At 50.5% G+C, this 139,308-nt stretch overlaps 7 protein-coding genes across 10 annotated transcripts; 4 read left to right on the top strand and 3 right to left on the bottom strand.

Moving 5' to 3' along the window:
• Positions 1-16,919: 16,919 nt before the first annotated feature.
• Positions 16,920-31,223, top strand: WNT2B (Wnt family member 2B; the record flags this gene model as incomplete). Its single annotated transcript, XM_084220575.1, has 5 exons — positions 16,920-17,083; positions 27,349-27,569; positions 29,079-29,356; positions 29,719-29,983; positions 30,994-31,223. 5 exons carry the CDS (start codon positions 16,920-16,922, stop codon positions 31,221-31,223), a joined length of 1,158 nt encoding a protein of 385 aa, XP_084076701.1.
• Positions 31,224-38,581: 7,358 nt separating this feature from the next.
• ST7L (suppression of tumorigenicity 7 like) lies at positions 38,582-60,336 on the bottom strand. Of its 2 annotated transcripts, none has more exons than XM_084220781.1 (16): positions 60,044-60,177; positions 58,639-58,721; positions 57,547-57,706; positions 56,998-57,052; positions 56,358-56,473; positions 54,428-54,506; positions 53,536-53,690; positions 53,316-53,413; positions 52,778-52,892; positions 50,964-51,036; positions 50,153-50,255; positions 46,891-47,041; positions 46,659-46,751; positions 43,950-44,089; positions 39,474-39,543; positions 38,582-39,241 (listed from the first exon to the last, which is right to left on the bottom strand). In XM_084220781.1, exons 2-15 carry the CDS (start codon positions 58,714-58,716, stop codon positions 39,490-39,492), a joined length of 1,470 nt encoding a protein of 489 aa, XP_084076907.1. In that variant the 5' UTR covers positions 58,717-58,721; positions 60,044-60,177; the 3' UTR covers positions 38,582-39,241; positions 39,474-39,489. The 2 variants fall into 2 exon arrangements, with proteins under 2 accessions (XP_084076907.1, XP_084076906.1); XM_084220780.1 differs by having other exon boundaries at positions 38,583-39,241; positions 60,016-60,336.
• A 429-nt stretch (positions 60,337-60,765) lies between these two features.
• Positions 60,766-70,955, top strand: CAPZA1 (capping actin protein of muscle Z-line subunit alpha 1). The gene is made up of 10 exons (XM_084220450.1): positions 60,766-60,849; positions 64,106-64,169; positions 64,429-64,480; positions 65,301-65,364; positions 66,685-66,891; positions 67,281-67,360; positions 67,786-67,864; positions 68,358-68,429; positions 69,007-69,069; positions 69,658-70,955. The coding sequence occupies exons 1-10, from the start codon at positions 60,811-60,813 to the stop codon at positions 69,796-69,798; spliced, it is 861 nt and encodes a 286-aa protein (XP_084076576.1). The 5' UTR covers positions 60,766-60,810; the 3' UTR covers positions 69,799-70,955.
• Positions 70,956-72,185: 1,230 nt separating this feature from the next.
• MOV10 (Mov10 RNA helicase) lies at positions 72,186-78,570 on the top strand. Its single transcript, XM_084220462.1, is given in 22 exon segments — positions 72,186-72,343; positions 72,995-73,088; positions 73,183-73,328; positions 73,411-73,649; positions 73,731-73,971; positions 74,136-74,258; positions 74,347-74,500; positions 74,589-74,743; positions 74,864-75,040; positions 75,130-75,277; positions 75,368-75,529; positions 75,626-75,859; positions 75,861-76,050; positions 76,142-76,261; positions 76,350-76,452; positions 76,654-76,777; positions 76,856-77,047; positions 77,188-77,262; positions 77,375-77,500; positions 77,673-77,761; positions 77,908-78,029; positions 78,184-78,570. Coding segments are annotated over 21 exon segments (3,141 nt in total). The 5' UTR covers positions 72,186-72,209; the 3' UTR covers positions 78,023-78,029; positions 78,184-78,570.
• A 519-nt stretch (positions 78,571-79,089) lies between these two features.
• Positions 79,090-87,719, bottom strand: RHOC (ras homolog family member C). Of its 3 annotated transcripts, XM_084220447.1 has the most exons (7): positions 87,590-87,719; positions 86,079-86,344; positions 83,766-83,873; positions 80,762-80,919; positions 80,402-80,522; positions 79,981-80,111; positions 79,090-79,841 (listed from the first exon to the last, which is right to left on the bottom strand). In XM_084220447.1, exons 4-7 carry the CDS (start codon positions 80,915-80,917, stop codon positions 79,668-79,670), a joined length of 582 nt encoding a protein of 193 aa, XP_084076573.1. In that variant the 5' UTR covers positions 80,918-80,919; positions 83,766-83,873; positions 86,079-86,344; positions 87,590-87,719; the 3' UTR covers positions 79,090-79,667. The 3 variants fall into 3 exon arrangements, with proteins under 3 accessions (XP_084076573.1, XP_084076572.1, XP_084076571.1); XM_084220446.1 differs by lacking the exon at positions 83,766-83,873 and having other exon boundaries at positions 86,272-86,344; XM_084220445.1 differs by lacking the exon at positions 83,766-83,873 and having other exon boundaries at positions 87,590-87,716.
• Positions 87,720-89,076: 1,357 nt separating this feature from the next.
• On the bottom strand, positions 89,077-97,688 carry PPM1J (protein phosphatase, Mg2+/Mn2+ dependent 1J). Its single transcript, XM_084220709.1, has 10 exons — positions 97,418-97,688; positions 96,088-96,214; positions 95,317-95,640; positions 94,734-94,846; positions 93,118-93,202; positions 91,684-91,802; positions 91,448-91,511; positions 91,179-91,286; positions 90,876-91,027; positions 89,077-90,612 (listed from the first exon to the last, which is right to left on the bottom strand). The coding sequence occupies exons 1-10, from the start codon at positions 97,681-97,683 to the stop codon at positions 90,465-90,467; spliced, it is 1,506 nt and encodes a 501-aa protein (XP_084076835.1). The 5' UTR covers positions 97,684-97,688; the 3' UTR covers positions 89,077-90,464.
• Positions 97,689-108,325: 10,637 nt separating this feature from the next.
• On the top strand, positions 108,326-123,259 carry TAFA3 (TAFA chemokine like family member 3; the record flags this gene model as incomplete). Its single annotated transcript, XM_084220842.1, has 5 exons — positions 108,326-108,443; positions 113,707-113,856; positions 114,825-114,949; positions 121,570-121,703; positions 123,187-123,259. 5 exons carry the CDS (start codon positions 108,326-108,328, stop codon positions 123,257-123,259), a joined length of 600 nt encoding a protein of 199 aa, XP_084076968.1.
• Positions 123,260-139,308: the final 16,049 nt, after the last annotated feature.

Here is a 139,308-nt window from a genome sequence, read left to right as displayed (position 1 = left end):
CGTTTCTGAACACACTGAAGGTGGTTTAGAGAAACAGGTTATGAAATGCAATTAAAGATTTTATAAAGCATCCTGATCACACTTCTTGGTCACTGTATGATTTTTGTCATAAATCAGAAAATGAGCTGGAGAAGTGAAGGGAAGGGAATGGCCAGGAGGGCAGTGGATTGGTACAGAATCGGTGTGGACATAAAAGTGAGTTTGTAACAGCAACCAAGCCATGACTGATGCACAGTCAAGCACCTCAAAACTTGGAAAAACTAATTGCAAAACCCATAAACACTGAATGCAGTACAAGCATCATGAGTCTGACACTGAGCTACTCACTGCTGAGCTGCTGGTCCAACAGCTCACAGGCCAGAGGTCAAGATTCCCTGTTCCTCTTTTTGATATGCATTATTCTCGTTTTTCCATGTTGTTGGACACAAGAAGGAAAAAACTCCCTGTGAATGAGCCGGCAGGGCGAGACCCTGATCGCGTTCCCAGCTCCTCCCTGAGCCGGGGCCGGGCGGCTGCCAGGCACCCGCACCCAGCCCAGCAGGAAAACAGGACAGAGAGGGGAAAGTGCTGCAGTTTGGGGTGGATCAACAGGCTGGGGAAAGGCCCTACATGTGAGTCCTCAGCCAAAGGCTGCCCGAGCTCTGTGGCCATCCCCGTGCCCAGGGCAGAGCTCCCAGCCCCTCGTGGCTCCACAGGCATGGAGCCTTGGCAGGCATCTCTCCATCCATTACCAGTGAATGCAATGGAACTGGCTGACAATGGGCTCAGAGGCTGCCAAAATCCAACATGAGGGCTGCAGATGTCCCTGGGACGGCAAACCCTGCTGGAAGATCCCCGTGGAATGAAAGGTTACCCTCAATTTGCTTCAGATGCTGCTCGCACCGTCCGACAGCCATCGCCGGAGGAGGGGCCTCCATCGGAGAGAAAAGATAAATCCAGCTCTGTCTCCAGACTGTTATTGTCTCCTCTGGTTCAAATTAAGGGACTCGGGTCATTTTTTATATGCTGCCATTTGTCTTTTACCTGAGGGCATTGCAGAAAGGAAAAAAGAAAAGGTGAATCTAGCACGAAAGCAGGGAAGGAGCAGAGTCTTTAGCAGACAATTAACTGACCTGACATCGGGTTCTCCCCAAACAGCAAACTGGAGATTAAATGCAGGCAGACACAGCTAATTCCTTGCCAGTGGGTCCAGTGATAAATCAGCACCAGTGGCCATGGCTGCACGGCAGCACCCAGCTCTGATCCCAGGGATATTACAGGGGGAACCAGCCCTGATCCCAGGGGTGCTGCAAAGGCACCCAGCCCTGATCCCAGGGGTGCTGCAAAGGCACCCAGCTCTGATCCCAGGGGTGCTGCAAAGGCACCCAGCTCTGATCCCAGGGATATTACAGGGGGAACCAGCCCTGATCCCAGGGATGCTGCAAAGGCACCCAGCCCTGATCCCAGGGGTGCTGCAGAGGTGTGGGAGACATCCCAGCCCCCACCAGCCCCTCAGATCAGCACCCCCAGCTTGGTGTCCAAAAGAGGAGTGACCTGATGCAAAGATCCAGCCCACAACCAGACAGGGACAGAGTGGCACCAGTGCCACCACCAAAGGCCACCAGGCACTCATTGTTCAGGCACCTGAACTGTGGTGGAGAGAGCAAAGTCTCCTCACAGCATCTGCTCTGTGTTTCCACAGCCTCTGCCAAAGGGCTCTGCCTGTGCTGGGGCTGGAAACGTGAGCTGGCTGCTCAGCAAGCATTCAAAGAGACTGAATTTTATCAGCTGCTGTATTAGAGGCAAATGAGCTGCAGGGAGCCTCAGGTGAGTGGATGTCAGCCCCGTGGGACGTGGGGAGCCCTGGCAGGTGCACCTTGCCTCTTTCAGATGCTTCCAGGAGCCTGGCTCACCCACGTGGAGAAACTGTTTGGCAGAGGGGCAAAAAAGGGGATCTAGTGCTTACAGCAGCCTGATATGCCACAAAAACCCTTCCCAAGAGTTTTATAGAAACATAGAATCATTAAGGTTGGAAAAGACCTCAAAGACCATCGAGTCCAACCATTGCACACCTGTAGAAATAAGCAGCCTTGGATTAGTCCCAAGGTCCACTTCCAGAAGTCAGGAGAGGCCGGGAGAGAGGCTGGGAGCCTCTCTGTGCTGCCCAGCCAGGGGCAGCAGCCCTGGCCCTGGCTGGGACTGAGGATGCTCCAGGCAGCCCTGCTGCTCCCAGGGTCACCTCCCTGCCCTGGGGAATCAGCTGGGACTGAAACCTCCTGTGGGATGGCTGGTGTTTGTCAGAGCCTTCCTCCCACAGCCAGCCCCAGCCCAGCACTGGCTGAGGGATTGATTTCTCCTGGCAGGCTCCACACACACCACTGCTTTCATTCATTGCTCTTGACATCTCTTCTGCCACCCTGGGCAAACCTTGGGGTGGGCCCAGAGCCAGGGCTGGGGGGTAGGATGTGAGCTATTTTCAGAGGGTTTATAAAATTAACATCCCCAAGGTATCACAGTGTTTGCCAAGGTGAAATTCTTTGTCCATTCTGGAGGATTTCATTACTCAATGACCCGTTACATAATTTTCCTTTTCTTTTAAAGCAGGGAGATTTCCACTTCCAGCCCAGCTGGGCATCCCTGCAGCACCAAGACCCCTGCCAGCATTGTGTGGGAAGGGAAACCTTGCTTTCAGCACCTGAAAACTCATCCAAGCTCCCAGATCACCTGCACTGCCTTCTGCGAGTGCACCGGGGCAGCTGAGCTCCCCACAGAGCCCCATGGAGCCACAGCCCTGGGAATGCCCTGGCACAGGGAGAAAAAGCATTACCTTGCCATGAATTGTCCATGCAAAAACCAAAATAACTGCTTCAGTGGAAACATAGAATGAAATTTAGACCTGTGAACTCTGCTACTTTTATCAGAACACAAGCAGCTCTATCCCAAAGCAGTCTCAACATATTTGGTGATTTAATTAAAAAAAAATAGATGTTCTCTTTGTCAAAAGCAAATTCATCTCATGTTTCCACTGAAAGAAAATGTAAGCTTTTAGGAAACAACAGTTTGATGAAAATCTGTTGCTCCTGCCCTGTTTGGAGCACTCAGGGAGAGCTCCATCCCCACACCCAGCACTCGACCTGGCTAACCACGAACCACACGCCTGCCTTGGGTCAGGCTCCTTTTTTCCAGCACTCTGATTATTTTTTCTCCTGGGGATAGGGCTGGGAAGGACTCAGCCTTCAGCTCAAGACAAATCCTGCCCTTTCAGTAAAGTGTAATAAACTTCTTCCCCTGACACATAGGAAAATGTTTTAAGGCAAGACTTTATAGAGAGCATCAATCACTCTGGAGGTGATGGAATTGCTGCAGAATTATAAGCAAGTCTGAAGTGTCTACAGAGGACTCTAAACACTGTCTTCTATTTATTCTCTGTGTCCTTTGTAAATGTAAACTTCTGTGGAGTTCAGAGGCCCTTCCGTCTCCGTGGCCTGTCAATCCAGCACCTTTCACCACCGCTAAAATCACAATTAAAAAAAAGGGGGATTACAAAAACAAACACAGAGCTCGCACGCGCGAGTGATGGCTGCGGACTGTTGTGGGAGCGGGGCTGGGATCCTGCCCTGGGCCCACGTCCTGCCAGCCCTGCAGGGACAGGAGCCCTGAGCCACCTCCTGCCAGCCCTGCAGGGACAGGAGCCCTGAGCCACCTCCTGCCAGCCCTGCAGGGACAGGAGCCCTGAGCCCACGTCCTGCCAGCCCTGCAGGGACAGGAGCCCTGAGCCACCTCCTGCCAGCCCTGCAGGGACAGGAGCCTTGAGCCACCTCCTGCCAGCCCTGCAGGGACAGGAGCCCTGAGCCACCTCCTGCCAGCCCTGCTGCAGGGACAGGAGCCCTGAGCCACCTCCTGCCAGCCCAGCCCTGCAGGAACAGGAGCCCTGAGCCACCTCCTGCCAGTCCTGCAGGGACAGGAGCCCTGAGCCACCTCCTGCCAGCCCAGTCCTGAGGGACAGGAGCCCTGAGCCACCTCCTGCCAGCCCAGCCCTGCAGGGACAGGAGCCCTGAGCCACCTCCTGCCAGCCCTGCTGCAGGAACAGGAGCCCTGCGCCACCTCCTGCCAGCCCCCCTCGATCAGTGGCACCTGCGACAGCGGGCAGGAGGCAAGGGACAAGCAGGAGTGAGGATGGGGGCTCCTCTGTGAGCCCATCCCACCTCTCAGAGGCACAGGAGAGGAAGGGAAAGACCAGGATGGAATCCCAGAGAAGACAGGGATGGAGACCCAACTGGGTGCAGGGAGTTTTTCCCCTTGCTGAGCATGGGCAGGTTTTTATCTCCCCAGACACGGGCAGCCAGGAAGGGTCACGGTGCCCTCCTGCATAAACAGCCACCGGGGCTCTGGAAGGCTCTGAGGAGATCATGCAGAGGACAGTGCACTGACAGCAGGATGGAGCTGGGTGTGGGAGAGCCATCCCAGCTGGAATGCTGCTCAGGGGAGCAAGTGGGAAGTGACTTTTTCTTCCACAGAATGAAAAAAGAGATAAAAGCTCTATAAAGTTAGAAGATAATCTATATTAAAAACTTTTCTTTGGCAAATTATTTGGGAAAATGACTTTACACATTGAAATATTCCACAGCTGCTTCAGGGGCAAAATAGTCTCTTTTCAAAAACACCTTTCACGAGAGACTTCCTCTGACCCTGAGCATCCTGATCCCAGCACCATGGACACAGAGACTGCAGGGGGACAAGTTGCAGTGTTTTGCCCCTGCCTGTGGTGGGTCAGGAAATAAACAACTGGGAGTCTTTTGGCCATTTGCATTAGCAGAGGTTTTGGTAGTTGCAAAGATCTCTACACAAAACTGCACATCCACAAGCATCGAGTCAAGGAGGGAAATTCCTGCAAGGGTCAATGCGTGACCTCCCTTACCTGTGCCTGAGGGACAGTCCTCAGTCCCACTCCTGCCTTGCTGGGCTCTTGCTTTACCAGTCGATGTGACACCGGTTCTTGCCAGCATCTCTAGTTCTCTCAACAGCCCTTTGCCTCCAAACCCAAATAAAAACGCAATTGTTTCAGCAGAAAAGTGGCGTTTTGGAGGCTCCCCTGTGCCACCCTCACCGAGCCACGCTGACAGGCCAGAGCTCAGAAAGGCAACACGGGGCAAAGTGTGGAGAGGTCCCCACGCACCTCCTGATGCTCACTGTGACCCCTCATTCCCTGCAGGGCCGGGGTCTCAGAGCTGTGACCGGCGCATCTCCCGCAGGTGCACGTCCCCCCGCAGCAGTGCCAGCCGGACAGCCGGGACAGCCGGGACAGCCGGGACAGCCGGGTCGGTACCAGCCAGGACAGCCGGGCCGGTACCAGCCAGGACAGCCGTGCCGGTACCAGCTGGGCCAGCCAGCCGGGTCGGTACCAGCCAGGACAGCCGGGTCGGTACCGGCCAGGACAGCCGGGCCGGTACCAGCCGGGCCAGCCAGCCGGGTCGGTACCAGCCAGGACAGCCAGCCGGGCCCGTAGCCAGCAGGTAGCGCTGCGGGTCCGTCCCTGGCCCCGCCGACTCCGCCGCGTCCCGGACCGCCCTGCGGGGTCCGTCTGTCCGTCCCGACCCTGCAGGAGCGGCCGCGGGCGATGCCGAGCGCTCCACCCGCTGTCTGCAGGGATGCCCAGAGCGGGACCCGTCGCTCGGGGCTCCTGTGAGGAGCGCTGCTGCTGCCCGACCTGTGCGGACAGGGAACGGAACGCTGCCGCGTTTGCAGCAGGTCTTTTTCCTGGCATGCTCCAGAACGCTGAAACATTCCAGCGGCCGCGGCGTTCCGCTGCCTCCTGGCTGCACTGCAAACAGCTGATCCCTGTAGGATCGCACCCGCAGCCTTTCCCAGCGCTGACCTGCAGCATCCCTGCCTCCCCAGCCCACCCCGTGGCCTCCCGCCCTGCCTTCAGCTGGTTTGTTTGCGCTGAAGAGTTGCTGTAGCAGAAGTGCAATTCCAGCAAAAGCTGGCAGGGAATCCAGGGGCCAAGTCCGGAGTAAATTCTGATAATGCTGTGTTTACATCAGGAATTTCTTTGGCAGATTAATCACATGAATGAAGGAGCAGATGGGAACTGGCTGCAGACACTGTAAGGGAATTCCAGCGCAGGGCCAGGCTGGCAGCTCAGCCCTGGAAGCGCCACTGCCGGGACCAGCCCTGCAGGAAGCAGGGGTGAGGTCAAACAGGGATCAGGGCTGGAGAAAGGCAGCACCCAGAGGGGAACTCTCCTCCAAGAGCCGGTCGAGAGCAGCCAGGGCAGCAGCTCGTCCCCTGGCGCACGCCAGCCTTCCTTCCCAGGCTGGTGACATCCAAGAAATGGTGGGTACCAAGGGCATCGCTTCAGGAACGGGCTGCAGAGGGGAACAGATGGGACCCTTCAGCCGGGAGCACATAAAACTCAGCGCTGTATTAGTTTGTCATCAGCTCCCTCGTGTTCCTTCCTCCGCTGGGGGACACGACTCTCGCAGCAGCGCCGACAACTGCTTGTGTTTCTGTCAGCTCCAACAAACAGCCGTGCTCAGTGCCACCAGGGGAGAGGGCGCTTGGGAGCTCCATCCAAAAATAACGAGTTTTAGGCGTGAGATCCTGGCCAGCCCAACGGCTCCATCTCTCCTCCAGTTTGCCAAGCAGAGCCGTGGGGAAGCAGGGTCTGAGGGCCAGGATGCCCCAGCATGAATAGAGCTCTGTCCCCCTGCCCCCTGTCCCAGCGCCCGCCCGCTGCATGGCTGCATTGCCCGCTGTGTGGCTGCATTGTCTGCTGCATGGCTGCATTATCTGCTGCATGGCTGCATTGCCCGCTGTGTGGCTGCATTGTCTGCTCTGTGGCTGCATTGTCTGCTCTGTGGCTGCATTGTCTGCTCTGTGGCTGCATTGCCTGCTCTGTGGCTGCATTGCCTGCTGTGTGGCTGCATTGCCTGCTGTGTGGCTGCGCGTGCTCCAGCTCCAGAGCAGAGAATCACACTCATTAACATTCCCACAGTGACATCTCCAAAATACTTCAGGGATAAATTGGTTGCTGGCTGATTTGCAAAGCATTTAGGCAAAGTTATTAGGAGGAAGGTTGGTGGGGAGCCAAGGGCTGGACCCCGAGGGAGGCTGCGTGCTTGTGGGTCACTTGGATGCTCATCCCATGGCCCTGGGAGCCCAGCCTGGGCCCCACAGGCTGCCAGCCTCGCACAGCAGCCAGGAAACGTGGTGTAACTCACCCTCATAAAGGGCCCTGGCGCTGCTGGATAAACAGGACCATGCTGAATGCACACAGTGACCTGGCAGGGCCCTGCAGGCATCTCAGCATCTTCACAAAACCCCCTGTGACTGCGAGTGGCACCACAAGGCCCCCAGACCCCAGTGCTCACTGCTGTCCCATTGCCTGCCCACAGCCCTGGTCATGGACAGGTGTTGGTGGGCAGGATTCTGACAGCCAAGGGGAAATTGGTCATCCAAAAAAGCCAGGTAAGAAAACAAAAAGCCCTCAGCACGTTCTGCATAGCCACAGCTCCACATACCCCATACAGACCAAAGCAGTGGCCAACGGCACCCATCAATCTCCTCCAGCCCACCCTGTCTGGAGGTGATGTGGAGTTCTGGGCTGTTACAGGGCTGGAAAGCTGTGGCTGGAAAACCTGAGATAGGAAGAGAAATGTCGCCCCAAATTTATTGTATTTACTTTCTCCAGTGTTTTCAGAATTTTTTAGTCTTCAATAGTTTATATTATACACATTTATCAGCTTTCCGTCGGGCTTTTAACCCCAGATTCACTGTCTCAGGTTATAGTGGAAAGTGATGAAATGGGCATTCCTGGTGCATCTGCTCAATGGGAGGGCTGTGGCCAAATTTAATCAAATGGCCAAAATGAGCCCAGTGCAAGGCTGCTGAGCAGTGAAACCTTCAGCATCCCTGGCACTGCGGACTTCCCGTGGATCTCCACACCCTCACAGCTGTCAGAAGAACCCACCCATTTTATTACCACCTCTATCCACATATTCTTATTCATCAGCACTGGATTTTTTTATTTTTTCAGTGGAGAAATAGGCAAACCCACATTTTATCAAAAATATTTGCAACTAAAATGGCCTTTTCTGTAGCAATCTTATTTTTAAAGAGCATTTTCAGCCCTCCAAGAAGCCAAGGCAGCCAGCAGCAGCACCAGCCCCACCAGGGTATGTCCTGCCTGCAAGACCCAGCCACGGCAGGAGGGCAATAGTCCTGGAAATAAGGGAAAATCAAACAAATGAAAGGAGGAGTGAGCAAAAACGGCATTTAAATCCTGGCAAATGTATAGGTAATGAGTAAATTAACTCCCTGGCTGTGACCTATTGAACAGCAGAGCCCCAAAAGCGGACAATGGGATCAAAGGTGGAATTTCCCGTGCTCTGGCCGGGGTGCCCGCCGTGCCCGGGGGCCCAAGCTGCTCAGCAGAGTTCAAAGGAGCCCACACAGCCCTGCACAATTCCCAGGTTTTTGGGGGCTTGCTTCCCAGGGTGGAGAGCGGGGTGGCAGCGGTGCCCCGGCGCGGGGATAATGCGCGCTCCCGCTGGCAGGATTAGCCATATAGCAGGACAGCTGAATCAGACGCTCAGCCCTTAACAGGATTACGCTCCCGGGAGCTCCAATGAAAATACAGACACCCTGCCCACGGGCAGCCCCCCTGCTCACAGGGCCCCCGCCGTGGGGGCCGCCAGGGCTGCCAGGGTCGTGACAAAGCGTGGGGCTGAGCTCCTCGTGGGTCCGCAGGGAACGGGCTCAGCTCTCTGCCAGCCACAGGGCATCTACGCAGAGACAGCAGGGAGCACTTTTAGACTGAAAGAGCAAGATTTAGATTAGATGCTAGGAAGAAATTATTTGTGCAAAATGCCCTGGCATGCATTTTCCAGAGAAACTGTGGGTGCCCCATCCCTGGAAGTGTCCAGGGCCTGGCTGGACAAGGCTTAGAACGAACTGGTCTAGTGGAAGGCGCCCCTGCTCACAGCAGAGCATGGAAGGAGGTGAGCTTTAAGTTCCCTTCCAACACAATAATTTGAAGATTTCTGTGATTCAGGCCCCTTGGTGTTCAAGCTGACCCCAGCTTTGCAGCTGCCCCCAGAGCATCCCAGCGGGCAGGAGCAGGAGGCTGCAGCCACTGGAATGGCTGGAGCTACTTCAGCATCCTGCATCACCAGCAGGGCAGCACATGCTGCCCTCACCCTCACCACAGCGGCCAGACTCACTGAAACCCACCTGAGGCACAGCTGAGTGCCCCCTGGCAGCAGGGACAGCGTGGGGCAGTGCTGGGGGAGCTGGGATCCCCTCCCAGCACCACCAGGAGTGAGCTGGAGACCAGAGACTGATCCTCTGGGACCTGCAGGGCAGATCTCACACCCTCTGCAGGGCACTGCCCAGGGAAGGGGCACCCATCAGGACAGCAGAGGGGCAGGAGAGGAGCTGGCAAGTCTTCTCCACTGCCAGGGTTGAGGACACTGCTACCAAGTGGGCGTCTTTCAATATTCTTCTTTTGAAAGAATCAAACCTTCCATTTCCATGGAAACTCAAACCTTTAGGTGTCCAACCTCAGGGTCTTTGCATTCCTCCAGAGAGGCTGGATGCTTCTCAAGTCACCTTCCTCACCACCAGGATTAACTGAATAACCAGGTCAAAAGCAGTGCCTGAATTCAGCTCAGCATGGGGCCGCTCTCATTACATCTCTATTTCCTTGAAAAGTGGATTTGCACCAGACCAGACATTTTTAAGGTACGGGGAAGCACCAAGCTAAAGAGAGATGTACATTTTCCAGGTTAACAATGATTTTCACCTGCTCCAGCCTGGAATCACCACAATAGCTCTTGACAGCAGCACACAGGTTATCAGAGCAAAGGCTGAAAGCACAGCTTGCTGCCTTGACTCCTTGTTGGATTTCTGAGAGGCTGGCAGCTGAAAAGCTGATCCAATTTATCCACAGTTCATTATCCAACATAGCATGACATTGGGACACTCACAGACATAATCCAGCTTCCTCCTGCCTTGCAAGATGTATTGACCAAAGGCAAGAAAACAGAGCATTAATAGCTCTCCACTGTGCAGCTGAATCTGGGCAGCAGCAATGAGATTCTTTGGGCTATTTCTATCCAATCTCACGCAAGAGTAAATCAGAAGCTTCTACAGACTTTCATTAAATTTCTCCCCATTAATACCAACATAGCAAAGATCAGAATTTATCCTTTCTTTATGTTTTTCTGATATTTTAAAAAATGCTAAAACTCTTCGGCTTCTAGCTGAGCTTAAGATAAAAGTTAACCTCTGAACCACAGCAGTATCTTTCATGTAAGGCACAATACAGAGAGGGCTTTTTACAGTGGGTTTTGCTCAGTAATGTGTGTTTCAGACTGTGTTTTCCCCCATCCTCACCTGACTCTGGGAGGCAGGGTACAAGGAACTACTAAACTTCACAAGAGATTTCTGAAGGTGGCAAGAGGCACCAAGAGTGCCCATGGAATGAGAGTGGCCAGGAGTGAGCGTGAACCTTGCTCCATTCCTGGAATTCTTCTAAGCCAGTCTGGACATGCCATGGAGCACCCTGTTCTAGTGGCAAGTGTCCCTGCCCGTGGCAGGGGGTCAGAACACAGTGATCTCAGCTCCTTTCCAACCCAACCATTCTGTGATTCTGTGATCAGTAAGAGGAGAAAGAGGCCCTGTTCTCTACCCCCTGACCACCTGGACCACACCTGAGAGACCATATTTTATGCCTCCCAGCCCTGGCTGCTGCCCTGGCAGATGCCCCACGGCAGTGTGAGGGCTTTGTAATAACCTGTTATCTGATCTGAGCTCTCTGGCCTTTCCTCTCTGGCAGACAGTCCTTCAAACCCATTCAGGGATGATGAGTCACTGAAGAAGCACTTAAAATCCATCCTGGATGATAAGGTTAGAGCTATGTGTGGTGCATTTCCTGCCCTAGTTTGGAGTTATGCTGGGGCTCTCCACACTTCCTCACTTATTCCACTTTCTTTCTCCTTCCAAATCCCCCACCATGCTAAGTTGCAAAACCTCAAGCAGTTCAGTGGAGATTCATCAGGACTCAGTGACCTCACTGGGCTTCAACAGGGAGCAGGCAGCAAGGATGGATCAGGTTTGGGGAGGCACAGCAGTACCTGCTTCAAAGGGCAGAAAACACCTGTGGAACTTTGACCAGGAGAGCTGCTGCAGTGATGCCACCAGCCCAGGAGCTGCTCCTCGCTTGGCTGAACAAAGCAAATAATCTCAGCCACTCGGTGGATGGCTCCTTTAGACCTTTCACCATCCTCATTTGGACAGTCTCTAACAGCTTTATAACTTCCCTGTGCTGTGGTGCTCAAAGGTGCCCCCAGGACTTGAGGTGAGGCTGCATAAGCGCAGTGGGTCACCTTTGCCCAGGTGGGTCACCTTTGCCCAGGATCCCCTCCACCCAGAGAAGGTGACCCCTGTGCCCAGGAGCTGATGGTGGGCTCATGACAGCAGCATTAAACCCTCATCTCTGTCAGGCACCCATCTGAGCCATGTCCCTGGCTCACAGCGTCCCCCTCACTATCAGCAGCGTAGGATAAGAAATTTGCCTCGCATTAGTGAAATGATTATTCTTAATACTCAGACACTGATCGTATTCCTGAGGAAAAGGAAACATAAATCCCTCCCTGCACTGACAGCAGCAGCCCGCATCCCTAGATAGGAGTGAGCTAATTAAACCTGGTCATTCCAGCCAAAGCCCAGCCAGCGTGTTTGTGCAAGATTTGTGGTCAAAGCACGTGAAGGATTTGGCCCAATTTCCCCATTTTCATTAATCACAGGGAAAATTCTCCACTTAGAAACAATCCTGGAGATATACCTGATAGGGCTTTTTTTCTCCCTTGGCCACTTCCCACTTGGCAGCAGGGATGAAGTTCTGCCTTTGCAAACATTTTGAAACCTGTTTCTGTTCCAATTCAGAATCACCCACCCCAAAGCTTTCCAGGTTATCTGTAAAATAAAACCTAGAGAAACTGATGGCTTGAAATGCTTCAAACTGATAAATTCAAAATACATTATTTTAACTGTAATTTTGGTTTGTGTTATAAAGCAGAGTGAAAATGTTAAAAACCACAGAAAATGGTTATAAAGCAGAAAATGTTAAAACCACAGAACAAATAGCATTTCAAAATGGGAAATGTTATTTTGAAATTGAAGAAATAGAATGTTTTTGCCCTGGGGACCACCTTCCCTTTCCTCCGAAGCTTGACCGAGTTTCATAAAACATTTGGAGTTTGATGTGCTGCGTTTTGGGGGGAACTGGGCTGTGTCTGCTGGGGAGGGTAAGGAGAAACTCCAGGAGTAAAGAAAACAGCTGGAATCCAGACAAGGTGCCCCGGTGCCACAGTGGGATCAGTCCCTCCAGCTAGGCTCCAGTGCTGGTTTAGGCTTGATGTTGGTGCCCCTGAGCCCCATTTTGGCTGTGTCCAGAGGAGGCAGAGCCCTGCAGGGGACGGCAGCTGCTCCGGATGAGGAGCAGGCAGCCTGTGCTGCTCCACTCCTGCAAAAACCCACCCCAAACCCTTCCCTGGTTATAAATAAAGCAGCCACTGACCTCGGAGATTAATCAGCGGGCCGGTGTGCCTGCGGGATGTCACGCCGTGTTTTTCCCCAGGCCTGCCGAGTGTCAGCGCGCCGGTGGCAGCGCGGCCGGGCAGACGGAGGGCGCGCCTCCCGCGCACGGCGCACCGGTGCCTCTCGGGATGATGGAAACCGGGGCTGCTCGGCGCACTCCGGGCATTTTTAGGTGTTATTGCACCATTTCTGGCCCTCGGTGACTGCCATGGCTAGCACAGCTGGATTCGGGGTGATCCGTCTGGACCTGGGTGCTCGGGCACACGGAGCTGCTCCGGCCCCTTGGTCTGGTGGGCAAGGAAGGGAGGGATGGAGCCAGGTCGGAGCTGGTCCACAGAGTGGGATGGATCTCGTGACAGGAAACCAGTTCCCTCCAGTGCACCACACCTGGCAAAGACCTCGGGAAAGCACAAAAGCTCCTGGTTGGAAACCCAGGTCTGACATCAGGATTTTAATTTCACTTATTGACTTTTACTCCTGCTTGCAGTTGAGCCTACAGCCTGATCCCCTTCCCATGTCTACCAGGCAGGAGCTGCTCAGCTCCAGCCGGGCACCAGTGGGAGGGACAGCGTCCCACAATGTCTGTGCCCCGATGGCAACAGAGCCTACAAAGGGTTACACACACCACATGGCTGCAAGGCCAGGCACTGCATGTCCACACAGCAATTCATCAATGAATCTGAGAAGGAACAGGGCAATTAACACTGGGAGCAGGGGATAGACTAACTAAGCACATGCTGTCACTCTGCTAACAGGGCTCCCTCGTGCCTGTTTGTTTGGCTTCTGTTTCTATGGAGGTGGGGGCCGTATCGAAGGGTCAGCTCATTGCTCTGGTTGTTTGTATCTATCCAAAATGCATTCTTACCATCTCAGAGCCCGAGTAGATAGCCAGGGGCTAAGTGGGGACTGCTCAGCCTTTGGGAGCAGCGCTCTTTTGGGGGATAGAAGAACACAGCCTTCCTACCACAGCCAAGCGCTGGAGTCACCAGGACTCAACACTTGCCTTTGCTGGACCAGGCACAGCTTGCAGAGGGCCCTGGGCTCCCATGGCCCTCATGCCCTAGTGCTGTCCCTCAGCAAGGAACCCCTTACCCACCCCAGAAAGGAGCCCCTACCCCGTATCCAGACAGCTGGAACTGCTCCTGAGCCTCCTCCTCGGCACAGTCTGGGGAACATGGGGGTCCAGGGCCAGCTCTGCCGGCTGCAGATACCCCAGCATGGAGCAGGACTGCCTGTCTCAAGTCACTGGTGCCACTTCACTGGTGCCACTGTACTGGGCAGTGACAATATCCAGCACTGTGTCCCCTGTGTGCTGCGGCTGGAGAGGAAATGAGCTCAACAGAGGCTGCGGTCCCAGCCCCTCACCAGCCCCTTCTCCACAAGTCCAGGAGCTTGGTCGAGCTGCATTATCAACCCCAAAATAAGTTCCCAATAAATACGTCTATAATAGGTCTTTGTTCCCCCAGAAAAAGGGCTTCCCATGAGGTGAACCAGCCTGGCACTGAGGGTTATCCCAGGACAGTGATTTTTCCCCTGGCCGTGATTATGCAAGGCTCGGAGCTATTCCTGGGGCTGCCACGTGAGAGGTGAGCTCTGAGCTCCTGTCTGGGAGGCACAGGCAGTGAGAGGTGAGCTCTGAGCTCCTGGTTGGGAGGCACAGGCAGTGAGAGGTGAGCTCTGAGCTCCTGGTAGGCACGGGCAGTGAGAGGTGAGCTCTGAGTTCCTGGTAGGCACGGGCAGTGAGAGGTGAGCTCTGAGCTCCTGGAGGGGAGGCACAGGCAGTGAGAGGTGAGCTCTGAGCTCCTGGTTGGGAGGCACAGGCAGTGAGAGGTGAGCTCTGAGCTCCTGGTTGGGAGGCACAGGCAGTGAGAGGTGAGCTCTGAGCTCCTGGCGGGGAGGCACGGCAGCAATCCCAACGCCACCTCTGCTCCCACCCAGCACCTGTGCCTGCACAATGACAGCAGGAACCCAGCTCAGGAGAGACAGCTGGAGATGGCACGGGCAGGTGACATCCCACTGCCTCCAGCAAAGATGGGGCAACTTCTGCAGAGAAGGGGGAATCTGGTACCCCTCCTTGGCTTGCAAACCCTGTGTGATGGTGCCTTGAGCACACTGCAGGCTGGACGCCACCCCTGAAGCAGCTCTTTGGAGTAGGGAATGCTACAGACCAGTCTTGCCCATGCATTTACTTACCCTGTTCTCCTCCTATTTAGGCATAGAGCTGACCATGGACTGTTCCTGTGCCCCTCGCCACAGCTCTGTGTGTGACACTGGGCCCTGCAGCAGATGCCCCAGTGTTCTGGCATGACCAGTCACCACCTTCAGCACCCAGAGTAAGTCTGTGGAATGACCTGCTAAGAAAATAGAGAGCCCGTTCCTTTGAAGTTAATGAATTGTGAAAGCCTTTGAAAGCAGAGCCTTGTTTATTTACTCACCAGAGCTCATGTGGATGAAGCACCCAGTCACCCTGAGCACTGCTAATTTGAATGGAAGATCAAACATGAGGCTCTGCCCCGTTGGAGGAGTGAGACCTGCCCTGGCCTCTTCACTGCCCAGTGCAGGGAGAGCCTCCTCCCAACCCGGGGCAGTCCATGGGCTGTCAGGTGGGTTTTGTGCCCAGCACCACATCACAGCCAAGACCTGCACATTCACATGAACATCGTGCTTGTCACCTCCTCCCTTTCCCTCCCCACGACAGCAGGACACTCAGGCTCCTGTCTTTGTGTAAAAACAACCCAGTAACAGAGAAAAGCCCACAAAACGGCCACAGCAGAACACCCAGCATTCTGCCCACTGTGATGGGTCTTCTAAACAAATTCACAGCTTTCCACAGTCTATAAATATCAGCCTTTTCAGTGCCACCACTCTGGGGATAAGCTGTAATGCAATATTCTGTGTGGGCACTCGGACAAAAGGACAGCACCCCACCAGCACCAGCTTTCTGTCACTGCAGTTTTCTGAAGTATAATTGGATTATAACCATGTGTGAGCTTCTAGCCCCTGTTTCTCTCAGGCTGGGGAAGTCTCTCTCTGATCTGAACAACAGGAATAGGAAGGAAAGAGCAGAATGAGCTGAGCTGGCTCGTGGGGAGGGGGCAGCTGAGGGCTCTGGCAATGGGGTTTAAAATCCCAATAATTAATCAGGTATATCACAAAAGTGCTGACAATAAGAAGTGATCAAAATGCCTGCTCGCCTCCATGGTGTGGAAGGACCAGCTAGGGAAGAGGGAACTGCCAGGCAAGGTTGGTCTTCACCAGCTGTCAGTCACCAGTTTTAGGGTGATGAAGGAAGGAAAGCTGAGAGCCCAGGGCAGCTCATCCACTAGCTCTCCCTGTCCCACAGCCACAGGTGACAGAGGCACGTAGAGAAGGGAGTGCAAAGGGCTGTGTCTGAGCTTGGACACTACACCCGATGGCGGCTCTCGCTGTGGCCAGCACCATACCAGGGAGTGAATGCCCGCTGTGTCCATGTCCCCAGACCGCTGCCTGCAGGTCCCCGGGCACCTGTGGGGTCTGCACCACCTCCGCCCCATGGCTGGGACCCTCCCGGCCGCCCCGCCAGCTCCTGGCAAGGCGATTTCCGTGCGCTGCCCGCTCCTGCCCGCACCGGGCGGACGCAGCGGCCGGCGGGGCGCGGAGCCCGGCGGGGCCCCGCGGAGCGCGGCTCACCCGCGGTTTCCCACCCGGCAGTGACACCTGGCGGGGGCGAGCGCGGGTGGAGCCGGCCCGGGCCCCCGCATCCCGCATCCCGCATCCCGCCGCGCCGCTAAGCCCCTTCCCCGGGCGGGGCCCGACGGGGCGACCGCGAGCGGCGGCTCCGCGGCGCATCCCCGCGGGTGCGGGCGCGGCGGTGGGAGCGGCCCCCGTGCGGGGCGGCGGCGGGGGCAGGAGCCCGGAGGGGGCTGTCCGACGTGCCCTCGGGGAGGCGGGGGTCGGTCCGGCCGGAGCGGCGGCTCCGCGTCTCTGACTCTGCCCAATGAGAGCCCGCAGCACGGCGGGCGCCGGCAATATTTGGCCGCGGCCCCCGCGCTCCCATCCCCAGAGCGCCCTCGCCCTCCGCTCAAGGACCTCCATGGCCCGGCCCGGCCCCGCCGCCCGTCCCGCGCCGCTCGGGGGGTGCGGGCCCCGCTGAGCTCCCCGCAGCCCCGCGGGGAGGGACCCCCCCGCCGCCCCCCGCGGCAGCATGAGCCCGGGCGCGGGGGCCCAGCCGGGGCTCGCTCAGCAGCGCGGAGCCGGCGGACGCGCCGCGGGGCCGTGACGGGCAGTGCCCCGAGGGGAGCGCGGGCAGGACCCCCTTCCCCGGTCATTTCTCCGTCTGGACCCCGCCCCGGAGAGATATGCTCAGCCCAAACCGCCTGGAAGCGTCTCCTGGGATTGCCGTGGCCCCCGGGCGTGCGGAGTGCGGAGCCTTCCCTCGGACCGCGGGCGCGGCCCCCCGGCTTTGCCTTCCCCTCGTCCTCCTCCTGCTCGCCCTGACGCCCCGCGCCGACTCCTCGTGGTGGTGAGTGAGTCCCCGCGACGGCGCCGCCGCCCCGACGGTCCCCGGGCCACCGCGGGCGGGGCGCGGCAGAGGGACGGGGATGGAGATAGGGATGAGAACGGGAATGGCCGGGAACGGGGACAGGGCGGGGACGTGGATGGGGAAGGGGACGGGGAGGACCGACTAGGGGACGGGGCAGCGCCGGAGGGAGCGCAGCGAGCCCCGCAGCGCCCGACGTGCGGCAGTGGGAGCCGGCGGGACCGGCCCGGCTGCGCGGGGTCCCCGCGGCTCCACCTGCGCTGCTCCGGCCGCGTCCGCGTCGAGCTCTCAGAGCAGAGCAGAGCGGCAGGCGGCGGCCGGACCGAACCCCGCCGGTACCGAGTCTTTCCCCGGGGCGCCGTCACGGGCCCCCCACGCCCCGAAAATGCCGCCGCTCCTTCCCTGGGGATGGGACTTGCCGCGGGGACCTCCGGTTCTGTCGGGCGGCCGAACCCCATGCGCTGCGACACCTCTGACAGCCTTCCCTCCCCGGACACGGCGAGGAGGAGGAGGAGGATGAGCCCCTGGGTTCGGTTTGGACGGGGGAGCGACAGCGGCTCTGATTCCCTGATCCGCCCTGACCCCGCCGCAGCTCCCATCCCTGCGGGCTGCCGGGCTCCCCGCGCAGTTATTTACTCTGCTCCTGGGAAGCAAAGAAAGTTGATGTCCCCCTTCCTTTAGATAAGATGAGGCTTTGTAAGAGACAGAAATGACGCCATAACAAAAACCTTCTGGAAATTAGTCCCCTCCTGCCCCGGTTCGTGTAACAATGAAAATTCATCTATGCAGAATGACAGCAATTAGGAAAACAAGGATCGAGAAGTTTTCCAAGTGACCCTGTGCTGTTTCAGTAGTTCAGCAACACTGGAGAAAAAAAATAGTTGGCTGCAGTAAAGTTCTCAGTGTCCCCCACCCTATAAAAGTCCTCTCTAATCTTGTGGAAAACAGTGTTTTCCATGCCAATCTCATCATCATTAACAGATCACGGTGGATGAGGCAAAACTTAATCAAATTCAACCCATCTGCCACTGAAGAAAAACGGTAGTTTCTGGAAATTTTCAGCTACCGTGGAGCACTCTGTAAGGGGCCGGGAGCACTCAATAGTCATGCAGATAGCACAAGTATTCCCGGTGCTTGAGAGCACGTCTGGGCCTGTGGCGGCCCTGGCCGGGCTGGCATCCCTAGGAGAGCGATTCCAGGGTGAGAAGGGCTGGTGGGAAAGCTGTGGGGCTAGGAGGGAGCGGGAGTTCAGGGGACAGGCTGCTCGGGCACCTGGTGGCAACCAAGCACAAAAGCAACTTCTTCAAGAGACCAAGAAATGCTTTGGGGGACAAATGGAAAGTAGAAAGAGCAAGGCTGTTCACAGCCATGCCCAGAGGAACTTTCCCGAAGCCTGGTCAGCTGAGAGGAGCTGGAATCAGTGGGAGAGAAAATGAGTCACTGTTGGGGAGTCTCAGGTTGATACAAGCACTGACCTGGCTTCCAGAGCCAGCTCTGCCCCAACCCAGCAGGGCAGGTGAAGGCAGGATTGCTTCTGCGGGCAAGGTGGGGTTGCTAAAATGCGAAAAGCTGAGGAGGGAAGGAAGGGACAGTGGAGAAGTTGAATTATTTCCATTATCACAGAGGCTGGAGAGAGAGAGGCTCGTTAGAACTGAGGAGTGGGTGCATGGGATAACATGGCTGGGAAGAAAGGAGGAATGGAGTAGTCACAGCATCATCTCCCCAGAGATGGGCAGTTCTGGTAACACACGTGGATGCTGCCTGAAGGGTGAAAATTCATTCTTCAGGAGGGTGTTAAAACCACCTATTTCCCCTCAGTACCCCGCTGCTCCCCAGCACGGCTCGCCGCGGTCTGCCCTCATTCCAAGCGCGTGTGGCTTCCCAGCAAGCGGGAGGAAAACCAGCCACGTTTAAAGCTCAGTAGCTGTGGCTTGTTTGGAGGAAGCTAGATTTAGCTCCCACAGCAGTTTGTGTTCTCAGCTTGCAGGCTGATCCCTGCTGGCAGCTCGAGGGGAGAGGAGAGCAGGGCGGCCCAGGGGAGCTGTGCTGGGAGCTGGGCAGCCCCAGGCAGCCCCACCACGCCTTTGGACATTGTCACCAAGCAGTGTTGGTCCCAAGGATCTCAAATACATGACTTTTAAAACAAAAACAATTAGAAATTGAATATATTAAACTCTTAAAGTTCACACTTTCAATTGAGCTTTCTCTTCTGGAAAGAAAAGCATTCCTAAGAAAAGCCTAAATTGAACTGAGCGCTGTTTGCTGGACGTGTCAGTCCTGATAAAATAGCGTGTTTAGATGAAATTGTGTTTTACTGAAAATGGTTTCAACCAGCTGTGGTTTGGGAAAAAACTTATTCAGGGATTTGCATAGGTTTCCAAGCACATCTTCAGCACCACTGATATTACAGTAAATACATTTGGTGGTGCATCATCCTTCATTATTTTAATCATTATTGCCAAATTCTTCTAGGGATTCGCACACAATAAACTTGGGGAACTAGAGGAAATGCTTCTCATTTTCAGAGTCAACTTTTTAAGTAGTTTAATAGGAAAAATTGGGTCTCCTCTGATCACAGTACATGGAAAGGAAATATCAACCAAATGTTTCTTCTAAACAACTGCAAATTATTAATTTTCAGTGACGTCAGGCATGGCCCAACCGCTTCACATAAACGCCAGGAATTGGTGAACTTTGGCATCCAAAAGAGTGGCTGTGGGTGGGTGTGTGTGCGTGTGCACGTGCTCAGAGCACGGGCAGAGGGGACAGGTTGGGGACAGTGTGGTTTTGGCCTGTGTGGTTGCGGCCGGGCTCTGTGACTAACAGTGACAGCAGGGTGGCTGTGGCTGTGGGGAGCAGCACCCTTGCACAAATGCTTCCAAACTCCGAAGTGTTACTTAGCAACAAAATACCAGCTGAAACACAGACAGAAATTAGGAAGGAATGCAACGGGAAAATCCCTAAATCCCGTTTACACTTGCGTGCACTGGCAGGGAGAGCAGCATCGTCTGGGGGATGGCGCTGGCAGGGCTGTGCCCCGCGCCGCCAGAGCCCGCCGGGCCCCGAAAGCGGCCTCCGAAATTCCTTGGGAAAGATTTGGGAGATTAGACAAATGTTGCTTATAAACATAAACTGTGCAATAAACAAACTTGTTGTAAATAACTAAGTAGAGTTTACTCGCTGTTGAGAGCCCGGCGAGCCGTTCTGGTGTGGAAAGCCATTCTAAAATTAAAGGTTTGGTTAAAGAGAAATGTACACAAAGCCCTGCATACCCCCCTGCATCCCACCCTCACACACACCCACTCTCCTGTAACCCCCACAGCCCCCCCCCCAGCTCCCCAGCACACCAAATCCTTGTTAGCTAACTTGTTTATTGCTAACCACAGCCCTTGGAAACTACAAATATTTAATTTCATTTGGCATTGGAACAGATGGGAGGCATCAGGCTCCCAAAGAGATAAAACAAATCTGTGGAAGGAAGAGGATTGCAAGTTTGGGTGTGGGTTGGAGAGCGTGTGGGAGCCTGGCAACCACATGGGGCTACCCATGGTGCTGTCAGGATACAGGGGCTCCCAGAGAGCTGCTGCATCCTGGGGTGTGATGCACACATGGGGATTGTGAGGGATGACCAGTCCAGAGTCAGGCAGTCATCGTGGTCCAGCTCCCTTCCTTGGCCAGGGAAGGAGGGCTACGGTTATGGGCATGGAAAACATACCACGGGCAAATCACGAAGCAGGAGTGCCCGTGGCTCCCTCCCACTGCAGATGGAGAAGGAGGCATTCCCACCAGGATGGGCTGTTGGCTGTGCTCTCCTCCAGGATTTGCCTGCATTCCCACTGAGACCCTAGTGCTGTCCGTGGTCCAGCTGCAGTGGATGGGCAGTGGGAGTGATGGAAAAATGGAGCCACACGTATGTGTGGATACAGGGTATAGGAGAGAGAGGCTCATTTAAGCAGGCATCATACTAAGGTGTGTGGGAGGGGAAATAGCATCAATAGGAATGTTTGAAATCAAGCCAAGGGAAAGACAGCTGCGTGGAGGAGCTGCACAGCCCGCGTGTAACCCTCTGGGGGGGTGCTGCTCCTCCCCTCCGTGCCAGCCTCAGCTGGGCAGACCCTCAGCAGCCCCCGGGGGCTTTGCTCACAGAGGGTCTGGCAGGCTGTGGGGGGCTCCACGGGCTGGGTGTCCATAGCTGTGATCCCAGCCTGTGCCCTGCAGGAGCCTCTGCCCCCAGTGCTTCTGCTGCCCAGCAGCTCATCACCCTTTCAGTCTTGGCGCTGCTGCAGGCGCAATACAGAATCATGGAATCACAGAATGCGTTTGAGGGGACCTTAAAGCATCCAATTCCAGCCCCTTTGCCTTGGGCAGGGCCAGGGACAAAGCTCCAGGAGCGTAGCTTGCCACCTCCGAGGGGAGAGGACGTGCAGCCCTCGGGACGCGGCGATCCGCGGGCGCTGTCGTTTGTTGTTGCAGAGCGCTCTGCATGGCAATAAAAGCGGGAGGTCAGTGACCAGGAAGTCTTTATCCTGAGGCGCTCCACAGCCCCGGCTGTCCAGGCAGCCATGCTGTGAAAAATAAGTTTTAAAGTAATGTCAGACTGATGGAGAATGAACCCCGTGGCCTTTGCAGCAGCCCTGGTGTTCTTGGTTGGGGTGGATGGAACAGATGGGTTCTCTCAGTCACTCTGAGCAGTTATAATAATCCTAACTGTGCTGCTCAGTCCATTTTTCATTAGGGTCACTTTCACCTATGGGAAATCTTTCTCAGAAAGAAATGTAGAAGGAAAAAATCCTTCTGTTCTTCCAAACTCATTAGCTTTTGCGATTACCAAAAGTGATTTCAGCAGCGCCATGAGGAGATCTGTGCTGGGCCAGAGCCCGTGGAAACGCAGCTTCTTCTTGGAGCAGCTCACACCCAACACACAGGATGTGCCATGGAAAAGAGAATTCTACATCCAACTTTAGCACCGGAGGCTGTCTTACCTCCCCACCTTTTAGCAAAGGACTTTGAGATCTGGGGAGAAAAAAAATAGTTCTTAAGGGTAAAGTATATTTTTAATGAGCAATTATTTTGTATTCATGCACCAGCAACAATGTCCCTGAGGAACAGCTTTTCCCCCGTGCTGACCAAAGTTTTCAGACCTCAGTTTTCAGGTTACTGTTATGCAAGATGCCAACAGCAAAATCTCCCACATCTGCCCAGGGGACAACAAACTGCAGCACTCATCTGCTCCATCTCCCCAGCACCACAGAGTTTCAGTCCTCCTCACAGAAACTACATCCCAAAGACTGCACAGGATGCAGGAAAACCACAGAGGGGGGGCTCTGAGCAGGATCTGAAGGCAGGCGACTTTAAAAGAGGGATGCACAAGAAAGAGAAAGACAGTGCAGAAAATAAAAAATGTTCCCTGAGTGGGACTGGTAGTGGCTCAGCATTATGATATTAAAAATTATTGAAGTGAGACTAAGGCTCTCAACATGCAGAGTAGTGGCTGTAAGTGAGGAAATTAGGACTATTAATCACTCAAAGGTGCTAACAATTCCAGCAGGCCAGGATGGCCCTGTTCCCAGTGGGGCTTAATAAAATACTCAGGGTTTATAATACTAAAATAATATCTCAGATGTTTATAGCACCTTGCAACCCAAACTGCTTGGCAGTTGGCTGTAAATTGTCTGCCACAGCAGGGAGAGCAGAGGAAGGAAGGTGCAGCATCCTTGGGAAGTATGCAAAGAACTCAAGGAGGTGAAATGCTGCCAGGCATGATGGAATTTGCTCTTTAGCAGGCAAAGAGGCAGGGATGTTGGATTTGATCCTATCTGCACAAGCTGTCTCCAATAGCTGCCTAGGGCTTTCCAGCCTCCAAAATACAGATTTCATGAGGATCCAGTGGGATGGGAAGAGAAAAGAAGCCAGGGTAGTTACAGAGCAATGGGGAACTGAATCACTCTTCCCAGGAAATGGACTCCAACAGCCTCTGGTGCCACCAAGAAGCCAGACCATGTTCTCTTCTCAGCCTCAGAGCTCTCAGCAGACCTCAGAGACTGTCCAGAACCCCTGGGAGCAGCTGGGGGTAAAGCTGTGACAGTGGTTTTAGTTAAGCTTAGCTTCTATTAATCTAATTTAAACCTGTGCTTTTAATGGTATTGGTGCAACCCGCAATGGGATTTTATGACATTTCAAGCAGCTGTTTTAATTCAGAGCACTAAAATGTTGATTTATCTGAGAATGGCAATTCTAAAGATTTCACTTTTAAAATCAAGTCGTGTTCAAATAGGTTTTCCAATGCATTATGAAATGGTGAAAAATCAAGCCTTAGCTAAAGCAGCATCTAGTATAAATTTCATTGGGAACTGAATTAGGGCACTCACTCACTTTGCAGGAACACCTTGGTATGACGGAAGAGCAACAGGAGGACAGTTTCTGATTCCACGTAATTTTATGAATTCCCATTAAATTGATTTCTTTCCTCAAAACATCATTTTCCAAGAGACATTTCCCAGCGGATCTCTCGGGAGGAGCTGTTCAGACTGTCACCTGAGCAGAGGCAGAGGCCCCACGAGGGCCACAGGAGCTGCGGGCTGGTGTGGGAAGCGCCGAGCTGCGGAGGGAGCTAGCACAGCCCGCACGCCACCAGCTAATAGATGCGTCTGCCTCTGATTTGCATGTTTATCTTAGAAGCAATTTAGGTTTCTCCTTGTTTACAAGAGCCAAAGTCAGCAGACTCTCCACAAGAACAACAGCTTGGAGGCAGCGCGTGACGGGTGTCTCCTGTTCCACTCGCGGGTCCGGGATGGGCTCTGCATGCAGCCCTGCAGCTCGCAGGGACAGCAGGGCTTCACCTCGCAGCCTGAAGAAGCACCTGTCCTAGGAAAACAAGGTCTCCATCCCCCGCTGTTGTTGGTGCCTTGCGAGAAGCAGGGATGGCAGGGCGGGGGAGGCAGCGCAGTTCCCACAGCACGGCCCCGCACAGCCGGCTCCCGGGAAAATGGGAAATGCAACTCGGACAAGCTCGGGATTGCACACTGATGGGCAGAGGTGACACTGCAGCACCGCACAGCCCAGGGGGGTCAGAGGGATTGTGCCAGCCCCTCTGCACCCAAGCTGGACAAACAGCTCTGCACTTGGTGAAGGGCGATGCCAGGGCTTCGCACACCCTCGGAGGCAGCAGCATATGGAACCCTGTTGGGCAGGGTGGGGGATTGTTATCCCCACATGCACTTAATTATCCACTCCCTTCTTCCCTGCCTCCCAGCTCCTTCTCACTGCAGGCTGCCCAGCTCCTGCTCCTGCCTCTCTCCTCCCAGCCCTGAAGTCCAGGCCTGAGCAGCCTTCAGCATCAGGAGAAGTAATCTCTCACAGAGTTTTCTGCACTCAGGGCTTGGGTTTTGTGGGGCTTTTTTAGCTAGAAAATGCAGATTACCCCAGAGTACGGTGCTGCAGAAGTGTCCCACTTCCAGCACAGCTTCATTTGTTTGGAAATGAAGTTCTGATAAGGCAGCTGGGGACTTCTCAGAATATCCATTGTCTTTCCCATTGCAGTATTTTTAAAATGTCACAGATTTTGAGAAACAAAATTGGAAGGGATGCTTTCTTCTATCCAAAACAAATGTTTGGGTTTTTTCCCTCCCAAAAGTCTGCTTGGCAGAATTTTCTGATATTCCTCATCTTGCTCCATTTCAGAGTAACTGAACTCTACTGGAGCATTTCTCACCAAGTTGGAGCTTTCGTCTTTGCCGAGACAACCACAGCCTTTCCAGGTCATGGGAGGAATTTTCCCTTTAGTTGTGTGTTAGATTTCAGTACATAAACTCTGATGGAGTCCTGTAGGTGCTGTGTGAATGTGCTGCCACAGGCAAAGGGACATGCAGCCACTGACCCTGGCCCTTGTGGGATGCACATGCCGAGCTGCTACTGCGGCAGTTGGTGCCCTTCGCTCTGCTCTCCCTCCACTTTCTCCTGCTGATAATGTTTGCTCTGATCTGGGTATTTGGCAGGAGAATTAAGGAGAAGTAATTAGCTTCCAGTGTGAAAAAGGGAGTGCCTGGTGTTTATCTTGTCTGGAGGGTTTCCCTTGATCTCGGTCTCCCAGGGGATGTGTTAGTGCTTTATCCATCACTCTCCAGCCTCAGAGGCAGCTCTGCTGCCAGCTGCTGTGTCCCAGCCCACTCGCAGCCCACTACTGGGACTGGAGACCAGTGCCCCAGCCCCACAAGGTCCCTGGGGAGGTGGCCCATCACAGAACATTTTACCTTTTCCAGCATCACTTTTCTCCAGCAAAGAGGGGCTTTGGCTACTTCTGAACTTCCATCGTGCAACCTGCTGCCTCCCAGCATCTCATCACTGCCTTGCCAGCACAGGCAGGGGTAAGCCAGCCATCCCCATCCTTGCTGGGCAGAATGAATTTAGGGCTGGGGACCTGACCATGGCTCTGGGAAGGAATTCTGCAGTCCCACTGGATGTCACCATGCCACCATCCAGCTGGTGGGATGCTCCTCTGCCCTGCTCCCCGTGGGAAGGAAGGGGCTGCTCTCAGAGTCTGGCACAAGCAAGGCAGTGAAACATCCCCAGTCAGCAGTGCTTGAGGAGCTCCTGTTGGCTTTTCTTTCCCAAACAGCTTCTGCCACTCCCCTGTTCCTCTGCTTCAGGATGAAAGGCTGGTGAGCATGCCTGTGACAATAAAGCTCACTGCCCCTTGGAGTCTGGGTTTGCAAAGCCATGGGGAGCTGGGTTTATTATCCTCAGCTCCAGCCCGAGATGAACTTGTGCTTCTGCCAGCATTTAAACAAAATATTTTAAAAGAGGGAGCAGATCCCATTGCTTTCTGTGCTTGCAGGGCTTTCCTGAGCCTGGGAGCTCTCTCTGGGGTGGATAGAACTGAGAGAACGTGTCCAGAGACAGACAATGAAATATTGTCCAAGCTTATTGCTTTTTATTATTACTGAAGGAAGGTTTTTGCTTCCAGTCTGGGGGTTAGAAAAAATCTGAATATCACCCAAACCTCATCCCTTCCGGCCAGAATCCCAGCTCTGTGCTCTGCAGCAAAAATCATCCTCAAGCACAAGCAGCCAGAGGGGTGAGCGGGTGGTGCAGGCGGGAGCCGACTGGGATGGAAAATTCCACGTTGCTGCCATTGTCCGAGATGGGGAGAGTGCGGGGCAGAGCTCAGGTCCCTCCCCCGTGGCTGTGGAAAGCTGCCCATGGGCTCAGCCAGGCTCTGGCAGGCTGCTCTTTGTGCCCTGTCTGTCTGCTCTGAGTTCCTGCTCTCTCCCCACTGCTGCAGGGAGGGGAGCAGGATACAGGTGGGATACAGGCAAGATAGGAGCCACAGCATAGTTCTGCCAGTTATGGAGCTTCAGGGCACGAGAGTAAATGTCCAGGAGATGCACAAGGAGAAATCGACAGCTGGGGGATAACAGTGTGGGTGAGGAGTGCAGCACCCACTGGTGCAGCCTGCTCCTCTTCCTCCCTCACCTGCGCATGCCACAGGTGTCTGTGCCGTGGACATTCCTGACAAATGCAGTCAGGAGAAAGGGCAGAGGCTGCAGGAGCCACCCTGGGCTGAGCTGGGCTCCATCCTGCTGTGCTCAGCAGGGCTGGGCGACAGCGCGGGGCTGGCATGTTGGGAAGAGGCTGGGAGGGAGGTTTTGCACATCAGCAAGTTTCTCTGCTGCTGCCCCAGGAGCTGACACAGGCCAGGCTTATGGGAGACATCTCATGACTCACAGAACCCAGAGCTGACTGTCTGCTGGGGAAGATGGGCTCCACAGACTCCCTGCTCTTTCCTGCAGTGATGCACACACTGAGAAATTCTCTGCCTGCTCCTGGCTCATGCATCTTGGGATTACTTTATTAAACAAAAAGGCTCATTGTGCTCTGTAACTTCCTCCTGAGGGGTAGTGGAGGGGCAGCTCTGATCTCTGCTCTCAGTGACCAGGGACAGGAACCAAGGCAATGCCTGGAGCTGTGTCAGGGGAGGTTTAGGCTGGATATCAGGAAAAGGTTCTTCCAGAAGGTGGTTGGGCACCAAACAGGCTCCCCGGTGCAGTGGTCGTGGCCCCAAGGCTGCCAGAGCTCAGGAAGTATTTAGCCAATACTCTCAGTCACAGGGTGGGATTTTGGGGGTGTCCTGTACAGGGCCAGGAGTCAGACTGGATGATCCTTGTGGGTCCCATCCCACTCAGGGTATTCAGTGATGCTGTCACTCCTCTGCAGGCAGGGCAGTAACGTGGCACTGCTCTCTCCCGCAGGTACATCGGGGCACTGGGCGCGAGGGTGATCTGTGACAACATCCCCGGGCTGGTGAACAAGCAGCGACAGCTCTGCCAGAGGTACCCTGACATCATGCAGTCAGTTGGGGAGGGAGCCAAGGAGTGGATCCGGGAGTGCCAGCACCAATTCCGGCACCACCGCTGGAACTGCAGCACCCTGGACCGCGACCACACCGTCTTCGGCCGGGTCATGCTGCGAAGTAGGTGCTGCCCTGTCTCCTTCCCACCACCGTGAGACTTCTCTTCCTGGGAGAGTCTCTCCTCCCACTGGGCTGCCATGCCCGGTGGCTTGGATTACTCCCTGAGGAGAGCTTTGCCTTTCCTTGTAAATTAATCAAGTAGTAATGGGAGCAGAGCAGTCCGTTTGGAATAGCTGCACCAGATGAGATGGAGCAGGGGGAGCACTGGGGGAGAAGGGGGAAGGAGGAGACACCTCCAGAGAACAGGCGCATATGTAAACAGTAATGGGATATATAAATATTTGGAGAGCGGGGTTGGCCAGGACTCAGCAATTCACGTGGGAACTGGCTGTTCCCTCGCATGGCAAGGGAGGCAAGGCACAGATGCAGCTCCAGTCCCTGCTTCAGGCTCTGAGGTGGAGGAGGACCATGGCTATGGGGCAGGTGCCAGCCCTGCACAAAGGGCTGGGCATGGCCTGATGGGAGACACCTTCCCCCTCCAGGTGAGGGACAGATACAACACAAGCAGGGATACACCCAGGAAAGGTACCCAAGGAGCAGAGAGGAAAGGCACAATGGGGACAGGGGCGGGGCACTTCCAGAGCAGGAGCAGCATCATGGGCTCAGCTGCCCTGGGAGTGCTCTGGGAGCAAACGGGAGCCAGCACAAGCCCTGGCCCAGGCAGCAGCACTGCAGGACAGATGCTGCTGCATCCCATGACGTGCTGGGAGCATCCAGCCATGTGGCCCCCAAATCAAAAGCGGCTGGAAGAGTCTTTCCACTCCCAGCTTGTATGGAGGACACGTGAGTGCCACAGAAGGAGCCGGTGAGTGGGGAGCTTGCTCCTAGCTGGCAGGGGGATGGAGCAGCTGCCCATGGGGTGGACAAGCAGCAGAGCCACAAGCCAAATGCCTGACCCAGCTGGAGGAAGGGGACTGGAATGCTGAATGCAGCATTCACCCGCCATGCTGCAGCCTGCCTGCTCAGCCTCTCTGTTCCCATCACAGCACCTTTTCTCCTGCTTGCATCCTCTCCTGGCAAAGGATGCGGAATGATGAAAGCTCCTCGCCACAGCCCCATCCTGCGAGGCCCAAAGAGAGCTCTGCTGCCTTTGAAGTTGCTTTCAAAGGCTCTCAAAATGAAGACTAACATGGTTTTGATTTGCAGCTTCTTTTACAGCATTATAAAACCAGCTGCGAACTTGAACCAGAGACACAGAATAGCAGCAGCAAGCTGTGCTGCGTGGGAGGAGCTGCACCCAGCCTGAGGGAGGGAGGGAGGGAGGGAGGGAGGGCAGCAGCCCTGGCCCGAGGGTGCTGGCTGCTCTCACCGCCCATGGGCATGTACCCTGAGCACTGCAATCAGTCTGAAGGGCTCCAGGGCAGCCGAGGCTAGACACTGTGGTCAGCAGAGATGGCTGAGCTTGGCTTACAGGATGGTCTCGCTCCCCAGGGCCCGGTTCATGGGCTGCAGGCACTTGGCACAGCCTGGCACGCTCACTCCCCATTGCTGTCTCTCTCCCCGCGGCAGGCAGCAGGGAGGCCGCCTTCGTCTACGCCATCTCCTCGGCCGGGGTGGTCTATGCCATCACGCGGGCGTGCAGCCAGGGCGACCTCAAGGTCTGCAGCTGTGACCCGCTCAAGAGGGGCCGCTCCAAGGACGAGCGCGGGGAGTTCGACTGGGGCGGCTGCAGCGACAACATCAACTACGGGATCCGCTTTGCCAAAGCCTTTGTGGATGCCAAGGAGAAAAAAGTGAAGGATGCCCGGGCGCTGATGAATCTGCACAACAACCGCTGCGGGAGGATGGTGAGTGCAGCCCCTGCAGCAGAGCCCAGTCCTCTGGGACCTTCTGGAGGGGACTGGGCAGCCAGAACAGCTTGGCCAGAGAAACGGGACCTTGGGCATCTTTGGAGGGCAGTTCCTGCTGTGGATAAGGCTGCATGCTGCCCTGCCTTGCCCTAGGGAGTGGCAGGACCTCACTCACCTTTGCCTCCTGTGTCCTTGCTGATGTTGGCATTGGTGACCTCCATACACAGCCCCCTTCTCCCATTAGCAGCCCCATCCCACACAGCCCGGGGCTGGTAAGCTGCACCAAGAATGAGTAGACACTGCTGCAGTATCTGATGCCCAGCATGACCACTGGTCCCTACCCATCTCTCTTCCCACAGGCTGTGAAGCGCTTCCTGAAGCTGGAGTGCAAATGCCACGGGGTCAGCGGCTCCTGCACACTAAGGACTTGTTGGCTGGCAATGTCAGATTTTCGAAAAACAGGGGATTACCTAAGGAAGAAATACAATGGAGCCATCCAGGTGACGATGAATCAGGATGGCACTGGCTTTACAGTGGCCAACAAGAACTTCAGGAAGCCCACAAAAACAGATCTGGTGTATTTTGAGAACTCACCTGATTATTGCGTGATGGACAAGTCAGCAGGTAAAACCTGGAGCTCCAGTCACTGCCCAAAAGCATCTCTTCCTCCCTCCCCAACAGGCCAGCAGTCCCAGCTAGCCCAGCTCCTCCACTCAACCCCAGTCTTTGGAGAGGGGGTTACCCAGACCCAAGAGTCCCCACAGCACCCTGCACCTGCACAGGCAGGACTGTGTTTGTCTAAAATTCCCAGGCTTTACACCAAGGCCCCAAACCCCTCAGGCTTCTGGTCATCACAGAAGTGGAGTGTATCCTCAGAGCCCATCTTCTGCAGAGCAAAGCTCCCTTGAACAGGCAACAAAGAGCTTGTTCCATGCACAGGCTGTTCCTCTGAACACAGCCCGAGGTTGGGATGAGAGCGGGCAAGAGGCATCAGGGCTGCTGGACTCCTGCAGAGATGATCAATGGTTTCTCAGCCTGGAGCTTTCCCAGTTTAGTTTGCAGCAGCCATGAGAGTTCAGTAGGGAGCACATGGTTCTGCCATCCTCAGCCTAAGCAGAGAGGCCATTCTGAGCTTTGCCAGCTGCAAAACCTGGCTCGGTGGGCACACACTGCTCCAGGTGTTCCCCAAGGCACAGAGGGGCTGCAGAGAGCTCATCCCTGTCCCCTACTGCTCTTGTGCTCTGGCAGCAGCAAACACAGGCTCTAGCAGTGGGCACGGGAAGGGGGCCATGCAGATCGCCATAGAAACCCAGAAGGTTTTGGGTTGAAAGGGATGTGAAAGATCATCTCATTCCAACCCTCCATCACAGTGGACATGAGAGACACCAAAGCTGCATCGCTGGCTGAACTTGTGGCATCCCATGTCCATAAAGCACAGCAGGCTTCGAAGTGGTGCCTTTGGAGACCCCACTGCAGCACGTGCTGTGACAGGAACAATGGGATTTCCCCACCAAGGGTCCCCACTGCAGATGGAGATGCCCAGTGTCCCCAGTAACCCCTGGGGTGGGTGGGTGGGCGGGGAAGTGCTGGAAGAAGGGATTAGAGCAGCCTGACGTGCTCTCCTTCCCCCGCAGGCTCCCTGGGCACGGCGGGCCGGGTGTGCAGCAAGGCGTCCCGCGGCACGGACGGCTGCGAGGTGATGTGCTGCGGCCGGGGCTACGACACCACGCGCGTCACCCGCGTCACCAAGTGCGAGTGCAAGTTCCACTGGTGCTGCGCTGTGCGCTGCAAGGAGTGCGAGGACACTGTGGACGTGCACACGTGTAAAGCGCCCAAACGGGCCGAGTGGTTGGACCAGACCTGACGAGACGGGAGCACTGAGGGAAGAAGCCACTGCCCCCCCTCCCTGCAATTTTTTTTAAACCCCTGTGCCCTGAGGGCCGTGATGTTCTGGGAGCTGTAGTTCAACTGCATGGCTTTTATTTAATTAATTCTACAAAGCACTAAGGAAAGGAGGTTCCCAGGAGGTACTGTGGGCCCTTCAATGTGCTCAGCAAAACTAATCCCCGACCTAGCAGGAGGCTGCGATCCTTGCTTAAACTGTGAACCTGCAAAGGTTCTCTTGGCAAAGGGATGGTGCGACCAACAGAGACTCGGAGGACTGACTGTCGGGATGTGATGGCTGAGGAATTCTGCACCTCCCCAGAGAATCTGTTACAGTAAAGCTTCACCAGCGAAAAACACTAGTTCAGAATAATCCACTCTTGCAAAAGCATTCTTGCTTTTTCTTTTTTGCAAGGCCAGAGGAAGGGTGTTATGAATCCGTAAGACAGTTCCATGGTACCTGTGTTTCCCTTGACCTGACACATCACTAACCCTGCTGAGCAAGAGTCACCTCTGCACGAGGCTTGTCCCTGTGTCCCCAGCACAAGGAACAAGTGGAGCTGTAACTTGGAACTGAACCCTGAAGAGAGACAAAGGCCACCTCTAGATGCTGGTGGACACATGGGGCTTGAGAGAGCAAAGGAAACCTGTGAACTTACTGGTAGGTTCTGAAGTCAACGATACAACAGCATCTCTGTACAATTCACGTGTATGTTGTGTATACTGCTTATTATTTTAAGTCAAAATTCATTATAAACCTGTACCAGAAAATTATGTCCTTTGCTTTTTGAATTCCTACACACTCAGCTGGACACATCCCCAGAGCAGGAACCAGCCCACAGCGTTTCTCTTCCCCGCTGTCTGCAGCTCCTGCTGTCCCAAAGCTTCCTACAGAGCTGACCATCCAAAGCCCCTGGGGAATCCTTTCTCAGCAGGATCACACTTCAGGATGTGTGGATGCCCTATCCCCAAAAGTGTTCAAGGCCAGGTTGGACAGGGCTTGGACCAACATGGTCAAGTGTCCCTGCCCATGGCAGGGGGTGGAACAAGAAAGGCTTTAAAGTCCTGTACCACTCAAACCATTCCATGGTTCTAAAGCATGGGGTGAAGCAGGAGATGCTAGATAAAGTTACAGCTCTCTCCCATTAAAAAAACCCCAAACACTCAAAACATAATCAATAAAAATGGAAGCTGATGAGAGGAGGGGAAGGCAGCTACAGAGCTGCTGGTAGGTAAGTTACAGGGATCCACCCCTCATCTCTACAAATTTCTTCTTTTGTCCACCAATTTGAGCAAGCAGACATTACAAAAATGCTTTACTTAGTGTACAAATTATTTTATAGAGTTTGGTCAAAAGGTCCCAATCCACACGAACAAATGCAACGTATAACAGTTGAAGCTGGAAACTAAACTGACCCAGGGAAAAAAGAAAAATTATCTTAATCATTGCAATTCCTGAGGCTGAGAGTGCTCCTGCAGTTCCCACTAGAGCTAGGCTGCACATTGCTCCAGGCAGGCTGTACCTCCTCCCTGAGCCAGAAAATTGGGGTTCATTTTCCTAATACTGCTCAGCATTGTGGTGATGGGCAAGTAAGGACGTTCCACACAGAGGAAGTTTTCATGGAAGTTCCAAACTTATAACAGGAAGAGAGGCCGAGTCAACAGGGACATAAACCTGTAAATACTTTTTGCTGGGGTCTGCTTTACTGCTGCCAGAGAACATGTCAGAGGTCTCTGAGGAGATGGGGTTTTCTCTGGAAGCAGTGAGATGTGTGGGCAAGAGGAAGCTGAGCAGGCTACAAGAGCAAACTCTGAGGAAGGTCAAAGGAACAGGATGGGATTAAGGCAAAGAAGATTATTCTGGTCCTAAGCCACCTATTGGCTACTGCACCAAAAGCATCTCTGAACAGGGATTTTACTCAATGGCCCTAGGAAATAATAGTTTAAGTGAGGAGAAGAATCCACTTTAAAACCAGTTTTGATGGGGGAACTGCTCAAAGAATTAAAAGAGCCTGCCATGGGCTGGATTAAACACCTTACTCCACACCAAACCCCTGAGAATGCTCATGCAGAAAAAGGACCTTCAGCAGAGCTGCTGCAAAGCCACAGCCAAGCCAAAAGGTGACATTTTAATGGAGATCTTTAATGGAGAGAATCCCACCTCCCTATTGCCTAAATTGTTTCTTACAGAATTAAACCAATTCCCTGAGAGCACAAGAGGGTTGTGCAGCACCTTCCCTGCTCTTGCACTGGAGCTGGTGTTTACCCAAGAGACTTCTGGTCTTCCCCCAGGCCCTTCCAAGACTCTCTGAATTTCAGGGAGAGACAATTTTCCCATCCTGGCTGTAGTGAAGAATGCTGGCAGGTGAGCAGGAGGTCTGAGGCAGGCCAAAGGCATCCCGAGCCAGCACAGCACAGGCTAATCAACCGGGAAGAACCTCTCATTTATCTTCATTACTGCTCCACCTCCTCTCAATTTACGACAGACTTGAAAAAAATGTTGCCCCCTCAGCCATCAATCCAAGCCTCCCTCCCAGAGCAGGACACACTCCCTGGGCTGGGAGGGACCCAGTGCCTGGGGACCCAGGGTCAGCCGTCAACAAACGCTTCTTCTTTTGCAGAGGACCCCTGGGGGGGTGTCTGTAGGAGATCTGTGGGCCAACTTGATGAATGACACCTTAATCAATGGCTGCTGCCTAAATATATCCTCCTCTTGAATGCAGAGGTTCATATTTTAAAACAAGAGGGAAACTCCTGAGGACAGGTTGTCTTTGGTTTATTGGCTTCCCTCCTTTCTGGTTTCATCACTGAGATGCTGAAATTGGATGCCTCCAGTGCTCTGTAGAGTAACCAGAGCTGAGACAGGAAACCTCCCTAGTCCTGCCAGGTCCACCTGTGCAGCTGCATTTCTCTGTCACAGCAGTAAATAAGAGAAGAAAAATACTTGGAATCAAGTGCAAGTGCTACAGAAGTACCTGAAGCAGTCATGGGACAGCCCACCGAGCTCAAGTCCACCTGACAGAAGAAGTGACAGTTACTTCTGCAAAGGACTATGCAATGCTACACTCATTTATTAACAAGCAATTAGCAGAAAACCACAGAACCGGAACAGAAATACACCAGTCAGCCAGAGCAAACTCCCAGCGTTTGTACAAGACAAGGTCCCACTGTGGGCTAAAGGAAGCTCAGACTGGTCAGTGCCCTTCTGCAGATGAGCCCCACAGAAGCCCCCCTTAGCACACTCATCCTCAGCAAGCAGCTGTTTTCTGTCTCTCATTTCTGAAGGCTACAGTCTCATCAGGGAACACTCAGTCCCTCTCACAAACCCCTCAGAAGTAATCTGCCTAAAATGTGGAGGGAGCCTTTTATGCAAGTTCATCTTCTATCTTCCAGTCAAAAGCATGGCTGCACTCAAAGACAAGGTGCAGAATTAATTCCTTATGAGCTTCTGAATATATGACCTTCTCTGAAGCAGCTGGACAGGACACACAGGAGGAGCTAGAAGGCATTAGAAACATGGAATCATGCGCAGGGCCAGGAATTGGACTTGACATCCAAATGTTCCTTCTGGTTCTCTTCCACAGTCCAGGAGATTCTATGATTCTGATTTTCTCCATGTGGGTGAGAACAGGCCCTAGCCCAGGTGACTCCACCATTTTTTGGGATGGCGGTAATGGCAAGACCCGTAAATTCTTGAGCTTAGCAATACAGCTGAAGACATTGCCAAGCTACATCTCAATCCCAACACCCCCTTGTCTCCCCACGGGCCTTTTCTGTTCTCCACTGGGTCCCTAAAGGCACAGAAGGCTTTGCTCAGGTAACTGTGACCAGTGTAATCCATGGGGGATTATAAACCAGCCATAACAGACCCAACCCCCAGGGGCAGATTTATTGTGGCATTTGGACCAACATTCACACAGCCTGTCAAGGTCTGTGCAAGCTTTCACATCCCATATCCCTGAATCCGAGTCATGGAGGGCTGCTCCAGCTAGCAGCAGGGGGTCACTGCTCTGGAATCACACCAGTGAGTCAAGGCAGGAGAATGCAATAGTCACACACTGTGTCACTCTGTTTTATGGCTGATGAAAGCCCACAGCCATATTAGCAAAGAAATCAGGAGGCTGTTAAGAGAAGGGTCCAGCCGATGAGGCCGCACTGTGATTGCACAACTCAAAGCATCCAGAGTAAAAGGAAAATGTTGCTGCCCAGAAAGAACCAAAGGGGGAAGATCCCAGTGGAGGAATACGCTCATTGTGTGGATGCACCCTGAGTGATGCCGTCAGCAAGGGTGTGTTATCTCGCTCTCCCCAATGACCAGACTCACTGAAGATCCCACCAAAGAGCACAAAACAGCAGTCGAGGCTGGAAATGAGGAAAATTCCAAGCACATGAGCAGCATCCCTGATCACAGTCTTGTCCCTCCAGTAAGGGCTGGGGCGTGCAGAGCACACCCTGCCAAGGAGGCTCCAGACAGGGAGGAGGCAGCCAGGAGACAGAGCTGGAAACGAAGCTGCCTTTACTCTTTATCCACCTTTACTGTAAGATGGGTGAAGATGGGTCAGAGCACAGGACACTGAACACAGAAGCCCACTGGGATTGCTACTGTCATCCTGACTGATCTATAGGTATTTTTCCCCGAAGCAAGTGACAACAGCTCATACATCACCTCTGCAGCCATCCTAATTAAATGCAGACAAGAGTCTGTCCCTTTTAACAGCAGAACTGGGCAAGCTGGGCACTGCTCAGAAGCAGGTAGAGTAGGAATGCTGGAGGAAAGGTTTAGACTGGCTATCAGGAAAAGGTTCTTTCCCCAGAGGGTGGTAGGGCACTGAACAGGCTCACCAGGGAATGGTCATGGCCCCTTGGCTGCCAGAGCTCCAGAAGCCTTTGGACAGCGCTCTTCAGGCACAGGGGGGATCACAGGGGCGTCCTGAGCACGGCCAGCAGCTGGACTTGATCTTTGCAGGTGCCTTCAGCTCTGGGTATTCCGTGATTCCAAGAACCCCACAGTGCCCTGTGCTCCTGGCCTGCCCAGCTGGGCCCATTCTGACCCCTCAGCACAGCCTCACTGGCTCCCAACCACACACCCCGAACATCCGTGCTTGGGAGGTGCTGTTCCCCTCACTGTCTCCCCTCTGAGCAGGGGGAAGGGCAATAGTAATTTATGTCTGGCCGAGCCCCATATATACATCTCCTTTCCCTAAGGGAGTCTGCTCTCATATTTAACCTCTTCATTCTGCTGGCACTGGAGGTGCATGATGCAGCTTGTGGAGAGGTGCAAGCACTTCCCTCTCCCCCTCCTCCTGGAATCCTCCTCTCACTTGTGGTCCTTGGGATTCACCCAATGTTTCTTAGGAAAAAAAAAGAGAAAAAGAAAAAAAACCCCAAAACTCTAGACCTCTAGACAAGTATGCATTTAATAAGCAGTGAGACAAATAAGCTCCAGTTATCCCAGCAGAATTACAACACCAGAGAACAATTTTCTGCATTCCTCTGAAGGCCTGAAGGAACCCAATTGCCTGCTCTCAGGCTAAATAGGTACCAGACACCAAGTGCTCCATAAGCAAACAGAGCCCCCAAAGTGCAAAAATGAAATAAGTAAAAAGCTTCACATTACATATAAACCAGCCGTTTGCACCTTGTTATTAATGGTCTCAACTATGACCTTTACACCCTGCCTTGCTCAGAGTCATGGATCTATGAGGCTTGGCACCCTCACAACAATTCCAGGATGAGGAGCAGGGAATAAACTTGCCTATCCAGTGCTGGAGAGATGAAGGAAGGGAACTGGTCTGTGACAAACCTGGATGGAGAGCCACCCCAGGGCCATCTCCATTTGAATTTGTCCCCATAACCTCAGTGACCAAGGTGTCTGACAGCATGAAAAGTCCTTATGCCAGACATACATGCATGAAAGCTACTAACAGGCATCTATTCCAAATTTCAAAAATGAAGGGCTCCCAGCATGGTAAATATCTGTCAGAGATTACTCCCCAGAATTCTGATGTGATTTATAGACCATATGAACTAGGGCTGCAATGAACAGACTTTGTTACCCTGAAATATTTATTAGTCTGAACTGCCTCACCTCTGCCACTTAAAGCCTTGTGGAAAAGCTATTGCCATCCCAATGGCTGTGAAGTCACCACGGTTCTTGTTTCAAAGAAATTACATCAATATTCATCTTGTCCTGAGTAATAATTGTAATTTTTAATGCATATATAGATATAAATGTATATGTGTAGATACACACACAGAGCATAACTGATAATGGTATTACTAAGGTAAGGGTCAGGTGTGTAAGTCTCTGCTCCTAAGTGGCAAAGGAACACTTCCCAAAAACATGGACAATCCTGTATAGAGAGCACTCCTTTCTCAAGAATTGCTGGCACTTCTAGAGACAGGAAGATTTTCATTACACAGCCTGCTGCCAGCTCTCCTTTCAAAACAAGCCCATCCCCTTTCTGTTACTGTTATGTCAAGGGAGGACAGTGAGAGAAAGCAGCTCTTGGGATGATACATGGGAGGCAGAGCTTCATTTATAACCCCACACAACTGCTGGAAAAGGTTCAACTTTACAAAGCATTAGGCTGGTTACCTTATGGGCCCCTGCAGACCACGAAGTGAAATCACATGAACACAACAGGCCTATTAATCACCACAGTGATTCCAAGGTGAGAAACTGCCCCAGTGACCAACTGGAAAGAAAGTTGAGAAAATTACATTCTAGTAGTTAGGTAACTCTAAAAACACTGGTAATATCTTTCTGTAGGGCTTCCCTTTTGATTCCTTGATGAATTCAAATAGTTAAGCTGGATTTAAGTCCAGTCAACAGAAATATACAGTGGAGAGCAAACAATGATATTCCTACCTAAGCAAGAATGTTTCCCTTCAGAGTTATAAATAAACTACACTTACATGAGATGCAGAGGTGACTTTCTGCTTCACAGAACTTGGTTTACAAGGTAAAGAAGGATTTGAAAATAAGCAAAAAGAAAAACAATTAATTCTTCTTTTGCTCTAATGGGAGAGTGGAAATGGAAGTCACACCAATTACCTCAAACCACGTGGCTGCCACAGCCATCTTTTCACCTCTGCAGTAAAACAAACCCTCAGGGCTGCTCTGTATGTGAAGCAAGTCCTTTGAAGAGTTTTCCACATCTCCATTCTCTTCAAGTCTTCACAACAACAGTGAAACTACTTTGGACTAACACTTGAAGGTTCAGGTCTCCCAACAGACTCCCCTGCAGATACCACAACACTCTGGGCAGTTTCAGAAGCCATCCTGTCTTTCAAAATGCCTTGTCTTGAAGAATAAAAGATGCACAATTAATTTTAAAGAAGTAATGTAAAATAGAGGAGTTTACCGTCTCCTTGAGTAATGCAAGCTCATAAGACAAAGAAACAAATCTTTGTTTGCACATTGTAATCTATATTTAACAGACACTCAAGAAGTCAACAAATTCAATGTGTTAAGTAGCAACCTTTTAATAAAGAAAGCAGAACCATACTTTGCTGTTAACAAATATTTTGAAAAAGGCTTATGAAATTAAATCTAAACCAAATATCTGGTGCATCTGCAGCTGAGAAGGAAGCATCAGTACTCCAAACACCTGCTCAGTTTGTGTATTCTCCTTTCTTACAGAGGAAGTATGAGCTTCCAGTTGTCCAAGTGATTTAGAGAGCAATAAACTATTGCTCAACAAGAACTATTTTCTTAGATGATTACAGATTAAGGCCAAAGGAGAAATTCACATGTTAAGCACCATCAGCATGGAAGCCAGTCAAGGATATCAGTTTGAAGAGCCCAGACTTCTTCCTTGGCTCCCACAACTGGGAGTCAGCCAACCACCAAGTGAGGCTCATAAGAATAAAATCAAACTATCATGGAAAATACACGCCAGTCACACCAGTCAGCTGATGCCAGGGGCTCGACAGCAGCAGGTCCTCAATGTGTTCCATAGAGAAGAGGAAGGGTGAAAGAAGAGTCCCAAAGCACTGGAAGAAACAGAACACAACAATAAATCAGCTCAGTTTCCAGACCAACTTCCTTCTGCAGACTCAAGGTATGAGCAAAAACCACCCCGTGTCTAGCCCTCAGGGCAACAGAATTCCAACCCCTTCATTGCTGACGCCATGAATAGGCTTGCCGTAAATGTTAGATATTAATGAAGACACAGAGAAGAAGAAGAACCCTCTGGAAGGCCCAGCTGCAGGCTCGTGCACTCACCCCTGGCGCAGTCCCTTCAGCTGGAGGCCAGAACGCTGGGAGCACTCACTGGCCACAGCACCCGCAGCACCTGGGCAGAAGCACGAGGGTTAGGACGGCATTCCTCCACACCACCACTCTGCCAGCTGCTCAGCACTGTGCCTTCAGGGCTCAACAGACGAGGGAGCAGAGGACAGTGCATTTTCAGAGAATCACAGAACTGTTTAGGCTGAAAGGGACCTTAAAGACCACCCGACTTTTTCAATATTCAGGCATAGATTATTTACAGGTCACTGTCCAAACGGAACAGCCCATCCACCAAGACCAGTCTGTGCTTCCAGACGGGATCCATATTCTAGATGTCATCTAAACAGTTCCAGAAGTAAGATTAGGCTAAAACAAATCGTGCAAACTCCTCTGCACCTTCTCAACCCATCCCCCAGATATTCTGCTGGCACTCAGGTTATCCTTGTGCAAACCCTCATTTCATGAGTTAGCAACAACAGGACTCATTTACTTTGAAAGTTTTACTTTGGCCCTCCTGGCTTCTATCATAACCTCAAATATTACATTAAAAAGGCTTTTAAAACATAACATTCACAGCAGTGTAGGGGCTTTTCCTTGCAGTGGGCTTCTTCCCTGCCTGTTAGCGTGTGGCACCTTCACATTAAGTGCATGAGTTAAGATGTAGATTAGCAAGGCAAGAAACCTTTGCCCTTGGCATCGACACTCAGCTCTGACAGGAAACTTCAGGCCTTTTTTCCCTACCAAGTGTAGAACCACTCATTACACATTGGCAGGGAAGTGCACATCTCCAAACTATACACATTTTCTCTTAGATAAGCAAAAGACTCAAGTGTTTATAAATATGAAAAGTTCAGCAGCTGGCTAAAAAGTTAATTCTCCAATCTCACTTAATGAGCTTTGGGGAAAGTGGTAGGGGGATTTGTTCTTAAAGTAAAGCAGAGTGTCACACAAAGCAGGACTTGCCAGACACGGCTCTGCTTTGCCCTATTTTCTGTCCCTAGACGGCTGCCACAGACAAAATGGCAAGGAATCTTCCAACAGAGAGCGAGGGAATAGCCGGAATGAAAAATGTTTTCTCCTAATCTTGCAATCATAAAAATTAGCCAATTTTTAATTTAAATCCCATGACTTCTTTCTTTGTTGTGAAAGTATCAAGCAATCCATATAAAACCACTTTGGAACAGGGACTGTCTTAGGATTTTGTCCAATTCCCTGAAAAATAAAGTTGTTTTCAGTAGAATACAGCAAGAACATTGCTGGACTATTTTTTTAGTACTTTAATAATAATTTACACTGGTCTATTCCAGTAACATAAAGTTCTGATGTAAAAAAATGGGATTGATCTACTTGGAATTGTCCAGAGAAGCTGTGGCTGCCCCACGCTTGGAAGTGCCCAAGGCCAGGCTGGACGGGGCTTGGAGCACCCTGGGATAGTGGAAGTTGTCCCTGCCCCTGGGCAGGAGGTGGATGGGCTTTAAGGTCCCTTCCCACCAAACCATTCTGTGACTCTATTAAGGTATGTGCATTGTTCTCAGGAACTCCTGAGATCTGTTTACAGTGCCTGCTATCACTCTGTATCACTCGTGTTCTTCACAGACTTCTTGGTGTCTTTGTACTACAGATGGAACTGTAGTAACCTCACTTTTGCAAGATGATACACATCCACCCAGTCCTCCATCTATATAATTATTAAAAAATAAAAATTCATACTGAATGAAAAACCAATCAGAAAAACCAACCCTTTTGTCTGCAATTTCGACAGAAGTTGTTTATCTAGCAGCATTTTTCGGCTTGTTCAGACAGTTCAGATTACTGTCATTTGCATACCTTCCTCCCTTCTGTCACTTACTGCAAAAAATCCAAACAGCAGCTACTTCAGAAACAGAGCTGTCTAATGATCAAGAACAGTGTGATTCTCCAAGAGATCAGAAGTCTGAATGAACAAACAGTGAGGCCCAGGGAGCACCTGTGCTGGCACTGCAGCTCCTGTGGATCCTCTGCCAGTGCCTGTTTCACTGTGCTCACCAGCACCAACTCACACAGTTATCATGGAATCACAGAATAGTTTGGGTTGAAAGGGCCCTTAAAGATCACCTAATTTCAACACCTTGTCAAGGGCAGGGGCACCTTCCACCATCTCAGGCTGCTCCAAGCCCCATCTAACCTGGCCTTGGACGCTCAGGGATTCGGCAGCCACAGCTTCTCTGGGCACCTTCTGGGCTCTAACTGCATCAGCAAATGCTCAAGGTTCTGCCAGCAGCAGTCCCCAGCACCTGCAGAGCCCCTGAGGCTGCAGGACAGCAGAAATCCCCGTGGCGCCGGCTCGCAGGGCCGGGGCAGCCGCGGCTGCCGCTGCCAGCGCTGCTGGTGCTGGATCACGCTGTATACATTGGAACTACTAAATGCTTCCTTGTGATTTTTGGCCACTTGCAATATTTTTAGCAATTTGCCAAGGTTTACCCTGTGATTTATTATGGAGGAAACAAACTCAAGCACTAACAAATGAAAATATGTAAACTCAGACTTTTCAAGTCCATAGAAAGGTATTCAACTTCTTAAACCCCTTCTGAGGCATTCAGCTTGCTGTGGATTCAACTGCTGGAAAAAGAGTTTGATTAAGAAGTAACTGAAATGTAATCTAAGTAGTCACTGCTTGGAGATTTACTGTGAAAAATTCCATATACACACAATACTTTCCAATTGCCATTCCTAAAACTGTGTTCTAGGTTTCTTGGAAATTCAAGAGTTGGAAATACATTTTGCATTGCTTTTATCTACAGCCAAAGTACTCCAGATATACCAGCTAGAACTTTATTACCTCAAATTATTCTCTTTAATAAGTTAAAGCACAGTGATAAAAAATACTTGAAGTAATTAAATACATAGGAAAAAAAAATTTTAAAAGCCTGAAGTACTGGAATTACTTGAAGATATAATGCTCAATAACAAATAATAATTGCTTTATTAGAGTACGCTTGAGTGGAAAGGCTGGTATCATTAAATAGAAGATAATCTTCCATTTTTGGTATGAAAATTCAAGTAGATGCTACTAATACAGACCTCCAGAAGACAAGAGAGTATGTACAAAGTGTTAGCAGCCATCAAAGCATTATCTGTAGTAAAACTATTGAAGCAATCTATTAACTGAAACACAGAATCACAGAATGGTTTGGGTTGGAAGGGACTTTTAAAGTCATCTAGTTGTAACACCCCTGTTTGTGAGCACTAAAAACAGAAATACTACTTTGATGTTGAGTATCAGTGTTTCTTACAAGTTCAAGAAACCCAGCAGAGAGAACTTCACCAAGCAATTCTTTGTTAGCATAACATATAACCTTGTATCTCTTTGGAAATCATACAACTTTGCTAATGCAGCTCTTACAGAATTAATCAAACAATCAGTTAGCCCCTAGTTACTATGAACCCAGCCAATTATGAGCAGCACTGAAATTTGTCACTGGCATGTCCAACTACGTTTTCCAGCATAAAGATCAACACCACTGTGTGGAAATGAGGCCCCACTCTCCAACCTGCATGACTTGGACACTAGACTGGGCTCACCAGTAAAGACAACACTTCTAGGAACAAGAAAGAAAGGCTTTCCTCCTGGGTCTCCATTACCTGTTGCATTAAACCAGCCAGAATGCAAATGTCTTTTACCCTCTATTTTGACTAGCAAAGCCAGAGTAAATGATTCCCTTAAGAGTTCAGAGCTCTTTATTTGCTACTCTGCTCTACTGCACGAGATCAACCGTTCAGTAAAGGCCAAACTTACTGCTTGGAGTAGTTTGAGAAGCTGGAGCAGGAAGCTGCCTATGCACTTTGTTTCTCAGCTTCCAGAATCCAGGGAAAGATGACACGGTTACAGACAGCAGATGCTAACAAATAAGTGAGGGAAAGAAACCCTAAAAAGAGATACACAACCACTGGCTGGGCTCCTGAAAGGTTAAGTGACAGCTGAACTCAGTTCTGAATCTGGTTTGAAGTCACCAGTTAATTTACCGGTTCTCATCCATTCCATTTACATCATGCTGTGGTTTTTCAATGCTCACACAGACCTGTTTCCTGTAGTTGAGCCTGCTTTTTACTCATTTTGCTCATAGTCTCCAGTCAACAAATTTATTTTTGAGGCTTTCCCACTGCAGCTGTGCACTTCCACAAGGATAAAATCCATATTCACCACAGTGCTCTATGGAAAAATTTCTCTGATGCTGAAATGCTGCTCTCTAACCATGACAGAGCAAATCAAAGCTATGGTACGTAATAGTAATAGTTAATGTCTTGTCAAAGTAGACATTTTGCCCAAATTTCAACATGTGTCTGTCACTACCGAGATTCTTATAAAAACAGATGAAATAATTTATGCTCCACAAGCATGAGATTGACTAGAGGCTACTTCACCCTGGACCTCAAAATTCCCAAAAACCCACAAGATACCTTAACAAGCCCCATGTTAGAGACAGTACTTACAGTTTTTGCAAAAATGACCATCAGCTCAGGGAACTGATGGGTAAGGAGGGCCAGCATGGCTGAAAAGGAACACAGGCCTGCTGTGAAATGGATGAAAAAGGGAAGTTCCTTCTGGGGGTAAACGGAGACTTCGTGAAATGCTGAAAGGAAAAAAAGGAAGAATGTTGACATTTGATAATCAAGGACTGCTTTCTGAATTATTTATGGCCTTGTAACTCATTTCTGGACTTTCGGAAGGAAAGACTCCTGCAGCACATCTTAGGTTCCAGTACTTTAACTTCTTATAAACTTTTCCCCTACATCACAGGCTTGTTTTCATTATTAAGAGTCTTCACATACTTGTTTTCATTATTAATATTCTCTTCCCAGGCTTCTTTTTCACTTGCATGGGCATCATTTTTGAACTATTTAATCAGGCCCAGCTTTTGGTACCTGCTTTTCTAACAGGACAGAGGGAACACCTGCAAAGTTCACAAGCTGTCAAAATTGCCTGAACCAACTAAACAGTTCAGGTGTTTTCAACTCTCTAGAGCTCTAATCCTGTTACCTGAAAAGAACAACACATCTCCACTCCCTGTAAAAAGCTGAGCAAGTACAAAACAACCAGCATGTTGCACATATATTTCCTAGTACTTCTTGAAGACTTCTGGTTGTAGAGTACAGTAAATCTGTTCAGAGCAGCTGACAGAGCAGACCTCAAAGAAAACAGTGCCAGGACGGGGTTATAAATTCTGTACATAGCAGCTCCTTGCAATTTCCAATCTCTGGTAACGAAATCCAAAGCAGGTGATCAGCCAGGCTAAGGGTGGCATGTGGAGCTTTCAGCACTCACAACACTACTACTGGTCACTCACCGAGGACCTGCTGAGTGAATTTGCAATTACTGGCTCTGGATACCTCCAGCTCTGATTTCTATCTAATGATTTCAGAAGATTTTTAAATGAAGAAAAAAATAGTTTCTGTAGACATAAGTAATTATAAAAGGATTGCCCTTCTTGACAAGCTGTTTTTAAAACTAACAAAAACCTAAAATTATAAATGAGCCTTTATTTGTAAAATGAGAAAATACAATTGCATTCTTTCTTAAACTGAAGTCTCTGGAGGAAAAAACACTTTACCCTCCCAGTTAGTGGTTCTGAATGCTAACACATTAAAGCACCATTAGAAGAGTAAACCCAGCAAAAGTGTCTCGTGCTGTTGCAATTCATTAATGGCAAAGTGCTCAGGGTTTGTTTTGGTTTTAATGATATGATTTTGGAGCACAATTACATAGACTATTTGGAGATCCATGTCTAACATCCATCAGAGATGTTAATGGTACCCAGAGATTCATACTATATAGAAACATCATTTCTAAAACATGGAGCAATATAATTTAGGAAAGTGTTTAAAAAATAGGAATTAATTCTTTTTGCAGTAACTTTTCATACACTGGGAAATTAAAACCAAATTCAAGATAGGTAAAGACAACTAAAGCTAATTCCAGACTTCACAGACATTTGAGAAGTGTTACTCATCACACCAATGCAGGTTTTTTGAATCATTCATTTGGTCAACATTATTTTAAATAGATAATTTTTTTAAAAATTAAGTGTCAAGATTTCTTGAAGAAGTACTGCAATAAAAGTGTTAAGATGATTTTATTTATAGGTAGTTCTATATTTAAAACAAAACAGGAATGCGTGAGTGATCCTGTTGAAATATCTGCATGTGTTGGTGTTTAATTATGCTGGGAAGTCTACAATTTAGGGTTAGTTGCTAACCAAGGAATTCCTTGTGCAATATCCTGCATAAGTGAGAAATGAGTAATTTAAAGCAGTCTGGGGGCAAATTTAAATTACACATTTTAAATATAACTTCAGGCTTTTAAATAGAAACACGTCTGTGCAGTTTTCCTTTCCGCAGCTGTGGTCTCTGTAGGGCTGCTGGTGGTTTTGCAGTAGCCTTTTCCAGTCCCAGGGGAATTGTGTTTCTTCAAGATATAGAAGTTCAACCCCAAAGGAATTCAATTAAGATGTATAATTAACAGCTCAATTCTAATCTAAATTAATGCTATTTTCCTAAATCATGAGTACAGGCAGTAATGATATAGTCTATTTGTAGAAAAAAACATGTAGGCTCATCACTGCATAAAGTAACCTTGAAGCAAAGAGCAGCTGGATACAACTTACTTTTCAGTATCAAATATTAGCATAAATCCATAGAAATACATGTAGAAAAAGTTCCAGGAGGCAGCCAGCAGATCAATACAGACCACTGAATAAATGACAGAAAGCAATCCATGTTCTATGAAGCTACAGGTTACCCAAAGATTCTCTGCAATATCACAGACAGGTTTTACTGGATACCCAATGCAGGACTGGAACCATGGACTGATTCCTTGCTACAAGAGCAGTCAAATCCACAAATTCTTTTAAAAGTAATTTTTAACCAATGGTCAACTTTGTTGTTCTCAAGGCTCAGCCTGAATGTACCACACAGAGATTTAATCTCTGAAGGACTTAGGTTATTACTGCATCAAGCTGACATTTACCACACACACAAGTCAAGTGCTTCAGGATCTGTTGGGAGGGACATCAACAAATAGCTGAATCCCCTTCACAGGAAGCTCAAACTAAAAAAATCACAGTAAGGTAAATACAAAATACCACAAACGGAATACGTCCTTAGCCTGTGTTTTATTATCATTACTGCTTAGAAACCACTTACTTGGCAACAGTTCTCTGTCTGCTGTCTCTGTGCAGCTCGGGTAGGGATAGAAAAGATGTCCTTTCTCTAATGGGTATGGGATCATCCTAAATGCTGCAAAAAGGGTGAGTGACATTAGATCTGAATCTAATCAGGCAACTAGCTTCTCACAAAGAGAACCAATCATGTCTGAGGGGGGTAAAGGCAGAAAGACTAGTCTACTGTACAGAAAAGAATAAAAGGAGATACTTACTGCCTTCCCATGTGCAGTGCAGCAGATTGAGAGCCCCTTCTATCCTCTTCCAGTGCTGGAGGTGAAAAAAAGCATAGGCTACTGCCTCACTGTCCCCACGCTTCAGAATGTGCTCTGGAGGCAGCACCAGGCTTTTCATTTCTAGTAAATACTGAAAGGAAAAATGGAAAGTACACCTGGTTACACAGAATGTTCCAAAACCTTTGATTGGGAAACATAATTGATCATTTTAGGCGTAACTGATCATAGAAGGGGCCAGGGCCAGCTTCTAGCCCACAGCAGCCAGGCTGCACTAAGTGAGAAACGAAAAGCAGCAAAACACACTCCTGTGTGTATGACTCTTAAATGAGGCTTTCACACACACAAAAAAAAAAAAAAAATCAAGGAAAAACATACAGCTTCAGTAAGACAAATAAAAATACACTCTGGTGGAACAGACATTAAGTATAATGCTGCAGGTGCAACACCAATGAGGGACAAATTTAGGCTGATAAAAAACCCCAAACCACCAGGTTTTTTGTTCATTACTTCATCACTGAGTTTCAATGAAGGTGGCTGAGGACTTGTTAGTTCTGAAGTATGAGCAGCAAACCTGAAAGTGTCAGTGTGCTAACCAAAAGAAGAATAATAAACCAAATCGAGGAAATTCTTTTAATGTGGTCTTACTGGGCCACCACAAAGTATCTTTGATGTCAGTTTTTTTCAATTTCAGCCCTTTCCCTCCATCAGCAGAAAATCTGATGCTCAGAGGGGTCAAAGAACACAAGGATTAGTCATTTCCTATTTCTTTGCAACACAGAACATGCAATTTTTTAAACGTACCATATTCTCTTATGGTACATTAGAAAAGTCAGGTATTCATTTGAACTTAGCTTTTAAAAACAGATGATATTTTTACAAGAATGAAATGACAGTTTCAGCTCTGGTATTTACCTGTGAGCTGTCCTCTCCTACCATATAGTGACTCATTCAATAACAGCCAAAGTTAATCCACATCTTTGATCAACGTAGCTGGCAATTCCTTGGAGTGTCCCCCAAAGTGTAAGAATGCAGCTAACTCACCGATTTATTTCAGCAGATGCCACAAACTATGAGATTATTTACTAATCCAGTTTGAGGACTTAACTTTTCCCATTCAGACTCTTCAAGGAATGTAGGAGGGGTTGTGCCCCAGCCAAATAAAGCACATTTGCTGCCTGGCTAGGTTCTTCTCTCAGTGCCTTGGGCCTGCACTCCGGAGGGTAATATTCTTGCTAATCCTCTCTAATCCTCTTCAATTTTTTTTTTTTTTTTTAACACAGTAAAGGATCACTCACACAGCACTGCTGTGGGAAAATGGTCTCAAATATCTGACCCCTGACCCAATCCTCATGCTCACCACAGTGCCCGCTTTTCCATTATGCTAACTGGGAATATAAACCCAGCAGTGGTGGTGAAGCTCCACTGCAAGTATTGCCACAACACACCAATGCTCAACTCCAGCCTTTAGCTCTCTCTGAGCCCATGTTACCACATAAACAGAAAAATTCCAGTCTGGCAGGTTTTCACATCCATGTTTATGCATAAAACAGGGAAGGTGACAGTACTGAAGGTGTCTCAGTAGTGAACTGAAGGTTTTGAAGTCTTTCTACACAATAAAAATCTCTAAGATATTCAGAAGACGACTGCAAAAGATTGTTTCATAAAGAACCACAATTCAGCTACAGATTTCTGATTTGAAATGGCTTAAGAGGACCACTTTTCTAGCTGGTTCTAACTTTCCAAACAAACCCCAACCTTGTAAAAGCAGGACAAAAAGAAACAATTTCCTTTCCTTATGCAAAATATTATAAACAAATACAATCACTTTCATACGATGTGCAGAGGGATTTCCTGCTTTACACACTGATTTTTAGTCTATGGGATAGGCCAGAGTTGAAATTCAAAGATCAGATTTTCTCCTCCCTCTGTGGTCCACTGGGCAAGTTGCTTCACTTCTCTGCCCTTATTCACTTGTTTGCTCTGACCATAAACACTTCAGAGCTCTAAACAGCCTGCACCAGTAAAGTTCTGCTCTGTCATCTAACCAGTTGGTGCCTCAAGGCAATGTTGTAATAAAAAACCCATGAAGAATGACAGATGTAAAATTAGAAGAGAAAATCAAGTACTGAAACCTGGATTCAGTCTCTGCATGTGTCTGCAGAACTACAGACCATACTTTAACAACTGCCTGTTTGAAATGATCTCTAACTTCTTTAAAAAGGTATATGAGGCTCCAGAAGCAACTGGAGGATACCCAAAACAAAAGAACTTTTAGATAATGATAATGCATTATAATCTTCTGCCCCTAAAGGCAGAGGCTAAAGAAAAATCTGTCTGAGACTGTCTGAAATGAACTTGCTACGCTCTTGATCAGTCATGCAAAGAAGCAGCAATTTCTCCCAGCAATTAGCTTCCTCAGTGCACATTCTATTGGATTGGACAGGCAGACAGAACGGAGCAGCCGCATCATTCCAGCCTCCCCAGCAGCAGCCACTGGGGCTCCATCATCATTTGCAGAGGATTAGACCCCGCACTGAGCCAGCCTCTGCTTCAAGGTTCACACTGAAAGCATCCCCAGTACAGTAAAAAGCAATGCGAGACTTTATTTTCACCCAATGCTCTGTGCAATCTGTGTTTTGATGCCAGACATTAAATTACAGCCTGTGGTGATACAGACTCTTAATCTTGTTTACACGTGGATGAAGAAAATAAGTGACTGCAGATCATTCAATAACCATGGAGCCATGGTTGGAAGCCCAGCAGAATAAAGGGGTTTGGAATACTAGAGTGATTATTGTTTGGAGAACTTAATTTGGCTTTAGGGACTTGGAAGCAGGGTCCTGGAATGAGATATCTTTAAGGTGCCTTCCAACACAAACCATTCTGTGATTATTTTATGACTTTAAATATCTACATTTATACTTATTAATGTTCACCCTTATTGAGAGAAAAGGGCCTTCAGTAATACATTACTGGAATTTCCAATGAGTTAGGAAAATTGAAGTTTAAATTTTTGTGCAAAAAACCCTGTTTGAACATCAGCTATTATTTAAAAAAAAAAAACTGGCCACAAAATATTTATTATATGAATACTAATGTTTTTAACAACTCCATAGCAGGAGTTATAACCAAATTCAAGAAAATATGGGGCTAGAAAGGCTCCAATAACAAAATGATATCATAATACCGTATTTTTCAGAATACATTACAAGTGGTCCAACAGGAAATAAAATACTCTTACCTTTGGAACATGAGGGTTAAATTCCACAGCTCTGTGAATTGCTTCTACAGCATTAATTTCTGCTGTACTAAGTCCTCTCTTGGAGGCAGTTTCTGGGGAGAACCTGAAGGGAAAAACACACCTTGAACAAAAGTAATAAATAATAAATGCTAACCAGGTGTTTATTTGCACTGCAAGCTCAGAGTTCATTAAAAATTGGTCGATATGTCACGAAAGATAAACAAACCCCTCTAGGAGAAAAATGTTCATGTTAAGTCAGGTATCTTGACTGCTACCCATGACATTTGACCATGAAAATTCACGTTGATCTTGACTTTCAGCTCCCTGTTATAGCATCACCTGCTGGGAGGTGGGGCTGGGCTCAGACCACAGTGAAATGCCAGCATCAACTACCACAAATATCTAAAACATAAATCCCAAGCAAAACACTGAAAAAAGAATTTACACAAAAGCACTTGACCAATACATGGGCTTCTGAAAAACATCCTCCCCTATACTAACTCTATGGATGCTTAAAAGTAGTTTTAAATGGTATTTTATTACACACACAAATATATGTGTGTGTGTGTATATATATATACACACATATATATATAAACACACTCAACTTGCTCTCAGAAATGTAATTGCTACATAATTAGGCATAAAAAAAGACTAAAAAATTTAAATAATCCTTTAATCGAACAAAGGTTTCTTTACAGATTAGAAGTAATTTTAAAACATAAAGGATTTAGACCTTTTTCCTTCATATTTTACAACAGAACCCAAAATATAGCGGCAAACCGTTGCTTTCACACAGGTCCTTGCTTACCTTTCTGAAACAGCTCTGGCTTTTAGCAGAGCTGCTGTGTAGCATATTGCTGCTGATTTGGGAAGACTGATATCTGTGAAAAAATAAAATAATTAAGATGTAAGATTCTAAGGCAATACAATCATTTTAATCCCACAGCCTTTGAGTTAAAGACTTTTCCTTGGGAATGGGAGACAATGAATTTAACATCTGGAACATTTCAGCTGTGATTAGAAACTTTGAATTTCTTTTTTCTGACAGTCACTAGTCAGTCTCATATTGAAAACCCTAACTTGTATTTAGGTGATAGTCACCATTTGTTTCTAAATGTACCAACACACTGAAATTGAATCCAAAGAGAAATATGCATATAAATACACTTAAGAACAGAATGTATTTCCTGCATTAACCCACAAAGATTTAAAGTAAGCTTCTGATCTTTACCTAATTTTGCAACTGTACATTAACACAGTTTTATACAATACTGAGAGACTGACCAGAAGCTGACTGCAAGAAATTACATTACAGACAGGTAGATGCATTTTAACAAAAATGTGATTTCCGTTCTTCTGCAGTTCCATGGAGGAAAATTCTGTTAGTTGTAGCTTTGTAGCATATCTGAAGCCAAGTTTGAGCTGACAATTACAGATTAGAAGGTTAGCACTCCACAGTGCAAGTTTACTTTAAAAGCAGACAAAGTCTGGGGTCTAATTCCCAAGTACCACGTTGTGTATAGTCAGATGGTTCCTGCTTTTTTTGTAAATCCCGTCCTGGGCCTGTCCATCACTTACTACAAGTCTGGCTGTTGTGTCAAGCCAAACACAGGGGTGCTGCAGGGAGTTTGAAGCTTGTACTCATTTTTCCAGATGCTCAGAAAAAAAAATCTTTCTAAAGAAAGTGTCGCAATTCCTGGTGTTAACAGAAAGAAGCACTGGGCAAAGTGCAAATGGCTTTCATAAATTAAAGAAGAATCTACCCAGAAGAGGATCAAGGAATGGGAGCAGGGTGCTAGGCTGACCATGTACAAGTGGCACAGGATTTGGGCAAAAATATCATACCTTTGATTCCCTGAGGCAATAAAGAATTGACATAAGAGAGAACTCTACAACTTCTGACAGTAACTGTTATAAAATACTGCTATGTCCCTCCATTCCAAAGGTGATTTAAGGCCCTAATTTGACAGCAGCCTTTTGTATACTCATGCAGTGGGCACTATCCAGGTGGCAAAACTGAGGGCAATAAAAAAAAAAGTATATACTTTATTAACATTTATTTAGACTTACACAATATCCAAAACCTACTAATCAAGACAGAAAGTGAAAGCAAGTTACACCATTTGATGCACCCCACTGATCTCTGGCAGCAGCATGTTTGCACACTGCTAATCTCTGACAAAAAACCTCAGTATTACAGAAGCACAAGACCAAGCCTGGAAGATGACAAAAAGGAAAACTACCTTTTCCAGCTTATTTACATCAATTACTTACAGGGCTATGTGCTGGCTGAAAAAGGCTGATGAATTTAGGCATATCCAGGGATGTAGAAGAGATTAATTAAAATAATCCTTGAATTGAAGTGAGGATTTCTTTACAGATTAGCAGTAACTTAAAAACACAGAAAGTAATTTATATGCAATTTAGTTTGCCTAAATTTGACCTCAGCAGTCAAAAGGAGAACTGTACTCTGCAAGCACCTATTTGTTACAGGTGAAGGGAGGAGTCTGCTCACCTTGATGAGGTCATGGGTACACTCCTGCCTGTGGACAGACATCCCTTGCCCACCTCACTTATTCTCTTATTCAAAAACACCCACATTTTCCAACAGGCATCACTTACCATCGTACTTGGCTAAAACCGCCTGAACATCTGCATAAGCCTGTAACTCCAGAAGGGCCTCTAGGAGGTTTTCATGGATATTCAGCATACTGAGAAGTGGAAACTCTTTCATCAACTGCAAATCAGAAATGAGAAATAAATTACATGTAGAATTACAGCTGAATCACTGAAATACTTAATAGAAATCAGTACAATAATGTAGGGCTTTTTAATATCCTTTTGTCTCAGAGTGTTAGAGACTGGCATGGAAGCAGCATGAAAAGAACTGCATCATTTCATAAAAATCACAGAATGGTTTGGGTGGGAAGCAATTAAAGCTCATCTCATTCCAGCCCCCTGCCATAGCAGAAGGGCAGGGACATTTCCTACAAGACCCGGTTACACAAAGCCCCCTTCAATCATGTGCAAACTCATGGGGAAATAATTCAATGAGATTAATTATGATGCCTAGAAATGAACTTAAAACCATCAATTAGGACAATGTGATTGAAAACAATTGTTAACTCAGTTGTTTGGTTTTTTTTTTACTTTTACTTACATCTCTCATCATTTTTACTGCTTCTCGTATTCTCCCAAGTTTCCTTGCACACATAGCTAGTCTCCTTTTCACGTACACTAATACATTGGTGTCTCTTCCTGATTACAAAGACAAAAATATTAGTCTATCAATTTCAATCCTTACCTCCTCATAATTATAACTTTATTTTTACATTTCTGCTCACACAAACCCAGGAGTTCATGTGATTCAAAGTCCTTACTCAGCTGTGCTTCATGCTGGGGGCTCTGGGAATGGCAGTTCTGAGATTTTCTGTAAATCATTTCTCCTGCTTTCAGAGCCTGCTTGAAATATTTCTCAGCATCCACAATAGTTGTTGCTTCTTCCTCAGCCAGGAGGACATATGCAGTAGCACAACTGAAATAAGAGAAAAACCTACTAATTATCTTGAGGGAGGAAGTTTAGTATTTTTATTAAGTGATAGAAGTGTTAGAAATGGGCAAGATTCACTTATGTTTAAGATGCAAGCATTGACAGTATTAAAATTCCAAAATGCTGACTTGAGTTCAAAGGGGGAGTGACAGGAAAAAATAAACCTTTTCCATTTTACAGAAAAAAGCCACACATACTCCTCCCATTTGGAGCAAAAGCAAAGGAAAAAATTGTTAAAGCAAGTTAAATTATTCTCCTTGAAACTGTAAAAATGGTCTGTAATTATCTGGAAAGGTTTTTCATTGTTTGGTTTGCTTTTTAAAAAACAGGAGGTTTTAAAACATTTTATTCAAAAATAACAAGACAACATAGCAAAGTGGATCACAGTTGTGAGTGAAATTCTTTGGTTTATGCTACAGAGTATTTTTAATTCCTTTACAGGAGTGGCATTTGTGCCATACCTGAATATGATTTCTCATTTGTTATTGCCACTAACAGCGATTAAAGAAAAAAAGCTGCACAAAAGATGTTTTTAGTAGAAGAGTTCAATATTTCAGGGCAATTTGCAGCCCCATGTGCAATTCCCAGTCCAAAGAGTCTCCCTTAAGCATTCAGAACTTTGCTGTAAGTTAATTATTAGACGAAGAAACTGATAGTGTGCTCAGTATCCTTCCACTTAATCCTTCACACCAGAAATACAGCAACTGAATGTACAAACTTACTCATTGTTCAACTCCAGGGCTTGATACGCTGCTTTAATCCGGGCCTGCGGGTTCCTCTCTCGCCACGCTTTCTGCATAACTGTAGAAAACACATGGAAAGGCTGGTGAGGGACATGGACACCTGTGAAAGAGCTGGGAGCCAGCAGAGGCAACACTGGCTGCTTGGAGCCAGCCCTAATTAACATTCCCTTCCAGTCTGAAAATTCCTGTTTGCTGTATGATTGTCATAAGGAAGAACAGACACATGTTTGAATTTCAGCCTGTTCCTACCACAAGCATCAAATCCTTGCAACAGCTCATTACAGCCCAAATTTAGTGTAAGATAGCAACACCACCAGGAAGATTCCTCACTGACCATTTCAGAACTCCTACCCGGAGCACAGACACAGCTTACATAACCGGGCAGATGTACAATTCTAAATTGCTACAGATTTTTGGAAACATTTCCTAAGACTTGTTGAAAGCTTGGCAGGAGCAATTGTTATACACAGGTTCTTGCACAGACCTGCAAAAAAATTTAATTTAAGCTTTCAAACAGAACTTCAAAGGAAACAGTGATGGAGTAAGTGTTGTCTTGCACAGGTAGAGTTTTATACTTAAATATTAAGCAGCTGTGGCTGCCCCTGGATTCCTGGAGTGTCCAAGGCCAGACGTGAGCTTGGAATACCCTGGGATAATGGAAGGTGGCACTACCCATGGCAGTGCTGGATGAGCTTTAAGGTCCCTTCCAACCGAAAATATTCTGGGATTCTGTTCCATGATTATTTTTAGACAACTGTCAGATCATGAAGGGTTAACAATTTATTTTTAAATTTACAAAGCGCATTTGAGTGGCATCACAAGGCAAAGCCAATTCAAGATATACATTTATCAGCTTATTTGGTTTGGGAAAAAGTAAAAAGGGTGCAATCTATTCAGAAGTGTCCTTTGAACTACAACTAGAATTCAAAATTATTTCAATGCAATAACTCTAAACCCCTCCTACCATGCTTCCATTTGGTAAAACTGGAAAACACAAACTGAAAACCACCTTCTAGGAAAACAACACTTTCAGAAGTACCATTTTCTATGCAGAATTATTAACTTTCACACTAAAAACCAGTTCTGAAAGAACTCCAAAACCTTACATTCATGGAGTTCTATATCTGGCCTATCTCAAGGACGATAAGAAAACTGAAGAATCTATACATGTTTCTTTTGGAACAAAACCTCATGCTGTCCAGCAAGAATAACGTGGAAAAATATTTGAGTTTTCTTTCGGAAACAAAATATTAGTCTTGGCTCAGCAAGCGAGACAATTCACTCCCTTTTGTGAAATAAAAACACATCTTTCATATCAAACATGTCACAGCCAGCTGACAAGGAACACCTCTGGAATGTGACAAATTGACAATAATTCACACCCACTCTGACAATAACCAGGTAAAGAACACTTTCTGCACTAAACATGTGGAACACAAGGAAAAAAATCTGGAGACTGCACTATTCATTACTAAGGTTTAAATGAGACCACATTTTGGCTGTTGAGAATATAATCCAGGTTTGCAATATTGTGTTAATTATTTGAAATGTGTGAGATCTTAAAAAGTATCAGGACTGTGACAGCACTGAAGTTGTAGAGAATGCACAACGTAAAGCAACATCTTTCTACTAAATTTCACTAAACACTAAATTTCAAGGGGCTTGGAGCAGCCTGGTCTAGTGGAAGGTGTCCTTGCCCATGGCAGGGGGCAGAACTGGATGGGCTTTAAGGTCCCTCCCAACACAAACCACTCTATGATCCTCTACCTCTATTAAACCTCTTCAGCAGTTGAGAAAGGCTGTAGTTTCATGAAATATTTGGCACGACAACTTGCACTACTTTCAAGTTCACTAGAAACACACCCTTGACACTGTCCAACACTTCCACACCTTACACAGACATCAGTACCTGTGTCTGAAGGCCGGAGGGCATCCGTGTCACACGTGAAAAAGGTCTGATGATCTTGAGCAGACAAATTCATGTCATAGTAAGTAAGAGGCTCCTTCCCAGTCACCCACATGTACCTAAAACAACAGATTTCAGTAAGAGGCACTCCTAGCAATTAAAAATGCTGATATCAAGGTGATATCTGATGCGCCTAGTGCAGAAAATCTGTAATAAAAGACTAAAACTACTAACACAAAGTTTCAAGTACCACTGTTCAATAACCTGTGAAGTTCTAAACAACTTGGCGACTGGCTTCCTAGAAAGCAGCTTTTCCCATAAAGTAACACTACAAGACTTACAATATAGTCTAATAAAAGAGAATTTAGATTGAGAATCACTGTCTCAACCTCTGAATAAAGTTTTTTTTCCTACTTTACTCTCAAAAAGCCCTGATGTTACAGTAATATTTTTGTTCTTAACATCAAAACTGCCAAAGCTTGGCTTGGTGCCTTTTAAACATAGGATTGGTATCAATCACCCCTATAATCTTGCAGGTCTCCAGCTGTCTCCTGACATTACCAGTGCAAGCTCTGTGAAGAAGTCATGTGCATGCCCCTGATTAAATTTAAAAATATGCAGTGGAAAGCAAGAAAATTAATACCTGCTATACTCTGCCCCTCTGAAAAGATTGAGAGGATTTCGCCACACTTTGCACTCTGAGGAATAACAAAATAAAAGTATTTTTTAAATTAAAAGCACAGGAAATATTACCTTGACATTAAAATGCAGTAATCCAAATCAGTTGTGTTTTCAAAACCTGCTTTAATTTTATTATTATGCAATCATCATCTTCATAAACTTCTGCTATTCCATAAATATTTTTGCTCCCCAACATTGCTGGGGTACAAAAGCACGGGCAAGAAGATTAGCAATGCATGTACACTCATGCAATATTTATTTCAGAACAGTAAATAACTAAAGTTACTGAAACAGTTTTAGCTAAATGTATAACATTGTTTAAATCATATATTTAACAATGAATGGTTTAGAGTGAAAAACCATTATTATTTCGTTTATTTTTAGCATTGCTAACTAAATACTTTGTAAGATGCAGGCTTTGTCCATTTTGTACAAGCACTAATGCAGAGCCAAAGCCATTAAAAGCCACCTCAAAGCTTAGGGAAAGCTCCTGGGACACATCAGGAATCACCTGGCATGTTCTGCCTGCTGGTCTCATTCTCCCCTGCCAAGAAAGCTGCTGGGGCTGGGGGGCTGCTCTCTGCACCCCCAATGAGGGGCCTCAAGTGGCTCACAGAAACCTGCTCGATGAAAGATGTGCCATATTTTCGGAAGTGCCACCACTCAAACACCTGTCACAGGAGAAAAAAGCACCACAAAGTTCCTTAGGTGACACCCTTCCCAGCAAACATGAGGGACGAAGAGCGTTCACAGCGAGTCTGTGCCCTTGCTAATGACCAGGGGTGGAACTTATCTCCACACAGAGTAACACTCATGATCTAGTTTGGTCTGTCTTGTCATGCAGGATCACCCACAGAACATAAAAGAGATTGAAAAAAAACCAGCAAAATTTTAGTCAAATGTTATGTTCCTCCCTCCCAAAGCCATTAGGGTAACTCAGAAACCCTTTCAGAAGTACCTGTATAGGGAAACTGTGAACAGAGGCAAAAAACCATTATACCCTCTTTTCTGGTGAGGATATTTCAAGCTGTAGCCCTACCTGCAGTACCAAATTTGTAGTATTCAACACAGGTGTAGTTTTTTATTTCACAAAAATAATCTAGAAGAATCAAGGATAAAATGGCCCATTAAACTGAGATGTTCTGCAAACCAGAGAGAGAGGCTAACAAAGAGACAAGGCTAAATTAACAGCAATAACAGTCACTTAGCAGAAATTCTGGGCCAGAAATATTACCATCTCTTTTTGAAGCTCTTAAACTACCTGCATACCACAAGCCCTCAAGGATTACACCAAACTGTCAGCCGTGGACCAGCCTGGATCCTGAGCCTGGTCTGCTCTCTCTGGTGAGCAGTGACGGGCCCCAGGGGAGCAGCTGGAGCTGTGCATTGCAGGTAAACCATTCCAGCATTCTGCACAAGTTATCTTCTCAGACTCATACAGTCCCAACATACAACACAGCACAAGAGCTGCAACAATACATCAGAGAAGTTCCTTCCCAGCACAAAGGCACCCTCTAGAGTCTGATATTCACTCCCTTTACCCCTCATAAAGTCATCTGAGAGGTGCTAAAGTTGTTTAACAAAAAAGAAGTGGACTACTTACAAATATCAGTCCAGATATAAAAGATGAAGTTACTGTAAGGGCAAAGTAGAATTTTGGAGTCAAAGTGCTTAAGAACATGGTCACTGTTAAGAGAAACAAAATCAAAGACTTAATAAGTAGAACTGAAAAAGTAAGTAGCTTGTCTATTAAAGAATGACAAATACCATGCTAAATACATAGCACACTATAGCCCCAGTAGCTTTATAATGCTACACCGTTAGGGGAACCCTCACCACATATTATTTTGTTTGTATCTACCTGTGACAGCCAATTTTTATATCCCACAAAAAAAAAACAACTGCACATTCTAGACAGAGCATCTTATGGTTTCACCCATACAGTGGCTGGTGAACCATAACAAGGTTTACATTCAGTGCTAACATATTTTTTCCACAGACCTCTCCCTCCTGCTATGAGAGCACAATGCAGAGAATGCAGTTATCCAGTGGTGCTCTGACCATGGTTTGGACTCAAACTGCACATCAGCCTTGTCACCTGCCACCAGCACAGGCTGGACTGGGACAGGGCAGGGTTCCAGCCTGACAGACCCCAGGTGGGAGCACACAGCAGCACTCAGGCAGTGCCTTGGCTGTTTTCAGCTGCTCCAGGACTGCCCAGTCCTCGGCTGTGTCCCTAACCCTGGGGTTAGGTGACAAGCTCAGTGTGTCACCTAGCAAAGGCGGGATGCACGACCTGCCCATAGGCACGGCTGGGACGGACGCACAGAATCAGAATACCAATTAGTTTGGAAACAACCTTATCAAGTCTAACCTGCGACCAATCCCCACCTTGCCAACAAGACAGAGCACTGAGTGCCAGGTCCAGTTGCTCCCTGGGTACAACGATGGGTGGGGACTCCAACACCTCCCTGGACAGCCCATTCCAAAGCCTGACCACCCTTTTCATGAAGAAATTCCCCCAGATGTCCAACCTGAACTTCCCCTGGCACAGTTGGAAGTCGTGTCTGTCCCCCTCTCCTGTCCCTGGTCCCTGGAGCAGAGCCCGGCCACCCCGGCTGTCCCCTCCTGGCAGGAGCTGTGCAGAGCCACAAGGTCCCCCCTGAGCCTCCTTTTCTTCAGGATGAGCCCTTTTCCAGCTCCCTCAGCCGCTCCTGCTACCCCAGATCCGTTTCCTTCTCTGGACAGACTCCAGCCCGTCAGCGTTCCTCCTGAACGGGTCCCAGGCGCGGACACGGCAGGTGCGGAGCCGCCCGCCAGTGCGCGGCCAGCGGGACAATCTCGGCCCGGTGCCGCTGGACCGCCGATAGAGCCCGGATACAGCTGGGGACAGCGGGCCGAGCCTGCCCGGCCCGCACGCCCGGCTCCACGGGCAGGGTCCGCCTCCCCCCGGCGCGCCGTTCCCCCGTGCCGCCCTCACCGGCCGCCAGGCCGTCCCGGAGCCGCACCGGCACCCGCAGCACCGCGTACAGGAGCCCGAGCCCGGCGGCCGCGGCCAGGAGCCCGCGGGCCCAGGGCGTCGCAGCCCGCCGCCGCAGCTGCTCCCAACGCCGTAACGCGGAGGCCGCCCCGGGGCACGGCGGCCCCCGGCCGCTCACACCACCGCCAGCGCCGCCGCCGCCGCTGCTACCCTCCGCCATCACCGCCGGCGGGGCACGCCGGGACAAGGGCGGGACAGCACCGGGGCGGGGTTCCGCCAGTGGGGACAGCCCGTTCGTCGATCCCGTCGCTGCCGCTCCAGGGCGAAGCGCGGATCGATCGTCCCCCACACCACAGCCGGGATGCACGGAGGCTCCGGGGCGCGGCAGGTCCGCCACCGTCGTGCTCCTGGTAGCGAAAAACCTGCCCGTTCCTGTGATGGTGGCTGCACGGCGTCTGCCCACAGTTGGGGTGGCGGCGGCCGCGCTTCCGGTCTACAGGTCCCAGCCGTCTCAGTCCAAGGGGCACGCCGGGACAGGGCGGGGATCCTCTGGGCAGCCTGCTCGTCGAGTCCGTCACCGCTGCTTCTCCAGACCATATCCCACAGGATGACCGGGAGCCCCAATGGCTCCGAGAGGCGGCGGTTCTGTCAGCCGGTACCGCGAGAACCCACCCGTTTCTACAATGGCGGCCACTCGGCGTCTGCCCACAGCTAAGATGGCACCACCAGGGTGTTCGGTCCGCTGCCCGGTGCTCCCGGCATGCACTGCGCGGGGCCGGGCACACAGCTGCCAAGATGGCGGACCTGGAGGAGCGGGTGTCGGATGAGGAGAAGGTAAAGGAAGGGGGTGGCCGCCTCTCTGCCCTGGGCCTGCGCCGCTGCCCCCGGGAAGGCAGTGGGTGGGAGCGGCGGGCAAGCTCGCCTGGTGATGATGTGCTGGCCTGCGAGCGCTTCGGGGCGGACGGGCTCCCGAGACCACCGGGCCGCCGCCGCCCGGCTGAAGGACCGGCTGTTCCTTACCAGCATTTTGCCTTCCGATTTCCCCATTGCCTTTAGATTTCCTTATTGCCTCGGTGCAGCTGATGCGTCTCGGTCAGTCGTTGTGCATGAAAATGGACATAGTCTCAACCTAAACTAGGCGAGGTGTAGGTTGGACATGAGGAGGAGCTTCTTAACAGAAAGGGCAATTAGACATTGGAAGGGGCTGCCCAGGGAGGTGCTGGAGTCCTCGTCCCTGCTCAGGGAAGGACTGGACGTGGTGCCCAGTGCTCTGGTCCTGTTGGCAAGGTGGGAGTCAGTCACAGGTGGATTGCTTGGTGATCTTGAAGGTCTTTCCCAGACAAAATAATTTTGTGAAAATGTATTTTCTGTGCTGCTTTTTCCAAATCAGCAAAGTAACCAGCGTGTCTATAAGGTGCTTTGCAATCGCTTCACTTCCTAAACGCCCTCTGAGTGTGTTTTTGCGTTTTCTGTTCACTCCAGCTGCTGACAGGAACTGAGGATTATACTGGATGGCAAGGACTAAGTCGGAGCAAATAGAGCCATAATTATTTTAGGAAAGGGGGAAATGAGCAGTTTGTTCTTGTGTAAGAATGTGGAAAAGTTACTTACTGCAAGATCTCTGCTAGGTAATACACTGGTGTCTGCGCACAGTAGTTTAAAAATGCACCGTTACTCTTCCTTACATCATAGAAGTGTTACAGTTAGTGCTTGCTTTGTGTCTTAACATTCTGGAGGAGTTGTTCAGGGTCATGGATCTTCAGGGATCCTACAAGTCCAGATGTTGCTTTCATTTTTCCTTTAAACTGCATTTTCAGCTTCATTTCAGTGACATCATTTGTGAAACAAGCAGGGCTTTAGAGGTGCAGTTCATCTATCAGTTAGTATTTTAGGTGATGCTGTTTTAAATAAGTATTCCAGAGCAGAATTGATATAGGCCTTTAGAACATTCAGTTTCAACTAACTCCATGCCTCACACAGGCAGAGAAGGATAACCTCAAGGGAGGATCTGAAAGAGAAACATACAGCAAGGATTTACTGTAGTATGTGACTATTCAGATGAGCTTAGAACTTTATATATGTTAATTTTTAAAGTTTGAGTTTAGCGGTACTTTAAAGTAAAGCAAAAAACCCAAAAACATCAATTGAGCAACAAAATTAATTCCTTCCATCCTCTAAACTTCACTCCTTTATTCTCTTTGGGAGTATTTTAGGTAAGAGATTAATTTCTCAGACAGGCTGGAAGAGCTGGGGGTGTCCAGTCCAGAGAAGGAAGGCTCCAGGGAGTCTTTGGATCCCCTTCCAGCACCTAACGGGCTCCAAGAGACCTGGGGAGGGACTTGGGACAGGGGCCTGGAGTCACAGGATGCTTGCTACTGCCAGAGGGCAGGGATGGATGGGAGATTGGGAATGAGGAATTGTTCCCTGGCAGGGTGGGCAGGCCCCTGAATCCCTGGCAGTGCCCAAGGCCGGACTGGACACTGGGGCTGGGAGCACCTGGGAGAGGGGAAGGTGTCCCTGCCATGGCAGGGAGGACACTGGAGGAGCTTTAAGGTCCCTTCCAACCCAACCAGTCTGTGATTCTGTGATTTTCTTGTAAGTTCCTCTGAAATCTCCCTTTTGCTCAAGTTCATTCTGCCACAGTTTTGCCAGAGTTTAAACTAACAGCTGAGCAGCTTCCCTTCCCCTCAGACACTTTCCCCATTTTAGAATCAGGAAGTTGATGCTGCAGAGCTGAAATGACACCTGAAATGGCCCCGGGGGCCAGGAAATGGGGCAGATTGCAGAAAGTCCTATTTTGGTGTTTCTGCAGAGGAGCATCCTGACACCACCCTCCAATCAAGCGGCTCCGAAAACCAACAACCATTCAAGTGCTTGACATTTCAAATTAATCACTCCCCAGCCTGTTTCCTGCACCAATGATTCCAATAGTTTGACTGAAATGTTTTCTGTTTTATTGATCAATTACACAAGATACTGTCTTTTTAATGTTTTCTTTGTATTGCTTAATTTCTTCAGGCACAAATAATGTATATCTATTTTTCGAAATCATTGCTAATTTGGAAGACAGTCTATTTTTATCTGAAGCCCAGCCCAGTTAAGGCAGAGTTGTTACTTGATCCTGTTGGAATAAGGCAATTACCTTTTGTTTGGAAAAGTGTTTATTTCTTTCCGTGGCTTGCTTTAAATAATTATGTGACAAACAATACAAACAATTTCTAAATAAAGCAGGGAAGACTGTTGAGAGAAGTGAGTTATTTTCAGCTCTGGTGATAACTCAGGTGAAGCAGTTACATATATATATATATATATATATATATGCAATTCTTTGTTTTGCTGCTCAGAATGAAAAGTAGAAAGTAATCAGAGTTCTAATGAACAATTCTTTAGTCACTTTCAATAAATGTCTTGTTAGACCAGAGAGGCTCATTGGTCAGCTTTGTTAGCTGGAAATGTTAGCTGTCAGAGGAAATGGGACATTTTTATTATTTTAAGGGAGAGGTTTAATTTTGTGGCATTTCTTTTTTCATTTCTTCCAAGATCTTTCTATTCCCTTTGGTCCTGTAAAAGCCATAAAAGATTTTATAATGAAAACCATAAACTCTTACCAATTCCAACAGAATCAATACTTGGACCACCTAAATTCTAACTGTGCAAGACATGTATATTGGATTTGTGAACACATTGCAGTTTTATTACACTTTTAGAAGAGAGAGGGTTTTTCTTTTCCAGATTCAGAGTTTCTGGACATCGAAAGTTGGGTTTTTCAGTTATTGATGCCTTCATCATCACATGCCTTCACAGAAACCCAATACAATTTGGGTTGAAAGGGACCTTGAAGATCATCCAGTTCTACCCTTTGCCATGGGCAAGGGCACTTTCCACTAGACCAGGCTGCTCCAAGCCCTGTCCAGCTTTGATTTGAACAGTCTTACAGGACTATTTCTACCTTGACAATGCATGCCTAAATTTCTCCCTAAATCTGCCACCTTCTGTCACTTCAGAGTTGGTTTTGTTGGTGAATTGCTTCAATATGTGTGAACTCAGTAAGCTATCTTTTGTCTTTAATTACTTTTCTACTTCATTGTAGGTGCGTATAGCTGCAAAATTCATCACTCATGCACCCCCTGGAGAGTTCAATGAAGTATTCAATGGTAAGCAATTAAGGAAAAAATGATCTGTGGTCTTTTCTTCATGTTTTATCTATTATTAGAATCTAAGGCTGCGTCACACCGTACTGCTTAATTTAAGGTTAAGTGGCCTGGGAAAGCATGCAGTCCTTCTGGACTATTTCTGCCTAATGAAACTATTTCATCTTTTAATGTTTGCATTTGTACAGTTGAAAATAAAGTGCATAAAGAGAAACATTTGATAAAAAAATCCAGTAACACACTTGGACCCTTTCTTCTCCAGATGTCCGGTTATTGCTTAACAATGACAATCTTCTCAGGGAAGGAGCAGCACAGTAAGTACTGAGATTTCAAACACAAGTCAAAATTACCATCAGAGATCCTACTATTTTCTTGTACCCATCATTCTGTGACAAAGAAAACCATTTGCTGTATTCAGAGCAATCTTATGTAATTCCTTAGCCCACCTAACAAAATACATAATGAAAGGTGTGGATGATTCTTTTTAAAAGCCCTGAATTGGAATTTGTGCTGTATAAAACTGACAGGAAGGCATTCTGCCAAAAAGTTTAACTCCGCAGCAGCAGAAATGCCTGATCATGTTGAATCATCTGAATTATAAAGTGAGTGAAGCCTGAAATACTGATTAATCCATAGCCTAAGTTTAGAAAAAGAACTGCCCTCAATAAAAACTTTTCAAAATTTGTTGTTTACTTCCACAGCTTCATCAGAAGGTGCCTAAAGATTACACATACAGGCTTTTTGATGCTAAGATCTATTTCAAGCTTGGTGACATGTCAGTCAGCAAGTCTTTGCATAAGAAAATTGTTGTAAATATTCCTCTATTCATTTGTTTACCTTGCTGCTGTCTAAATTGTAGCTGGGGTGTTCCTGTTTTGCCTTGGCTTGCTCATATTTCCTCAGGCTATCTGCTGTTCTACTTTTGAACTCTGTATTTTCCTGGCCATCACTAAACAAACCTGCTTTTTAGACCGGGGGTTTATAGCTCTCTACAGTAAAAGGTATTGGAAAATCTTTTAACAGGGCCTGTGCGTACTGCTTGCCCAATTAAGTTGATGTTTGCTGTAATACAATCCTTAGTCAGAATAAATGTGCACGTGCAGTTAAAGTTCGTGTTCCTTTGGTGCTCCACAGTGCATTTGCACAGTACAACATGGATCAGTTCACCCCAGTGAAGATAGAAGGGTACGAGGATCAGGTAAGAGGAAACTTTGTACACTCGAGGTTGTATTACTGCGCTGTGAAAAAGCAATAAAAATGCTGTTCCATCAGGATGTTGGCTCACAAGCCAACATTACCATCAGCTGACTCACTCATTCTGCTCACAAGGTACCAGCCCTCCTCCTTCCCCCACATATCACTATGACAAACTTTCTTTGATAAGAACAAAGCATAGCCAAGATATTCTCTTTAAGTTCTGTGTCGTACTACATAGTACATCCAATTCATTGTTCCTCAAAGCTCCATGCTGAAGTCACTGGAATTTTACTTAAGAGTATGAGTGATTAAAGATTACTGTCTATTTAAAGCTCACTTTAAAAAATCCTTATGTTGCTACTTGCTTACAGTTCCTACTGACAATTGACAATAGATTCTTAATAGTTTCTTTGGTTTATTTTCTGCATTTTTAATCCATTCCCAGCTACCCTAAAAAACAAACTTATCTTTGTTTATACCAAATCATTGATTTGGTGTAGTGATTATACGTAATATCTATGCCAGCAAAACAAGTTATTTCAGGGGTTTTTTTAATCTTTTTTTAGAACAAACAGCAAGTCGTAGAGAAGCCAGAAAGCTGCCTGACCATCTGCTCTGTTCTCTGAGCCAAGCTCTGACCCAGCTTTTCTAGTGTCCCAGATATGTTTATGGGAGTATGGGAGGCATATATTAAGAGGACTGTTCATAGAAATAGCTTTGATGAGAAAGTTACAGTACGACCTGCAAAAAAAAAACCCAAAAAAAACCCACCCCAATAAAGTCAGTATTTGGGAAGCCAGAGAATTAAGGTGAAAAAGAAAAAAGAGAATGTGCAATGCTGCTCTGCTGTCTGCTTTAGTTGGTATATTTTAGGAGTAGTCACATCTATGTACCCTTCTTGCCCAGAAGTAGAGCTATTTCAAGACATGGAACATGGCAATAAATGGTAGATTTCAGAGTAAAAGCCTCTGTTTCCTTTAGAAATGAAGAAGGAAAACAGCTAAAATAACTTTAAAGGCAAAGCAACCCGCTTGTATTGTAAGGATACCAAATTTTAAGCCAAATATATACATTATTGTAATTCAGCCTTTTCTGGGACAGAAATCTAAGTGCAGTATTACTGTGGAGAGCAGAGAGTTACCTTTAGCCTCACAACAACTACTAATTTAAATTATTAATATTGAAAATTCTTGCTTTTCTTTATGTGACCTTATAGCTCAGTGAAAGAACCTATTGTAACACTGATATGCAAGTAGGGGAAAATGCAAAATAATACATATATATCAGCCTAAATGTATCATCATTTCAACTTCTTTTCCAGGTCTTAATCACAGAACATGGTGATCTGGGCAATGGCAGATTTTTAGACCCAAGAAACAAGCTTTCTTTTAAGTTTGACCACTTAAGGAAAGAAGCAAGTGATCCCCAGCCCGAGGACACAGAATCGGCTTTAAAACAATGGAGAGATGCCTGTGACAGTGCATTGAGGGCCTACGTCAAAGATCATTACCCCAATGGCTTCTGCACTGTTGAGTATCCATCTTGTTTCTCTGAAAGTGTGTTGCTCTGAGTCACTCAGTGCCAGAGCAGACTCTGCTAGGCAGAGCCATTGGAGTTCTCCATCCTCACTAGCATTTGGGCTAACTTTGGAATGACATTTCCAAAGAAGGTGCAACTATCTTGGCATGCACACAGAGGTAAAGGTGAATTAGACCTTTTCCATAGGCTTGATTGCCAAGCACCTTCACACCTACCCATAGTAAGATGCCTGCCAGGGGAGGTGTTGGACAATGGAACTCGTGGTGCATGTTCCCAGTGAGGTACCACCACAGCAGCCTGCACCCTGCTGCCAAGAACAGAGATTAAGAATGGCTTTCCTTAGCTCTTGGGCCTTTTTAACTCTTTTTCTAAATACAGGTTTATGGTAAATCTATAGATGGACAGCAGACAATTATTGCCTGTATTGAGAGCCACCAGTTTCAGCCCAAAAACTTCTGGTAAGACTATTTCAACATAGTGTGTTTTCTTCCTTTGCCTGGTTCCTCAAACCAGCCCAACCTCTAGCTCTGACATGGTCTGAAGGACAGGGAGTTTTGGGCTTCCCGAGAAGTTCTTTTCCTTCTGTAGTCTGTTTTCCTTGCAGCCCCCTTGGCATTTACCAAAACTCTTCCTGTGATCTCTCCAGAGGAAAAGGCATTAGCAGAGCTGTATAGATACTCCTTTACATCTTTGGAGCTTCTTTATACTGAAGCTGCATTATATTCGGCTGGGCTGCAGAAATTTAACTCCATGCCATCTAAAGCACTAAATCCCATGTGGTATTGGTGATAAGACAACATCAGAAACAACTTGGTCGATAATTTCATTTTTTATGCTGTTAGAGCTTCTTGGAAATAGTTTTTCATGCTTTGATTGCTTTTAGGAACGGGCGTTGGAGATCGGAATGGAAGTTTACCATCACACCACCAACAGCTCAAGTGGCTGCAGTGCTCAAAATCCAGGTGAGTTATTTTTCCTAGCAGTAAGAGGAGAAGCTGCATTGTGCTTCTCTTACACAAATGCATTTGGCTCAGAATGAGATGCTGAAATGCAACAGAGATATCCTTCTCAATTCAGGATGTTATTAAAGTAAAAAATTCAAGAAAGTAATTCTTAAATCTGGTATTCCAGGAATAGTCTCAGATCTGGCCTGTGGTTTATTATGTAGCATTACCCTATAGGCCTCCACTTTGCTTCACTTTATAGGGCTAAAACCTCTACCTTTAGTCTTTTATAATTGCTCTTATCTCAGCTCTAGGCATTTACTGATTAACATAATCTTGAACAGTCTTGACAAAGAATGACACCTTTTAGAAAATTCATCCTGCTTTTAGTTTCATGTGAACAGAGAAGACTGGCACAATGCTCTGTTGTGCCATTTTAGCAGCATTTGGGGGCTCAGGAATTCTGGAGGAAGTGGTCATAATAAAACCTGCATTCTGTCTTTTTGTCCAGGTCCATTACTATGAAGATGGCAACGTCCAGCTGGTTAGTCACAAAGATATTCAGGACTCTGTACAGGTGTCAGTAAGTATGCTAAAAGATCTTTATGATAAGCAACTGTTTTCATTCCTTTAACAGCTCACAAAGCGTGCACTGCTATGACTGCATTCTCTTGACTTTAAAGTAATTTTAGGGTGAACAGTCAATGTGGTGTTTAGAGTCACATAGGAATCCCAGATTCCCAGCTGTTTAAAATCCAGTCTTACTAGAAAGTCTCTATTGGAAAGCTTCTCTTGGTAGTTAGGGTTAAAAAGGACAGAATATGCCTTTCTATCTCTGTACAAGGGAAAGAAACAGTAAGAGATATATGCTAAAGGAAATTAAGAAATCCTCTAGTATGGTAGAGGGAGCAACAGCTGCAAAGTGACTCATTTTACTGTGAAGGTCCACTTTCTTTTTGCTCACTAGGGTGCAGCTCTGTTCCATTTTGGAGCACAAGCTCTATCCAGTATGTAGTAAGTGAAAGGAACCCAGCTAAAGGACAAGGCACAAGCTGATGATGTTACCTACTTTATCTATACTCAACCTATCATTTGAGAAGAAATCTATTGTGTAGCTTATGTAAGTTGCTCTTAAACATGCTTTTTTTTTTCCTTTGCAGAGTGATGTCCAAACTGCTAAGGAGTTTATTAAGATCATAGAAAATGCAGAAAACGAGTACCAGGTAAGATCAGTGGTAGTTAAATAAAACATAGAATCATATCAGTCTCCATTTGCAGTTAATGGAAACATGGAAAACTGACCTCTTGTTCTGTTCCTGGCTGAATCTGGTATTGCCTGTAAGAATTACTTAGAAAAGGGTAGCAGTATTTGTTTAAAAAATATAGTTATAAAGCTATAAAGTTACAAAGCTGTGTTGTAATTAACTATCAGGTTTGCTGTGGGGTTTTTTTAAAGGGTTAAAAATGATATCTGGAACAAGCATGGGAGGGGAGTGGGTGAGTCAGTGTATTTTCCTCTGTGACAGTTCAAAATTCTGAGGAGGAAACATGTGCAACAGCTTTTGCATTGTCCCAGCCTCTGTGCAAGGAGACTGGAAAGAGATAAGTCAGTGAAGGACCAAAGGAGATGCTGCTACATTACAGGGGAGGTGAATAGAAAGCCTTTGATTTGCACACACTCTGATGACTGCATAAATTTAGTTAATAGTGTGCCTTACACCATATAGAAAGGAGTTTGTGGCTTTAACACTAAGTTGAGTTTTCTCATAGTGTTTTATGTGTGCTTTAACCAAATCTGCTTGCCCTTGCAGACAGCAATCAGTGAAAACTACCAGACTATGTCAGATACCACTTTCAAAGCCTTACGCCGGCAGCTGCCCGTCACCCGCACCAAGATTGACTGGAACAAAATCCTCAGCTACAAGATTGGCAAAGAAATGCAGAATGCTTAATGCAGAAACAAGGAGGTGTATGAAACAGTCGTGTGCAAAAAAACAAATACGGTCCTATGCCAAGTAGATGGTTTTTAAACCAGAGCAGCATTTTTTAGGGCTTTCAAAGTTAACAGGTTTTCTAGCCTGAAAGGGAACTGTGGAACAAATAGTTGTCTTTGTGTTTTGTGTTTCCTGCCACATAAACTTCCTGTTGTAGCTGCACTTAATAGGTCATTTAAATTCAGCCATTCATGGCTCAGAAGTATAGCTGTTTTCAGTCACTGGCTGGAAAACTTCCTAGCTGGAAAAGCCCTATTACCCCAGGAGAGGGTGCAGAGCGTTCCCTTCACCTGTGTCCAGCACTCCAGGTATCCAGTAAGTTTGTCAAACCTGCCAAGAGCTCACGGCGCTGCAAGACACAGTAAGTGCAAGACAGTGAGTCCTCGTGTATCCTTATTCCCAACCTCCACAAAGCAGATGCCTGCAGGCTTAAATTTTGCTGTAGAAAATGAGTTTACAGGATCCTTTACAGAATTCCCTACTGACCCAGCTCTTCCAGGGACGTAACTGTTTTTTAATCTGAAGATTTGAGCCATGTTCCCTAAAAGTGAACATTTTTCTTCTCCCTCCCTTGTGTACGTACGGTTACCAGACATCTGCATTTTTACAGAACTACAAGATGAGTCACTGCTGATCCACAAGGGCTGGATGGTGATTAAAAATGCAAATGTCTACAAAATAATAGGTATGTTGTGCTTTAATGCTTTGTGGCAGGTTCATAGATTTGTATTACAGGTGTATGGATGAATAGTGTACAAAATAAATAAACTTGCACCAAAGTGAAAGAAAAAATCCTTTCCAGTTGTCTCAGTTGTGGACAGTTTCTTGTCATGCTTAGAGGGGATTTTGGCATGAATCTCTTCTACATGCTTGCTCTGCATTACTATTTTCCCCCTCTAACATCAAAGCTAGCAGTCATAACAGTTTCTCTGAAGGGGAGGATGAAGAGATAGACATATGCCTTTCTCAGATCTTGGAACATAGGTTCTATACAAAGTGAGCCTCCTTTGTTGAACTCCCTTTGCTTTGTTTGCACTTGGTTATCACTGGGCGCCTTGCAGGTTCTGGTTTTTAAACTGGCTCATGTCTTCTTGTTTTTAAATACACAAAGGAAAAAGGGTTGGGAAGAGAGGGGTGGGGTTGCCTGTGCATTACACTTCGCATTTTGCACAGTAACACCACTAAATAAGTGTTTATCCTTTGTGAGTTTTAACTAATTAAAATATATTTGTATTTGCTGCTGAGACTGACAATTCATCCCTCAGGCATCCTCTGTACCAACTAGTCTAGTGCAAATACACCAGTCTTTGTTTAAAGCCATTCGTGTCTGTTCTTTCATGGTCTCGATCCTGTTAATTCCTGAAGTCTAGGAAATGGCATCACCATCCCTGAAAGTGTTCAAAAATGGGAATGTGGCACTTGAGGACCTGGTTTAGTGGTAATGACAGTGGTGGTGGTGAGTTGATGGTTGGACTTTAATGATCTCAAAGGTTTTTTCCAATCTTAACAGTTCCATGATTAAGGCAGGAATGGTATCAGTCCAAGCCCATGGGTGGTGCTCCCGCCCTGGTATACAGACATGGGAACTAGAGGGCTGAACTTCCAAATTAAAATAGAAACAACCACAGAGCTTCAATGCAGCTCCTCACCCTGGAAAAAAAGGCAGCAAGGAGGTCATTCCACTCACTCTCAGTGTCTTACTTTAACACCTACTTCAGACACTCCTGGCTGTATCCTGCACATCCAAGTTGTCTGCTGGTTGTACCCTAAAAGCAGGGCTTTTGGAGGGTTTGTACAGCTCTGCAGGAGCTACTCGGGGTCAGTTCAAGAGGCTCCTGCCTGCGGCAGTGCCCAGGGGAGATGAGAGGTTGTGTGGGCCTCAGGTGCTGTGGGCTGCGGCCCTGGACCCATCCAGGAAATCGCTGCAGCAATTCCAAGAATGCGAAGTCGAAGCTGGGCCCAAGATAAGACTCTGCACACAACACAGTTTTATCTGCCTCAAGGCTAGTCTTCTCCTGCTCCTTGGGCACACTGGGAGCAGCTCACCGCCAGTGCCCCAGCCTTAGGAGCGTTTCTATCTCTTTGTCCTTCTCCAAATCTTTAGCTAATCATCCTGCAGCCTGCCTGGTTCCGTGCCTGCCTCCGGGCCCTTCTCCCCCCCAGCTGCTGCCCCGGGCTGTCCCCGGCCAGCCCCGATCCGCCCCGAGCCGGGCGGGCCCGCGGCCCCACGGCCTCTTTCGCTTTCGTTTCTCCCTGCGCGACCAGCCCTGGCTCAGCCCAGCCCAGCCCAGCCCAGCCCAGCCCGGCCTAACCTGGCACTCCTAGACGCGGCACCATCTCGGCACGGCGCGGCTCGGCTCGGCTCAACCATGCCGCGGTTCAGCGTGGCGGAGGCCAGTCTCTGGGGGTGCCAGTTCGTGCAGTTCCTGCAGGACACGGGCCGGGAACAGACGAGCCTGCGGGAAACGCTGCGGACCATCTACAACCAGGAGTTCCGGGGCAGGTGAGAGCCCTCGGCCAGACCCGGGCGACATCACCCGGGACAGACCCTGGCCAGCATCTCCCAATCCCCGGGCCAGCATCCCCAGTGTCTGGCCAGCATCACTGGTCCCCAGCAGCATCACTGGGGTCACCAAGCTCGCCTGTCTCACCAAAGCCCTGCTGGGATCATCCCCAGCTCCATGGGCCCCCAGCAACTGCCTGGGGATGGCCTTGGACACCCACTGCCCCCCGTACTCCCCACCTCACCCTGCTGACACTGATCACACTGGCCCTTGTGCAATATCGCCGCTGTTAATCATTGGCAAAGCCAGGGCTCGGTGCACTGGTGGGACTGGCAGGAGGTACCTGGGGAGTCATCACTGCTGGGAGCACAGTGGCTGGCATGGGCAGGGGCTGCATGGCTGTCAGGGCCAGGCATAGCTGGGACAACAATGGCACAGCTGGAGCAGCCAGCAGGGATGTAAGATTTGCACAGGCCAGTGAGAAGCCCAAGTCCTTCTTCCTCTCCTGGAGCAGAGGGCACCTCCTGAGAACCCCCTCACTGCAGCCTCAGTGTCCTGCTTCCTCTTCCCACTTGCCTCACCTCAGCTGCCTGTGCCCAGGGCAGCTGAGTCACACTCTCCCACACAAACCCTCTCCCTCGTCTCCACAGGACTGACGCAAGGACGCCCAATTTTTCCTGCATGTTGTACGCCCTGAAGACAACCCACCAGGTTCAGGTGCGTGGAGAGGTGGTGAAATTCAAGGTGAGTTCATGCTGGGGCAGTGCCCACTAGGACTGGCTCCTCAGGAGCCCCCTGCAGATCCCAGGGTCACACTGATTCTGGCTGCTCCTTGCAGGTGAAGAGGCGTGTGGTAGTGGCAGACCAGTACCGGCGACCCAGGAGGAATGCACAGACGTCCGCATCTGCCACAGTGTCCACATCTGCCTCAGGACAGCAGCTCAGCTCCACTCCACAAATGCCCCAGAGCTATGCCAAGCAGTGGTATGACCAGCAGCATCCCACCTTGGCATGTCCCTTGGATCCCCCACCCCGGCTGGGAAAGCCTGACCCTCCCTCCCCACAGGGCTGCGCTCATTCGTGGGAAGCATGGGGTAGAGATCACCTCAGACTATGACCAGGGCGATGGGAATATCCGCTTCCCAGTGGTGCCGGGTGAGCCCCGGACAGTCACTGTCCTGGTGCAGAACTGTGGGACCGAGGTGGTGACGCTGCAGCGCTTCCAGCCACGGCAGCAGGCACAGGAGCTCTCCTTCACCGATGAGCAAGGGGCAGTGCAGGGCCAGTCCCTGCTGTTACACCCAGGTGGGGTCCATTCCATCCCCTGCCCCGTGCCCCACCCTGCAGAGAGGATGCAGGACCTAATCTCACCCCTTCACCCTGCAGGTGGGATGTACCCCATCCAGGTGCAGTGTCTCACCACCTGCAATGGGCACTTCAGTGCTGTGGTGTTCTTTGAGTTCACCAAGGAGCCAGACGAGTCCTTCAGCATCTCACGTTATGTCACTGCCGTTGCTGAGAGCCAGCTGGCCAAGGACCTGGGGCCCTCAGCACCTTTCCAGCCTTACGAGGCCAGCCTCCAGCGCCTTGTCACAGTCATCACCGAGGATGGCATCCCCCCTGACAGGTATGTGGTGAGCTCACCTGCTGCCATCCTGAGCAGAGGGGCCCAGCCTGTTCTCCAGCCAGGACAAGGTTCAGCTCCTTGACTGCCTGGCACCACAGGACAGTGCTTCAGTGGGGTTGGGGACACCATGTAGTCCCTGAAGCACTACTGTCCCCTCTACCCAGCTCCCTGAAAAATGAACTGGAGAGGGAGATCCCTCTGGGCACCTACCAGTACCCAAAGAGCCTCAAGGACACGATCCTGCTCGGGCCCAACACCAGTGCCAGCTCCAGCTGGGCTGCCATGCGGTGAGTGCCAAGGGCTCAGAGCAATGCTGAAGTGTCCCTTGAGTGCCAAGCTGTCCCTGGGACACAATGACATTGCTGCTGCCCTCAGCTCCCTGCTGGAAGCACCTCTGCAGGCTGAGAACTACTACCAGAAATTCCAGCTGCTGCTGCACCTGGAGGAGATTCAGATGGAGGTGGACATCCGACGCTACGACATGCAGGACGTGACCATGGTGCAGGAGAGGGCACTGCTGGTTCTCGATGTGCGTGGGGGGCTGAGGGATGGGAGGGGTGCTGGCACAACACTGGCACTTCCAGAGCGCCTGGCATCACACTGGCCCTTTGGCACAGGTGCCTGGCGTGGCTGAGAACCGCCCATCCCTGCTGAGAGGGGACCACCTGTTTGCCCACCTGAGCAGCGAGCGGGACCGCTCCCCGCTCGTCCGCTACAAGGGCTACGTGCACAGCGTGGAACTGGAGAAGGTCAGGCTGGGCTTCTCCTCCAAGTGAGTGATGTCTGGTCCCAGCAGCCTTTCTCAGAGATGCCAAAGGCCAGAAGTGGGTTGGAAAGGGCCAGGAGGGCATGGGAGAGTGCCCCGTGCCCTGCTCACACCATTCCTTCCCAGGCTGCAGAAGAAGTTTGTGAACAACCTGAAGTTCGATGTGACCTTCACCTTCAGCCGGCTGCCACTGCAGGTCCAGCACCGGGCTGCAGTCCTGGCCATGCGCCGGGGCTTGTTCAGCCTCCTCTTCCCCTCCGCCTCCTGCCACAAGTCTCTCTTCTCAGGGCCCTTCCAGCCCCAGTGAGTCCCAGTTCTGCGGGGTGGGAGGGTCTGAGGGATGAGGGGATGGAGGCAATGGGGCTCGGGCAGCGCAGCCTCTGCTCCCACAGGTGGTTTAACCGCAAGCTGGAGACCAACGAGGAGCAGTGCAAAGCTGTGACCCACATCGTGACGGGGGTGTCCCGGCCAGCCCCATACCTCATCTTTGGCCCCCCTGGCACTGGCAAGACAGTCACTATGGTGGAGGCCATCAAGCAGGTGAGTGGCTGGTGCCCAAGTCCATCCCTGAGCATTGCTGCCCATTCTCATCCATGGGGCTCAGTGCTGTCACCTCCTCCTCCCACCCAGGTGTGGACATGCTTCAAGGATGCCCGTATCTTGGCCTGTGCCCCCTCCAACAGTGCTGCAGACCTGCTGTGCCAGTGCATCATCAAGGACATTGCCCCTCAGAATGTCTACAGGCTCATTGCCAGCTCGAGGAGCTACAGGGAAGTGCCCACTGATATCAGGGTAAGTCCCTGCCCCTCCACCCTGAAATTCTGACAGCACATCTCGGCTGGGGTCCATCATGGGATAATGGGACCTCACCCAATGCCTGCGCTCCAGCCCTGCTGCAACTGGGATGATGAGCAGAGCAGCTACGTGTACCCAAGCAAGGAGAGGCTGAGGCACTACCGGATCATCATCACCACACTGGTGACAGCAGGAAGGTCAGAGGAGCTGGGATTGTCCCCAGCATCCATGGCAGGTGGACCCAGGGCTGCCTTGCAGCCAGGCTGTGAAGGCAGACCCTCTGGGACTCAGCAGGGAGGGGTTGGAGGAGGGCAGGCAGCAGGGGGTGAAATCCCTGCTCTGTGGGAGGATGAGGGTGAAGGGTAGGAGAGGAAGGATGGCCAGGTGGGGCAGGACAGCCTCATTGCATCTCTCCTCCAGGCTGGTGTCAGCCAACTTCCCCCCTGGGTTTTTCTCCCACGTGTTCATTGACGAGTGTGGCCACGCGGTCGAGCCGGAGAGCGTCGTCGCCATCGCGGGTGAGCGGTGCCCGCCTGCTGCCTCAAGGACCAGCTTCTCTGCATGGCCTGGGGTCCCTCCCATTCCCTGCTGAGCTCTCCCTGTTCCCAGGGCTCCTGGCTCCCATGGATGAGAATACCAACCGCAATGGGGGGCAGCTGGTGCTGGCAGGAGACCCCAAGCAGCTGGGCCCCGTCCTGACCTCGCCACTGGCCATCCAGTATGGTCTGGGTGAGTAGGGAGAGGAGTGGGAGTGCTGCGGGCACCCCACAGGGGCTGAGTGGCCTTGTGGGGAGCCACAGGATATCACTGGGCACAGGCACCTCGCTGCTGGAGAGACTGATGCTGCACAACCCCTTGTACCAGAAGTCGAGTGGAGGATACAACTCACAGTTCATCACCAAACTGCTCTGGAACTACAGGTGGGGACAGGGATGGTGCAGGAAGGGATCAAGCCAGGCAGGGATTGGTGAGCATGGCACTCCAGGATCTGTCCTCCAGAGCCTTGGAGTGCCCCAGCTGGTGTGGGAGATGAGAGTGCACCTGCTGTCCTGGGTGCACGGTGCCTGAGAGGGTTCTGGACCCATGTGGCACCCACCCTGGCATGGTCCTGCTTCTCCCAGGTCCCACGAGGCCATTCTCAGGATCCCCAACGAGCTCTTCTATGACAACGAGCTGAAGGTGTGCAAGAGCGACGGGCTTGACATCCAGAATCTGTTTAGTACCTGGGAGGAGCTTCCCAAAAAAGTGAGTGGCACAGGAGGGACTGACCCTGGGGGTTCCCGAGGCACAGGCAGAGCAGAGCCAAATGTTCTCCATCCCCAGGGCTTCCCCATTATCTTCCATGGGGTTTGTGGGGAAGACCAGAGAGAGGCCAAGAGTCCCTCATTCTTCAACACGGCCGAAATTGAGATCCTGGTCCATTACCTCAAGAAGCTGCTGCAGAGCCGGGGCCAGGGGAGCTGCCCCAGTGTGTCCCCCAAGGAGATCGGCATCATCTCTCCCTACAGGAAACAGGTGAGGGACACAGCTCTGCAGGCAGGGCACAGGCACAGACCTCCCCAAGGGACAGGCAACACTGGGATGGATGGGCAGCCCCAGGGCTGGCACAAGGATGGCCCTGTGGTGGCTGGATTTTGCCACATGCCTCCCTTCAGGTAGAGAAGATCCGGAAAGCCATCACGTCCCTGGATCCTGATCTGCAGAAGCTGCCGGACATCAGCCAGGTGAAGGTAGGTCCTGGGCACGGAGGAGAGAGGAGCACACCATGTCACAGGAGGAAGCAGCCCTGACAGCCCCAGCCCAGGGGTGCTCCTGGCCCCTCACCTGTTGTCCTTGCCCCAGGTGGGCTCTGTGGAAGAGTTCCAGGGCCAGGAGAGGCAGGTGATCCTCATCTCCACCGTGCGCAGCTGCAGCACATACCTCCAGTTCGACCAGACCTTCAGGCTGGGCTTCCTCAAGAACCCCAAGGTATTGCCTAGCCCCAAGCAGACCCTTCTTCCTTGGCATCCGCTTCTTCCCTGTGGTTCTCACAGGAGCTGCTCTGGGTGCTCATGTCACCAGAGCTGCCTGCACCCAGGTGGGGCTGCAGGACGATGAGAGGTGTTGCGGCCAGGTAAAGCCCTCTTGCTTGTCCTCTTAGAGGCTTAACGTGGCCATCACCAGGGCCAAGGCTCTGTTGATCGTGGTGGGTAATCCAGCCGTGCTCAGCAAGGACCACCACTGGCTCAGGTGAGCTGCTCCTGTGCTCCTGGCAGTGCTCACCAGCAGCTGCCCTTTCCTGCTGCCAACACGTGGTACCTGGCCATGCCCCCTGCCATGGAGCAGTGAGGCCAGTGCCACCTCGTGCCCACACTCCCCTCCCTCTGCACCTGCAGGTTCCTCAGGTACTGCAAGGAACAAGGTGGCTACACCGGATACCCCTACGAGGATGAGAGCACAGCTGAGGACAGCCTGGCCAACGACCTGCACACACTGCAGCTCAATGTTTAGTACCCAGGTGAGCAGAGCTGGGCACTGCCAGTGGGACCCTGACAGCAGCAGGGTTACATGCCAGCACCCTGGGGCAGCAGCATGGCCAGGGTGACAGCTGGGGCACTGGGAGACTTCTCCTGTGCCAAATGCAACAGGACTTAAATCAGGTTTTTGCTTAGGGCCTGCATGTCTCCATCTCAAATTCAGGAGCCAGCTCTGCCATGAGGTTTCTCTGCGGGAGATGCACCTGGGAAGGGAGGAGAAGCCCCGTGAAGGTGCATCCCCCTCAGCCTGTCCCAAGCCTGCAGCAGCTCCTGCTTTTTCTGTCTCAGTCCCGGGGTGCTCCATGCATCCCTGTGGAGATGGGGCTCAACCCACTGGACCAGAAGGTGTTGCCAGCCTTTGCTGCCAGCCACGAAGCTCACACCAGCACCAGACTGGGACAACTCTCCATTTTAATCATTTTTTTACATGGCTGTGGCAAAACTATTCTCTGTGACTGGTCTCGCCGTTCAGTGAAAGGCTTAAGCCTGGAGGCTCTGGCCTCCAAAGAGCATCACTGGGTGCACAGGTGCTGTGATGAGTGACTGGGGAAGGCAGGGACCTGGTCTGGGACAGGCTGGCTCAGCTCTCCACTGGGCAGATGCCTGGCCTGAGAGCTGGCATGGCTGTGCAGGCACTCTATTTCCCTCAAATAAATGTTTAAAGAAAAGCAGTGTACTGTTGAGTCCTAGGTGGGCCTTGCTTACACAGACAGGGCTTCAGAGCAGCATCAGGCTCACTGCAGCCCTGCCCTGACCTGCTCCAGAGGAAGGATGGCTCCAGCAGTGATGGCAGTGCCCATCATCCAGGGACTGGGTACAGCTGGGAAGCTCCTGCCTGGCCCTTCCCATGTACACTGCTTCCTGTCTCTTTTGCAAGTACAGAGTAGTGAGCCCTGATCCTCCACCCACAGCTAAAGCAACAGGGGCTGGGGGCCAGCAAGTCCCCCCCCTGCAGCATATGGCCCTAAGCCCAGGCAGGAGCCTGGAGCACAGAGAGGCACAAAGGAGAGCCAGAAGAACACCACACAAGCAAAGTTACAATTACTAAAATACCAGTTTGCATTTATTCTCCCAATTATGCAATTGGTTTAGTGCTGCCAAGCCCAGGGCCGAGGCAGACTCGAAGGCGGCGATGCCGGCAGAGCTGGGCACACGTCCCGGGAGAGCTGCTGGCAGCAGCTGAGCCCAGCTCTGCTCAGACAGCGCTGAAACTGCCCGGGCAGGTCTGCAACACTGCTGTGTGCTGCCTGCACGGTCAGGGAGAGCAGGCACAGCACACCAAGGGCCTGGCACACCCCCCCGTGAGCTGTGACCGGCACCTCCTGCTTCTGTGGCACTGCCCAGAGCTGGGGAAAGAGAGGGAACCCCCAGCACTGCCCGTGGGAAAGGCAAAACCAGGGAGCTCAGTACAAAAGGGGGCAACACGGGGAGCGACACGAGCACCCGGCCCACGGAGAGCAGCAGGTGCTGAAGGCACTGGCCCCTCATGGCCCTGGAATGTCGCAGGGACACCCTGTGAGCCTGGGTGGCAGCTCTGGTGCAAAGGGTTCGGGACAGGTCGTGGCACCACGAGGGGCTGCTGGGGCTGTGTGCCAGCAGACCCCCGGGCAGGGGGCTGCTCACAGCAGTGGGCAGCCTCTGCGCTTCTTGTTCTTGCGGACCTGCAGGCCTGCACGGGTGGCCATCTCAAACACCTCCCGCACCCCCTCCTTCGTCTTGGCCGAGCACTCGAGGTAGCCAAAGGCATTGATCCTGTTGGCCATGTCCCTCCCCTCCTCTGGCTTCACCGGCTCCTAGGAAGCAGTAAAAACAGGATTTGGAAACATTGCCAGAACACAACACCAACTGCCCTTGGGGCACACAGCCCTTCCAGCCAGGATCTGGTGTGGGCAGAAGGGGCTTGCTGGCTGGGGGACCCGGGGCTGTCCCCACCTGCTTCATCTTGGCCAGCTCCCGCCGCGTGTGCTCGTCGTTGCGCAGGTCCTTCTTGTTCCCCACCAGGATGATGGGCACGTTGGGGCAGAAGTGCTTCACCTCGGGCGTCCACTTCTCAGGGATGTTCTCTACAACAGGCACACGTGGAATCCTATGAGCCGAGGGGCTGCTGCCCCATGGCCTCCTCACAGAAACCAGCCCCAAGCTTTTCCCATCGGAGCAGGGAGAGCTCACCCCACAGAACCCCCCTCTCCCACCACCTCTGCCCAGTCAGCAAGCTGCCAGCATTTCCCTGAAGTGCATGCGAGGTCGGGGGATGAAGGGAAGGCTCTGGCATCCTCTGGGGCAGCTTGGGGGCTTCCCAGACCCCAGGGGGTTCAGTAGCAGCACTGAGTGCTGTGGGACCCCAGGTCCCTACCGAGGCTATCCGGGCTGTCGATGGAGAAGCACATGAGGATGACGTCTGTGTCCGGGTACGAGAGGGGCCGCAGCCTGTCATAGTCCTCCTGTCCCGCTGTGTCCCACAGCGCCAGCTCAACCTGACAGGGGACAAGGACGTGGCTCAGTGGCTCTGCAGGCCACGAGTGACAGATTTATCTTCCTCAGGTATAGCTGTGCTCTTCCTCAGACTGGGACGGGCTCAGGGTGACCCCGAAATGCCGGAGCTGTGGGCTCCCCTGTGCGCTGCAGGTGCATCCAAGCACACAGAGCAATCCCAGCAGCAGCACTGCCAGCAGGGGACATGCAGCGAGGGGACAGCAGTGGCAATGGCCCTTACCTGCTTGCCATCCACCTCTATGTCAGCAATGTAGTTCTCAAACACCGTGGGCACGTAGACCTCGGGGAACTGATCTTTGCTGAACACGATCAGCAGACACGTCTTCCCGCAGGCACCATCTCCCACGATCACCAGCTTCTTCCTGATGGCTGCCATTGCTGTGGGGACACGAGCAGGTGAGCAGGACACAGCAGCACGGGCACTTCAGGCTCCTGGCCCCCCAAATTCCTGTGGACAACAGCCTGGGAGATACCAGACACAAGCACCTGGGCACATCCCACTGTGAGCTGCCAGTGACTGACAGGACAGAAGGTCCCAACCCTCTGCCAGACACCCCTCCAGCTCCCACACACACCAGCTCATGGGCACCACAAGAACTGGCCTGACTGGAGCCATTTACAGCCAGCACTGCTGCTGTGGCTGGGAGAGCCATCCCAGCTGTGGTCAGTGCTGGTGGCTGCACACAGGGACCTTGTGGGAGGTGACAAACCACTCTGCCTTCCCCAGACATCCAACCCTCCCTGGCTTTGCTGTGCTACCACCCAGGTAACCAGGATTTTAGACAATCTCAGAGTTCCACACACACGCTGGGTTAATTTTAAATTATAAATTCTTCAGGGCAGAAACTGTGCTTTGGATTTCACCCCAGCATGCTCGCCAGACCCTAAATAATCTGATCAGCAGCTGGAAGACAGCAAGCCAAGCTCCTGGAGGTCTGGGCAAGCAGGACCTGTGTGCCTGGCAGTGAGCTGGCCCCATCCCAGCCTGTCTGAAAAAGGAGCCTTTGCCATGGAACCGAGAGAGCCGACGCTGGCACTGGCAGTGGGAGAAGCTGCCAGTCATCACTCAGCAAACAGAGCTGAAACCCCACACAAAGCAGGCAGCTTTCTGCCCCACGGGAAAAGGATGCAGTTCTGCAAGGAAAACTATGCCTTTGCATCCCTCACTTTCAAAAGGGGTTTACAGCTGAGCCTGGGAACCAGCCAGGACAATGCCACAAATGCCTGGCACAGCGTCTGAATGAGGCATGAGAAAATCAGCCATAGTGGGATCACATCCCTCCCCAACCTTGTGACCAAACTCTCTTTTTCATGCCCAGATCCCAGTCCAAAGAGCCTGTCCTACTCCTCACATGCCTTCAGCACATCACCAACTCCCTGTCCCTGCAGAGATCCTGGGAATGACACGGGTTGACGTGTCAGGGTTTAATCCCTGAAAATTCACACTGCTCTGGGGGAAACTACAGGTGACCAAGAAAACTCTCCTGAAGGCAGGGATGTTCCATGCTTTTCCCCTCAGCCCTATCCGTCTCCAAACCCTCTGCCCAGGCAGCAGGTTGGGAAGGAGCCGTTCATGCTGGGAGCACACAGCTCCAAGGAAAGAACCGTGGGAAGGACACGCACACACACATCAATGCATTGAGCTGCAAGCCCTGGGATGGATCATACTGGGATCACTCCAGGATCACTGGGATCACCTTGGGAAGGCCACAACATCACAAGCCTGGCCTTTAACCAGGGCTCTCATACGGAGCCTTAACAAAGGCCAGGAATTGTCCCTGCCCCAGTGATCCCACCCTCACCCTGTGCCAACAGAAGAGGGAGGAAAAGGGTAAAGCAGGAGTCTGGCTGCATCATAATTAGCTGCAAGTGAAGGATTAAGAATGAGCCTGAATGGCTGACTGGCATTCCAAAGGCAGGCTGCAGATCTTCTTGTCTCACCCATGTGCCTGGCAGGTCACCCCTGTCACACAAAGCCTGGGGAACCGCCCCAGTTTCACAACTCCCACTGCCCAATGGTTTGGGCAAAAGAGAGAGAGTTTTCACCCATCCCTGGACCAGACCCTGCTGTAGCCATGGATCTTCATGGGTTCCAAGCATTCTGGCTCTTAAGCTGAGGCAAGAATGGTTCATGGCCACTGAGTGCTCTGGAGCTGTTAATAAAAATAGAAAGCTGGCACTTGTAAAGCGAGAAGAGTGAGAAACAAGGGCTGCATCCAGGAGATGGGACATTCCTCAGCTGGGATCCTTGGTGCCAGGCACACATCCCAGTGGAGCAGCAGGAAGTGAGACCTTCCCAGTCTACAGGAAGGTGAGCACATTTGTGCAACACTGAAGTCAGAGAAGAAAAGAAAAAGATGCTCTAAAGGATCCCTTTTAGGAACCAGGGGCACTTTTTTAGGGAGGCAAGTACTGAGCATGGGGTGGGTGAAACAGCTCCTGTCCCTATTCCTCATGCCCTGCTGCTCCTGCCTGCCCAGCTGGGCCTGGCAAACCCACAGTCCCACAGAATCATTAAGGCTGGAAAAGACCTCCTAGACGTACAAGTGGAACCCTTGTTGCAAACCATCCTTCTTGTCTGACCAAAGGCTCATCCTCTCTCCAGCAGCATGTCAACAGCACAGAAAACAGAGAGCTCAGGGAGAAAAAAGCCTGTTTACTCAGACACAAACTTCTTTGCCCACAGCAAAACATGATATGCTGCTTTGTGACTCCCTATCTCCACGAGGAAAGGCGGTTTGGGCCGTGCCAGTATCTAACCCACAGCTGACAACATCTGCAGTGTGAGGAGCAGGAGATGCCCAAGGACACAAACAGCCAGATGGACACCAGGATCTGTCTGTACCCAGTCTGCAGGCACTGGATTGGAACCAAAGCCAGCCAGAGGGGCACTGCTCCTGCCCCAGTGCTGCCCTGAGAGGGGCACAGCAGCTGCCCCAAGCTGAGCACAGTCCCCCACCCAGGGCTCCTTCCCAGGGCTCCGGCGTCCTGACCCGGCACGGTGCCCAGCGGTGACTCAGAGGGCAGAGGCACTGTCCCCACCCAAAATCTCAGCACAATTCATTCCATTACTCAGGAGAGCCATCCAGAAATAGCCCATTACTAATCCAGAGCTGGTGTGCAAAGGCGAGCAGGGCAAGGAGGCTGGAAGAGCTGCGAGCCTGAGGGGTCGGCTGGGTGCCCCAGTCCTGCCCTGGACCCAGCAGCTGGCACAGCACCAGTACCAGATGCCAGCAGTTCTCTGTTCCAGGAGAGATGAGCTTCTTTGCCCGGGGATGCTCTCGTTGCTCAGCAGGATGAGGCCAGACCCTGGGATGAGGATTCTGTTTGCACTGTTGCCAGATTATGAACAGACAAAAAGAGTGGAAAACAGGAAGACAATTTTATGAAGACAAACAGGACAATCCCAAGTACAAATGCAGAAGAATTAAGTGGGAGCAGCCCTGAGAGGAAGGACTTGGGGGTGCTGGAGGATGAGAAGCTCAACATGACACAGCAGCATTCACTAGCAGCCCAGAAACGCCCCTGTGTGCAGGGCTGATCCCCCAGCATGGGCAGCAAGGGAGGGGGAATTCTGCCCCTCTGCCCCACTCAGGTGAGACCCCACCTGCAGAGCTGGGGCCCCCAACACAGGGAGAACACAGAGCTGCTGGAGTGAGGCCATGGAGCTGGAGCCCCTCTGCTCTGCAGCCAGCCCGGGAGAGCTGGGAGTGTTCAGCCTGCAGAAGAGAAGGCTCTGGGGAGACCTCAGACCCACTTCCAGAAGAAATTATTCCCTGAGAGGATGGTGAGGCCCTGGCACAGGCTGCCCAGAGAAGCTGTGGCTGCCCTATCTTCAGAAGTGTCCAAGGCCAGGTTGGATGGGGCTTGGAGCAGCCTGGGACAGTGGAAGGTGTCCCTGCCACGGCAGGGAGTGAACCAAGATGAGCTTTAAGGTCCCTCCCCACCAAAACCATTCTGGGATTCCTTGATAATCTGAGGACAGCTTTACTACAACTGCCATCAGGCCAAATGATTAAAAGCACACAGTGATCCACAACAGACATGAAAGCTGAGATGTTAAAGTCTGTGAAGTGCCAAGCACCCCAAAATACAGCTAGCGCTGCCCAACCACGCTGGCAACCCGCACGGGCAGCTCCGGGGTGTGAGCAGCACTTGCAGGGCTGGAGATGCCTCCTGCTCATCCATGGAGAAAACAAACGGGAGCAGCAACTGTGTGCCAGCATTTCCCACTGCCAAACCCCACAGGGCTCCCGTGCCCATGCCTGCACCTGCTGCTGCAGCCAGGCTGGGGACAGCTGTGGGCTTAATCTGTGCCACCACTGCCAGCACCAGCCAAATCCTGAGCAGCCATCTCCTTCAGCTCACCAAAAGCTGCAACATGATCCCGGATTGCTCTGTTCTACTTTGCAAAGAACTATTCTAAAGCCATCACCATAAAATCAGCCAGGCTCCAGGGCAGCCATTGTGTTGCTGGTCTCTCCCAGCTTTGTGCCTCAGAATGTGCAGTTCCTGCTGAACAGGATACAGGGAATTCCTCTGGCAGCAGGATGTGTCCATCATCCAGCGTCTGCTATGGGGACTCAGGAATAGCAGAGAAAGACGTTAATGCTCTGAAGGGCTCCAACCAGGGACAGAAATCTTTCAGTGAACCTCCTTGGCCAGACTCGACTTCCTAGAGGTAACAGAGGGGTTTTGTTCTAAAGCAGAAATTCCCAAGCACTGCTGACAGCCCCACCCTGGTCAGACCGGTCACACCAGGGATCACAGCCCTGGCCAGAGGCACAGCTCTGAATTCTGGGCAGGGCTGGGGGGAGAGAGCTGTGCTGGGAGCAGCCCCTTGGCAGGGACACCCCCACAGGGATACCCCCAGTGCTGTGGGGCAGTTCCACTGCAGAAATGGTTTTAGCAGTTTGGATTCACTGGTACAATAATAAAACAAGTAAACTTCCAAATTAAAGCCCCACAGGAATGCCCACAGCGGGGAATTTCATTTGCTGAGACACCCAAGCCATGGCCAAGGCAGTACAGGACAAGTGTCCCGGCCACTGCTGCAAGCACCAGAGGGACTCTTACTACAGAATCATAGAATCATTAAGGCTGAAAGGCAGAAAAAAATTCCAGAAAGGGCTGGAAAAAAACAGTGATGCTAAGGGAAAGTGCAATGGGCAGGGCAGAGCATGGGCTCCTGGATATAGACCTGCTATAGATATAGACCTGCTATACCCAAACAAGTGATTGTCAAAATAGGAGCTCAACCCAGTGCTGAAGTTTAGACCTCGCCCATTTTTTTGGACATATTCTTTGAGCACAGCCAGGCAGGTTGGGCTTAACACACACTCCAGTGGCAAAGGGCAACTGTCCAGACCCAGACCCAGAGCAGAGTGTCCAGGCTGGTTCATTTCCATTGCTAAATCCCACAAAAAACATCCACAAGCAAAACACAGAAAGGAACTTGGAACAGAAGAATTTGAAAGCCTAAACAAAGCTCAAACCACAAGCGTTGAAGCATTGAGGGAAAAGCTGCCTGCCCTTACCTCCTTTTCCAAAGGACATCATGCCATGTTCTTATTTTACCTCCTGCAGCAGTGACAGCCTTCCCAGCCTCACGGTAGCCAAGTGTCTTGCTGAAAGCTCCAAATAACACGCCACAATCTCAGCAGATGCCTGAACTTGGGCAACGCCTGCCCGCCCCAGCGCCGATCAACATTTGCTAATACAACTCCTTACTTTTCATGTCAATACGCCTCTCCAGTGCAAACAGCAAGGTGGGAGCTGAGCCTGGGTAAACGCTCCTGATAACCTGTGGGAAGACAGTGACTTGGCTTATTTTCCACTTACACGTTTCCCCGGAGAAGCTGTAGCTGTCAGGAGCCTGGATGCAAGGGAAAGTCCACAAAATCTCACACAGTCTCTACCTGAGCTGAGGAGGAGGAGCTGGACATAAACTGAAACGGTTTGGACACCAAAAGCACTTGGGAAAACAGAAACAAAATGCAACTGGTCCCCATGACACACAGCCAGCCAATCCTCCAGCTTCCCCTGGAACCTTCTCCCAGGGGTGTCAGCCTGGGGGGCTCCGCCAGGGCCCTGCTCCCAGCCCCCCCGGCGGATGCAGCCCAGGGATCTCACTCCCGTTCTCCCGGGGCTGTGGAGAGGCTGGGCTGGGTTTAGGGAGGCTGGCGGCCACTGGGAGACTTGGCTGCCAGACTGCTAGCACTGGAAAAGGCCACGCAGTCATGCTTTTGGAATGCTCCCCTGCTCCTAAGACATTACACAATTATTTCCCCTCCCCACAAACCCCCCTAATATAAATGTTTAAGAATGAGCTCAGCAGTAAGGAAAGGGAACTTTTTTTCCCTCTTTCTGAAGAAAACACAGAGCGGCCACTCCACGGGCAAGGCTGTACATGGGGATACTGCTGGAGTGGGGGCTGTGGGGAGGGATGTGGGATGGGGCAGCAGCCCCCAGGCTCTCACCCCAGGTCAGACACTGCCTGGGAGACAACTGCAAGTTGGGACCCACGGCCCAAGGCCACCCTCAAGGAATGACAACCTGCACCGACTGAGGCGCAGCCGACCCATCCCTCACCACACCCAGGGACCCCCAGCCCGCCCTAGGCACGCCCACCCCACCCTGTCCCGCTGCACCCCACCCAGCAGCCCTGCTGGGCCACCCACCCCCTGCCCCATTGCTCATCCCCTACACTGACCCCACCTTGAGCCCACACCCCACCAGAATCAGTGACCCCGCATCCCACGGGTAACCCCCGATCTCAATCCCTCCAAACCCTACGAGTAAACCCTGATCCCAGTTCCCCCAAGCCCCTCCGGTAACCACAAAGCGCTGCTTCTCCAGACTCCACCAGTAACTTAGACCCCATCTCAACCGGTAATCCAGACCTCAGTTCCCCCAGATCCCCGCTCCGGCCCCACTCCTTACCAGCACCCCCCGCCCCACCAGTATTGCCCGTCCCCAGCTGCCCCTTCCCCTGCCCCCGAGCCCCCAGCAGTGTCCCCGCCGCGCCCGGCTCCCCCAGACCCCGCACCTCTCTCCGCCGCTGCCCCGTCCCGCTCCGGCTCCGCTCCCGCTCCCGCTCCCGTTCCCGGCCGCGCCGGGCGGCTCCGGGCACCGCCCCGTCCGGGGCCGCCCGCCGAGGGCGGAGCGGCGGAGCGGGGCCGTGCCGAGCCGTGCGGGGCCGTGCCGAGCCGTGCCGGACCGTGCCGTGCGGTGATGAGCTCTGCCGAGCCGTGCGGGGCTGTGCCGAGCCGAGCCGAGCCGAGCCGAGCCCCTTCCAGCGCTGTCCCCGCCCGGCTCCGGCACACCCGGAGCCCACCGGTTTCCCCCGAAGCCCATGGGCGCCTCGGGGGCGTTTTACCGCTTCAGGTTCCCGAGGCCAAGTGGGGAGGGGGCGACCCCAGCTGCTGGAGGGGCTGAGCTGCTGCCCTCAACCGCCCGTGGCAGGTGGGACCGGCAGCAGAGCCCGCTGCCCACTGCGACAGACACTGGTGGCCGAGGGACACGCCTTGTCCCCGGGGTCCCCTCCCAGGGCACTGGCAGAGCGGGGCTGTGACCTGCTGTGCCCCGCATTAAGGTGACCCCGGTGCCCCTGGTGGGCTGCGGGAGGGAGACCGGGGGCTGCTCCCCCTGACATCCAGCTGCAGGGCAGAGCTCCCGTCCCTCCGCCAGGGAAAGGCAGCCCCAGGAGCCTGGCCCAGACCCAGGCTCATAAACCACTGCTATTTTAAGGGCTTGCAGACTATTTTTCTTTATTTATCAAGCCCCAGGCCAGGAGCTGGTTCCAAAGGAAATGTTTCCTTAGTAAAAAAGGGAACCACAGAGGAAGCTTTAAATGCAGCAGCCACTGCCTCCTTGTCTTATTCAACAGCCGGGCAGTGACCTGGAAAAGCAGAGCCAGTTCTCAGCCACCAGCATGAAAAGGAATGTGCCAAGGGAACAGGGCTGTGCAAGCAAGTGTGAAGAGAGCATCAGGAGTATCAGGGGTACCAGGTGGCCGTCGGAGGGACGTGGGGATATTTCCAGCAGGCAGCCCACCCTCGAGGCAGAAGCAGCTGCTGCTTGAGTGCCTGAACTCCCCGAGAGGGACAGTCACATTCCTCAGTGCCACAGCCTGCCCCACTGCCTCCCCCGCAGCCAGGAAAACCATTGGCCTTTTCTCCCTCCCGTTCCATGTGTGGTGCTCCTGTTCCCACCAGACTGGCCATTCTGCTGCCTCCCAGCCAGACCCAGGGCTCCAGGTCCCCCTGAGCACCGTGCTGAGACTGGCAGCACACCAGTGGCTCCCACTGCCCGCTGGATGGACACTGCAGGGGCTCTGAGCAGTGCCAAGGGCAGATGGACAGCAGCACACATGGCTCTGCCTGTTTGCCTGCCTACATAAATTAATCAGAGCTAATTGGCTTTTCGGTAAGTCGTCTTTGCAGGAGCTCTGCAAAGAAAGACTTTGAAGTAGGACTGCAAGTGGCAAAATCTTTATTTAAACACACAGTGCTACACAAGGACAGGCTCCCGGCCCCAGCACCACTCCCTTCAGCATGGGTGCCAACAGGTTCAAATCTCCTGCATAACTCTCACTTTCCATTGTGTGCACCCAGTTTATTTACATCTCGCTGGTTACAGGACACAAACAACATTCACTAGAGGTGACACTTGACAAGAGCTGGCTGCACCCGGTGACAGGATGGTGCCACAGAGGCTTTCCCAAACAAGGGACCACGGCCCAGCTCTCCCCATCGCCACCCTGCCAGGATGGGACAATCCCTCCCTGGGATGTTCAGGACTCTGCAGAGGTCTGGGAAATGGATGCTCCAGGTTAGAGACGTGTGTGATGCAAAAATCAAGTGCAGAGATCAACTGCTCAGCTCCCCTCTGCACCAGCTCTGAGATCATTAAGGAAAACATGGGAGCTGTCTTTCCATGCCCTGGTCACACCAAGCTGCTTTTACTGTGGGCTCCTAGCCCTGGGCTAAGCAGATCCAGTGCAGTTAAGCTGTTAAGCTCACCTGAATAGGGCTGCTCTGTGCAAGGCTGCTAACTCAGAACCACCCCAAAATATAGACATACATTCATGTACTCCCCACACCAAGAAAGGATTTAGCCATTTTCCAGCTCAGCTCTGCAGTTAATAAATAATTGGCTCCAGAAGCACTGCAGTGACCCAAGGCATGGGAGGACAGGGGTAGAACCTGTGGCACAGCCAGTGCTGGTGCAATTGCTTATCTCTGCTCAGGGCTCTGGGTGCACGGCAGAGCTTGGTCACTGCTCCAATCTCCCAGCCAGGAGACTGAGGCAAAGTCCATGACAGAATGAAGGTGTGAGGGGCTGAAAATTGGGAGCACAAGGCTGGGATGGCCATTGTGTGGCCACAACTGGACTTGTGCCAGGCTTAGCACTGCACAGCTGCCTGTGGGACTTTACTCCCAGTCACATCCCATCTGACCCTCAGCTCCCACCTCCAACAGCAGCTTCAGTGTCGCTGGCCAAAGCATCCCAGGGCAGGAGGCAGGGGGTGACTGCAGCAGGTATGAGTGGCCCAGCAGCCCCATGGCTGTCACACAGGGCTGCAGCCAGCACAGCCATGGCAAGAGGCAAAGGACAGGCTGAGAAGCCAAGGAGCCTTCAGGCTTTTCACAGCATTGAGAAAGTAGCAGCATGAGAACATCCCTCAACCCCAGTGGTCACACTCTATCCAAGGCCTCTCCATCTCCACCTGGGACTGGGATGCGAGCACATGGAGGGGGATGCTCTGGACAGGAGCACAGACTGAGGCTCCAGGTTTCTTGCTCTTCTTGCAGTTGGCTCAAAAAAACAAGTGCTTAGAGGAGGCGTGGCCCTGAACCTCAGTGTCCCACTGCACGGTGTCTCCATCCCGGCAAGGTGAGCTGCCCCAGGCTCATTCAGCATCACGTGTAGTTGCCGGGGCCACCCAGGGGGATCACAAAAACAGAGATGTCATCACCAGAGCCCAGCTTGTCATTGGCCAGCCGCCAGCCACGCTCCTTCAGCACCCCCCGTGAGCGCACCACCAGCTCCTGGGCCACCATGGTGTACCTGGAGGCACAGCAGAGCACGGCTCAGCAGTGACCCCAGACCCCTGATGCAGCATCCTGGCAAGGAGGGAGAAGCTAGAGCAGCTAGAGCTGCAGGAAAGGGTCCTTTGGAGAGATCCAGGCTCAGATATGCACATCCAGGGGAGCAATGCACTCTCTGGAGCCCAGAGGGATGCATGGCCACAACACTGCTCCGAGGAGCCAGGCCAGGGGGAGGTGGTGGAGTGCAGGACATGCCCGTCCCCCTGCCCACCCGCAGCTCACCTGCACGGGTCATTGGGCTCATAGCTGGTCAGCACCTCCATCACCACACCAGCCACCTCCTTGTCATTGGTGACATCCCAGAGCCCGTCGGTGCCCAGCACCAGGACATCGTCAGGGCAGTGCTCGTACTGCGTGAGGTCATAAACCCTGACCTGGCAGGCAACAGGGCAAGACACAAGGGTGAGAGGCAGAGGGGCAGAGGAGGCTCCTGCTGCCCGGGGCATATTGTGGATCTGGGCCTGCCAAGTGGCTCTGGCCATTGCAGGGGCCCCTGGGTGCAAAGCTGCTGGCAGCCAGGCTTACCTCTGGGAAGCAGGACAGGAAAGGCTTGATGTGGATGTTGGAGCTGAATACCTTGAGGTCGTGGTCTCCCAGACCTCTTGTGACCCCAATTGTGGCCATCATCCGAGCCTGGAGAATGGTGGAATCAAAAGAGAACTTTAAGTAGGTTTATCTCCAGTTCCATTCCCAGCAGAGAATTGGTGATGACAGCAAAAACAGGCTGAAATCCCCCAAAACAGTGAGAGCAGGCAGGAAACAACCCCTGCCAAGCTTCTGCCACAGTACTTTACCTTTTTGCCTTCCCCAAAGATAAGTGGAAACTTCAGGTCATCCTCTTCTATCTTTTTGTAAGCCCTGGTTAAAATAAGCCAGAGACAAGGTGTCAGCAGCTGAAGCTTCCAGCACCTCCTCTGACCACCCGGGACCTGGGTGCTCAGTGTAGCAGAGCCCCCTGCCCATGGGATGGGATGCCAGAGGTGAGCAGCCACCACAGCAGGACCCCAGTGCCCCGGTGGGTTGGGGTTACCAGCCATTCATGTTCTGGTCCCTGTAGAGCATCTTCTTCCCCAGCTCCTTGGGCTGGATCCTGCGGGGGAACTCCAGGTGCGTGAACTCCTTCCCCAGCAGCTCGGGCCTTAGCAGTGCCTGCAGGAAGGAGTGTTGGCTCAGCCACAGGGCTGGGAGAGCAGGATCTGTGGATCCAGCCCTGCCCAGATCAGGATCCACCATCCTCTGGGACTTCAGCTACAACATCCTTTCCTGGGATAACCTCACCTCCTCTGGAGCCACTTGAATGGGTGCTGGTAAAGCAGCTTCAAACCACCCACCTGTGCTAAGCCAGAGGGGAAACTGGAACTGAGGACAGCCAAAGCCAGCACTCAGCAAGAAGGTGAAGCTTTTGCATAGACAGTTTTGGGAAATAAAGATCTCCAAAAGAGATCAAACAATCAAACCCCAGCAAATTCCAGGAGAAGCTGGAATTTTCCCAGAAGGAGTCATAGCTGCAAAGCTCCCAGGATCCCAGGCTCACTGCAGGGCACGGCACTCACCCCAGAAAAAGAGTGATGGGTCTGTTCTGAAACAGAGTCCCAGCTGTGACCGTGACAAGGGACAAGCAGCAGCACAGAGCCCTACCCAGGGCAGCCCTAAGCCCTCATGGAGCTCAGTGTGGAGGGGACCAGGAACAGGGAGTGCTGGAAAATGCTGAAGGGGAAAGAAAAGCAGGAAGAGAAGAGGAGATCCCTAGGGAAGATGGGATGGCAGGGGGTTGGGGCAGAGGCATGGAGACCCCCAGCCCACTCTGGGGGACCCCTGACCACAGCCTTGGCATCACATGGCAGAGCAGCCTGTGCCTGTCCCCAGGCTGTGCCCTGCCCCTCGGGAGGATTCTGATCACAGCAGTTCCCTCCTCTTGGTCATTCAAAAATAGATTCCAGAAAAAATGCCTCAGTGTTTTTCCAAGTACATTGCAAGCCAGGAAATTTCATCCAGCAAGACCTTTTCCAACACAAACTCCTCCTCCCCTGTGCTGCCCTCAGAGAGGTCTTTATAACCTTAAAGAGTCTCCCTGGGTGGCACCAGGGGATTCATCCAGGAGAGGGACAGGGAGCTTTCAGGGCCAAAGACAGAAACCTGTTGGCACACATCAGCTGTGAGTCTCCAGGGAGCAGCCAGGGAAGAAAGTAGGACTGAGCAGGAGCACTGCAGCTCCTCTGACACAGCAAACCAGGGCTCTGCCAGCCACAAGATGCCCCCATGCCAGCTCCCTGCATCCCAGGGCCTCTTCCCATCCCAGGAAGCAGTCTGGGATGGACAAGTGCCAGCAGCAGGTCCCAGCCATGGGGCCGCCCTTGGGCACAGAACCCCACCATGGCAGCAGTCCAGCAGGCAGCACAGGGCACTGGGAAGAGGCCAGGAGGTGTTTCAGCAGGAATGAGGTTAGAAGAAAGGTCTTTCTTACTAAAAACTGCAGCCTCTGCCTCTCTGTCTCTGGAGTAAACTCCCTGGACATTGGAATGATTTCCCCATTACGGATGATAATGGCCCTGCAATGAAACATGGAAGGATGAGATTAGAGAGAAGAAACTTGGTGGAGGAGCTGAGCCTGGCTCTCCAGGGCTGATTCCCAGGAGTGGTGCAACCCCTTCCCCTCTGCTGCTCCCCCTTTTCCCAGCCTGAGGTGGGGGCTGCTTCCTGGAGTCACTGTTCCCCCTGGGCAGGGCCTCTCTCCCTCCTGCAGGAGAGGAAGGGAAAATGGAAGAGAAGTATGGGGCAGAGGGGAATGAAGCAGACCAAATCAAAGGACAGAATATGGTTAGAAAATGAGCAGCACAAAGGCTCCCTTTAGAGGGGAGCTGCACACAGCAGGGGCAGAAATTGCCTGCAGCAGGAGACAGGTACACGTGCCCATCCCATACCAGCACTGTCACTTGCTGCTGGGTCTGCTCTTGCAGTTTAATGTCTCAAGAAAACATAAAGGTCTGATTATGAGATGTTTCTGGATGTCATGGTAGGCGCAAGGATCTCCAACACTGGTGGCTGTGAGTCTCCTCCAGTGATGTAAGGCCAGGCTGGGCTCAGCTCTGACAGTGTCTGATGCCTGAGGAGGCAGCACAGACTGTTACCCAGAGGCACAGTTACAACCTCAGCATGCTGACATCCTGCAGCCTGGGTGCTGCTGCTAGGGAGGGGGACCTGCACCCAGAACAAGGGATCTCCTCCGTCTGTGTCCCAGAGCTGGAAGCACATCCAGCCTCAGAAAATTGACCAGAGCCTCTATTTGCTGGTCTGACATTGCTGAGAACAAGGTAACCTACAGTAAATACCCAGAGCAACATGTAGCTGCCCCATTCTTGGAAACGTTCAAGGCCAGGTCAGACAGGGCTTGGGACAACCTGGTCTAGTGGAAAGTGTCTGCAAAGGGCAGGGGGTGGAACAAGATGAGCTTTAAGGTCCTTTCCTACCCAAATCATCCTTTGATCCAATGACAAATACAGGGCAGTTCAAACCAGCTTCGCCTGCAGCGTCACCTTTAGTGTCAGGTGGGCCTGCCCTTCTGCCATTGCTTGGGGCTGTGGGCACACTCAGGTGCAGTTACAGTAGCCCACCCCTGGAAATACACACAGCAATTCAAGCTCTTGGGCTCCAAGCTCCCACTGCACACAGATTTGTGTCCTTCTCCTGAAACAGGTCACTGGAATGAAGTGTACTCTAAAATGAAAGCTTTGCTGAGTGCAGTTTTCACTCTCCAACCTGCAGCCCAGGCCAGTGCCAGCAGCAGGGACCAGGGAGTCCAGAGCCATCTGGGTAGCAGAGAGGATGTTGTTAGGAAAAAAGGGAGCACATCCCACATTTTCGGAGGCAATTCTACAGCCCTATCTGTGTACCTGGCAAACACAGAGATCACAGCAGAGTACATTGTCCCTGGGGCACGGAGCAGGCAGGGGATGACTCTGCCCAGTTCTGCCCCCTCCACCCTCCCTGAACAGGGATGGAGCTGGGTGTTCCTCACCAGCCATCCCTCTGGCACCACCCCAGTCCCTGAGCAAAGCTGAGGGCTGCCCTGTGGGGCTGTACCTGCTGTCACCAGCGTTGGCCACGTAGAACTTGCCCATGAGGTAGATGGCAGCCAGGGCACAGCAACCCCCGGGCAGGTGCTGGGACGCCCGCTCCCGCTCGATCTGCTCATCCTGGGGAGACAGAGAGGCTGCAGGGTAGGGGGCAGCCCCAGATAGCACCTGGCTGCTCCAGCAGCACCGCAGCTCCAGGTGGGAAGCAGTGACCCCAGGGCACCTTTCCCCACACTGCCACAGAGCGGCTGTAGGGTTGAGGGGCCAGGGGTCTTGTGGGGCAGGCAGGGATGTGGCTTCACTGGGGCAGGAAAGAGCAAGACAGGAGGGGAGCAGGTGGGCCTCCTAGGACAAAGTGTAGTGGAGGCTCCTGTACCACACAGGCCCGGAGCCCAAAGCCTCTGCATTCTGAAAGCTCAAAATGCAGAGTATCACAGAGCCCTCTCTGAGACCACCATGCTTGGAGCCCTCCCTGCAGTCCCCTCCTTGCTGCAGAGCTGCCTTTTACCAGCAGGGTCAAGCTGATGCAGACAGCAAAGAGGGGCTCTCAGGGGACGCTCTAGATGATCCCACAGGCAGAGGATCCTCACCATGTGCTTGAAGGCATTCTCAATGGCACCAATCACCAGGCTCTCATGGGACACTGCTTTCTCCAGGTGAAACCGTGGCACAGCATCGTTCAGGACCTCCCCACGGTCCTCTGCATTGGACATCAGGCTCGGGTCTGCAGAACCAGTCTGTGCATCGTGTGGGAGGCAGATGGGAGGTGGGGAGGGGTCCTGCAGGATCTCCACGAGCTCCCGGAGCTGCTCACAGATGTGCAGGTGGAGCTTCTCAGATGCCATGACAGCAGCACCACTGCCTGCATGGCCATCAAACAACGCCCAGTAGTGGAAATAAAAGCCTTTCCTGCCCTGCAGGGAGAAGAGGGAAAGCTAAATGAGCCTGCAAGGAAGCAGATGGCACGGGGAATTCAGAGCAGCTGGCTACCAGCTGAGGACAGTGACACGAGTCTCACAGGTCTCAGTGCAGGCAGGAGCAATGCAGGCAGCTGACCAAGGGTGCCTGGACACAGCTGAGCCCTGGCTGGAGCCCAGCCCTGCGTCAGACACCTCGTGCCTTCAGAGGCACCACGGTGCCAGCACAGCAGCCACCTCTGCAGCCCACCAGGGCCTGTGGCCAACGCTCTCCCTGGGCCAGCCCTGGTCACATGGGGATGGAGGATGGAGGAGCAGGCAGAGAGAAGGGCCACAAACCAAGGGAATCCCCAGTGTGCACACATTGCTGTGTGTCTCATCTCATGCCCTGCTTCTGGGCATCTTCCCTGTCATGTCCCTGCTTGTGAACCACCAGGCTCTCACCCCATCCAGCTCCCCGCTGCTTTCCCGGGACGACAGCCAGCCCCTTGGGCTGGGCCTCTGCTCCACAAACACCACCTCACAGCACGCCTGGTCCTCGTTGTGCTGGCTCTTCCCTGCATTTATCACCCTGCCAGGAGGAAAAAATGTGTAAAGACCCTTTCTTTCACATCATGTTCCAGCAAATGCCATCCTGCAGCACCTCTTCCCCCCACCCCTCCACTCATGCCCCCATGTCCCCAGAGATGCCAGGGATGCCCTGCACAGATGCTCCTGTCCTGTCCCAGCTGTCTGAGACCAGTTGTGTGGGCTGGCCTGGGGTCAGGAGCAGCACTGAGTCCCACCCACAGCTGGGTCCAGGGGGGAACAGTTGTCCACACACCTACCAGGGGAGGTGACCAGAAATAAACTGGCTTTGCTGAAGGTCCCCAGCACTGCCCCAGGCAGAATAATTGCCCCAAAACCTGTATCAGCCTTAGATATACACCCCTGGGACACACAGAGAGAATCACAGCCTCACCCATGTCCCATCACCTCTTGGGGGGAGCAGGGGGCTCAGGGAAGGAGGGGAGAAGGTGATGATGATGAAACCGGCAGAACTTTTGCAAAAAGAGTCACAGCGACTTTTCCCAGCCTGTGCTGACACAGCAGATTTCAGGTCTAGATTGCAGAACCTGCTCACAGGAAGAAGCTGTAAACACAGCAGGGTGATTTTTTTCTTTGGGCAGACTTTCCAAGTGGTTTGCAGAAAGAACTCTTGGGACACCAAAAAAGGGACTTTTCACTCTGGGTCCTCCTACCCCACTATCTCCAAGGGAAAATCAATATCTCATAAAGCTCTCTAGGATATCAGGAAGATCAGCTTGAGGAAAGGATTGCGGGAGTGGGCTGACAGCAATAAGCAGCAAAAGCCTTCAAAGTCTGACCTTCCTGCCTGCTTTCAGCTACGGCTGAAACTCGCAGCTAGCGAAAGAAGACAATCAGGTCCTTGAAGGGGAAGTCTCAAGTAGTCTCACTCCCAAGAAATCCCCAGCTTTCTGCTCCCCACGAGTCCTGCCAGAGGCGCCGCAGCTTCCTTGCCCTCGGTACCCATCGGTGACAGCGGGTGTTGTGCAGAAAAACCTAAACCCCTCGGGGATCGGTAAGAGCAGCCCCTCGCTGACACTCTCTCATTACGGGCACCCACAGCGCCCGCTCCTCGCTGCTGCTGCTGGAAAAGGGACAGCCGCAGCTCACCGCCCTCCGCGACCCACTTCCGTGCCCAAGGCTCCAGTGCCGAGCGGTGCCATCCCGCCCTCCCCAGGCTGCACACGCCGCTCCCGGCCCCGCTCACTCTGCGTATCCCGTGCTCCAGGGCAGGCGGCGGCGCCCGTCGCGGGGGCTCTGCACCGCCCGCCCCGTGTGATCGTCGGCGCGGCGCAGCTCCTCGGGAGTCAGCTGGAGGAAGGCCGGCCGGCAGAAGGCGGCTGGCGGCGGCGATCCCCGAGCGGCCCCGGCCCCGGCCCCGCCGCCCCGGGCTTCTGCGGAGGGCTGCGCGCCCGGCCCCGCGCCCAGCCCCGCCGCCAGCTGCGCCACGGCAGCGCGCACCCGCAGCAGCATCCCGAGCCCGAGCCCGGCCGAGCGGAGCCAAACCGAGCCGGGCCGGGCCGAGCCGAGCCGAGCCGAGCCGAGCCGAGCCGAGCCGAGCCCGCCGCTCCGCCCCGCCTCCCCCCCCGCCGCGGTACGGGGGGGGGAAGCAGGCGCGGCAGCTCAGCGCCGCAGCGGGTACGCGCATCTCCCGCAGCCGGCGGGGAACGAGCCCTCCCGGGCAATGAAAGCCCGCCGTTATCCCGCAGCCGGCGGGGAACGAGCCCTCCCGGGCAATGAAAGCCCGCCGTTATCCCGCAGCCGGCGGGGAACGAGCCCTCCCGGGTAATGAAAGCCCGCCGTTATCCCGCAGCCGGCGGGGAACGAGCCCTCCCGGGCAATGAAAGCCCGCCGTTATCCCGCAGCCGGCGGGGAACGAGCCCTCCCGGGCAATGAAAGCCCGCCGTTATCCCGTAGCCGGTGGAGGTGGAGGTCGGGCTCTCCCGGCGAGGGACCCGGCACCTAGCCGGGAGCCCCGGGGACATGAGCCATCCCGGAGCAGAAGATGCTCTGGGAAAGTCTTTTCCCGCTGGAGGTGGGGCTGCGCGGGGACAGGTTGGCCCTGTCCACGCATTTTGCCGACAGGTGACTTTCCTAACTGGATCGCCCCAAGATTCCAGCAGAGCCTCCTACTCCGGGACAACATCCCCGTCCAGCACCAGGCACTTTGTCACCCCTGTCGCGCTCATCAGCCCACGCGCGGCCATTCCGGGCTATTAATAACCCGCAGCCTGCGGAGGAGCGGGGACGTACCGTGAGAGGGCTGAAAGCTGAACCTCTCCCTCCCTTTCACCCAGGATGCTGCGCTCCAGCGTGAGCAGGATGCGGATTTAGCTGATGCAGAACAACACATCCTCCCTGGCTGGGAGGGGAAGAGTCGCCATCGCTTGCACAGCCTGACCTTAGCACCTCCCAGCCCCCTGTGACAGCAAAAAAACTGATGAAAAAACACGATACTTGCCTACTGTAAAGGAAAATTGAATCTGTTTCTTAAAATTCGTGTGCCCCAGTGCCTCAGTTTCACAGAGGAACCACTGATTCCTGTCAACACGGGGCTTTTGCATTGTAAGTTACAAGCAGAAGCAGCACTGAGAAGCCCTCCAGGCTTTAGCCATTTTCAGCCATAGATAGTCAAACTGTATCAGTTTATTAGGATCACAGAACAGAAGTGACTCAGTAGTACCTGTATTCCCACTTTCTAATCCCAAGATTTAAGGTCTTCAGTACACTTTAAAGCTCTTTCAGTACCCTTCAGGGCCTGGTCTAGTGGGCAGCATCCCTTCCCACGGTGTGGGGTTGGTAAAGGTTATCTTTAAGGTCCCTTCGGGGCGGGGGGGGTAGGAATACTGATCTTTAAGGCCCCTTCCTAACCAACCCTTCCAGCCTGAGGCCAACACCCCTCTAGTTCCTCTCCAGCATTCGTGGCTCCTCTCCTCAGCTCCTGATGCCTTCCCCTCACAGCAACGCTGTTCAGCTGCTGGTCAGCATGGGGTGCTCTTAGATATTCTGAGTTCAATATCACTGTTTTATTAAGGCGGATTCTCCAGGGACTGTGTCCCCCTGCTGTGGGACTGCCAACCTGCCCCGGACTGCTGAGTCACCAGGATGCTTTCCTTGGAAAGAAGGAATTGGCAGTTTCCAGACTGGCTTCTGTGACCCTGCTCGCTATTTGTTGTTTCCGTTAGGTTGGAGCACAGCATGGAAAGAATGGTCTGACAAATAAACAGTTCCTGCAGGAATGCTCCCTGAAACAATGCGGTGTTAAAGGCTGTTTTCCAAGAAAGAGGGCTCCATTTCCCCCTATTCATCCTGCCAGACAGATCCATGTAAATTTTTCTCCTTATCTGTGAAGCTGATGTTCCTCTTCACAAGGTTGCCTGGCACAAGGCCTGGGGATGCAGATGTTGTAGTCTGAGTCAGAGTAATGCCAATAAACAGCCACTTCAGGTGCCAGCAGCTCTGCCCTTTGCTCTTCCCATCCCTCGGGGGTCTTGCCTGGGATGGTCATGCTTTCCCTGTCTCCCCATCTCACCCAAAGTTACCCCTGAGCATGGGGGTGTCAGATACTCACCTTCCCTGAACATAGCTTGAGGTGAAGCACTCCAGCATGCTGCCATGATAAACAGTGATTTAAAAATCAGTAACACAGAAATTAGTCTTAAATTACGTTATTTTAGTTAATTTCTCAAGCAACTGCTTAGCATCAAAAAAAACCTTTCTAACTTTCATCTTTCATCTATGTTGCTGAGCCCCAGAGGAGGTAGGATGGAGCCAGGGATATTTCTTTGTGAAAGAATGACATGTTGGTTGCATTTAAGCCAGAACAAAAGTAAATTAAACATCCAGATCATAAAAGTACTAGAGGATGTTTTAAAACAGGCTCTTTGCAGCACTGCATTAGTTGACTGTAGAGCCTGACTGTGTAATGAGTAATATATTAATTTATAATTAGCATAGTACAGTGAAGCTCAGCAAGTAGCTTTGTGCACTCTAGATAATTCATCAACAGAAGAAATGGTTCTTAATGGTTTCCAAGGTTTGTATGTCCCCTGTAACTGGGAAGTTCAGCATTTATTGTTATTTCTTTGAAGGGATAATTTGATTGCTACCACACATCTTTATTCCCTGTCTGTTTCTGTTGGAGTGCAGAGAAGCCTTTGGAGCGTTGCTGCTCTGGGGTGTGACCTCTCTGCAGATGAGTACATCAGTGTTTTGCAGAGCAGATGACCTGGATTTGGTACAGATTCTCAGAGGGTTTTACCCTTTCCCTCCTGCAAAGGGGAGGGGGGAAGGGGGCACATTAACCTCCTTGGGTCACTTGGCTTTTCCCCCTCTACAGCTTCAAAATCTTCCATACAATTTTCATATCTCTCAAGGCATCTTCATTCACAATTCTGCTCTCAAAGTCCTCAGGAGCCTCCTGGTCTCATTTAATATTACCTGACAGTAGAAATACAGAAGAAGAATAATAAATGTATAACAGTAACGCTCATGGAATTTACGGAGCCTTTGGGGAACTTACTTTTCAATTTGGAAGCTCAGACCCGCATTCCAGAGGATGCAGGGAGCAGGACCTCTCCCTGCTTTTGCAGCAGTGCCCAGGCTTCCCAGAGATCCTCTCCCTGGACCACTGTTTTGACAGGCTGGAAATCTGCACTGAAATCCCCTGGTGTAAGCAAAACCTTTTGAAAAGGGAACAAAATCCTCAGATGCTTGTACTCGGTGCTGAGACAGCCTGGAGGCACTGGGGCCTCATCAGAAGAAGGGAATAAATAAACTGAATTAAGATCATAATTCAGTGATCCACTGAAAACAGGGTGTGATCAATCTTCCCCAGGAATAAAGTAGCAGGAGTTCTGCTTTTTCCAGCTTTAATAAAATAATTTGCACCCTTCTGCCTGTTAGCAGCTTCAGATAAGTTGATTGCACTGAGCATTTGAAGTCTTCTGACATGTCCATCTGTCTTTGCATGACCATTTGCCCCTAACCCTTCTTGTAACCCAAGCCCCAGTCGATGAGTTTTCTTCCTGAAAAAGAAAAAAAAGCTGTTTGCTCACCTGGAAGGCACAGAAGGATTCCAGGCAGGTGACAGATTTCTTACATGGGAGCAGGATTTATCACTGAGGATACATCAGGAAATGTTGCTAGGATTTTCTTGGGCACTTCCTTTCCTTTCCAAACTTGGCTTGTTATGGATACTGGAAACTTGGGTGCCCTCATCCAGTAAAGTACTAGGCTCCTTGAGGAGTCACAGCCAGGGAAGAGAGCAGGCTGAAGGCTGCTGCTGGACACTCAATAAGAAGTCAGGATGATGATGAAAAGGAATTTCAGTGCTCACTTCCAGCTGAATTTAAATTAAACCAGTTTTACTGAAGTCTTGATTCCTCCCCTGCATTTAAATGCTGTGATCTGGAAAGCAACAAGTTTATATTTCTGTATCATTACATCAATAAAGAGCTGGAGTTTTGTAGGCTTCCTTATTAAATAATCTGGCCTGATTTAATTGGAATTTAGCTGGTGTGGAAAATAGCTCTGATTTAATTTGCTCTTGATCGTTCCACTAAAACTTTGTGATCTAAAAGTAGTGTGTTTGTATTTACTTATCACAGCACTGGAGACCTGCATTGGCAGGCTCTCAATCAAATTACCTGATGAATATAAACAGCAGATTTAATTTAGTTTCATATTGATTTTTGTCATTATTATTAAAACCCTCTGATCTGAAGAATGAGATGCTTGTATTTCCTTAATATCTTATTACTGGGGTTTGGGTTAATCTTGTAGAGCTTTTCCTTTTTCTTTTGAGTAACCAAGTCTAACTAATTGGAATGTAACATATGGCAATTTTGACTCTATAAAGGGGGAAAAGGAACTTAGTTTCCTAGGACAAAATAGCAAAGTAACCTTATCTTGTCAGTGGCTGGGGTACTCTCCCCTGGATACCTGTGTGCACTTTGGGGGTTGTGGGTCCCCCAGGAGCTGGTGGGTCACCCCAGGTCCTCTGCCTTGCCATCTGTCTGGTGCCCTGAGGAGCTGCCAGGGGTCCCCATGTGGCCCTGAGCAGAGACTCGCAGCAGTGCCCTTCCCAAGGGCTGGTTTCTGGAGAAGGGAGAGGGCATGCACAAAGGCTTTGGGATCCCATGGAAAGGAAATGGCCGGGAGATTGCAAACTGCCCACTTGTGAGTTGAATGAAGGGCTGCTGCTCACCTGTAACTCAGCTTGGCCTTGGAAATGTTTCCACACTTCCAGCTGAGTGGTGGGGTGGAAGGCCCAGGAGTAAGCAGTGAACTGTCTTCAGAAACCAAAGGCTTTCATGGACGTGCAAATATCTTTGAGCAAAGCAACAAAAATGAGTGCATGGAACTTCAGCCTCGCATTTCATCTGTGCTGAGGTTGCAGGTCTAATTCTTGGCAACAGTTGTGAAAATTCAACCTTTGACCTTGCTGTTTGTTGGTGTTTTAAAGCCTGTTGCAGCCTGCTGCGGAGAGGAGCCACGCAAGCTCTGCCCTGGAGGCACCAGGGGAGGTTTTCTAGACAAGCCTGGAGCTGCCTTGGGGAAAGAACTGGCCCAGGCTGGTGTTGTGGTCCCAGGTGTTGGAATCCCCTGTGTTAGGGAGAATCTTCTGCAGAGCCTGATCCAGGCTGGTGATGCTATTTCGGTTCCAGGAAAGCGGAGTTTTGGTGGTTTGACACCAAAGACAGGCTCATATTTTGAGAAGAGGGCTGCAGGAATGGATCCATCTGTCTGTCTGTCCATCCGAACACCATCCAGCATCCCTCTGTGTTCGCGGATCCATCACACCTTTTTTGGCAGAGAAAATTAGTTTTTGGGTAAATTAGTTCTGACCAGGCTCGTCCTTTGAGGACGAGAGAGCCAGGGCCAGTTATCAGGCTGGCAGGCTGTCCTTCCATCCCCGCACCATTCCATATCCCTCGGAGCTCGCGGCCCCATCACCCCCTCTTTGTTTTTTGGGGGCCGGGGGGGGAGGGAAAGGGGTTGTGTGTGTAAATAATTTTTCCTGATAATTCCCTCTGCCTGTTCCTCCTTCCCGACAGCCTTGACGGGCACCGGGGCTGACCGGGGCGGGGCAGCGCCCTCGCGGGCGGGGGCGGCGGCGAGCGACTCGGTGCGCAGCCGGTGCCGGTGCCAGCCCGGGATCGCGGGGCCGGTCCCGGGACGGCGGAGCAGCCGGTGCCGGTGCCAGCCCGGGATCGCGGGGCCGGTCCCCGGGCGGCGGCAGCAGCAGCAGGCGGCGCTGCGCCCCTTCGCGCCGGCAGCGGGTCCGCCGGGCTCCGCTCGGCTCCGCGCCCGCCGCCCCCGCCCAGCCCCGCGCCGCCGCCGCCGCCGCCGCCCGGCGATGCCCGCGGCCCCCGGCGGCTGCGGCCCGCGGAGGCGGCGCTGACCCGGCGGAGCGGAGCGGCCCCCGGCCATGGGCAGCGTTGGCCCCCGCTCGCCCCGAGGCCACCGTCAGGTACGTGCGGAAAGTTTGGCGGGGGGGTCGAGACGGCAGCCCCGGGGCCGCTCCCGCCGCGGTGCCGAGCGCCGGCCCGGCGCCGCTCCGAGGGCACGCTGAGTCCCGCTGAGGGCCGGGGGGCCAGGTCGGGGAGCCGCCGGGATCGGCGTGCGCTGGCACCGGGATGCCGGTCCAGGGCTCCGCCGTGGGGTCCAGCGCTCCCGGCTCCCCCCGGCCGCCGTACCTCGCTACCCGGTCCCCGCGCGTCCCGGTCCCCTGCCGCCCGCCGGGGGTCCCCGGTGCCGGTGCGGGGCTCGGGAGGGCCCCTGCAGCGACTTTAATGGGGCCGGCTCTGCCCTGCGCCCCGTTACCCGTGACTCCGACAGCAGCGGCGGCCGCGGTACCTGCGGGCTGTGGGGAGATTCGGACCCGGTGGGGCCCGGTCCGGCCCCAGCTCGGGGAGTGGGTTCGTCACGGATGATTTGCCAGCACTGCGAAGCTACTCGCCTTTCTGGGAGGAAAGTACTGCTGGAGAGATCCCAGATTCTGCAGCCAAGGATGCTCCGTTACTCTGGAAGGGGCCATAGATTCCAACTGCTGCTGCCTTCAGCACAAGCTCTCCCTGTGGCCAAAGCCATGAGCGGGACAGGCTCGGATGGGGGGCTTTAATCTTCCTCTGCTTCCTCCCTCTCTGCTGCAGCTCTTTCCAGCCAGGATGGGTTTGCCTCTGGCCAGCACCGGGCTGGAGTAGGGCAGCGGCACTGAGAGCCAGCGGCCTCATGGGGTGGCTCGAGGGGCACAGGATGGGCATGGGTCAGATGCCCCATCACCACCAGCAGAGGCTCAGGGGCTCAGAGGAGGGCATGAGCTGTACCATCCCATTCTGGAGTCATGAGTCTGTGGGTGCCAAGGCAGGGAAGCAGCAGTCTCCTCCTCCTGCTCATCAGCCACCCCTTTTGCTGTAGGGAGAGGCTTGGGGGGCTGTTCATTAGCCTCGTTAGCACTGTGGGGCACTGGACCCTGGCTGGAGGGGCACAGTTCCACCTGTGGCTTTAATGGAGGAGGAGGAAGAAAACGTCCATAGCTCCTGTGACAGGCAGAGTGGTTGTTGTCTGGGAGGGCAGCAGGGAGCTGTTCCTGTGGTCTGTTTGTGCTGAGAACCTCGATGAGATGGCCCTCATGTGCCTACAGGGAGGGACATGGACCCTCACAGAAGAACCATCATCTCTTGACACTCTGGTTGCAACTGAGATTGATAGTCTAAGAGATAGGGCAATTTGACAGTTCTTTCAGGTCCCAGCTCAGACCCAAAAGGCAAAAGCAGCTAAAAAATCTTAGTGAAAAAATCCACAACATTCCAAACAGCACGTAACAGAATGGAGAATACCAAGATATTCAATCAAAATTCAGTGTTTTGACATGCCAGAACACCACTCTTCATTTCACTGACATTCCAGGCTGAAAAATCTCAAGTCAGACCAAACATTTGTAGTTGTAATCTCACGACACTGGAGATAACTGTCAAAGCAGCAATTTCTGTGGAGCTGAGTTTTCTAATGGGAGTTTGGGCATGAGTGGGAGCTCGAGTGCCTCTGCCAGCATGGAGCACTGGGTTGCACCGTGTCCTCCTGCTCCCCTGAACCTCATGTGCTCTCCTGGCCACCAGCGTGGCTCCTGCTCAGCTCAGTGGTTTCCCCTTGGACAGTGTGGATTGCATTATTGATAACACTGTAATTTATTTATGCTTCCTTGGCTATAGCAAACAGCTCAGCCTTTCTGAGCTAAATATACTTTGCACTGGGAGTGTGCTGCTGTCCTCTGTGGGATGGAGTGCCCAGTGGAGTGCTTGGCTTTTGGTCCAGCTGAGAGGTTTAGGAATGTCTCCTGGAAACTCACATGGCCTGGAGGGTCCCATGGGCCTGAGCTGGAGATTGGTTCCTCCAGAAGGACTCTGGTGTGTGCTGTGGGGCTCAAGCCTGGTGCCTGGGAGCTGGGCTGTGCTCCCTGCATGGAGCAGGAGCAGCAGGCAGGAAACCAGGGTCTCCTGATGGGGACCTGGCTGCTCTGCTGGAAGGCCCAGGGGAGGTTTGTTGGTACTGGGGACTCACTGTTGCAAAACTTGCACTAGCATTGTGTCTGCTGTCCTCACATCCGGGCTGCTAGCTGTGCCCCATCGTGGGGCAAGGCAGCTGGGACACGGCTCCTGCTGTGTGCTGCGTGGCTGGGCAGGGGTGGCCCCAGGTGTGGGGCATGTGCCCCACTCCCTGCTGGGTGCGGGGCTGTGGCACTCACTGCCTCTGGGTTCAGGTGAAGAACTGAGCAGCTTTGAGAGAGCTGTTTGCTTTGTCATTGAGCAAATAGTGCATGCTATAAGCTGACATCAGTATTTACACAGTGGACTGTCATGTCTCCAAAGGGACTCCAGCAGTACCAGCTGTTGTATGATCCCCCTCTGAGAAGCCTCATGCAGAGCATATTGTGCCAGAGCATCAGAGATCACCTAAATGCGGGTTTACAGGGGAGAGTCTTGCAGTCCCACCACATCCCCTCAAGAAGCAATGGTTTTCTTGCACATTGAGCCATAGTGGATTCTTTCTGGCAATGGAGGGGCTGGAGCAGGAGCAGCCCCTCGTCACCCAGTGGGCAGGGATGGAGTCAGGACAGCGAGTGGGAAGCTGCCAGACACACTTCAGTCTGTTCCTGGGCAAGCTGACCATCCCACAGCATTAATTAGAAGTATTTCCTTACCTCTAAATTCTTTTTTAGCATAAAATACGTGGTTTTGTCAATATACCTTTGGTTTCTTCCTGCGCAAATGTCAGCACTTTTGATGACATTTTCTGATTTTTGTTTTCCAGATGGGAGAATCAAAGTGCAAAATATCACTTTAAATCACCAATTCAGAATGAAGCATTTTTCATTTTGAAATGCCAGTTTAAAACAGGAAAATTCATTTTTAAATGCTTCCAAACAAGAAATGTCCTTTTTACCACTTCAAATCACTTCATTTTGATTAAAAATGTCAGCATATTGTGTCCTGGCTCTTCATTAGAGAAGTCTGTGGTTTCACTGTCTCATGGTCCAGAGCAGATAGAAATTTCAAACGGTTGAAAATTGAAGATTTCTTCTCTGAGAGGTGTGGGTTTGTCCAGTGCACTGCTGGAATTCTGCAATGCCTGTGGAGGGGACTGTGGGTGCAAGGCTGGCACCAGGCAGGGCTACTCCTGGCACTGCTGCTGGTCCTGGCAGCACTCCCCAACATCAGTGTCATCACCACTTATCTTTCTGCTGTCTTGTTAGTAAGTTATGATCCAGCACTAAAATTTTATGGGGGCCATAGTTGTTTGCTGGACCTGGTGAGACCCCAACAGGTGATAATGGAGGCTGGCAGGTCCCCACGTCACCTGGCAGCTGCCAAGCAGGGACACGGCTGTTGGCACCACTGCCTGCAAGTGCCAGAGCTGTTCCCATCTGAAGGGCTGTAAATAGTGAAGAGAACATATTTAAAGAACCCAGCAGTAAAATACAAAACCTTTTGGAACTTACATTTTTCTTTAGGGGCTTCAGATGATGTAAAACTTGGCTTCTTTCCAGCATGTGCTGCATAGAGCGGGAGTGGTGCCACTGTGGTGCTAAGAGAGATTCCCAGTGTGTCCAGGGGTAGTTTTGTGTGTGTGGTTGCATGAGTTTTGGGTCTGTGCTGGAAGGAGGAGCAGTCCCAGAAGGTGATGCCCTGGGAGAGCAGACTGCAGGTCCTGGCGCTGCCACGGGCTCTGTGTATCCGACTGGCAATCAGCTGCCCCGTTCCTGTTTCCTGTGGGTGCTGGCCCCAGGACATCCAGCAGGATCAGCCCATTCTCCTGTTTGTCAGCAAGTGGTTTACAAGTGCCAAGCCTTGGGACTGCTGCGAGGGACCTCAGTGACACAAGGACAATAACAGCATGTAACCACGCACAGAAAAGGCAGAACCTGAAACGGCTCGCTGCTGATCTGCTCTGGCTCTTCCCACACACACTGCCTGTGCATTTGGTGTTTGTCATCTGCTTTAATGACCTACTATAAAGGATCTGATCTTGTGCTCTCAGCAGTAAAAATCAGGAGCAGCTCTGCAGGTCCTGCTGTTCAAAGGGGTGAGCAGGGTTATGGGCTGAGCTCCTGGAGAAGTTTCAGTGGTGCCATGGACACATGCTCATGCACCTGAGAGTCCTGAAGTGGGGCTGGTGAAATTCCCAGCTGAGCCCAGCCACTCCCAGGGACACAGTGGCTCATGCTGATGGCAGGTATCACTGCCCATGTCCTTCTTTCTCTTTTCAGATGTGCTGATGTCTGCTCCTTGCAAAGACCTGGCCCACCTGAGGTTGGCAGATGTGACCGTGAATCACCAGTAAAAGGTAACCATCACTCACCTGTACTACTGCTGGTGGGATCTCTTTCTGTCCTGCTGAGATGGCCTATGCTGCTGATGAAGTCTGAGGTCATCTGAGGGTGGTGGGTGAATCCCTTCATCTCCCAGGGCCTTGTCCCCACAGCCAGACACCCCAGTCCTCACAACGTTCAGGAGTCATACTACTGCGTGCAGGAGCGTTGGTGAGTGGATCTGCACCTCCCAGCCCTCCTCAGTCCCTCTTCCTCCACATATCTCTTCTTGTTTTCGGTAGAATGAGTGAGAGAGATATACAGAGCCTGAGCAAATGGGTTTTCGTGCTCAGTCTCTGCCTTACCACGCTGTGGGGACGACTGACGCTGGCCTCCACGCATCAGCACAGAAGCCATTCAGGTAGGGGAGCAAGATCCTTGCTGCATGTGTCACAGGCTTGTGCAATCATCTGGGTCCCCCTGAAAATGGTAGTACTTTGGAATCTTCATGGGATGCCTGAGGTGGGGGTTACGTGGGGATGAGCTGCTTGGTGAAGTTCTGTCTCACAGGCTGGTGTTGCTGGTGGTGCTGGTGTTACTGGTGTTACTGGCAGAGCTGTGCACCTGGCAGTGCAGGTGAACACTAGGATCCCATATGCTGTCTGCTGCATATGCCTCGGCTTGGAAAGGGCATTTAGGGGTTAATTTGAAACCATTCATGCTCTTGATTGACCCCACACCTAACCTTGTCCTATTTCTGTCATTTTTGCCTGACAGTTAAAGTAGTTCTAATCCTGTAATCCCCACCCGCATTGCCTAAAACCAAAACGCATCTTCCAGAGTGCCTCCCTCAGCCCACCAGTCATCAGCTACCTGCCCTTCCCTCCTCCAAACCCTGGATACCCCATCCTTGGAAGTGTCCAAGGTCAGGCTGGACAGGGCTCTGAGCCACCTGCTCTAGTGGAAGGTGGCCCTGGTAATGGCAGGCAGTGGAGCAAGATGAGCTTTAAGCTTCTTTCCAACCTAAACCATTCTGTGATTCTAACTGGGAGAAAACTCTTCACTTTTTCTCTGGATGACTTTTCAGCACTGAGTCGGGTCTTCCAGGGATATGGGCACTGCTGGCAGCTTAAGTGCTCACTCAACCTGCCCAATCCCAGTGCCAGAGAGCCCTGGTACTCCATGGTATCAATTTGTAGGGAGCTGCTTCTTTGAATTGTGTTTATTCACAGGTAAAACCACCTAAAAATAGCAGAGGAAGGTCTTTAATTGTGACCTCAAACTTTAAAATTTCTTGAAGAGAGAGTCCACATGCAAACACGTCTGACTGTGGCAACCAGGTCTGATAACAGAATTATAGAATATCTCGAGTTGGAAGAGATCCACAAGGATCATTAAGTCCAACTCCTGGCCCAGCACACAAATCATACCCTGTGCCTGAGATCCCTTGTGCCTGCCCAGCACATGGAGATGCTGCTTTGTCCAAGCAAACCGCTGCTTCCTGCAGAATGTGGTTGGATTTAAGGAGCTACATGAATCAAGCACAGTCATTTGGAAAGAGAATAGGAGACTCCTTGGTGAAGAATGATTCACCAGCAGTTTAATCCCCTGTGTAACATGGTGAGGTCTTCCTGATGAGCAAGGCTGGAATGTCTGGACCCAGCTCCCTCAAAGGTGGCCCCAGCACCTTCTAAAGCTGATAATCAAAGGGCTGTCTTTGCCTTTGTGCTCATCACTCAACCTGAAGCAGAAATAAGAAAGCATTTAAGTCAGCTGGGATTTTTTCTTTTGGGAAATGAGGTTCTCTTGGCATTTCCTGACACTTACATGCATCCAGCTTCTCTTCATTTTGTAGCTCTCCACCAGCAAGCAGTATTTTACATTGAACACGTGGGGTTGTGCCCACGCTCCCTGAGATACTCAAAATGTGTAATTTCGGGTTATGCCATAAAAACTCCATGTTCTGCTGCTCATTTAAAGGTCAATCAGAGTCGGACAGCATTTTTATTTTATTTTTGCATGCAGGATTCAAAAGGTGTTTGTTCTTACAATTCTTCATGGTTCCATGAGATAAGCTGTGTCTTTTAAAAAAGGGTTCCAGTGGGGAAATACCAGTTAAATGGGGGGGAGAAGCATGCCAGAAGCTCTGGAACTTATCCCAGGCTCTCGGGAGGTTTCCTGCTGTCAGTGTTAAACACACCATCCATCTGATACACATTTTGTTCCAAGTTTCCTGCTGCTCAGAAAAAGGAGAAGCAGCTGCAGGGAGCTCTGGAGCCTGCTGCTCACACTGCACGTGGGCTCAGCCTCTCTGCTCTCACTTCCCAGGCATGGGGCATGAAAATCCCGAGTGGCAGAGGTGGGAAAACAAGTGAATCTGGTGTGTAGGAGCTGAGGTGCATTTTGGCAGCTGGGATGGCCCTTACCCAGCTCCCCATGGGCTCAAATGCCATGGCCTGGGAAGGGGATGCAGTGTCCTGCTGCCAGGGCTGGGGCTAGCACCTGGAGGGGACAAATTTCCAGTGGCATCGTGTCCTAGGGCAGGGTGCCAGATGGTCAGAAGAAAATGCAATGAGGAATGGTTTTAAACTGGAAGGAGGCAGGTTTTGGTTAGATGTTCAGAAGAAGTTCTTTCTTCTGAGGATGGTGAGGCCCTGGCTCAGACTGCCCTTGAACGCATCCCGAGAAGTGTTCCAGGCTGGGCTGGATGGGCCCTGGAGTAACCTTGCCTGTGGAAGGTCTCCCTGCCCAGGGCAGGGCATGGAATAAGATTGTTGCTAAGATCCTTTCCAACCCGAACCAGTCTCTGATTCTACAGTTCTAAGACCTTCAGGAAAATAGAAGTATTTTGTGGCCTGAGAGTGGGATGGGTCCTGGGGCTGAGTGCTGCTTCTTCAGCTCTGCCATCAGTAGAGCCCTTGCTGTGCGGCTTTGTGTGCCCCACGGGGGCTGTGGGGCCGTGCCAGGGGCTGGGGGGCTGTGCCAGGGCAGGGGGGTACCTGCCCCACACGGGCAGCTCTTCCTGGGCAGGGACTCTGAGCCCTGCAATGCCCCACACTCTGCTGCAGTAAGGCAGAGGGAGTCAAATTTCTCTTTATCTCTGAGCTGCACCTTTCCAAGCAAATTAAAAGGGCTTTGACACATTAGCAAACTGCTATTGCATGGTTGTAATGACCGATTTCTCAGTTCTGCCTGGCTGTCCCTCGGCTGAACCTTTTAAAATTAGCTGAAAATGAGCAGCCAGAGAGCAGGACTGCAAGGGAGCAGAGGGGTTGCCTGGGCAGCCCTCCCGGGAAGAGCTCTGCTAATGAAACTTCTCTGAAAATGAGTCAAAACCGTAACAACTTGTGAACACTGAGACTTGAGGGTGTAAAATTCCCTGGTGAGGTGCACGGGGAGGAAGAGTGACTCCTTGTGGTCCTGGACCACAGTGTGAGAGGAATGTGGGCTCATAGGCAGCCCAAGCCAAGGATCTCTACTTCTTCCTCAATTTATGTGAAAAATCCCATGAAGCATGAAGAAAGGGCAAAACAGAAATGTTTGTTCTGCGAAGAGTTGCTTTCCTTTTCACTTTCACTGAAGTCTACCATTTCTGTGTACAAAAGGAATGGAATTCATTATTACAGCTGAATTACTATGGCATTTCAAAGACAAGATAAAATTTGTGGCTGGAGATATTATTACAAAATATTCCATATAATAATGGTGTAATTATTATGGACAGAAATGAAAGTAAGGGTTCATTAAAAGAAAATGACCATGAAATAGCAATAAATGGAGTAAATTAAACACATGGTGATTGCACAGCCCGCCCTGCCCGTGTGCGCTGGTGCTGGGCACAGGGTGTGTCTCGGAGCAGCTCCTCGCACCCTCTGGGGATGCTCTTTGTCTCCCACCTGGTGCTCAGGAGGGCAGGGAGGGCTTTGACTGGAAGCTGGTAGAGCCATGCCCAGCTGCCACAAGCAAGGCGTTTACACTGCAAGGAGAATTTCCGAGCAGGGATGTGGAAAAAATGTCTGCAAGGCAAAGGGATTTCCCCACGCGGTGGGGGAGAGATCCCATTTCCCTCAGCTTTCCTTGGAGAGGCGAAGTGGCTGCGTTCCAAAAGCTGGGCAGCGTTTTTTGGTGAGGGTGAGGACCTGCCAATGGGCACTGGCTGTGCACAGGTCAGCTGCCCTGGTCCCTGACTTTGTCACTGGGGGATGGCATCGCCAGCAGGACGCTCCAGCAGTGCCCAGGGGTGGGGCAGAGCTGGGAGCTGGGGCACCATGGGCAGGATCAGGCAAATGCAGGGTGGGTTGGAGCAGCTGCTGGAGCCTCATGTGCTGGGAGAGGGCTGAGGGGGGCTCGTGCTCACAGGTTCCTGCAGCAGCAGCAGCAGCAGCAATCATTCTGCACAGCCCTGCATGTCCTGCTTGCACCTCCTTGCAAGCCTTTTGTCTGGTGACAGCTCCTGGGGGCTCTGCACTCCAGAGCGTGGGAGGTGTCCTGAGCCAACGGCATGGAGCAACCAGGAATGCCCTGATGCCCGCTTATCTGCATACATTTGGGATGCCACACTGCAGGAATGCAGCTTCCCTGTCCTCTACCCAGCTTGGCTCCTGTTTGCTAGGGAATAAAAGCCTGTTCCTGGTGACCCACGGGACCCAGGACATGTCCATGTGTGGCTCTGCACTGCTTCTCCAGTGCTCATTAAGCAGGACCTGCAGGGATCTCTGGGGTCGTGGGAATGAAGTCTCTCAGCCCTTTTTGGCTGATTTGTATTGTGCTTGTGTGGGCCATTACCCGGCTGGAGCACTGATTTGAGATGCTGACTAGCTCTAAACTCTGATCCCAGAGGTGATCAGCCAACACGGTAGTTTTCTATTTTCCTTAATATTTTAATGGCACTGGGAGGAGGAGCAGCAGAGCAGCTTGAATTGCTGATGAACACCGTGACATTTCTCTGCTGCTGCAGGGTGGAAATGCCACCCTGATCCTTCCTTCTCCAGGCAGAGAAGGTGATGGCAAGGTGGAGGCGCTGACTGTAGCTGAGGTCGGAAATGATGGTGCTCTGCTTGAAGCCAAAAGCAGCACAATGCACCATCCCCTCTTGTAGCAAAGTGCATCTCATTATCAGCTGCAATTAGCTAATGTGCTCGTTAGTTTCAATAAAGCTCTTGGCTTGGCCGTGGCGAGAGGGGATGAGCTTTGAAGGGTACGATGGGTGTGAGGGCTATTAGGAGCAAGAGCTCAGATGTAAGAGATGTGGAGCAGGAACCACCACTTTTCCTTACAGGTGGGCTGGGAAGATGCTGTGCCCAGGCACCAGCTGTATGTCACCAGCAGCCCTGGGGGGGATTCCAGAGCTGGGACAGTGCTGCACATACCGGGCTCTCCTGTGCCCTGGTCACGGCTCACAGCAGCAGTGTGCCCAGGGCAGTGGGCAGGGGATGGCCTGAGCTCCCTGAGGTCTCTGGGTGCTGCCCAGGGCAGTGGGCAGGGGATGGCTGGGCTCTCTGGGTCTCTGGGCGCTGCCCAGGGCAGTGGGCAGGGGATGGCCTGAGCTCTCTGAGGTCTCTGGGTGCTGCCCAGGGCGGTGGGCAGGGGATGGCTGGGCTCTCTGAGGTCTCTGGGTGCTGCCCAGGGCGGTGGGCAGGGGATGGCTGGGCTCTCTGGGTCTCATGGGGCTGTTTCTCCTGCAGTGCATGTGGAGCCCGGCACGTGCGAGGTCATCGCGGCTCACCGGTGCTGCAACAAGAACAAGATCGAGGAGCGCTCCCAGACTGTGAAGTGCTCCTGCTTCCCAGGGCAGGTGGCAGGGACAACACGGGCAGCTCCCTCCTGTGTGGATGGTGAGTACCCCACGGTGCAACCCCTCCTTTTCAATCCCTGACCTCATCTTCACAGGTAAAGCAGGTGTGGGGTCTCCATGTGCCTGGCATCAACAGAGAGACCTGCCCTGGGCTCCTGCAGCAGAGCAGTGGGGAAGGGGGCACATTTTGGGGACACTCTCTCATTGGACACTCACTCACTTGGTGTGGCTGTGATACTCCACTCTGTGCAGCCCTGGGGGAGGCTGTGGGGGAATTACTGGGGTTCCAGCATCAGTGTGCTGGGGTCAGGTCTGCAGCACTGATCCCTGCACGTCTCCTCACCCTGTTGCCACAGCTGGAAGCAGAGATATGATTCCAGGGATATGATTCCATTTCTCCTTGGTGTGAGGAGCACCAAGCATACAAACTGTATGTTTTATTGAATGCCATCATGTGCCATGACTAAGGAGCCATCAGGAGCACCACCAGCCCCTGCCAGCATGGCATTGATTTGCTTGACAGCCAGTGGCCTGTGACTGCAGTTCTGTGCAACACCAAGTAATGCCAGAATAAATTGTCAGGGAAGGCTCTTGCTGTCCCCAGCTGCTCAGGTCATATTGTTCCCAAATATAAGAGAGCCCACTCTGATTGCCCAAACTGGAGCCATGAATCACAAGACCATAATAGAGCAGAGTGGTAGGAAACAATCCCTTTGCTCTGTAAGTGGAGCCTGAAGCAGGTTCTTGAACAGCGCTGCTCTCTCTGGGAGCGAGGACATTGGGCTTTTTTTCCTGGAGTAGTGAAGAAAACAGGGTGTTCTGGAGGCAGGTGGAGCAGTTGGGTCAGGTGAGGCCAGGCAGGTGAGGAGCAGCTCCTTGTCCAGGGCTGCTCAATGTGAGCTGTGCTGGAGAGAGGGGCTGTATCTCCGGGTGTCACCCCAAGGTGGGCAGAGCTGGTTCTCCATGCCCTGTGCTGCGGCCTGGCTGCTGATCCCCTCCTCTCCCCAGCCTCCATCGTGCTGCAGAAGTGGTGGTGCCAGATGGAGCCGTGTCTGGATGGGGAGGAATGCAAAGTGCTGCCTGACCTGTCAGGATGGAGTTGCAGCAGTGGCAACAAAGTGAAGACCACCAAGGTACGTCCCTGTCAGGTGATGGGGGGAACCCAGGTGTGCCTTCCCCAGCCTAGGGCAAGCAAGCAAAACCCAGGAGAGCACCCACAGTTCCATGGGGAAGGAGAGAGCTCCAGCTCCTGCAGGGCACACACTGATAAGGACTCACTGAAGCAGAGCAGAGGGTCTGGGCTGTGCATTTCTCACTGGTGCTGGAGGGCCTGGCAGGCATACCACTACCCTGAGTGGATCCCAGAGCTTTTCCATTTGATCGTTCTTGCTGGAAGGCTTGTTGTTGGATGGCTCAGCCCCTGAGCAGACATCCTCGGTGTGTCTGTGTAACATCCCAGGGCTCCCAGGGTGTCCAGGTTGCTCCCTGGCACCACCCACTGCTCCAGGGCCACAGGTTGTCCTTCCCAACCCAGTGGCACAGCCCTGAATCTGTCCCTGTTCCCTGTCTGAGGCAATCATTTGTGACAGAGCACTACACGATTATTATTTCCATGGCTTGCTGAATACCCCAAAGAACAAGGTGTAATTAAAATTTTATCAAACTCATTAGTAATTACATATATGCCATGGTTAATCAGTTGCATAATTTTGTAATCATTGTTCATGCTGCTGAGTGTAATTATTCCTTATGCTTTCGTTTTCCTCGCCCCACATCCCCCACCACAAAATTATCGTATTAAGCAATGTCAGGATTTTTTTCATTGCTGCTATTATTTTTGTGCACAGAAAGCACTTTCATGCTGAAGTGTTTTTATGGACATCCAAAAAGGTTCCTCCAGCCCTGAGCATCCATCACTGACCAGTAACTACAGCATTACATTGAGCTGGTTGTCTTTTTCCCCTCTTAGAGTTGTTTGGTTGTTTTCCCCCAGCAACTAACTTAGCACAAAGCCTCTGCTCTGGCTTTGCTGTCTTGAATTCTCACTGGGATGGGGTGGGACTTGGGAGCTTCTGCTCTCCTGCCTCATCCAGCAGACCCCTCCATGGCCAACCTCCTTTTGGGTGCCGTGCCCTCCTTAGGGAGGTGGCAGTTTGGGAACACAGACCTGTGTTTTCACAAGGACTTCTGGTAAATTTGGATGACTTTAGTGACTTTGGAATGGTGCCAAGGAGCTGGATTTGCATCTCAGTTCCCTGTGCAGACCTCAGTGGTAACTGCAGCCAGAGCACAAAATCACAAACCATCCTTAAGGTGACATTTGGAATGCCCACTCCATCAAATGAAAGTAAAGAGCCAATCTTATTTACATCTCTTGAGGCTGTTTGCTGGTAATTCATGGATGGGGAATCAGCTGGATGCACTGGATAATTTCTCCTCTCCTCCACAGGTCACTCGATAGCCCCCGTGCAGCGTGGCACGGGCTGAGCAGCCTTGCCGTGGGTCCTGGTGCTCCTGTGAGCAGCAGGATGTGGCCCAGTGCCTGCAGAGGGGGGATGCTCCAGGCCTGCCATGCTGCACCCCTCAGCAGGACTGGGACAGCTGCTGGATCAGAGCATCCTCTGCGCCCCAGCTTCCCTGGAGGCTGCAGGCAGGGATCCCAGGGCAGCTGCCAGAATCCCGTCGCTCCACGGCTTCTTCCTTTTCTGTGGACACATTCACCAACCAAGAAATGGGCTCATTTTCTACTCCTCTCAAATAAAATATTCCCACTACGTAAGAGCTGTTGACAATGCAGAGACAGACAAGTAGCAGGCCCCCAAAATGGGCTAAAATCTGAATAGCTGAAATCATTGCAGTGAGTCGCCTTCCCCCCGAGATGCTGAATCCAGGTTGCGTTGGAATCGGGAAGTCAGTGGTTACGTGAAGCCCTTCCCCATGTGGCTCCTGGCCCTGGGGTTCCTAGGAGCAGCTGCTGAGCTCCAGCCTGATCCTGAGTCACTGGGGGCTGCTCTGCCCTCAGAGCCTGGGCTGTCCCTGCCCCATCGCTATGACCACAGGCAGCAGATGTGGCAGTGTGGTCAGAGGGTGTCTGACACCCTGTTGGCTCCAGGGATGGTGAGATGCCCCCATGGTGCATGCTGCTGGTTTCTCCTTCCTCAGTAATTGCATTAATCAGGATGCAAATTTAGTGTTTTCCACCATGCAAATCCCAGGCACTGAGTTTCTGCTTGTGTTTGCAATTGAATTTCAGACTTGTGTGAGGCGATCTCTCTGTCTGCGTCTCTGGGGTGTCTGGGGCATCAGACAGGGCCTCTGACCAAGCTAGATTTTGCTGTAGTAATCCAAAATAAAGAAAAATGTACCACCTCCTGGCCCTGAGCTCATGACCTTCTCCAGGACACGCCATTTCCTATGGTGTGGCAACTCGAGGTGGGGGACAATGTGAGCCCCCAATGTCAGAGGTGCTGGGGACCCTGGGGCTGTGGGACCAACACCTCCAGCCCTGCTCTGGGAGCCTGCAGGGGATGCGCTGGTGCAGGAGGGGCTGGAGATGGTGTGAGGACCATGGCAGTGAGGGGGTCACTGCTGGGTTTGCTGCCACCTGCCTCCTGCCCTGGCTCCCACCACAGGACTCATTATTGAGAGATCTTTGTAATGGGGTATGAAATACCCTCTCCAGATGTGATGTAAATATCAGACTGTGAAATAATAAATTAATTTTAATCTCTGCAAAAGATCTTTTTTTCACTTAACAGCAAAAGGAGGCTCTGGGAGTGCTTCTCATGCTGCTGAATCTGAGGTGGAGGGGCTGGGGACTCTGCCCTGGCCATTCCAGTCCCAACCAGCTTGTTCAATTATGGCTTTGGAGGAGAGCTGAAAGCCTGTGGTGGCCAGCAAAGGCTGAGTAGCTCATAGTGATCCTAAAGAAAAGTGCATTAATTTCTACAGGATGCTTTGCCGAGAGCTTCTCTTATCCTGTTGCTTCAGCTTTGTGTGGCAGCTCCCACTGCAGCAGCACCATGTCCCCCAAGATGCTCCCCCTGCCAAAGGCCAGACTGTGATTTTAAGGTTCCCACCTGGAGTCCTGTGCCCTCTGAGAACCCAGGCTGTCGAATGCAGAGTGGGAACCTGTTATTTCCAGTAGGAAACACCAGGCTGTATATGGGAATATCCCTGCTTGGCTGAGCATTTTCATAGCAGGCTCATAATGTGAAGGATCCACTCTGCGGGAGTGTTGAGCTTGACACTTACACTGATATAAAAACATTTTATTGTCTGCATAATAGGTACCCTTGAAGCTTATTTTTCACTTACTGCATCCCACAGTTTAGTGAGGAAATAGCCCCTTGGTGTCTCTGCCGAGTGCTGACCTCGCTGCTATCACACCATCAGAGTACAAAAATACTGCAAATTGCTGCTCCTCTCCTGCAGGTAAATGTGTTTCCAAGGAAAACGTTGCAGCCTGCAGGACTGCTGGTGTTACCTCTGCCTCCTGAGCAGCCAGGGAAGGATGCTGCTGCCACAACTTCTGGCCCTCTGCCCTTCTTCCACTCACTCTATTTTCAATGCTTTCCTTTGGCCAAGCAGACAAGCATACTAGCAGGAGCAATAAACCAAGGAGGAGGGTGATGGTGATGGGAACATCTCTGGGCTGAGACAAGGACTTTGATCCCTGTCTCTCCACTGCCTCAGTGGGACAATGTCACCTGCACGGTCCCCAGCGACCTTGGGCACCCTGATCCCTTCTCTCTCCATGTGACCACACTGCTGGTCCCTGAAGGACAGATCTGTAGGGGGTCAGAATATAAGAAAATAAAGATAGTATAGAAAGTAATCTTACCCCGAAGAAGCTGCAGCTGGGCCAATTATCAAAGATTAGGAACAGGCCCGACTTTAACAGGCCGTAGCTGTAACCAATGAGAAGAAGAGAGCAATAAAAGAGTGGGGTGGTGTTGAGAAGGGAACTGGAGTCAGTTGGCTGCTTTGTGAAGGAGAAAGAGTCAGTGCTCTGAGGAGCTGCCCATGAGAAAGCAAAAAGAACTTGGGAAATTTTTGCAATAAGGAGACAACAGTATGGAACCTCTGCAAGAAGATGACCACACAAATCAGCCTCTGCAGCTGCATCAGCAGCTTGGACACCCCAAACTCTCATGCCAGGGTCCCAGATCCACCCTGCCCAAGTCCCCATCTTGGTGGGGAATTGTTGTGCCAAGTTCTGTCTTGGCACATCTGTGCGGTAACGGGCTGGGAGCTTGCACAGACAAGATTTGAAGTTGCCCAAGGGGTGATTAGTCAGAGGAAACTGTCACAGTTAACGTACTTTCAATATCATCTCCCTGGGTATTATAATTACACCCCATTCAATTAGTCTTCAGGGAAAAAAAAGTCTTTTGTATTAAGATTTGGTGGAGAATTATTAGAGAGTGAATTAAAAGACAAGGATTCCATTTTACGTACAAATACTAAAAGCATAATGCATAAAATACCCCCAAATTACAAGCTGACTAAATGTAGAGCTGTGCTAGGAGGTGAAATGAAAGGTAAAATGAAACCCTTTGAGCAGTACAAGGTGCAGTATTATCAAAGAAATAAGATGGAAACATAATTAACCACCCAGCATTATGCTGAAAGATGGCAAATTGAAATGGGAGACAAAATTAGGTGAAATTGCAGAGCAGGCTCATTTATTTCTGCTTTATAAATCAGTGCTACCTGTCAGCAGTGATGCCAAGCTATTCCAGAACAGGAGCTTTCCAAGGGAGGATGCTCACGGGGACCTCACCTTGTCCACATTGGGGCTGCTGTGCTCTCCTGGACGGTGAACTCTGTGTCACTGTAGGAGCAGGTGATGTCTCCAAGGGTCACATTTTGGTGCCCTTTCCTTCACCCAGCCATGGTGCATTCAGGCCACACCTGGTCTGTCCTCCTCCCCAAAAGCTGTCTCCTTTCCCTGGTGCTTTGCTACTCTAACTGGTGCCCCCCTTGTGACTTTTGCAAGGTTTGCTCCTACGGCATCCCGCAGGGAGCCTACCATCAGTGGCCTCTTGCACTGGTGAGTTAAAGTCCAATTTAGGGCTGGAGGAACATTTTCTTTAACTGTGCTAAATTTCCTCCTCTCAGCCTTAATTGGCTCCTGTTCCCTATAACCTCTGCCCCCTCCAAACTCCTGCCCTGGCTCCGCTTGCTCCTCTCTGCCCATTTGCTTTATTGCTGCTTTTCAAGGAATTCAAACAAGAAAAGATTTGTCTTTTCCAGAAGTAGAACGATTTTTGTTAGAATCACCTCAGCTATGCAAAAACATCCCTGTGCATCTCCTGTGCTATGCTCAGGATTGGAGACCCTGGACTTGCAGGATTTACAGGGATGGCAGCTGCACGTGGCTGTTCTGGCACTAGTGTATTTGGACAGGAACCTGTGGGTCAGTTTTTTTCTACTTTGCCAACACCTTTCACTAAGAACTCTACTTTTTTTTTTTTTTTTTTTTTTTTTTTCCCCCTCTCTGGCTTGTTTGAAAGTAGCTATATCCCTGTTTTAGGGGTGTGAACCAAGTGGCTTCAGCATCCACACATGCTGCCCCATCCCTTCTGCCCTCAGGACAGAAGCCACCAGCAGCCACAGCCCCCACCACCAGGATGTGGGGACATGTGGCCATAGGGACATGGGGCTGTGGGCACCTTCCTCATTGCCTTGCATGCCATGGGACTCCATCAGAATCACTAAGATAAAAATACAACAGCACAATCTTTTCTCTGGTTGATACACTGTGATGGGGCTGTTGGAAGCATTAGATGGCTCTTCCAAAAATGCATCCTCATGTTTTATTCAACTGTGCATTTGTGAAGATGTTCTTAAGGGAATGAATAAAATACTCATTTAGATGCTACAGTGCACTAAAGGCAGTCAGGGCAGAAACAGTGCTGCTGGGTCAGGGCAGAGCTGGCCCTGCTGCAGGCAGCCTGACTCCTGCCACACCCCAGGAGGATCCCTGGGGATCACAGAATCACAGAATATCCTGAGTTGGAAGGGACCACAAGGATCATTGTGTCCAGTTCCTGGCCCTGCACAGGACATCCCCAAGAAGCCCACCATTTGCCAAAAGCCAGATCACAGAATCATAGAATCATGCTCTCCTCTCCCCAGGAGAAAGGGATATGGACATGAGGGGCTGCACAGACATGGGTTCATCCTGGGCAGACTCTGCTTACTACCTGGATCAGGGATTAAATAGAGGCTCATTTTTATAAAGGGATTTCTAGCCTTGTTTTCCTGCTGGGGCAGCTGCAGTGGCCACAGCAGAAAAAGAGCCATTGGCTGGGCCAAAGCAGAGAGGGAGGATGCAATTTAATTTGTGCATTTCCCAGCTTGTTAATCTCCTGATTTACTGCTGGTATTTGATTTCCATAGCATTGCTTCATAATAAAGGGATTAGCCTGGACCATAGGTCTGCTCTGATGCTCATCTACTAGGGATTAGAGAGAAATTTTGCAGTCAGTTCACGGGTCAAATAGGTAGAAATGAAAATATGTGTATGGTTTTGTTGACGTTTGCAGGAGCATTCAGTCTGTGATCTAGCACTGGCTCTCCTGACCCATTCAGCATCCCCTGCTTCCTGATCCTCTGCTTCCCATTTCACAGGGTTCCCAATACCCTGGTCCTGTCTCAGAGGGGTCCCAATCCCCTGCTTCCCATGACAGGATAGTTTCAATCCCCTCTTCTCTGTCTCATGGGCATCTCAGTCCCCTGTTCCCAGTCGCACAGCGGTCCCCATCCCCTGCTGTTTGGCCCAGAGCCCCAGAACAAGGAGCCTCAGCATCTCTCCCTTGTCAGGGTGATGGATGCTGTGGTGGCAACCAGCGGTGCCTCCGGCTGCCAGCGCTGGGCATGGTCAGGAAGTGCCTTGGGCAGTGTGTAAAATCCCTGTGAATTGTGGTTTGATTTTTTCCTGTGCATGTCTGTGGCACCAGAGGTTAATGTATTACCAGGCTGACCTGGATATGAGCAAGTCAGACATCCTAATAAATGTGTGCTAACTGAAAACACAGACAAATTAGCACATGCTCCATTTCCCTCTAATGGTGTGCTTTTCTCTGCTCTCAGCCTCCCCATGTGTGCCAGGAGCCAGCTGCCCCTGCAGTCCTGTGGAGCAGGGCTGGCCACCTCCCTTGTGTCACCTTCTCTGCAATGCTCCCAGCCCAGCCTGGTCTCTCAGCCATCAGGAGTGAGATCTTACAGGCAGAAAGAAGCAAAATTGATTTATTGGTAACATGATATAGTGCATGGAGCCAGGATTAAGTAATGATCCAATTAAACACTCCTGGATGTATTCCTATTAGTGAGCTCTAAGTCAATCAATTATTTAAATACAATAATACTTAAATACACTGGGAATCCTGTGATTATTACAGGGGCTGAGACAATGTTCGTTAACAGCAAATAATAAATATTGTGGATACTCAGTTCTGTAAGGACTTTTTTCTATGAGTTGTGAAAACTGTGCAGGAACTGCTGTGGCTACTCACTCCAGTGCAAGCTGTCTCTGCACCTTCGTCCCTCCTGCTAGCACCTATTTCCATTTGAGACCTCATCTGGAAAGCTGATGCCTGGAGCAAAGAATCCAGGACTCTCAAATGCAGCAAGGTTATTAATTAATATTTTAACTACTTTGCTGGAATAAATTCAGCTTTAATGAAATAAAATTAAGCCAGTGGCCTGGTGCAAAATGAGCACAAGGATGGAGCTTATGTCATATCATAGTGTCCCAGTGGTGAGTTTTTAAAGGGAAGCTGCATTTCAGGCAGAGCTCTGGCTGTCAGATGGTTTTCCCTGTATCACTTCCAAATGCAGTACAGCTGCCTTGGAGCCAGGAGCTGGAGATGTGCCACCAGATGTTGGGAATTAAAAAGAACAAGCAAATCTGTGCCTTAAAAAAGAAGCCACTGTTATTTGGGACGGAGCCATGGGACTTGACATCAGGTTCCCTCTTCTATTAATCAGTATTTGTTTTGGGTTTAATTAGCTTTGATTGCAGTTTACAGATGTAAATGTGTCTCTCGTGGCATCTCCCTCATCCCCTGGGAATATGAAATGAGTGTTTAGTGTAACAGCATTGGAGCGATGCACAGGAAGGAAAGCAAACAGAGGAGCTTCATGTGCATCCTCAGAGTTTCTGTGATCTCCACCTCAGTCCGTGGTTATAAACAGAAAAGGGAGAAGACCCTCAAAAAGAGAAGGGCAAGGAGAAAGGGACCCCATCTTGATGCTCCTAGAAAGCAGCGTCTGATGCTCTGAGGAAAGGTCCAAGGACCATCCCTATGCCAGTGTGAAGTCTGCGGTCTGCAGGAGTTGTGCAGCAAGTTGTGCTCCACAGGAGGAACCGCAGCTGTGAGGAGGAGCTGTGCCATGAGCAGCCCAGCAGTGACCCTGAGGACACCTTGCATTAAGCTGCGAGGTCTCTTATGTCTGTCAGATGAAGAAAGAATTCCTCGCCAGGAGGTTAATGTGTTTGATTCACCCCCCACAGGAATATGATCTTCCTTATTAGTGTTTGCCATTTTATAGTTTAATTAAGGTCACCCAGTGGGCCTGTAAATGACATCTTAATTAATAGCCTGCAATATCTGCTGGCACCGGTCAGGCTTCCTGTGGGTATCTTGGGAGGAGAGTGAGAAGGGGAACATGAGGCACACCTGGAGCTCTCCCTCTGCAGGAAGATGTGCTGCTGGCTGTGACAGGAGCGTCCGTGCTGATTCCAGAGTGCTCCTAGCCATGACAGGAGCATTGGTGCTGATTCCAGAGCTGCTGGCTGTGACAGGAGCATCCGTGCTGATTCCAGAGTGCTGCTGGCTGTGACAGGAGCATTGGTGCTGATTCCAGAGTGCTCCTAGCTGTGACAGGAGCATTGGTGCTGATTCCAGTGCTGCTGGCTGTGACAGGAGCATTGGTGCTGATTCCAGTGCTGCTGGCTGTGACAGGAGCATTGGTGCTGATTCCAGAGCTGCTGGGTGTGACAGGAGCATCCGTGCTGATTCCAGAGTGCTGCTGGCTGTGACAGGAGCATTGGTGCTGATTCCAGTGCTGCTGGCTGTGACAGGAGCATCCGTGCTGATTCCAGAGTGCTGCTGGCTGTGACAGGAGCATTGGTGCTGATTCCAGAGTGCTCCTAGCTGTGACAGGAGCATCCGTGCTGATTCCAGTGCTGCTGGCTGTGACAGGAGCATTGGTGCTGATTCCAGTGCTCCTGGGTGTGACAGGAGCATTGGTGCTGATTCCAGAGTGCTGCTGGCTGTGACAGGAGCATCCGTGCTGATTCCAGAGTGCTCCTAGCCGTGACAGGAGCATTGGTGCTGATTCCAGTGCTCCTGGCAGGACCATCACAGCTCTGCCCAGGTGCTGCATGTCCTAAAGGAAGGTGCTGTTTGATATTGGCATCCCAGATTTACCCTGTGACATTTACTCTCAAACCATGAGACAGAGCAGAGGCCCCCTCACCAGCCTGTAAATCAGGATGAGTGTGATCTAAAACCTGCTTGTGACTCAGCGATGTACTCAGATCCATCTCTTGTGATTTACAACTCAGCTTGGTGACTTATTTCAAGTCAGTCAAGTTCAGAGACAACCTATAACTCAGACTCATCACACATTCATCAGTGACACAGGACTTGGATAACTTGAGGATAACTTCAGAATTAATTGTGTTACTTATGAAGTTGCTGACATGACTAATCAATTGTCACATGGCAAATAAATCAGCAAGACACCTGAGAAATTCATCATCTTTTTTTTTCAGTTAGAGACTTCACATGCCTTACAAATCAGACATTGTAATAGTTTGTTTTACATCAAACTCATACTTGGAAAATGGCCTTTAGGGAAAAATACTTATTTATGGAATATCAGTTCTGAACTGGTTAAAGGAGTTAAAGAAAATGCAAGGGCAGTGGGTCGAACATTTTATTTTACAATCATTATATGTGTGCAAGCCATGAACTAAGAATTTGCCACAGTCATGGCCCAGTGCTTTGGGTGAGTGCAGGGCACGGTGCTGTGTCAGGAGCAGAGGGGTGAGCCACCCCTCGATCCCCACCATCCCCATCCCAGGGGGAGCTCCTGCTTTACCCCTGGGCTCTCCACCTGGGCTGGGAAGATGTGCATGGAGTTAACTTCAGATCAGGCTGGTGAGGCTTGGAGCAACCAGGTCTAGTGGAAGGTGTCCCAGCCCAGGGACAGGGAACCAGATAAGCTGCAAGGCCCCTTCCAACCTACACTATTCTGAGATTCTGTGATGCTTCCCAGGCTGCACACAAAACATTCTTTCTCTGGAGCTCAGCAGTGCTGCCGTCGTCCGGTCACCCTCCTGCTCGCCAAGAGTAGCAGATCTGCTCTTAATGATAATAATCAATACATTCAGTGAGGAATCAGATTTTATTTAATGTGCAATTCACTTAGAGTCTGACACCTCTAGATTTATTAAAGCAATTCTTGTACATTGACTCAGTACTGATTGATTCCTTGAAATGCATTTTAGTGGGGATTTAAAACCCCAACAGGATAGACATTTGCTATATCCTGCATTTAAACTGCTACAAATGCAATGTATTCTTATCAGTAGGTGTCCCTTTAAAATACAGAATCACCCCACCTTTGTTCTATATATAAAATACATGGAAGAGATTATTCAGAACATATTTAAAGGATGGGTTTTTAAATGAATCTGTAGGCAATTTACCATAAATTACAGATGGAAATACAAAATTTAATCAAACTAGTTGTATAAGCAAAGCCATATGTGCAGGAGTTCTACTCCCGGGGGAAAAAAATTGGAGATTATTTGAATATGTAGATTTTTTAAGTATTTCCTTAAGAAACTCAGCCTGCACAAAGTGAAGTGTCATTAATAGAATGGGAAAAATTGCCAGTAAATACTTATATTAGCAGCTTTAGATAGAAAACCAAAACTCCAGACAGCAGGTTTCCTACCAGATGCAGCTCTGAAACTTGCTGGTTTCTTACTGCTCTCCCCAGTGGAGTGGGATTTTTTTGGGTGACTCTGCCTGGATTTTTGTGGAGGGATCCCCTGGAACCCAGGGACAGTACATTTTCAGAAGCATCTTTCAAAGACCTTTGCTCACAACAACTTGTACCCTAACTGAAGGCCTTAAAATCAATTTCCCTGTGTGAAGGGCTTGGTGAGTGGTCATTGCCTCCTTTTTCCAAAGCCCTTTGGAACCCCCAACTGAGAAACACTAGGAAGCTGCTGCTGCTGCCCAAGCCTGGTTCCAGCCCTTGGGGATGCTCTGGAAAGGGTGGGATGCAGAAAGACTTGACTGCCCCAATCTTCCTGCTGATCCAAGGGCTGGCATGCAGCCCATGCCTGCACAGCCATTGGACATAGGAACTGTCAGAGATGGAAGAGGATGTGCAATTTTGCTACTTTTAGAACCATAGGATCATAGAATGGTTTGGCTTGGAAAAGACCTTAAAGATCTTCAGAGCAGATGATGAAAACAGTTTTTAACCTACTAGTAAAGGAACCAATATTGGTGCCAATAGGCCAAAAGGCATCCCTAGCTTTACCCTCCCTTGTATCCTCTCTTTCTTGCCTCATCTGCTGCTGGAATTGATTAATGAGATGCAAATATTGGCAGCAAACTTCAGCTCCTGAGTTTCCCGGGTGCTGGCATGGGGTCATTGGCTGCTGAGTCCCACTTTCTGCTGGCAGCCGAGGCAGAGTGGCTGTCCCTAGTCACAGTGAACAGCTTGGCTTTCTGAGGGGGGGAACAAAGCTCTGATGAGAACTTAAAAATCCCTAGCAGCCTGACTCTGTAGTGATGTGCTACTCAGTTTCTATGGGAACAGGCTGAGCTGGTTGATTGGATCCTACATGTAGGAGAGGCAAGAGAAGAAGTGAGTGGGGCTGCAGATGCAGAGATTAATTGGTGTGACTCAGGCTGGGCTTTTATATAATTTCCAGCCATTCCAAAAGGTGCCTGGGCACTGGAGCTGGGATGCAGTGAGGAGGTGTTCACAGGAGAACAATCTCATCACTTGTTGAAATGATTGTAGCGCCTACTCAAAAAAAAAAAAAAAAAAAAAAAAGGAAATGGATGTGAGGTTTTTTTGTCCACTAGTTTCTAAATCACCTTTAACTTAGAATCATGGAATCATTAAGGTTGGAAAAGTCCTCTAGGGTCATTGAGTCCAGCATTAACCCAGCACTGCCAGGTACACCACTAATCCGTGTCCCTCAACATCACATCTACATGGTTTTTGAACACCCTCAGGAATGGTGATTCCACCACTTCCCTGGTCAGCCTGTTCCAAGGCTTGACCACCCTTCCAGCAAAGAAATTTTCCCTGATAGCCTCATTGATAAAGGTCACTGCACAGGCATGAGGAGCACCTGCTGCTGGTGGGAAGGCAAGAAGCTGCTCCTTTCCTTGCCCTTGCTCGGCTTGATCTCACCACTATTGGTCACAGGTTAAAAATGGATTTTTTTTTTTCCATTTGAGAGATTATTGCCAGCTGTGGAAAGGAAGAAAAGAAGCCATAGGACTGCCAAGCCTCAATCCTGACAGTGTATCACACACCACAAACCACCAGCCTCTCCCAAAAATGATCCCTGAGCTAAAAACCTCCCTTCTGTCAGCCTGGAGCTTGGACATGCCTCAGCCCCATGTCGGACAGATGCTGTCACATACCCTTTAGGAAGGTAAAGCTGCTGCCAGACTCCATGTCCATGTCTCTCCCATCCCCTTTGGTATGTTTGGATACATTTTTCAGGATGCTGCTGATGAATAATTGTAAAGCATGTTTAATATGTTCCACTTCAGCCATTTAGAAATAATGAGTAGAGCTACATGCTTGCTTGAAAAAAAAAAACACATTTGGAAACCAAAATTAGATGCAAAGCTGAAAGATAAAGTCTGTTGTAAGCACTTGTAAGAAAGAGTTTAAGAAAAGGATTAAAAGGGATTAGTTGAGCCTCTGAGACAGAGAAGCTCCATCGTAAATCTGATTATCAGCTCCGCATAGCACTCAGTGATTTAATACACCAAAAGGCTGATGCTGGAAATAAGGCGGATTTGGAGAGGCAGGCTCCCATCCCTGACATGGTGATGGAGGCTGGAGGCCACATGTGGCCAGCACTGAATGGGGTGACAGTCCCAAAATCCTCTCCATGGTGTGGGGGCTGCCTGGGATCAGGGCACGGTGCTCCCCTCCTGCCCACAGAAGGTCCTGGACAAGAACCTGAACCAGCATTATCATCAAATCATGCAATGGCTGGCAGTAGAAGGGCTCTTAAAGCTCACCCAGTTCTACTCCCCTGCCATGGGCAGAGACACTTCCCACAGGCCAGGTTTCTCCAAGCCCTGGACACTTCCAGAGATGAGGTGCTAGCTGGCAGATAGATGAGGTTTTCATCCTCTTCCTAATGAATGATGCTCAATGCAAATCAGGAGCTGTTACTCATGTGTCAGTGGCTGTTGAATTATTCATTGGTGAAAAAATCACCAGGGACCAGGCAAAGGAAAGTGCAATAAGCAGTTAACTGCTTTCATTGGAGCTGCCTGCCTCCTGTTAGTCCACTTCTGTGCAATCAGTAATTTTTCCAAGGGATGCATTTGGCTCCGGGAGGGAGCACAGTGCAAAAGCCACGCTATGCACAGGGTGTTCTGCTGGTGTTGTCTAGAGAGTGCAAGAAGATTTTTGATTGTCGCTGTCTGTCTTTCTTCTGTTCCTGGGTTTGTTCCTCCTCAGAGCTGGAGGACGCCCAGTAAGCCCAGCCCTGTCCTGCCGTCAGCACTGCTCCCTGCAAATCTTTGTGGAAACTCATAAAGATTTAGATGTAGGAGAAGGAGAGTGGATTTCTTCCCCACTGTTCTTGGAAGGGTTTTACACCCTAGACCCACCCTGCTGCAAGCTCAGAAACCATTTTGTTATTTCCAGCTCATTCCTCATGATGCCCCTGTTACCAGCATTCCTCTCCAGCCCCTCTCAGTGGGGACAGCCTGGCAGAGAAGTTCAGATGCATAATGAGGACATTTCCAACCCCAAAGCCCAGGCAGACCCCTCCGGGTCCCTCACTGCCCTCTCCTTGCAGCAGCAGTGCCTGGCCTCACAAGCATCCCCATGCCCAGCCAGTCCTGGGACCCCTCACTCCTGGAAGATGAAATGGACCCTTGGGTCCAGGCTGATCCATACAGGCTCATCCCATCGGGGTTTCTAGTCACTGCATGTGTTATTATTTTCCTTTCCACAAAGATAAACCTTCTAATGAGCTGGTAAAACATTGAAAACATTCTTTCATTAAATTTACATACAAAAAAATTGGTTGCAATTACAACAATTATCTTGCCATGGAAATTGGGTGCGAGGAGAGGATAAAAATGTTCCTGCAAGAAAAGGACTGAAAATTCACGTTCACGCTTACTGAAATAATCTCCTTTAACTTGTCACTTTGACTTCAGTCTTGTATTTTAATGTGTGCTTTACACCCCAAGGGTTTAGCTCACTTGTTGAATGATGCCACATATGCACATACTTATTGGACAAAAAATAATTGGTGTTTCAGGAATTGTCTTAAGTCTCCAGAGCAGCCCATCTGTGTTTTGAAGCCTCTTGCACTCACAGACTGGCCTCAGTGCAGTGAAACTTTACTTAGAAGTTACATTTCATTCAGAACAACTGTAACCTGAGCAAAATTACTCTTACAAAATGCAAATGAGCTGCAGTTCCTTTTCATTTTCCATCTTTAACAGCATTTATTCTGTCACTGGTGGATTTATGGCATTTGGCTGCAGGGTTTAATTGCTGTTTGCATGCGCAGCAGTGTCACAGCCAAGCACTAAATGTGTATTTCCATTTTACATCCAAATCCAAGCCACTGCACAAAAATTATCAGTGTGTGTGTTTTCATATCAGCTCCATCATAATTTGCCCTTAGAGCTGCTGAGGGGAAGGGATGAAGTATATTTTTTTATTTTGAACTCTTTGTAAAACACCCAACGATGCAGAAAGGAAACCAATCCCACAGGAGAGGCCACCCAGGATGCAGGGTCTCTATGTGACTGGAACTGGAAGGAAATGTAATAAAACTTGTGTTAGTCCAGTGAGATGGGGTGAAGAGCTGGAGTGGCACAGGGATGTGTCCCTGGTTTGGCTGGTGCCACCAAGCCTTGGGGACAGTGTGGTGGCTCTGGGAACTCTGTCACCCCTTCCGTGTGTCACCCACCCCCCAGGCAGAGGTGTCTTTCATTTCCAGGTCACATACCATCCAGGTACCTTTCTTCCCTTTTTTTACCTTTCTTTTTTTTCCCTCTTTCTTATTCCTGGGTTGATCAATTATTTAATACATTTCATCCCAGTGCAGAGCTCCCTGAAGTGAGTTGTTTTAAATTAAGTACATTTCTCTTTGAATCAACTGGAGTCTCTGAGAAATTTTTAGCTCTGCAAATGAGTTCATTAGAATTTTGGAAGTGTACCTGAATCTCTCGTTTGTGTTTTTTCTTTATTTTTATTATTTCAAATCTCATTCCACTTTGTTCCATGTTCAATCTTTTTCCTACAGTAGTGTCCTATGCACTGACTGATCAGAAAAATTTCAAAAGGAGCGAATTAAAGGACCCAACATGAAATTTCCTTAGAGAATTGATGTGGCTTAACTGTCTGTATCTTATTGTGCTGCCTTGTTTGGAAAGCTTCTAGCAACCATCCATTATAGTTATAAGGCTGAGTGATGACTACAGCTACACTGGAAAAAAAAAAAGGGAAAGAAAAGTATTTTCTATGAATAGTAGCACCAGGGTATTTAAAACACTTGGTTGCACACTTTTCAGGCAGCAGGTGCTGAAAAATGCATTTTTCCCTTAATAACCTTTAAATCCCTTGTATGATGTGGGTTTTCTCTAATCCTCTAAATATGTTCGGAGGAGACAACAACAATATGTACATGACAGACTGTCTCCCAGGGTGGAAACCCCCTCTTCATCTCCCCATGGACGCAGGAAAAGCTCTTGTTCCAGCTGTGGCACAGGAGCAGCTGTGGACCTCCAGGGACACAGCCCCCTGTGCGTGGGCAGAGGCTGTGCTTGCGCTTGTGCAGCGCCAGGAGCTGCCCCAGCCGTGCTGGCAGGGCTGCCCAAGGCTCTGGGGTGAGAGCAGCGCTGAGTGCGAGGGACAGGAGCAGGGGGAGCCGGCCGAGGGACACACAGCAGAGCCCAGCTGGGCTTACAGCTCTGGGCACCCCCAGATCAAAGATAACTCTTTGGCAGCAAAGGCATTTCTTTGCAGCTCCAGCTCCACAGCATGCACGTTCATTTTTTCCCTCTTTTCCACCTGGGGGGAGGTCTGCTCCATCGCAGGCTGCCCAGGGGAAGAGACGAGGGGTGACTGCACAGCTGGGGTCTCCCTGCCCTCTGCCTCCTCCTGAGCACACCTGTGAGCCATCCTAACAGGTAATGGGCACGGACAGGCTCAGTACAATTATCTGGCTGGGAAATTACCGTGCAAGTCTCTGGGATGATGACAGTGAGTTTTCTCTGTCCCTCAGGCAGATGAGGGCAGCACTAGACTTTTACAGGTTTTAATGCCAAGGCTGCCAAAAACTGGAGGCTTTCACACAGTCCGTGCCCAGCAGTGCCAGGTGAGCTCCATGCACCAAGGTGCCAGTTCCTACCTTGCTGTGGCTCTTGGCCCGAGATTTTGGCTTTGTTTATACCCCACCAGCTCCAGGGGCACCCTCTACCATCCCTGCTCTGCCAGGAGAGTGAGGTCCTCACAAGGGTGGTACAGGTCTGGTATCACAGGAATCAGCTCTTCAAAGGACAATTTTCACTTGCTTAAAACTTCTGTTGAAACAAGATATATAATTTGCATCTGAATCTGATCCTTTATAATGCAAATGTACAGAACTTCAAACACCAGCTGGCTGCCACTCCACAGGGCTGAACACCCTAACCTCCTTCTGGAAGTGACATGTTTACATGTTTACATTAGGGTAAAACATTTGGTCCATCAGGATACTTTAACTACCAGTGCATTATGACCATTCCTATTTCCCTGCTGTGCTGGTTGGAGCAGGGATGCTGTCCCCTTTCCCTCGAGGAAATGCTTATTCTAGACCTCTTCTGAAGAATGTCACTTCCTAAGCCTTTAGCTGCCTCACCCTCCCAGGCTCCTCACCTTTGCTGTTCTGTGTTGCCAGGGGAGGCAGCTGCATTGCCAAGCCATAAAGGATGTGTTACAATACACATTCCTAAGCCTAAATCAGCAATGAAATAAATTGGTACAAAAGCCCTTTCCTGGGATTTTCTGAGGAGCCTCCAGGCAAGCCTCAGGCAGCCTGGTCAGACTGGAACAGCAAGGGAAGAGCAGTCACAGAATCACAAAGTGGATTGGGTTGCAAGGGACCTTAAAGCTCATCTTGTTCCTCCCCATGCCATGGGCAGGGACACCTTCCACTAGACCAGGTTTCTCCAAACTCCATCCAGCCCAGCCTTGGACACTTCCAGGGATGGGGCATAAATACTGCAAATGGAAATGTGCTCCAAACACGTTAGAGTATTCAGGAGAAAATAAACAAAGAGAAAAAAAATCAGGAAAATAATCCTCAGTGTTGCAGTGAGAACAAGAGCTGGTATGGCAGGAGACTCTGAGGGAACTCTCTCTGAATGGAGCACACACTAACCTGCAGGAAAAGGTCCCAGAGCCCTGCCAGGGTGGGAAATCACCCAGATCAGAGGAGGTGAGAGCCCTGTGCCACTAATAGTGCTGAGTTAGAGCCCATGAGCTAAAGAGGAGATTGTTTGTTCCTCTGTCTGCTTTTCTGTCACATTTCAAGGGAAATTTTTTCCAGGAATTTACTCCTGGTTTTTACAGGACACCAGAAGCCACACAGTCTGTCTGAAGCTCTGCTTTTCCCTTTCCCTCACTCAAGGAAAACCAAGGGTTAGGAAAAGCCTAGGCAGGCACATTTACACTGAACTCCCCCCTGCAGATCCCAAACAAAAGCTGCAAAAATGCCATGAATAAATTTTTTCCTGTTTGGCTTTGGTTCCAGTGTTAAATGGACCGTTCCTTGCCCTGGTGGCCCAGCAGGGAGGGGGCTCTGGGTCTGCCGAGCAAAGGGAGCTCAGTCTGCCTCTGCTGTGCTGTTATTTCGTTTTCACCATGACTAGCCTAAAGACCCAATAATCACAGATAAGCCTGAGTGAACTCTTGTTAAAGCGGCCAGGCAAATAACCAGCCCAGCCCAGGAACCCCACAGAGCCTGGGAATTGCTTCAGACACTCCACTGCCTGCAGCCACCGAGGACAAGCAGCTTTTGATCTACCAATGCTCAAAACCAAACTGTCCAATTGGAAATTTCCAACAGGGTTATTTATTTTAAACAGCATAATTTGAACTTTGCTCAGAGTTTTTAAGCCAAGCTTTTCCCCTGCTTATTTTCTGAATTTTCTGTTTAGATGAAAGACCTGCCTCCTCTGCTCAACAGCAGCTCTGGGCTTACTGGTGCAGCTTTCTTGACAGGAAGAATACCCAAAAATCAGAAAAATATCCTAAATGCCTCCAAAGGGAGTCACACCTCCACCCCTGGTTCTGTGGATGTGTGAGTGCCCCATGAGAACAGAGGAGAATGAAGCTATTGGAATTTCAAGGAAACTGTTTGGGCTGTCTCACCTCTGCCTCCTGATGCTACCAAAACAAGAAGGGGATGAGCAAGAGCCTTTTCCCAGTGATCATTTGGTTCATTTTGAGGCCCCAGCAGGTTCTGTGTGTTGGGAAGGTTTACCCATTGCCAAGGTAGGCATGAGCCCTGGTGCTCAGACACTGAGGGATGATCCCACCCCAGAGGATGCTTCTGCACCTCTGGGGCCTTTCTCCCTGGAACAGGGGATTCTTATTTTGGAAGTAGCCATAGGCTCACGGTACAGGATCAGTCCTTTGGGAAAGGGACCAAAAGAAAGTCTAAAAAGGAAGAAGGAAGCATGCTGGAATCACCAAAAGGAGCTAGAAGTGTCTGGAAAATCCCACCTGGCTGAAGAGCCACCCCTTTGCTGCCCAAGAGCTGCCTGTGCAGCCCTGCTTGGGAACAGGGTGTCCCACCCAGCACTTCTGGTTGGAGCAGCCCAGGACAGGGTAGAACCATCCCAGAGTCAGCTCTGCCTCCGCTAATTTCCAGGTGTGAGACTGGCTGCTGGTCCCAGCAGGCTGGAATCAGAACCTCCTGGTCCCTGCAGTCTGTGAAGGCACACACGTTCCATTTGTCATTTTAACCATTAAAAATAGTGGTTTTCTACAAATGCAGTCTTATAAACCATTCATTTTCATTTGCTCCTTCCTTGAAGGTGAGTTTAATACCATTCATACATTTTCATTTATAAATTTGTCAGTAATAAGAGAGTTGGCACATGGGAGAAAGTAACTGCATAATTGCAGCTTACACGCTTGTCTTACTGAAAAACTGCTGGCTCAGGCATTGGCTGTGCCGGGCATCATGCATGAAATTGCAAATAGAATTTAATTTGCCCTTGTATCCTGTAGGATCAGCTTAAAATGATTAATGCAGGAGAAAATGTTGTCAAGATTTTATTCATTACAATCTCCAAGGAGTGCAAGGCAAAGCCATCATGTATAACATGACAATGTGTAATATGCAGCTTTCTGAACTGTTTTCCTGTGGCAAACAATCACATTTCTGCTCCTTAATTCTAGTGCTGAGGTAAGCAGGATTCATCCCAGGCATGTTGTTGTGATCTGCTGGACAGGTGGAAATGTAATTTGTTTAAATTTAGAGCTGATGTCTGAAGCAGCTCTGGAGCAGGAGATAGTGCAGGCTCTGGAGGCTGTTGGACCTGCAGGAGGGTGATGTGACCTGCTGCATCACAGCTGGGAACAGATCAAGCTCTGAGACAGGGAGAGTCCAAATATTTTGAGTTTAGGTGTCTCAGTCCTCTCCGCTGTCACCCTTCCCCTTCCCTCCACTGGGTGCAGAAACAGGAGCTGGCCAAGCCTGGTGTCATCATCAGCATGAAAACACTACTGAAGGGCAGGAAGGTGAAGCAGGAAAAACAGTGGAAAACCCCACAGCTAAACTGAAAAGGATAGCCAAGGCAGAACTGAGAGACTGCAAAAATGGCTCAGTCTTAAAAACAGGCCTCTGAAGAGACAGATGTTCTTCCCCTGAAACTTCTCTTTCCACTGCTGATGAGCGTGCAGTAAGAAAAATACCTTCTGCTCTGTAGCCACTGACTAATTGGCTTAACACAGTGAGACAAATTATTGGATTGCTCTCTTTTTAGTGGTGGGTTTGTGAGGAGGTTATGGCTTAGAAATTGTTCTCATCAGAATTCTAATTGAGGAATGAAATATGGGTTGTGATTATGTTATTGAAATGGATTGTCAGGTAATTATATTAATACAACAGAATTACTGTAGACCCCATGTAAACTGCAGGTGGGAGCATTCCTGTCACAGAGGAGTAGTCCCTCCTGTCTCTGAGTTAATCACTTTTTTGTTAGAATGAGAAATGGCTCTCCCAGTCCCCTGAGTCAGAGACTAACATCCTTTTCCCTTGGCCTGAAATCCATTTTACCTTCTGATTTCTAGTTGGCTGATCCACACTGGCTCTTGAAACAAAAGCAACAGGAGCCCTGCCCTTTCCCCCTGACTGTGTCATTCCATGGCTGATCTCAGGTCCCTCCTGAGCCAGGGATGTGCTCCCTGAAGCTGCCAGCTAGGGAACACTCCTGCAGCAGGCTGTGCTGCTGTAATTACAGAAGCTGTTTGGCTAATTAGGTATTCAGAGCATGGCACGGACACCTCAGGCTCAGATCTCCAGCCCACACTTTGCTGCCTGTGCTGTGGCAGGGACAGAGCAGTGCTGAGGCTGGCAGAGGAGCACCACTGTTCACACAGACTTCCCCCATCTCCAGAGCAGACAGTTCATTCTAAAACCACATTTTTATTGGAAGAACAGTGCACCAGGGAGCTGAAATGATGGCAATTCGATGGTTGTAGTGAAAGTCAGTATAAGTGTAAGATCATCAGGATGCTGGGCACCCACTGGTGGCTCCACAAAACTCTGCTGACCCACCTGAGTGTGAGGCCTTGGCACAGGGTGCCCAGAGCAGCTGTGGCTGCTCCTGGATCCCCAGAAGTTTCCAAGGCCAGGTTGGACGGGGCTCAGAGCAACCGGGGGCACTGGAAGGTGTCCCTGCCTGTAATAGGGGAGCTGGAAGGAGATGAGCCTTAAGGTTGTTTCCCACCCAAACTATTCTGGGATTCTGTGATGATTTGGCAAGGTGGGTGTCCTTGTCCAGCCTGCACCTGCCAGTGTGAGCACATTTAAAAGACATCTCAGTCTGACAGGTTCCACTTTTGCATTAATTTAGGAAAGTGCTGCAAGTAGTAATTGTGCCTAACCCCCTTTGCAAACCTTATGCCAGATTTTTGTAATTAATTATTAGCAAAGAGAAACATGTCAGGCTTGAAGAAGCTGGCTGGGCCTCCTGGCAGGAGCACATGGACTAATACCTTACTGGTTTAGCTGCTAGTTAAAATGAGACAAATCAATGTAAATTTCATTGTATTACAACAATATTGATTTCCTATTAAACAGCAGACAAGGCAGGTTATGGCTTTAGGAAAGCTATTAGGAGATAAAGAATGTTTTTTCTTGAGAATAAACAGGAAACTAGTGTTTAATACTGGAGAGTAAAAGGAGGAGGAAGGTGTAGGGGAGGTTACGGGGAGTGAAGGGACACAGTCAAGCCAAGAAATGGCATGAATATCTTAGGAGAAAGCAGTGCAGTAATGGACACCCTCTGGACGGGGATGAGGGTGCTCCAGTCCCTTCCAGACCCACGGAGTGGGATCGATGCTCACATCCCAGCGAGGTGCCAGCGAGGGTCACACACTCTGCCATTCACCTCAGCTTCCACTCAGTTACCAGGGCAGAGCACCTGGGTCAGCACAGCAGAAAATCCCTGAGGAATTTCATCATGGAGAAAACCTCTCCCAGCCTGGAAGCCAGGCAGATGCCTTCATAACATGCCTTCTCCAAAGGGTTAAACCAACTGCAGTTGCAGGCCTGGGATTAAGATAAAAAATTTTTAACTGAACCAATACTGATAACACAACTGAAGCTGGGAGCTTATTGACTTTTAGTGGTTCTTCACCCAGTAAACTCCACACCATCTCTCACCCACGTGAGTGCCTGGCACAGCCAGCAAATTCCCTGATAACACAGAAACTTGTCTGCACCAGAGGACAATAAAATGAGGAATTAGAAGCGGTAATTTCCACTCTTAATTACCAATGACAAACCAAAAATCAACTCAAACTCCTGTAAAGGAGCATGCAAAGGAAAAACATTTTGATTCCGTCAATCAAATACTTAAATCTATTTACTATGTACAGTAAATACAGTATATGCCAACAAAATAACCTTTTGGATACTATCTACTGAGTGACACAGTGGCAGGATGAAGGCTGGGATGTTGACATAGTCCCACCAGGATCAGCCCTGGATCCTGGAGGGGGTTATTGTCAGTGTGGAAAATGGGAGGTGAACTGACACAGCAGAACCAAGAGCAACTCCACTCAGAAAGGGGAAATTAGTTTTAACCTGGTGACATTTTCTTTGCAAATAAGTTCAGAGTTGAGTTAAGAATATGACTTGGAGATGCTCCAGCTCTGCAGCCCCATGGCTGCCTCAAAACCTCATGAATTATAAGAGGAAGGAGGGAGATTCCTGTGGGGTGAAGAGGGCAGAACACCCAGCAGGGCTTTAGCTCAATCTATTCTGTAAGGAAGTGGATGAAGATTACCCATAACAAGGATCACAGCCAAAAGCTCTGTGTTACACTGAGCTGCAGCCCAGCAATATGCCAGAACAGTCTGCAGCAGCCCAAAGGACCTCAGATTGAAATAATCTAATTTAGGGAAACCAAAAGTATGAATCACAAAACACCAGCAACAGCATCCAGGTAGGAATGAACGGGAGCAGTTGGCTGGGTGATAAAACCAGCCTGGCAGGAGCTGGAATAGGATGCTGATAAAGTTGTCATCTTTATCAATTTACAAAAATGTGGTTATACAAGCTGGGCTTCAAGGCAAATATGGGCAGTCCTTGGGAGGTGGCTTGAACCGAGCCTTCTCTGTGCACAGCCAGAGCTCTGAGGGATCAGAGGATGGTGCTGCTCTCCTCTGTCCCTTGGTCCCTGCTCAGATTCCTGTTGGTCAGCTCAGGGCTCTCTGCTGGTGATGCTTTTCAAACACCAGGGCCTTGGGCTAATAAAGCCTCTTCCTGGGGTGACAACAGAAGATCATGCAGAAGTTCAGAGCCACCAGCTTCAGGAAGCAGCACTGAGCTTCCTCCTTTCCATCAGATGCTCTAGACTTGGCCTTTGGCAAGCCATGTCTTGGGTACAGCATTTCTCATTCTGTACCCAACTCCTGCTGTAATTTGTTACCAAATTCTTACCCCTCTCTCAGCCTCAGTCAGTTGTTTTACATACGGTGCGTGGTCCTGCACACAGGTTCTGTAAATGAACATGGTGACACTCCAGTGTAGATGAAAGTGAAAAATTGATGTCGCATTCCTGCCTTCATTTCACTGTGGCACAATTCATTGGTGCCATCTGTCTTAGTCCTTTTTAAATGGCAGCTCTTCTTGAGATGACTGACAAGTGAATAGATTTTCTGCCACAAGGTTTTGAGGTCAATCAATCACTTATGTGTATTAATTACGAAGATCTTGAAGCTGCAGTGGGCAATTTTTTTACTTCAATGAGCTACACATACAGAGTTGCTTAAACTTATTTTTAAACATCTTATTTTTCACTGTTGGTCAAAACTCTGGGCTGACAGATTCAAAAAAAAAGGACTGGCAGCTCCTGAAAGCAAACTTTATGATTTCAGCAGACAGCACTGCTGGGCTATATCAGTGATGGCACAGCAGGAGTCTGAGGGCACAGAAAGCCACATCTTCCTCCAGGTAAGGAAAAAACCCAGTTGCCTAGGCAATTAAAGGTTTCATAACCCTTCCTGCAAGAGAAGGGATATGTAGAATCCTGGAATGGTTTGGGTGGGAAGGGTCTTTAAAACTCATCTCATTCCAACCACTGCCACTAGACCAGGTTGCACTGAGCCCCCTCCAACCTGGCCTTGAACACTTCCAGGAATACTGTGGAAGAGATGAAACCTTACCCAATCCCTGCCCAAATTCTGCTATTTCATACAGAAAATTAGTATCATCCTGGCTGACAGGATGCTGCCCAAACTCCATGGGAAATAGCAATGTAATAATGTTGCCTCATGTTGTTTGGATTTGTAGTGCTGCTCTGCACAGTTAAACAGATAAGGTTTCTCACCCAGAGACACCTGCAGCTTTACAGCCAGAGCAAAGATTCTTTATACACGTAATATTTTTTCTATACAGAGTTGCTGACATGTGAAATAGGAAATGCAGGAGATGAGGTAGACTGTG

The sequence above is a fragment of the Fringilla coelebs genome (assembly GCF_963513975.1).
Source record: "Fringilla coelebs genome assembly, chromosome: 23".
Taxonomy (NCBI): domain Eukaryota; kingdom Metazoa; phylum Chordata; class Aves; order Passeriformes; family Fringillidae; genus Fringilla; species Fringilla coelebs.
This window is presented reverse-complemented; position numbering and strand designations above follow the sequence as displayed.

Coding starts and splice junctions, on each gene's coding strand:
- ST7L (XM_084220780.1), bottom strand. CDS start 60,235: ATGGCGGAGGGTAGCAGCGGCGGCGGCGGCGCTGGCGGTGGTGTGAGC. Junction 56,474..56,997: donor AGAGGGGCAGAGTATAGCAG/GTATTAATTTTC, acceptor CTGTTGTTTTAG/GTACATGTGGGTGACTGGGA. Junction 39,544..43,949: donor TGGTCATTTTTGCAAAAACT/GTAAGTACTGTC, acceptor GCTTCTGCCCAG/GTGCTGCGGGTGCTGTGGCC.
- CAPZA1 (XM_084220450.1), top strand. CDS start 60,811: ATGGCGGACCTGGAGGAGCGGGTGTCGGATGAGGAGAAG. Junction 66,892..67,280: donor ACCCCAATGGCTTCTGCACT/GTTGAGTATCCA, acceptor TTCTAAATACAG/GTTTATGGTAAATCTATAGA. Junction 67,865..68,357: donor CTGCAGTGCTCAAAATCCAG/GTGAGTTATTTT, acceptor CTTTTTGTCCAG/GTCCATTACTATGAAGATGG.
- RHOC (XM_084220445.1), bottom strand. CDS start 86,100: ATGATGTCCTTTGGAAAAGGAG. Junction 80,920..86,078: donor GATGTCCTTTGGAAAAGGAG/GTAAGGGCAGGC, acceptor GTGTCCCCACAG/CAATGGCAGCCATCAGGAAG. Junction 80,112..80,401: donor CGACAGCCCGGATAGCCTCG/GTAGGGACCTGG, acceptor TGCCTGTTGTAG/AGAACATCCCTGAGAAGTGG.
- PPM1J (XM_084220709.1), bottom strand. CDS start 97,683: ATGCTGCTGCGGGTGCGCGCTGCCGTGGCGCAGCTGGCGGCGGGGCTG. Junction 91,803..93,117: donor GGCAGAGGCTGCAGTTTTTA/GTAAGAAAGACC, acceptor TCCTTCCTGCAG/GCACTGCTAAGGCCCGAGCT. Junction 91,028..91,178: donor TCCTGTCCTGCTTCCCAGAG/GTAAGCCTGGCT, acceptor GTTGCCTGCCAG/GTCAGGGTTTATGACCTCAC.